This window comes from Drosophila mauritiana, chromosome 3R (genome assembly GCF_004382145.1).
Source record: "Drosophila mauritiana strain mau12 chromosome 3R, ASM438214v1, whole genome shotgun sequence".
Lineage (NCBI taxonomy): Eukaryota > Metazoa > Arthropoda > Insecta > Diptera > Drosophilidae > Drosophila > Drosophila mauritiana.
Window position 1 is genome coordinate 28,172,057 of NC_046670.1, and position 120,475 is coordinate 28,292,531.

Genomic DNA, 120,475 nt, shown 5'->3' on the forward strand with positions numbered 1-120,475 from the left:
GCACTTATTGTATTAAGAAGATTTTTCGGCAAGTTTTCGTAATTAGTAAAGTTTTGATTGTGCGCCAGCCAATGTTCATTTGCGAACTGCCTTGCTCAAATTGATTTCAGTCCATGAAAATCAGCATAATCCGGCAGCTGGCAGCACTCTGCATAACTACCCAGCATCCGAGCCAGGATGCCTTCCTTCTGCTCTTCAAAAGCAGCTTTGCACTTCATTTTGGCCAGAGTCTCTGGCTCTCATGGTCAGAGAGTGCATAAATTTGCAGGTGGAAAACCGCCTGTCGCCCGTCAAGAAAGTTCGAACTATTCGGTGTGTCTGCCAACATCTATCGCCGTTCGAGTCAGGACTCCGGACAGTAAGTAGCTTAGAACTTGTTTTACCCACCGAGGCGGCAAAAAGTGCGCACTTCATTGATCAGCATTGCTGGGAAAATATTCAAAATTTGCTCAGGCACGATGCGATAAGCAAATGCATATGGGTTTTTTGCCAACTGTAATCGAGCATTTGAATTTGCATTTGCAAATGTGGAAATGTTCCGGCGAAAAGTTTGCCGCCAACGCAGAGATGAGAAAAAGCGACAGAATGTCCAGAGTCCACTTATAAAAACCAGCCCAGTTTATGGGTTTCGAATTTTCTTTTACAGGAGTCCGAAAGTCCTTTGGGTATGTTGGAAAAACCAGAACTATTTTTCATTGCACACTTCAAGGCAGCCTTTTTCCAACGTGCAGTCCTTTTTTTGTTTGAGTGTATCTTCGCTCTGACGATACAGGTGCCAGCGACAATTGTCGCACTCACGTAAGGATCAAAAGCGTTGCAAAAAACACGGACAGAGCCATGACATAGATGCGAAAGCAAACTGTCATGTGGCAAAATATGCGCTGGTTTCCTCGATGGTCCGACAGTCCGTAGTCCGTAGTCCGTAGTCCGTAGTCCAAGGTCCGTTCATATCCTGCCTGCTCGGCTTCCTGTTCGTGGGCTAGGCACACAAATAAAGCTTTGATGCCATCAAATTGTGTTTGATGGCGGGTGATAGGCAGCAGGTGAGGCCATTGATTGATTTTACCCTCCTGCAAAACAAACTAATAAGCGAGCGCAGTTGGGGAGACAAGCCTTTATGGCGGTGCAACAGTGCGTATGCGTGTTGCACACTACGTATACGCAACGGGTAGTGCCCTGGCATGAGGTAGGTGCATTTATATGGCAGCAGCAATCGCTTTTAAGCACCGAACAATGCAGCTTCCACGCATGAACAGTTCGCAGCTGGATCAAAGTTGCTGGCGCACACCGCACACACATGGCATCGGAACACACACACTCGGCTCACACACCACCCTTCCGCATTTGGCCTTGTCAACACATCTTTGCAGTTGGGCGGGATTTGTGGACAACTTCCCGCGGGGAAGCATTGTGCAACTGCACACAACACATGTGCCAAATTCCCCGGATTTATTCGATATGTTACTTACAAATTGTTTAAAAAAAACCAACAGGGGAAAAGTGACAGTAAAGCCGCTTATGAAATGTGCTGGGAAAAGGAGAAATTTAACAATATAATTCCTTGCGCTTAAGCTTTATTATTTCTATTATTGCTGAAATGTAAAACACATAAATTATTTTAAAATTGCATTGTTTTTAAGTAGCTTAATATTTACAAATTACTAACTTCTACCTGATATCTACATACATATCAACGTTTTACTTATACAACTATTTTACTAATATATTTTACCGCGTAACATTCTACATGGTGGTTGTATAAAAATGGCGTAAAAAATATTGGTTTTTGTCTTGGCTTGAAATAATATTGTCTTAGCTATTTATACCCTTTACTTGAGTGGAGGTATCATAGGACCGCCGACGACATGTAACAGGTATAAAAAAGCTTTTGCAAACATAAGAGGTAAATAAATTATTGATCAAGATCGTTTGATGTGCATGAAAGTGTAGCCTCCGGAGCCATAATAGCTAAAGAGTTGGACTATGTCCATCCGCATGTTTGACCATGTCGCATGTTTATAAAGGTCGAGGTACTTCTTCAGAACATTTTCTTAAGGAGCTCTAGTGTACGCATTCCAAAGCTCTTTCAGGACATGCGCAGCAGGACCCCGCTGACCTTGAATACAACAATAAAGTGAGGCGAATCCCAGAGAGCAGCAACCCGAAGAACGTTGTGCCAAGCCGAAAATTTATGCGCGGGCAACAAAAGGCATTCGAATCGCCGTGAACGTGAGCAGACATCTCGAAAAAAAGCAAGAGCCGCCAGAGAAAAATCCAAGTAGCGTGGAGGGCCTGGCATAATTTGAAAGACCAAGCCCACGATGCCAACCTCTAAGAATCCTCGACGATGGCCGGGGGTTGTGAGTTCCCTTCGGCTGCGAAATGTGTAATTTGCAGTTCGCAAAAGGTTCTCAAAAAACGTGGTCCGCCGAAGGCCATGGCTCCTGCTCTCAAGAACCTCTTATCGGAGCGCTTTTTGTGGGGGAATGAAATTCGGATGGCTCTCTCGTTTTCTGGCGATGCTGTAACCCCGAACTGCCCGTCAGTAGAACGAGAACTGTGGCCACGGAAACAAAGCGGGTCTTACACATCAATTTCGCTCGGCAAATAACGTATATTGAAAGATAAATAATATTTGTTAAAGTTTTTAAATAAAAGTCGCATCAAGCAAGTAATTTTAGAGTGTGAAAAAATGCTTGGAACTTCCTTGATTTAACTACCTGATTAACTCAAGTTACACTTAAATCTAAGCCAAAAAAATCAATTAAAATTTGTGTGTGAGTATGCCAGAATCTATGCCATTTTGTCTTTCGCTTTGCCCTCTGCGGGCTATTTTTGGCTAACACGTCACAAATGGCAATCCCTGACGTCACAAACTTCCCACGCACACAGCTTCCGAAAGCTTTCCCAGACACTTTGGCGCCTCTTTTCCACTTACCATTTAACCAGATATTACCTATGGACAAGAGTCTGATGCAATGCCAACCTGGCATTTGGTCAGAAACGTCACCATACGTCAGATTGGACTTGGCATGCCAGCCACGTCGATAAGTACTTGGCTCAGAGTCGATCTCTAAATTAATGAGCGTCGTTCGTCGGCGGAGGACACCTAATACCCACGTCCCACCTATTCTGGAAAGGAAAGGTGTGTTGTGCTCCAACTTATTGGCACTCGGCACGCCGGTAGTGTAGATATCAAATGGCCCACACTCTTCTCTGACCAGTTCAATGCCTTTTTAGGATGGGGTAAGCCCTTGGCCTTGGGGGGAATCCTGAAATTTATTGGCATTTGCCAAATGCATCACAAAATTTAATGAAATGAAAGCGCTTAAATTGTTTTCGCAGTCTGAAAACCGCAATTTGTCAGCTCCAACAGATGTCAGAGATTAAGCATTAAGTAGGCAGTTTAGTTAGTCAGAACAAACGAAAAAAAACAATTATTGTGTACTCAGAGCTTGAATTGAATGTTGAATGCAGCCAATATAATCAGCTGATCGGACTCGGAATTATAATGGCTTTGGGTGCCAACAAGCCTCGATCGTATCAATCAAATCAGTTGAGTAACGAGTCGGGGAGCTCCTAAAGTGCCACAAATGCGGCAGAAAAGTCGGAATTGAATTTAATAAGACTAACGCACTTAGAAATACATTCTAACCGGCTGCTATGACGTCGCTGGACGCACCGCCAATTGTCGTTAATTCGGGATTATATACACAAATTGCTAATAAAGCCGAGATTAAGCAACTCGATGATGGGCACTTAGCAGTTTGGGAACCAAAAAACCGGCCGCGGAACAGAACCAAATAAATATCGACAGTCGGCCGAATCATCAAAGCCTGGACCTGTACCTCAGCCTCACAGCCTTTGTTTCGTTGGTCAATAAACTCGAATGGCCCGAGGCGAATTTAGGTTGAAGTAACGCTCAAAGGCGGAGAATATTCCCAGTAATACAAGTTATTCAAACCGATTCTACTGAGAAATTGCAGAGGCTTCGCCATTGTGCTTCAGTTGGCGACAGATCGCGGAGCTATGAATGACTTAATTCAGTCGTTTGTGTGCATGCAGCTAAGCCCCCGGTATCTTGCGGATATATTCAATTATAGATCGGCAAGTGGGCAGGAATAGATTTGAATATGCGCGCGAAAATCAGAGCGTCTTATATCTAATTTGCATTTATGAGTGACAAAGGCAACCTACATACGTGTGAACGGAAAAAGATACACGGCAAAAGATACTTTCGTGCTCTTAGTTAGTTCCAGGTCCCGTCCCACGCGAAGGTTGTTACCACGTGGGTAAACAAACAGAAAACCTTCAACCAAATTACTCTGGCTCTTGAGCTTGTCCGCGTGTATCTGTTAGATAAAAGGCAGCATGTATCTTTTGCCGCCCGCCAAAAACAAGGCAGGCACAAGAAACAGAACCTTTTCTCGGCCGTCGAAAGACAACCACGATCACAAACAAAACGCTGCCTGAGAAAACTTGTTTCGGGGCAATTACAGATTCCAAAATTCAGTATTCCTCGTTAGAAACAAGCGAGCCTCTCGAACGAACATCGAACACGTTCGAAGTAGCGCAAAGTCGAGATTGACGGGGTTTTGAGAAACCTATAGCATAATATATATAGTATAAGTATATTTACTTTACATTCATGCCATCGAAAATTAAGTATAAACTCCACCAAACTTTAGGTGGAGGTGGTAGCCCCCTCATTTTCTCTCTGTGCACATGGACGCGTAGGGGATTCCACACAGCCGACCAGTGCCGAACGCGACTAACCTCTGGCTGAGATTTCCGGAGCGAAGATGCCTCGGAGCGGAATGGAATCGCCGGTGGTTGCCAGTCTGCCTTAGCCGCTGTTTGCGTGCGGTTCTGCTTCTCCGGCGGAACTTGTTAGTGAAAGCCCATTAGTTCGCGGGAAAACGGTCGGATCTCTTAAGGTAGCAGAGCTAATCACCTCTTAAGTACTTAGAGCTCGGCGTTAGGCAAATATCATACAACTTAAGCAGATGCAGATAGACAATGCTTGCTCACTTGTGTTTGCGATGAACAAATCCGCGAAAACGAACCATAAGAATTAAGAATGCCAGCCAAATTAAAAAGGTGTTAATAAAATGGAAAAGCAACGGCGGTAAAACACAAATTTAAATTGAAACGCATGAGGCGATTTTGGCAACTCATAAAAAGGCTATTAAAAACTGCCCGCAAAAATTTATGTGTGCAGATCTGTGGTGTATAATATATATGCAACTGTTCAATTCCTGTTTAAAGTATATATTTAGAATTTGTTTTATGTGAAAGACTTGCTAGTACCTGTTGATAATCGATTCAAGCCGGTTTCCTCTTGTTTTCATTTTTGTGAATCAAACGAAGTTCCTAATTGACTCTGGTTTCTGATAAGAGTTAGTTGATTGAGATTCGATGGTGATAGCATAACTGAACCCTGAGCCCAGACCCAAAAACTTAATAAGGCAGTCTGAGTAGAAGAATCTCGGTTTTAGTCGATTAGCTTTCAAAATATATATAGTTTCACCGAAGAATGTTGTTCCGCTTGACAATAATTCCATTCCAAATTATTCTCATTATTCAATTGTAATTGCAGATGGCCCTGCGTATGATATCAGTGTTATTTTGCCAGCAAATTGTATAATCTTTTCGCAATTAGCTTCAATTGGTTGATAGCCTATGCTAACTATGGATGTATTAGGCACTTGCTTCGAAACTGATACTGTGATTAATGTGGACTACACAATGGACTTTTTGTTTACCATACCAAAATTAATGGGTTTTGTTAGTTCTTTGTGGCACTGTGTTTATGTTCCGACTCACACGACTACCAATTTCATTTTGGACGAATCAATAGAGTGCTTTGTATCTCGATTTATGCAGAAATTGGGTCAAGTAAGTGGTACCAACGGATCGAAAGAGCTAATTGCCCTGAAGCGAACTAATGCCTTTCACACGGAAAAAAGAGAGAGACCCCCTGAAGGCAGTGACTAAGAGGTGATGCAAACCGAGTTGCATTGTGAATTCCACAGATGTGATTTCGATTTTTTTCCGGATCGGAATTCACTTGAATTCCGCACTAAATAATTGAAATACCCCAAGTGCTGATTTTCCACCACAATCCATAATCTATTCGACCATTGCATCAGGCGAGATCTGGAGTAATTGGATCTTTTCGGCCGTTTTCACTCCGTTCGGCTTGGCTGGCCAACTGTTAAGCCAAGAACATCAGAGGGCCAATTGGCTAATTAGCCGGCGAGGGTTACACACAGATCCGAGTTATAGATCTGGTGTCCATTGGCTTGTTCACCTGTTTGTTTTGCTTGTGCCATTCTACCAGTTATTCCATAACTCACACATCGCATTATTGTTTGTTATTCTCGCCTCTGATGCCAGCTAATTTATGCAGAGCGTGGGTCCAGCACCGGCCTTTGCTTTCGCTTGAGGAAGTAACCCCTTCCCCTCCTGCCACATGGCTCGCTAAGGTAATCAATTGGCGTGACCCAATCCCCATGTAGGGGCTCGGCTTTCGGGGGATCCACTTCCTTGGCTTTGTGACGAGTTCATAGGCACACACGTGCCATCCACCGGCGGCCTATCAATCAATCTTTGGGCCCTGTCAGGCTTTTACACCGAAAGGAATGCCATAATATACATTTTTGGGTTTAACGAACTCCAGGCGAAATACTTTTAAGGCGAAGTCCATTGCTTCCTCATAATGATAATGAAGAAAATATCTCACCGTTCATAATATATTCGTAAAGATTATTCAGTAAACTCGATTCTGGCAACGTTTTTCTCCGTGCAAATAATACATTAAGAGGTTGTGCCCAAAACACGAGGCCAGGGTAAAAGTAGAGCAAGCTTTTCTCCTGCCAATGACCTCTAATTACCTTTCACTCAGAAAAAAAAGAGGGAAGGGAAGTGCCATTGAAAACGGAGGCACTGCCTCCACTCTATAATTCCCAAGCTGAGATTACGAAATGGCAGGCATACATCTGTGAAACACAAAGTTAAGACATCTGATAAAACGCAGACAAGCAATTCACTAGTTCACATCTTAGCACATAATCTAGAATTTAATGTTTGAGATTTCCCCTTAGCTCAATTAGCACGCCATTTCTCAAAGTCAGCGCCAGAATAGCCCATTCCCTCCAGACACAACAAAAATGATTATCACCATAAAAAACGCAGGTTCATTAACTAAAAGGTACATAATTTTCTTTCAACAGCAGCAGTGTGTTTGAATAACGTGCTAGGCTATAAATATTTCTATAAATAGTATTAAACTAGCTAACACGTTCAATTTATGGATCTATAAACCGCAGCGTAAACAATTCTATATAATTAATTCGGAGAAGGTCAAGGGCGTGAGATCTTACTTGCAAAGTATTTTGCGAGAGCTCAAATCAGGAGAAAGTGTATATGACAACATATTAGGCTAATAATTTCCCTAACTAATACATTCCAGAAAACATTTAAAATCGGAACCCCAGTGCTGACAGCATGGAAACGGAGTCACTGAACCGCAAGAACTCCTCGCGGAAGAGTTCGATCGTGAATGGGAATGGAGATGCCTCTGCCAAGTTGACCAACGGCGATGGAGATGGCGGCGGTGACGGAGGCGGAGAGGTGACCCTGAAGGCCAAGATGAGCCTCCTCAATGGATGCACCGTCATAGTGGGCTCCATCATCGGATCGGGCATCTTTGTGTCGCCCACGGGAGTGCTGAAGTACACGGGCAGTGTCAACCTGGCCCTCATCGTTTGGGTCATTTCCGGCCTCTTCTCGATGGTGAGTGTGAGCTAGTGAACCCAACTAACCTGATATGCAAATGGGAGTAGGGCACTCGACAACCCAGACACCTGTTGCCCCTGCTGCAGGTGTAAATAAACAGCTCAAAGCACCTGGCACCAGCTGGTGGGGAAACCAGTGGAAAGAGCGTGTGGGTGGGACCGGGGAAAGGACTTTCTCATTCAATTACGAATGCTGGCAGAGTGCCACAGCGACGCTTAATGAAATTATTGAAATTCCTGCACCCAATTCAACCTCCTACACACCCACACCCACACAGCCAGAAAGGCACGCACACAGACATGACAAGTAGTGTCAAACGCACGAAGAGCGGCTCCTGCTCAATAAAATTACGTATACGCCGCAGTGGCGGTGACAGATGACAACGATTGCGCACTCCTGCGACACTTTAAACGGGAAATAAATCGAAAAAATTAACCCCATTTCGCTTGTTTATCTCAAAACAGAAGTATCAGAAGTATTGAACATCTATTAATATTTCAGGTGGGTGCCTACTGCTATGCGGAGTTGGGAACGATGATCACCAAGTCGGGCGCTGATTACGCATACATCATGGAGACCTTCGGACCCTTCATGGCCTTCATCCGACTCTGGATCGAGTGCATGATCGTGCGACCCTGCTCCCAGGCCATCGTAGCCCTCACCTTCAGCACCTACGTCCTGAAGCCCTTCTTCCCGGAGTGCACTCCTCCGGAGGACTCGGCCCGCCTGCTCGCCGTCTGTTGCATCCGTGAGTTTCGACTTTAGTTCGCTGATTTGTTTATGGGCGGAAGAACCTGCCCAGAACCTCCAGCGCAATCGCACTCGCACTCGCGTACTTGACCTATAGATTAGAAACAATTTAAATGCATCATCGAGTGGTGAGCAAATGAAAATGCTAAAAGAGTTTGCCACATGCATCATACACAGCTTATCAGTCTGCCGGAATAGTGTTTTGTTTTGATTTTAGCTTGAAAACAAATACCGATTACAGTGAGCAATCAAAATAGTTTGCATGAAACACAGCTGGGGACCAATTAATTATATATTTATGATAAAACTCCGTTCCGTATGCTGTATGATTACTACTATAATATGTAATATGTAATACATATTACTATAATATGTAATAATAACATTATTCCTTATCAAGCTCAAGTTTATAAATAAGGGCAATGCATCGCTTCTGCTCGATAAACATTAATAACTAATCCTTTGCCGGGTGTATTGCCCTTTTAATTGTCCATGAACCGATTGCATACACAATCAATCGCAATTAAAAATCAATCATTTCCGACTAAACTTTATTCCCAATGCCCAATCGCACTTGTTGATAGTCGGCGCTTCCTCCCGTTACTCACTTCATAGTAATGGCAATAGTAATAGTACTGATTTAGTATGAGACAATAGAGGGGACCATAAATAACGAGTGTCATTGGCTCAGCTGGCTCATGAAAGTCCTCGCATTATTACATCACCCACATGGGTCGTTCGCATCTTTGGACTAATATGTATCTTCGGCGTGACTCCAAAGTCGTGATGGAGGCTCGAATGTGGGTTAGGCGGCCTTTCCACATGTACATATATAGAATATATATGTTTATTTTACTTTTCAATTTCCACGCTTGCGTTGCAGTTGTGCTAACCCTAATCAACTGCTGGGACGTAAAATGGGCGACCGCTGTGCAGGATATCTTTACATATGCGAAAGTAAGTCCGTCGGATTGGATTTCCCCGGGTGGAATTGTAACTATTGCTCCCTTCGCAGCTGCTGGCCCTGTTTATCATCATTGCCACTGGCGTTTACCAACTTTCCCTCGGCAACACGCAATACTTTACGTTTGAGAATACGGACACGAAAGTGACCTCCATTGCGTTGTCCTTCTACTCCGGACTGTTTGCCTACAACGGATGGTAAGCGGATTACGCATCACAGCGAAGGCAGTTACTAATTGGATTTGTTTGCGCTGCCGTTGACAGGAATTACTTGAACTTCATCATTGAGGAGCTGAAAGATCCCGTCAAGAATCTGCCCCGCGCCATCGCCATCAGCTGCACACTGGTGACCATTGTCTATGTCATGGCGAATGTATCCTTCTACACCATCCTGTCGCCGGATGAGGTCTTGGGCTCCTCGGCCGTGGCGGTGACCTATGCGGAGCGGGCCTTCGGCATGCTGGCCTGGACCATTCCAGGTGGGTTTCATTTGCTACATTTTCCATAATAGGTATATTAATGCCTCTTTTACGTTCCTCCAGTGTTTGTGGCCTTGTCTACGTTCGGAGCTGTGAACGGTATTCTGCTGACCTCCTCCCGACTCTTCTACGCCGGTGCCAACAACGGCCAGATGCCCGAGATCCTCACCATGATCCAGATTCAGAGATTCACCCCCACTCCTGCGGTTCTGGCCATGGCCCTTCTATCGATGTTGTACCTCACAGTTTCGGACATCTTTGCTCTGATTAACTACGTGGGCTTTGCCACTTGGGTGAGTTAGCTGGTGAACATCTCTAAGGCGCCAATTAATCATTCAATGCTCTCCTTAGTTGAGTATCGGTGTGGCTGTATTGTGCCTGCCTTGGCTGAGATGGGCCCAACCCAATCTGCCACGTCCCATCCGAGTGCCCATGGTGTTCCCCATTGTCTACCTGATTGCCACCATATTCGTGACCGTGGTGCCCATGTACGCCAGTCCGGTGGAGACTGGATACGGCATACTGATGATCCTGTCTAGCATACCCGTCTACCTGGTGTTCATCGCCTGGAAGAACAAGCCCATTTGGTTCCAGAAGGCTATGGGTGAGTTCCAGATTCGCACTGACTACGCCGAGATCTGCTTCCTTCCTGTTGATTTTCACTTATTCACGCTGTGATCCCCACCCATTCTTGATATTCTAGGCGGACTGACACAAGTTCTGCAGAAACTGATGATGGTTGTGCGTCCCAAAGCGGCGTCAAAGGTTTTTAAGTTTGCTATTTATCCTAGTTTTACTTTGGTTCTAACATTCGACTCACCTGCCTGCCTTTACTTGCGCACTAATCTCTAGAAGAACTACTAACTCCACTAACGAGCCACAAGTTTTGCAACCCTAAACTTACTTTGCACCCCTAACTCTAGCCAACTAGTAGATGAGCCCGTCTTAAGCTATTCATCTAATCTTACTTTAATGTTTTATACTTTTCAGTAAGCCTCACACGATTCCTACAGAAAATGCTCATGGTACTCGGAAAGCAGACGAAACCAGCTCAGGTGTAAAGGTAAAGAACGTTCTTCGGGGAAGACAGCAGAGATAATATTTCAAGTTAGCCAAGAGCAGAGAAAAGCATTTAAAAGCACACACTTGATTGCATAATGCATTATATAGACAACGTAAACGCTTTTGTGTAGCCAACCAATGATATACACACGAAACACACAACAACTTCTGCCAGCTCCTGGGCGACTATACGATATATACCATATATATATTTTTATATACACATGTAAGTCTTAAGTTGAAGCAAGGCCCAGGATTACGAGGATAGGATTACAAGGAAGTTCCCAACAAAGGTCTGGATCGAAATTTATAAGAAAGACTGTGGAAAACTACAAGGAATCAAGGTGTCCAGAGCTGTCCGTGAATTGGGTTCGAATTTGGATTTGGCATTTTTTAACAGAGCTGTGCAAGCAGAACGAGTCTTTTAGGATTTTCAAGTATTCTCGAAAATTGGTTAGGCAAACTGTGAAGTCCCGATAAAAGCTATTGTTTATTATAAACTGCATTTGAAAACTAGTTTTTTGAGGCATTTAGGAACCATGCTCTAGGCCTGGCTTGATCTAGAAAGCTAGAAGAACGCTTGAACATACTCATCGGAAGGATCTACAGAGCCCATCGTAGTACCTACAAATCATGAACATTTTAGAGCACGATTGATTACTTTTATTGATTTAAACGAATCTAGCTTAAGTGACACCGCAATTAAATTTCACTTGTCCTAAGTTAATACTTACATTTAGGTTGCTCAGTTTAGGTTTCACTTGTGCATCGTAGAGGGTGCTGCCTGTACAAAGCCCAAGCCAATATACAAGACCATCGCATAATGCACATATCCAACAAGAGAAACGATTAAAGTTGTTGAACGAGAACAGGAACATTGCCAACATACATATTAATATACTGAGAATAACACTATATGCAAATTGTTGTCTAATTACGAATCCAATCGAATTGATATAGCATTGATTTAAACTTTCATTAGTTGTTGTTGCTTTGAGTGTTCGTCACTTAGTGTTATTCATATGAAAATATTATTGCCTATTTAGCATTCAACTAATTAACTGTTACACATTAAATATGGAGCCGCAGCTGGGAAATCAGTTTAACTACTATGAAACATATTGTTGACAATAATATTGTATTTATATATAAATGTATATTATATTATATGACGTATACCCTACAACCTCTGTATTTCTGGAAATAAGAACGATACGAAATCTAAATGGACTGCATTTATTTGTTCACTTGGGAAAAGGAGTTTCACTAGACATCACAAGTGCCGGATGATTATTTAGTCAAACTTCTAGTCCCCGGAAATGCTCGGCTCCGACGCACTGATATACTGGATCAAGCCGAGTCTCAGATTCTCCATCTCCCTCTGTTTGAGGACCTTTTCCGCCTCCGAAAGCTCGTAGTTCTTGGTCCGGATGTACACCTTAAGGGTTGGGGCGTATGTGGTTGCCTCCGCTTCAGTTTCGAGTTTCTTGAAATCCTTCTTCAGCATGGAGTATATTCTACTGGAGGAATGAAGGTCTCTGGGCGGCCTTTGTGGTCTCACGCCATCGCCACCACTTTCGTCGTTCTCCTCGCTCGGATCTTGATTCATTGATCTTATTTCGCTGCGCAGATCCAAGCTTTTCCGCTTGTACAGATCCACAAAGTGCTGCTCCATGGCCAGTTTCAGCTCTGCGAACTTGGAGTCTATGCGCCCGTACCAACAGGCCAGACCATTGTAGTCCTCATCTGAGAGCTTGGCCGTACGACGCAAATGGGCCAGGGAAATATCGGGCACGGATCTCAAGGAGCTGCCGGCTCCGGATGACCTGCTTAATTTACTCAAGTTAGTAGAACTTTGGTAAGCGGGCTTGGACTTGGACATCATTTTTCGAGCTTTATCGAGACATCCGTATGCCACATCGGCCATCCTTAGGATCTTGCGCCTGGAATCCTTCAAGTCAGGAGCTATGGGCAGCTCGAACAAAACCACTGCAGGAGTAGGACTCTTGAAGTCAAAGGACTCCTTCAAACAATCGTTCATCAGGGTGCTACCGTTCTGCCTGCCTCGGGGCAAGCTCGTAAAGAACTCCACCAAATCTGGTCGGTTCTCGCTGCCAAAGATGTGAAACACTGAAAGATGAACCCGGTGCTCCAAGACCAGGCTATCACGGTACACAAACTCGAAATGCAAATAGTCATCACCGATCCCACGGTCTCTTAACAGGGCTAGATCATTAGTTAGCCACTGGGACAGATCCTTGGTGCTGGTGACACTTTTTCCGCTAGGCGAATCCCTTCGACGCTTGGGAACGCCCTTGGGTTGCACCAACATATTGAGCATGTCGAACTTGCGGACATCGAAGTAGTCCACATTAATTGCCTTTAGGCGGCAGCGCATCTCAACCATCACTGAGTCGACCTCAGTGACCAAGAGACGTGTCAAGAGGCTGGGATTGTGGTTTCTTTGGGATGAGATCCGCAGCAGACTTCCATTGCGACGGTGACGGAACATCTGACCTAGCATATCGCCCAACTCTGTCCTAATATGGCTATCAAATTCATAACCAATGCCGTCGAACTCCAAGTGGCGGTAGTAACGAGGAGGTTCCACCGAGTTAGCGGGCTTAGCTGCCTTCGGCATCTTCAACAGCATTGACTTGTTGTCCAAGAGCCTGATGTCACTCTCCAGACTTTGATCATCCAAATGAGCACGTCGCCTAGAATCTGTAAGAGCGACCAACACTACGTGATCCTTTTTGTTCGCCGGAGGTCTGTTCATGGTGAAGAATTTTTTTTCTTTTTGTAGAATTTTAAAAAATTTTGAAAGCTATAATTTCGACAGTCTAAAAGTAGAGTTTGATTAAAGACAAATAACTCATTTCATGATTCAAGCAGCCATATTCTCCGCCAGTAAGTAAAACAACATCAAACTTGAAACGTTTATTGGATTGATATTAAATAAACTTTGTAAGAAAGAAAACCTTTACGTAATCTTCTTCTTAATTACCTCAGATTTGACCCTTTTTACTAAAAAGAGCAATTTCCTTAAGGTCATTACCAAAAGACATGTAACAATTCCCAGGATAACTAAAGCGCCAACCAAAAAGGTACCGAAGACATCCAGGCTGTGGTACCTTACAAAGCCCAAGTCCTTGCCGGCGACTTGCATGTGAGCCGCTCCCTTGTGAGACAGGACATACTCGGTCCACCAGATCGCCGTTTCCATGGGCTTCATTGGTTGATCCCGATACCTGGCAGCCGTGATCCTTGCCGTTTCTTCGAAACTCTTGTTCGTTAGCAGCCGTATAATGGTGGAGCTAAAATCCTCACTAGTCATTTGCTTTATGTTGAGGACCAAGCCAAGACCCACTTGCTTGACATGATCCATATTTCGGAACTGATCAAAGAGACAGGGCAACCCCAACATGGGCTTTCCATGATGAATGCTCTCTATGGTGCTCAGTAGCCCGCCGTGGGTTATAAAGAGTTTTACATTGGGATGGGCCAGGATGGCCTGCTGCGGAAACCACTTACTAATGAAAACATTGGGGGGTTTTCCTGGCAGCTGCTCATCTTCGAACTTCCAAAGGATTCGCTGTGGCAAGCTGGCGAAAGTCTCGAGCAATACCCTTCGGCGATCCTCGGATAGGGATTTGCTTTTGACATTGGTTCCCAGTGAGAAATAGATTACCCCAGATTCACCAGCACCTTGGATAAACTGGTCCAGTTCGGCGGACAGAGCTTCTGGGTTCTGATCGACATGCAGACCACCCACCTCGATCATATTCGGAACATAAGGACGGGGAGGACCTAGTGTGAAGTGCTGATTGACGAGGACCAAGGCAAAGTTCCGGAATATCTCTGACAAGGGTTTCCGCTCAGCGATGCTGGGGAAAAATTGCCTATAAAGAGTCTCCTGTTTTCTCACATGCCGCCATTTATAGTTGATATAAGAAATAGTTCGCTCCACCAGGTGTGACAAGCGCTGTCCATAGGCCTCCAGATCGTAGAACCGAGAAGAGGGAGACTGCAGGTACGAAATCGGTGAGACGTTGCCCATCAGTTGGTCAATCTTCCAGTCGGTGCCATAGGAAGCCATTCCGATGATGGGGGCATCGAAATAGGCAGCCAGGCCACTGAGCACGTCGATTCGCCAGAGATCCATTATCACAAGATCGAAATGGGGCTTCTGTGGGCCTAGAATATCGCGACGTACGGCCTCGTTATTCAGCACTGTCTTCGTAAGATTAAGGACATATTCGTTGATGAAATCACTACTTTGCCAGATGCTCCTTGGAGTAGATGCAATCCTAAGGACCTCTGGAAAATACTCCTAAGTAATTCTATTTGACAAAACAGATCTATGGTTATCTCGACTCACCATTAAAGTTTTCGAAAACCTCCGGAACTGGAATATCGTGTATATTCCGAAACGGTTCCCTTTGTGGATACGGACTTACACTGGTTATTTCGTGGCCCAGGGAGGCCAAACTCTTAAGGTAGGGCAAGGCGAAAAAGTAATGCGAGGGACTTGGCAAGGGAAACACTGCCAGGATGCGAGCACCTTCCAAGTAACCAGGAAGAAGACACAGCAGCAGAAAGATTGGCGGCATTGTTGCACTCGGCAAGTTCTGCCTTCAAGACGAAATGTAAGACTGAATGCTGCAGATCGCCAATGAAAACTCTATTTCAATTTCAGATAACCTTAATCCGCTGCGCTTTGAGTACAATTGTCAAATTTTCAATTAGATAAGCAAAACCAACAAAGAAAGTCAACAGTGAAAAGTAGATCATTGAATAGTGCTGTAGAATCGCTTATCGCGGAATCCCAGTTTAAGAAGTTTTCTTTTAATTTCAATTGGTTATCATGGTCTAGCCTCTTTGTGTGTAAGGCCTACGATTTTTTTCGAATTTTACAGTAAAACCTACCACTGTGATTCTTCGGTTCAAAAGGCGACGATAACGAACGTTGGCGCCAAATATCGATAATGCCGATAGTGCCATTATTGGACTTACAAGCGGGTATCGGCACTCGTACACCACTAGCCTTCAGTACAAAATACGCAAAAAATTGTCTTATTCCGGAAATTTCACTGGAAAGCGCAACAGGTTGTTCCCTTTACGCAACAAAAACGGCAGGAGTTCGCGTAGTAACTCTTTTGGCATCGAATTCAAGTCGAATACAGCAGCAAAGTAATGCAGCACGCAGCTGATTTGGAAACAGCTGCTAGCGCAGTAAATGAAATTGCACGCCGGCTGAAATAACCCGGTGGGAAATCCGAAGGAACCTCCGATCCAGTATTCCAAAGCACCCAGATGTAGCCAAGACTTACCCACTAGCCTGAGATTTGATGCAGAAATGGCGGATGAAAAGGCCAAGGAATCCTTCCGGGAGCGGCAAGCGCAGGAGTTGGAGGTTATAAAGGTGAGCGGAACAGCTGTTTCATCCAAGAAGCTGGTACTAAATGGTTATCTCCTGTTGGAACAGTCCATCTTTGGCTGTGATGTGGAGGACCTAAGACCCCAGGCGAATCCTTCCCTGTGGAAGCCAACGGACATACGGATACAACTTACCCCACTACGAGACTCCTCCAACGGACTGGAAACATATGTGTGCACCAAGCTGCACGTCACCTGTCCTTCAAAGTATCCAAAATTGTAAGAGCCCAGTTCCACTTATTCCTATAAAACTGCATTTTAAACTGGAGAACTAACCACTAGAATGTAGATTGCATTACTCAAAATAGTAAACCAAGCTCTCCGCAGGCCCCCTAAGATATCTCTGGAGGAGTCCAAAGGCATGTCGGATCAGCTGCTGGAGGCCCTACGCAATCAACTGCAGGCTCAATCCCAAGAGCTACGCGGCGAAGTGATGATTTATGAACTGGCCCAGACCGTTCAGGCCTTTCTTCTCGAACACAACAAACCACCGAAGGGCTCTTTCTACGACCAGATGCTCCAGGACAAACAGAGGCGCGACCAGGAGCTGCAGGACCTTCAGCGGCAGCGGGAGTCCCTGCAACGCCAGACGCTGATCGACGAGGTGGAGCGGCGCAAGGAGATGTTCAAAACGGAGGCTAAAAGGCGCGGCGAACCAAGGCGCAGCATGAGCGAGTCTAACCCTCGGCATCCTAGCTCGTCGGAGAGCTCCGAGAACTCCTCGCCCTACTATCGTGGTCACATCTACCCCTCCAAATGCTTGGATCACCGCAACACGGAGACGCTCTACTTCCACAAGATGGGCAGGCAGATTCAGCGAGGATGCTGCGTTGGTGAGGGTTCGCTTTGCTAAAGATAATTTCTGTTTTGAATGCGTACACAATTCGTAGGTCACTCCCAACGAGGGTGCATCGCCTACACTGGCATAGATATGCACTGCGGCCAGTTGCTCTACATAACAGAATGGAACATCAAGTACAGCCAACTGGAGCAGCCATGCATCGGCGGCGGCAAGTGCCACTGGAGCAGCGAGTCAAAGTGCATGGGCAGTCATCGTGTGGACGAAGTTATGGCCTCCATTGAAAAGCAGGTGTCCTCACTGTCCCAACTACAGCACAAAAACCTCGTCTCGTACGAGTGCGTACTGTGCATCAAGCGGAAAGAAGGCTTACTTGTGTATTTGGTCCAAGACTTCCTCCTCGGCACCAGCGTGTTCAGCATCTCCTCCTCGCTGGGCTGGTGCATGGACGGCGCGCGAATGGTCGCGCGCGGCGTGCTGGATGCCCTAGTATTTCTTCACAACAAGGGTGTATCCCACAGCCACCTGCTCGACACCACTGTTTTTATGGACAACATAGGCAATGTGAGGGTGTCCGACTTTTCGCTCGTTCCCAATCTTCTAGAACTTCTGAGCGGAGCTGGGCAAAGCAGCAGTTGCGGGGACTTACCCGCGTTAGGTGCCCTGGTGGAGAGCTTGATGCCCACTAACAGTTACGAGATGCGCGACTTTGTAGACAAGTAATTAATTGCAATGGAAACTTAGTCCTATTTTAACCCAATGTTTTCATTAGATGCAACTCGGACCGCACACTTTCCGCATCAGAGTTGTTGGAACATCCATTCTTACGCTTTTACGTCGACAATGGCCAGCAGCAGGTGATGCCATTACCACAGCAGCAACATCCTAACACCGTCCAGCGCACTGGATCAGCCATGCCGTACCAGATACCAACCCTGGCCCTAAGCCAATCTCGCCTGCGAACGGAATTCGAGGTGCTCATGTACTTGGGAAAGGGTGCCTTTGGTGACGTGCTGAAGGTGCGCAACATTTTAGACAACCGAGAGTACGCCATCAAGCGCATACCATTGCCCGCGAGGAGTCGCCAGCTGTACAAAAAGATGACGCGCGAGGTGGAACTTCTTTCGCGACTGAATCACGAGAATGTAGTTCGATACTTTAACAGCTGGATAGAAAGTGTAGATGACGCAGATGCCGCTGAGATGGATAAGCTGCTGGGTGGTGAATGGTCCCAGAGTCAGCAGGACCTTAGCGTAAAACCTGCGAAGTCATCACAGCTGGGGCCCACTTTAGAGGAGGACGAGGATGAAGAGGACAGCTCATCCAGCATGTGGAACGGTTACATGTAAAAATTAGCTTCTACGCTTCCTGTAATTTGAATTAATGCTAACATCTGTTTGTATCCATCAGACCCAACATGGAGGACTCCGATTCGGATGGCATTGAATTTGTGGACTCCAACGGCAAGGTGGCTGTCTACGACGACGAAGAGCAGGAGGATTCCACCAGAGGCAAGACCAATTCGCCAAGACCTTTGATGCAGGTCATGTACATCCAGATGGAGTTCTGTGAGAAATGCACACTGCGGTATGTTTTTCGAAAGCTTAAATTAAATATATAACTATTTAATAACATTATAGCACCGCCATCGATGACAATCTCTTCAATGACACGGATCGTCTGTGGCGCTTATTTCGGGAGATTGCCGAGGGCCTCGCGCATATTCACCAGCAAGGCATTATCCATCGGGACCTAAAGCCCGTTAACATCTTCTTGGACTCGCACGATCAGATCAAGATCGGTGACTTTGGTCTGGCCACCACCAGTTTTCTGGCTCTGCAGGCCCACGACGCAGCACCAGCGCCTGTTAACCAGATAGCCAGTGCGGAGGACGGCACTGGCACTGGTAAGGTCGGCACCACTCTATACGTGGCTCCCGAGTTGACAGGAAATGCTTCCAAGTCTGTGTACAACCAGAAGGTTGATATGTACACCCTGGGAATCATTCTCTTCGAGATGTGCCAACCGCCGTTCGACACAAGCATGGAGCGGGCTCAGACCATTATGGCTCTCAGAAATGTTTCCATCAATATACCGGATGCTATGCTTAAGGATCCCAAGTATGAGAAGACGGTTAAGGTAAGCACGTCGCCATCCTGATAAGCGATACGATTTTCACCTTTAAATAATCTTGAAGATGCTTCTATGGCTCCTCAACCACGATCCGGCCCAGCGACCTACCGCCGAGGAGCTGCTCATCTCAGACCTGGTTCCACCAGCCCAGTTGGAGGCGAATGAGCTCCAAGAAATGCTGCGTCACGCCCTCGCCAATCCGCAGAGCAAGGCCTACAAGAACCTGGTTGCCCGATGTCTTCAGCAGGAGAGCGACGAGGTGCTGGAACACACCTACCACTTGGGAAGCAGTCGAGCTATGAAATCCTGGAACTCGGCAATCATAATCGATGATATAGTATCCCTGAACCCTGTGATTGAGTTTGTTAAGGCTAAGGTCGTGAATCTATTCCGCAAGCACGGAGCTATAGAGGTGGACTCACCGCTCCTGTCCCCACTTTCCGCAAGGAACAGCACTGCGAATGCGAACGCCAATGCCGTGCATCTGATGACCCACTCGGGATGTGTGGTGGTGCTACCCTGTGACCTGCGGACACAGTTTGCGCGTCACGTTACCATGAACAGTGTGAATCTCATCCGGCGCTACTGTGTGGACCGTGTCTATCGGGAGGAGCGAGTGTTCAATTTCCATCCCAAGCAAAGCTATGACTGCTCGTTCGATATAATTGCACCCACAACTGGAAGTCACCTAGTGGATGCGGAGCTGCTGTCTTTGGCTTTTGAAATCACCAGTGAACTGCCCCGATTACGTGAAAAGAATCTGGCTATCCGCATGAACCACACTAATCTCTTGAGGGCCATCCTCATCTACTGCAATGTACCAAAGGCTCAGTATGGAGCACTCTTCGAGGGCACCATGGACTTCATCGAGTCGCGCATCTCACGCTTCCAATTTCACTCGAGTATCACCGGGATCATGGAAAAGTCGCGAACATCTGCTCAAACTCTGATGGACATGTTGCTAGCTAACTTTCTGTTGACTGGTTCCAGAAGCACAGTGGACGATTCCGCGCTGAAATCTTTGATGCGTGGAAAGGGAGAAGCAGCTTCACTGGCAAGAGGAGCACTGCGGGAACTTGAAACAGTTGTGGGACTGGCTTACAGTCTAGGCGTAAAGGTAAGCAGTACTTTTCTTTTAAAAGCAATATAATTTGTCTAACCGGTTCCATTCCCTTTCAGTGTCCTATACACATATGGGCTGGCTTGCCCATCAGCTTCGATCGTGCCACCAACGGTGGAATTGTGTGGCAGATGACCGCTGACCTGAAGCCCAATCGCTCTGGCCATCCTTCGGTTCTGGCGATTGGGGAGAGATACGACTCAATGCTGCATGAATTCCAGAAGCAGGCGCAGAAGTTTAATCCCGCCATGCCAGCACGAGGAGTTCTTAGTGGAGCGGGCTTGACGTTCTCCCTAGACAAACTGGTAGCTGCTGTGGGTGTGGAATACGCTAAGGATTGTCGGGCGATAGATGTAGGCATTTGCGTGTGTGGAACCCGTCCGCCACTAAAGGATGTGACCTATATTATGCGTCTGCTGTGGTCGGTTGGCATCCGATGTGGAATTGTGGAGGCCGCCAGCGAGTTGGGAGATGAAGCCCAGGATCTTGCCCGCCTTGGGGCGTTACATGTCATCCTGGTGGCAGAAAATGGATCATTGAGAGTGAGATCTTTCGAGAGGGAACGATTCCAGGAGCGTCACCTAACTAGAACCGAACTGGTGGAGTTCATCCAGAAGATGCTGCGAACTGATGGACTCAATGGGACCACCGTCGACAACTTCAGCCAGTTGTCAGCCATGGGTAGTGGCGACAACAGAAGCGGTGGTGGAAAGGAAAGAGAACGCGGCGAGAATGGTCTGAGCACCTCCGCATCGAATGCTACCATCAAGAACAGCTACAGCCAGCTGCCGAATCTTCAGGTGACGTTTCTCACCCACGACAAGCCTACGGCGAACTACAAAAGGCGGCTAGAGAACCAGGTGGCGCAGCAGATGAGCTCAACGCTATCGCAGTTCCTCAAGAAGGAGACCTTTGTGGTCCTGGTGGTGGAGTTGCCGCCTGCTGTTGTAAATGCCATTGTGGGGGCCATTAATCCGCGGGAAATACGCAAGCGAGAGACTGAACCGGAAATCAACTTTGTGATCGAGCGGTAAGTTATCAAATCATTCCTATTGCTCTGCTTCCAACTCGAACTTCATCAATTCAAAGATTTTCGAAATACAAGCGTTACATCTCCGAGATAAACGAGGAGGTTGTGGACTATCTGAGCGATGCCAAGACTCCCATTGTGGCCTTGTACAGCATATCCGATTCCTACTACCGCGTCATCATCTAGCCAACATCAAATGCATAGAATCGGCTGAGCTACTTAGTAGACCAGCCAGTAGTGTAAGCTCGAAAGTGTCACAAATTATTTTGGCCGAAATCCTACTTAACTGGCTGTCCTCCGTGCCATTAACACTTTTGAAATCAAAATTATGCTTATAGACTTTGTGCGAATCAAAATTGATGAGATTCATGTTTCTGTTTCCATTTAAAATGGTTGAGAACTTATTTCTATTCTGCCAATTTATTGAATGCCTTTCTAGTGGAAGCTCTCATTCATTAGCACATATTTTATTATTACTTGGTTTAAAGTTAAATCCTTGCTAAAGCTGTTCGCTCCTAAGTCACTTAGTTGGAAACCTAAAAAAAAATCCTATATGAATTTGTATAACTAACTGTTTTAACAATATTAAGCGTCCGAACTGAAAGGAATTTTCTTGCACTTCGAAATTAAAGTTAAGTAGAGGCTAATATTTTCAGAGAAAATTCTTATTAATGTTATATATAAACAGCATCTCGGGTTTGAATCCAGCAATAACAATTGATTTATACAGCCGACGGTCAAATAGGTGAATCTTTATCCAATATTTTATATACGTAAAACTTTTAAGGACAACATTTTTTAGCCTACAATAAAATTTCAAGTTTTGAAGGCGTCTTTCCGCAGACGAAACATAAGGAAAGCTCACTGTACAAGTTAATTTCTTGGAACTCACGTTCCGCTCTCTCCGGCAGATTTGTTGAGCGAACGGGGGATTCCCAGGGCGGGCCCTTGGAGAACCTTTCGCGAAAGACGCATAAAGCCGGATACGGGATCGCGGCCAAAGTACTTGACCTGGATCTCCTGACCCACTTCCAGGTTTAGGGCAGAGGGATGGGCTATCTTGCGCTGATCCAGCTGCGAGTTGTGCAGCAAGGCGGGTGGCATACTGGGATAGAGGATGACCATTACTCCGGTGTCCCGCAATTCGGTGATTTTGGCAGTGTAGATTCCGCCGAACTCGAGGTCCGGCACTCGTTCCTTCACCATGTAGCCCTCGATCAGCTCCTTGGCCTCATCCATGGCTGCTTGAGAAGGAGCAAAAACATTGAAATGGGTCTCATCGACTGCTGTTAGGGAGGTGCCCGTTTCCAAGTAAATCCGCTTCATGTGAAGGCCGCTGGGACCAATTAACTGCGCCCGCTGTTGCGGCTCCACAGTTAGGGTTTCACTCACTGGCCAGCTCTCCTTGCGGTATTTCCTAAACGATCGCGGGAGTATAATTAGCAATTGAAGCAATATAGTTCCCTTAAGTGACGTTTACTCACCGAGGTTCCCTAATAGCCTCACTCATGATGTCCAGAATCTTAGCTTTGGCATCGGTGGCCTTTTGTAGCGATTCCATCACAACCTTAAGAGGAATTCCCGGGATTTTGAGGTCCGCCTGGATGGCGGTGAAGCCTTTCCTCGTACCAGCCACCTTCATGTCCATGTCGCCCATGTAATCTTCGATGCCCAGGATGTCGGTGAGAATGCGGTAGTCCTGCAGGTGCTTCGTGTCGTCGTTCTCGAACTTTGTGACCAGGCCAATGGCCACACCTGCCGCGGGTGCACTCACTGGAACGCCGGCGTCCATAAGGGCCAAGGAGCCACCGCAAACGCTGGCCATGCTACTGCTCCCATTGGATTCCAGGACTTCAGAGGTGAGTCTTACGGTAAAGGGGTAATCATTCGGCAGGGTAGGAAGCAACGATCTCTCCGCCAAGGCTCCATGGCCCAATTCCCGGCGACCCACTGGACCAATCCGACCCACTTCACCCGTGGCATAGGGCGGGAACTCATAGTGCAGCATAAAGTTCTTGGCCTTCAGGCCACCGCTATCTAAAGCAGCCAACGAGTCAAGTTTCATTGCGCTCTCCTGCGAATCCAAGCTAACCGTGCAGAAGACCTGCGTCTGACCGCGCTGGAATAGGGCGGATCCGTGGAGAGGCTTGTACATGTCCACCTGGCAGGAGATGTTCCTCAGCTGGTCGTAGTCCCGTCCATCGCAGCGCAGACCCCGCTCAAAGATCAGCTCGCGAAAAATGGTTCTACTGGTCTGGTTGAACTGCTCGGTAATAAGCGACGGTTCGGTATCCGGAAACGAACTCCACACCTTGTCGATAACGTTGGAGCGCACCTCGTTTACCGCATTGTCCCGAGACATCTTGTCGTGCGTCGAGTCCTGGAAGATCTCTCTCAGACGCATCTCGCACATGCTACGTACGGCTTTCCCTAGTTCGGGATCTACTTCGGCAGCCACTTCCACTTCGCGCTTCTGTCGACCATAGGCCTTTTGCAATCGCTCGATCTCGTGGATGATGAATTGGGCCTCACGAGTGCCTTGTTTGATGGCCTTTAGAAGATCCTGCTGAAGAACCACATTGCCCTTGCCCTCCAACATAACGACGAGGTTTTGTTTGGTGGCAGAGACTACCAAATCCAGTTGAGAAGTCTGCAGCTCCCGGCGCGTGGGGTTGATCAGCACCTCGCCGTCGCAGAGGCCAACGCTTTGTAGGATCAGAAGGGTTATAAGCGGTTACCAGATTGTTTCGTTCGTGACTACTCACCGCACTGCTCCAATGGGCCCATTCCAGGGAATGTCACTTAGAGAAAGAGCCATGGAAGCGGCATTGATTGCCAGCACATCCGGACTGTGCACCGCATCCATAGCCAACATGTTGCACACCAGCTGTGTCTCCGTGCGATAATCTTTGTGGAAGAGCGGACGCAGAGAACGGTCAATGAGACGGGCGGACAGGATCTCTTTTTCCGAGGGACCCAGTTCCCGGCGCATAAAGTTCATGGGTATCCTGCCAGAGGCGGCGTTTTTCAGTCGGTAGTCAACCACCAGAGGCATGAATCCCTGGCCGGGATTTGGCTTCGTCTTGGCCACTGCGGTGACCATGACGGCGGTGTCGCCCATTTGGCACACAGCTGTTCCATTCGCAAATCTCGCCAGGCGGCCGGAACTGAAGGTCATGTTACGTCTGCGGAGGATTTTGGGACTTTGCTATTGGAACTCGGAGTGGAGGCCACGAACTCACCCATTGCTGAAGTTGACTTCCACAGAGGGCGCTTCTCCGTTGGAACTGCTCTGCACTCCTCTCTTTCCACCTGGGCAGGACAATCTTAGGCATTTCAGGCGATAGTTGAGCAGCTTCAGCGATTTCCGTGTGAAAATCATGGCCATTACCTAAAAGTGCCGGGTGATTCCGGCTGAGGCGACAGTTCTGTACGCTGTATTATCATGGTTATTTAAGGTAATAATTAGTGGTCAAAATCTTACAATTAACGCCGTGTACGTTTCTTGAGACTTAAACGTTAGATTTAGTGCGCTTTAACTATTTATAATGTTTCATTCAGTTATCTCAGAATTAGAATGCCCATTTAAAACAAAGTAGAGTATGCAACATGTGTGCGTTCGGCGTTGCCACCTGGCAAAGCCAACAACAAAACTATTAAATAGAGAAATGCAAACATTTACAAGGATTGTGTCTTAAAAAAAATTTATTCTATTTTAATTCAGTGTGTGTTTGCAAATAAATTTCGTTTCCAATAAGATATTTAGAAGGGTTCCCAGATAATGAAATTTTGGCTTGTGTCCACGCTAATGTCAAATTTCCAGTGCTGCCAACTCTTAGCAATGTAAGTTATCGCATGCAAGAAACAACAATTTAATTCTTCTTGAGAAATTAAGAACACAGACAGTACGTTCTGAAAAGACCTAAAACGGCTAACATAATAGTACGATGGTGTCAAGATCGCCAGACCTAACTAATTCTGCCTGATGGACGGTTTAGCTAGCGCAAGCTAGCTATAAAATAGCTGAGACTTCAGCACGGCGCAGTCCGCCAAAATTAGTCCGTCTTTTTACGCGTTTAGAGTTTTTTACCGCGAGTCGAAGACGTCTTTCACTAACTCAACGACGGTCTTACAGAAGACTCCAATATTTTTCGAGCAGGCAATTCGCGGATCCATCGTTAGTTTTGGGCACTTGCAGAAAGCCCAGTTGCGAACGTCGTCGTGTGTCGTCTCAGAAAAGTCACTCCTCCAATCGGAAAACCGCAAGAGCGTCGAGCCCTTCTTTTGCGAGCCTTTTCGAAAAAAGCTGGGAATTTCACGCCGTATTTTTCGTATCTTTTCCGTCAACGAAACGCCGCGTGTGTCGTAGTGTGCGTGTGTGTGTTTCTGTGTGCCCGCCCATCTGTGCATGTGTGAGAGCGCGCCTGTGTGTGTGAATTTTGGTGAGAGCCGCAACAACAACCGAAAAGAAAACCAAAATCGACAAATGCGGTCAAATTGAAAAGAAAAACAAAAAATCAAAGAGTATTTCTTGCGCAAAGCCAAAAGGCAAAGTCAAAAAAGAGCGCAAAGCCAAAACAACGCAGATTTCCCAACGAAAAGGCCGGAAAATTGCCCACTAGGCGTGTCGCTGCTTCTTCTTGTTCTTTCAAATTGTTTATGCTGCAATTGCCGTGGTGTGCGAAAGGAGTGGTGGAGTGAGAGAGAGAGAGAGAAAGGAAAGCGTCTTATCAACGCCCGCTTTCTTATCAGAACCCACACATTTGTTGCGAAAATTCCAACCAGCCGAAACTCACAGTGGAGCTTTAAATAGCACATCAAACAAACAGGTAAGTCTCATTAATCAGCTTGAAATCACCTTATTTTCTACTGCTACTCGGTGGTCACAACTCACTGGCTGTTCCCCTCTTTTGCACTTAAGCACTTAACGTTAACTGTAAATTACACACACGTTGGCCTTGTCTCTCCTGGCGATTAATTGCATTAATGCCGCAGGACTCGCGCCATCCCTGTCACCCCACGCCAATCGATTGAAAAGTGAAAGCAATCGGGAAATGCTTATCAGTAGGTCCTCCTTCTTTGCTCTTTAAATGCATAAATGCCCATGCACAGATGCACACATGCAAGCAATCAGCCAAACAATGCACAATATGAATATTTATAGCTCATTATTTATTGGCTCGTTGTTCTCGTCCATCATTTGACCCGCTGAAGAGGGCCGGTTGGTAAATAAACGAAAAGTTATCGAGTTAATCGGCGGAATTGTTGCATCATTAATAATTTCTTTATTTTTTACTTAAACTCTGATTTATTTATCAATGACGTAGTAGACACATACGTCAGCATGTTATTTTTGCATTTACCAAGATATCCTGAAGTTTTATCTATTGCTCACACAAAAGTTTAGGGCATTTACCATATTGACTCACTACCATGCGTATTCACTGATTATTTTGACTTCTAAAATCATACATTTTATATTTACGTAAAGTTTTCACAGCTGATAAGCATTAATTCAAGATATTTATTTATTAATCACTTGCACACTACTTTCAAAATACTGTGCGTTCTATCCAAAATGACGAAATTTCATCAGGGATGTGATGCACATGAAATTTCCCCATAATTCATGAAACCTATTTCCAAAACTAACAGAAAACTATTTGCGATACTCGAACTCAAAATCTGTATTTTTATAGCATGAACCTCGGAAAAGAACGCAAACCAATTAGTGGAACCATTTTGAAATCACCATAAATCAGCGTGGTTGCCCGGTAATAAATTCCCGTTTCCATTTGCAGCTGACAAATGCGTGTCGTTAAAAATAGTTCTTCCCCAAAAGCGTAACTTTCCCCCGCATTTCAAGGGCAACCCTCGCAATATCCCGATGTACTTTCCTTATCGCCTCTGCATTTCGAGTTGTTTTTTCTGTGGGACGTCATCGGCAGCCGGGTGTCTCTGATTGTTTGAGAATCGCCTCGCCGGCTGCATAATTAAGACGAGCTGGACGTTTAGCTGATAAACGTTTCCGCTTTTCATCGGAGGATGGGAGTCAATGTGCCATTCACAGAAGACCTCTACTCTGCTCCACAGATGGTGATGGTTAAAGTCCAAGATCTCTGATGTGTGACCCCATGGGGTGCCCTTTTCAACTGTCAGGTCGCAACTATTGTTTCCATGTTTCGAGGGCTTGCGTCACAGTTTATCGACTCGAGTTGCGAGAACCCACAACCCATTCCCACAGGATGACGTAGGCAATTGGCAGAAACATGTGTATCCTGTGTATCCTGGGCCCCGTGCAGACAACAATGAACCATCAGCGCCAACCCCATGGGCAAATAAAACCCAATCGAATATTATTATCAATGAGGGCAGGACCCAAACAACGAACGGAGGAGGGTTGGCCACATGCTGCTCTTCCCTTGGCAGGATATCATCGCCAGCACTTGGACCCAGCCCACTAAACTTCCCAATTCCAATTCCAATCCCGACCACGCCCACATGCCATCATCGTCGCCTTCTGCGCTAATTTGGCGCGACTTTGACACTTGTTAGCCAATATGTTTTTGGCTCGTGTTAATGGCCCAACGGGAATTGATATTAATTGCGCCGCACGCCCCTCACGCTGCCCGAACTGGGCGTGGTCGTCGGTCAATATTGTTGGTCTCAGAAAAAAAAAAATACAGAACACAAATGCCCCGAAAATCAGCTTAAATCAATTTTTTGTGGTCGCCGCCTTTTGTTCACTTGCTGGTTTTTGTCCAGAATCGGCTTACCAACTTCGGTGCCTGTTTTTCTTGTGACTTTGGGTTTTACAAAGGAGCTCTGAGGTTCCCTCCTCGTTCAATCTAATTAATCCTGCCTTCCTTGATTGAGAATATGGGATTTGCCTGGCCCTTAAGAAAACCAGATTTCCTCACCCTTTGGCAGCCAATGAAAACCGAAAGCGCTCCCGAGGTTTCCATTTTTCCAGGCCCTGTGTTTTCCTTTCATGTGCCCTAATAAAACTAAATTCAATTAGAACTTGCAGTTCGAGTTCCTTGTGCGTGTGTGGAAAAAGTTGGAGTGAAATGTGAGAAAAGTTTTGCGGAATATGTCGGAAAAGTGTGAGCGGGGTGGGTGGGATCGGGATCAGTGGAAATGGGCGGATGGCACATGGAGGGCTCATTAGTTGCCAAAGGAAATCTCCGGAGGGCATGCAAATTTAATCGAATCACTTCGAGTGAAAAGCCATTTAATGATGGTTCTTTTACTCTATTTTCGAATAGATGAAAAGGCTTCTGCCTAATTGAGAAAATGCCTAATGGGTTTTGAAAACAAGCAGCGTGAAAGGTTCCTTCCTACTTACTAATATGCACACACCAAACTTGGTAATACAGCACCTCTCCGTCCTAGCGCACTGGAATTGATTCCTAATGATTCCCCTCCTGCGTGCTCCTCTTCGTTTCCAAGTGCCTACCACCTACCGCCTGACACACCCACCTGCCCAGTCTGTCGTAGTTCGATAAGAAGAAGCAGAAATGCCTGGTGCTAATCTACGAGACAGCAATGACAGGTGGGCTGGTGGCCATGGAGCAAAGGGAAGCCAGCATGGCGTAATGACCTTGATAAACTTTCGTTTCAAAGAGCTTCCATCGCACTGTTCTTCCCGGGATATTTGGCTGGCGGCTGTGCTCTGTGTGTTATTTGCTCTTGTCTGCCGAGAAGCGTTTTAGATTCACAACCGCCCCCGAAATAACCGCTGCCCCTCCCCTCTGGGAAAACAACTCACAAAGTACACAGAGACAAAAAAGAAGTTTCCCTTGGACTTCTTTTCAGGTCCCCTTCCTGTGCCCGAATTTGTTCGGCTTATGCCGCTTCGACGCTTTTGTTGTCTCTCTATTTTCAGTTTTGATTAAAGGCAAACCCTTGTCGGCCCCGCCCACCGCCCCTAGCCACCTAGCTTTGACTGAGTATTATTACCACTTTGTCGCATCAACCTTTAAACTTTGCCATTTAATGGGAAGCTCTGCTCGCCCTTTTCGCCTCTATCCGGTTTTGTTTGCCGGCTTTTTGAGGGAGGTCCAGAAATTGGATTTTTTCGGGGGCTTTGCCTCTGTCAACACAAAAATAGGATATCGTGATCCATCACCCACCATCAGCAGAGAATTCAAAAAAATTATGCAAAGTGTCATTGAAACTTTGCAGCCCAAACAGCTGGAAGGAAAGGTAAATCGTTGTCGGCGTCCCATGCACTTAAAAACCAATCACAAAGCCGAAGCAAAACCATAACGAAACAGCAAAGTGCTGAGGAAAAGTGGCAACGCAACGTGGCCAACACCTTGACTGCGTCTCGGCCAAGTTTGGAGCCTTGGCAACAGCGAGTTGGCCAAATGAAACGAAGAGGAAGGAGCAGGAGCCAAATGAAATTCGCCAACGGTAGTCGAAGATTGGAACACACTTGCTGATCAAAAAATGCAGTAATTAATTACATTTTAACGAATTTGAAAGCAATAAATGAATGCTATTGCATTTTGGACCATCTAAATTGACTGAAAATTATGCGCTTGTCAAAACCACTTTTCCATCGATTGATAAAAGTTTATAAAAGAGCATTTTCTGAGCTGCTAACTGATTTTATTTATGCCATAAAATATTTATACAGGATTTAAGCCGAATAGGAAGCGGCGTTCAGCGGGTTTTTGTAACCGGTTGCGTGCCCAAATTAAAATAAGATAATTATATACAATTAAAGTAACATATGGGTTAAGGCCTTGAACTTTGCCAAACCGGTTTTAACTGATTTTCGTAAATGTTGTGGTTAATTTTAAGCTGAAATATTGTGGCAGTGACTTCTCCCACCGCGACAAATCGCTTATGACTAACCGGCCAAAGGGTATGGCCACATTTTTATGCAAAACCTGGACTGCAAACAGGATTTTTTCGACAGAATCCAATTCGAGGCACCGCCATACGTGTAGAATTCATTAACAATAATGCGAGGGGATGGGGGGAGGGAGGGAGGAATCAGCAATCAGAGGGCCCCAGAGATTCCGGGAATTTCTGTTTGAGCCAGATCCTGGGTGGTCTGTTGGTATGGAAGTGGCCAGAATGAGTAAGACTCGGCCATTTAACTTTAAAAACTCCATTCCAAGTAAACAATGTTTATTCTTGCATTTGGTAATTCGAATTCTGTTTCACTATCTCTTTCAGTTGCCCAGCTATCAGCGAATCGGTCAATTCCATTTGGAGAAGCCAAAGGTGAGTTTACGATTCCCTCGGGCTCAAAGAATTTTATCTGGCCAATTGATAAGACACACTATGCACGTTTCGCCATAAATTATGTCATAGATAGAACCTATAAAAGCCAGCGACATATATAGAATCATTTGATTGACGAGCACGACGCTCATTCAAATGAATTGGCATTCATTCAGCGACAGTCTGGTTGCAATTTTCCCCAAAGAAACTTCTAACTGGCAGCGATTCAGCGAACAGCTAACGTTAAGTGTTTTCTGACGTCGGATGAGTTTGTTTTTTCAGTGGCCAATCGCATTTTTTATTGAATGTATCTGCCACGCGAACACAAATCATTTTTCATTCACTTTACAAGAGACTCGTTGTGCGAAAATGTGTTGGTCTTAAAAATGTTTCTAGACTTAGTCACTTGGTTTATTTGAAGTGCTTACAGTTTAGCATGTGTTCTTGATAAGCAAAATTAACTGAGAACTCGAACTACGCAAATACATTTAATTATAGGTGTGCATAACTGAGTACTTTTGATAAAGAGTTAAGATTGCTTTTAGTCGGCAGTATTCGATTGATAACTCTTCGAATATGGATTGCATACCACAATTTTAAGTTTAATTTGTGTTCGAAATGTTTTTGTGCGTAATATAGCAATCTTAAGCAATATATAAGTGGAAGTAGGGGCGTTATAAAAACATAAACATCCTGCAACGTCCGCACTAAATGTAATGGTAATAAAATATAGATAACCCCGTAAAAGTCTTGTGTCGTCTGCTCCGTACGTGTTTTATGGCACCGAACGGTTGTTGGGATCCCTTCGAGTGTGCTGCATTTAAACTTGTTATTTATTGTTATAAATTTTTAAACATTTGTCCTCCCTGCTGACTGGCGACACATTTGCCGAGCTGGTGGGTGCCTTTTGTTGCGACGTTTACATTTGCTGCAAACACGGGGCACAACATTTGTTCTGTGCGACGACAAACGGCCTTTGTTGATTCTGGGGCTCACAACTTTTGCCTAGGTAATTTGCCAGCGACGCCCACGGAAGGGGCGTGGCAGCCGGGAAAGGCGATTAGCAACAAAATGCAAACTTGTTAGCAACATATTTTTTCCAAGTCGAGGGCGGAGCAAAAGTTTCTGTTGCACTTCAAATTTAGTTTGTTATTTTTTGTGCGCCACCCGTTCTCGGCGCTTCTGCTATTTTTCCATTGCACTTGTCAGCCAACTTTGTGGAGCACTCGAAGTGACAAAGAAAGTTTCCTGGCCCATGCCGGAGTATTCCCGAACTCGCAGCTGGCGCTTGCCATTGACCACTTACGATATATACCATACCCACTCCCATTCCCATTTGGGCCACGTCCTGGCCCAAAGGAAATGGCGACGTCATGACGAATTTTGCCTGAAATGTTTATGAGCTCATAAATTCTCTGACACAACACTGTCGGTCCTCAGATCCTCCCACAACACTTTTTTTTTTTGTGTGTCTACCTGGGAGTTTGATTTTCCCTTTGTTTTTTACGCTTCTGACAACTTTTGGCACATTTGTCGTACATCAAATTAGGAGCAGAATGCCCGGCGGCGCGAAATGATTGAGCATTTGCATTAAGCCGAATCAACACACAGGTTCCTACGGACATGCCACAGAATCGTGAATCGTAAATCGTGGGGAATGTGGTGCCTCAAGGCTGCCAAAAGTGTCGACGAGTCGAATGCCCTGCAAATGCCCCATAAATTAAGGGTGTTAGTTGGTTATTGATTTCAAATAAACAGAAGTAAGTGAGGTATCAAAACCCCCGTGGTGGCACATAAATCTCCAGAGACCAAGATATAATTCAAAAATCTTCCCTAATCGCAATCCTGGCAACCCAAAGAATACCCCTCGTTGCGGGGACACGTCATCATTGTCCCTTGGTCAATTTGCAGGTATTTCGGTTAGCAGAAGACGCCAAGGAATACAAAGACTCGAGTGCCACCATTAACGCGGGTGTGAGTGTTTAACGGAGAGTGGGCCAAACTTTGGTAAAATATTGACTCAGCTATACGAGTTCCATTTTTATTCGTCCGCCGAGCCGAGTAAATAGAGCGTTTTCAAATTTATGCATATGCATGTCAACTCAACTCAACTGAACTCAGCTCAGTTCAGCGCGGCTCAACTCGACCAAGTGCCTCCTTTCCCGTCATTCGTCATCGCAGCCATCTGCACAAGTGCCAGCCAGCTTGGCTTTATTTTAGCCAGTTGAGCTTTTGGCCAGCGAGAGTCAAGGTTAAATGGCACACAAATATCTGCGAGGTGTTCGGGGGGCATTGATTAAATGTCTGATAGAAATTATCTTCTGTTTTATTTCAAAAGATATCTTCAATTCTTATTTTACTAGCGATTTATGCGATTCATTCTTAGATCTACATATATGACATATATGATATGATATATGATCTAGCCGAATTCTAGAGAATAATGGCTTTAACTTGGAAAGTCAGGATTAAATATAGATCATTTAGAGGAAGTGCGTTAGTTTTCTATGGTCGTCTGGATACCACCGATAAGGCCATTGGCTATTTTCTGTCCCAACTGGGCATCGCAGATTGCCAGTTGTCCCTGTGCATTGGCGTCATCTGCTCTGTTGGCTTGGCTGTCGGCCTCGGCTGGGCCATTTGGCCAGGTCCGGTGACCTGACATTTACTTAACAGCCAAGCCGGCTCAACTCATCTTCGAGCCAACTGACGGCTGGCCTCCTGGCCAACAGGTCAGAATTCGTGAGTCTCCTCGGGGCGGAGTGAAGTGCCGAAATGTTAAAATCATAATTAAGCATTTAGTAGCTTGTGTAACACTTAATGCGGCAGGAAAAGAGATCAAAGACAACATCGGGACATCGACGAGGACGTTGTGTCATTAGGGAACATGGAAATTGAAATGGAAATTTCGATACCGTGCTGATGGAGAATCGCTTTACGTGCTGCCATTGCATTTATGTTGGCATTCAATTCAAAATAAAAAAACAACAAATGCTTGTTGTTTCGCTGATTGATAAATTCGTTAGCGCGGGCATGTAAAACTTGGAAAAACAAAAGGCTGAGGGCGATCGATTTCCGATTTGTTTGGCTTTCGATTAGGAGACGGAGATTTATACAAATCGGACGTGGCTGTTTTGGCTTTTTGTATCAGCTGCAATTACGACACGAGGTCTGTGTGCTCATGTATGTAGATCCAAACGACTTGACCGGCGAACGGTCATTCATAAAAGCGCAGCAATGGCCAACGACAAGCTTTTTACGCAATCGGCAGCCTTGTGCCAAAAAATAATACTAGTAGTAATGCGCAAAAATAATAATAATAAATAAGTAGGAACGAGCGCAGCGGGCGGGCGGGTATACATCGTTGAATTCAAAATGAAATGCCTCAAGTTTCCATTAAAATCGCATGCACTTTGTGTTGAAAAATCAATTAAAAGCGCCGGCCGTCGCTAGCAATTAATGCAAATGGCCAGAAATAAAACTAAATTAAGAGCTCTGCGAACTCGAATGAAATGTAAACATGCGGCGGATTCCGATTCGGATTCGGCATACAGAACTGCGGCAGTAATAAAATATTATTTAAGAATATTTTAAACGAGCGCTCCTAATATTTGCACATGATAAATGTATTTCTGGAAAATGGAACAAATGCACAAACTATTTGTATTTGTGCAGCCAGCAAGTGCAAATAGTCGGCGGCTGCAGATGAAAATCTCAATCATGTCGATCAATAAATTAAAATTCGCAACGGAAAATCGTGAGTATGAGTGATTGGAGCTTTCAGTTGTCTATGGTAATATTCAATATACAACGTGTTTCGCTGCTCCACGGAAAGTAGGGCGCAATGTGTGGAAATAAATTGAATGATTTAGCCTTTCAGCTCATATGTGTGTTTTTTGAAATCGAAGGATTCTAAACATTTATGATATGCCTCGTGCCTTGAGTGCTTTTTTGGAGACAAGTATCGCTTGAAAGTCCAATAATATTGAAACACTCACGACGTGGGAGCTTGGAAAGAACCTGTTTCTGAGCAGGCGGCGCTTGGACTTGCTTAGACACTTCGGAATGGAATGATTAAATGAATGTTTATGCAGCGATGTGGTGAATGCTGTCGATTCGAAATGACGTCACTGTGACGTCAAGCACAAACCGCTTTTATTTTATTTATTTTTTGTTCGCCGTTCCTCCTTGAATTAGTAGCAGGTGGCGGGGGGAGGGGGCCAAACGGGGCCGGCGGCAAATGCCAAATTAAAACATGTACACAATGTCAATAATACATCGTCATAGTATTCAAATGAAGTTTGACAGACACGCACAGAATGGCAGAAAGAAGGAGTAGACACAGGTGGCCTTACCTCATTTTATTCACTTCTATTCAGACCAGTGGTGGTGGGAGCCAAGTTGCCGACTTGGTCAAAGCAAAGCGCGGGCCTTGGCAATTATTGCTACCAATATGTGGGTGGCTCGCCATTTGAGCCATATTTATATCTGTCTGTCTGTCTGGCCAAAGCAAATAATCAAATAATTTGTCAGGTTCACGACCAGATGATCAGCTTGATTTGCGGGCTAAGTGGGGAAAAGTGGATTGTATTAAAAAAGCAATTTATTTCGATTCTTCAGCTCGCTGCTGGGAATAACAAATTGACAAACCTGCCTTTGGGGTGCTAATAAATTATTAATCCTTTTTCACACTCAGCTAAAAATAACATTTGCTTTAAGTCCATTTCCGATAATAGCCTAAAGTCGTAAAATATTTATTTAAATATCCAATTATTCATAGCAGCTCGCTCGCTCGCCGTCCAGCATCAACGTTTTCAATTACATTTGCAATGGTTATAATTAAAACAGCAGCGAATTATTTATTGCGCCCATTATTTTTTGTTTTTGCTGCGGTTTGCACGGCCGTGTTTACGTTTTAATGTAATTACGCTCATTATTATGTAATAGAAAACAAGTCGGCTGAGAAAATCACAACGAAAAGGCGATTTCGCAAGCGGACCACGGCGTTTGGAACGGAGCCCCCCATATCAGCATCATCATCATCATCAGCATCGAGGGATCTGTCGCCGTCGTTGTTGTTTCGTTTTTTAGTTGTTTCCCAACTCACCCAAGGTCTCCCATTAGAATACACAATACAGAATCGCTGAGCCTCTGCCGCTGCCCCGCCCCCCAGGCCGCTCCGCCCCAATCCGCATGAATGGAAGGCTTGACGCGAAGTCGTCTGGAATGTATGGCAGCTATCACGAATGAATGGAACTGTTCAAAGCGGCAACAATAACAATAAGCATATACAAATTCCAGTGCCATATTGCGGCGATCAAATGGGGCGAGCGAACAGTGAGCGTCATGCGTGTATGGCTGTCAAGACCATAAATATTTACGCAGATCGAGATCGGGATCGAGAAGGGAGATATGGAGCAGGAGCGAATGGTTGGAGTCAGTACGCTAAGTTAGACCAAATTAGAGAACCAATCAACTACTGTTCTTAATTCTTGTGATTAATTCTCGACGGCTACTAATACTAATATTTGATTGCCGGAAGAGGTTAATAAATCACTTTGTCTGCGATTCGTTATCAGTGGGTTTGTGTTGGCCCAGTTTTTCCCATGCGCAGTCCTTGATCCACATAACACCTTCAGATAAATGCGCTTTCGAAAGTGATTCATCTGAAGTCACACCTTCATCCGCCATCCGCGATTCGCACACCCACTCCGTCGGAAATCTGTGTATGTCTACATGGATTGGATATTTGACTTTGATGTCTATGGCCCAATTGCGTTTGTCGTGCTTCGATAATTTTCGCACCATGCAAATTGGGGAGCTAGTTTATTGCGATTTCAAACGATTGCCTTTTGCTTTTGTTTTTTGCTATTTGTTGACTCTTTGCTGACACTTTGTTGCCGCGCACTTCTAATTGTATTTTTCAATAGGACAAACGCGAGTGACTCAACGCCCAGTGCAATCACAAAAGAACGAAATTGTCACATGATTATCATATGATGTGGCTTGGCTATACACGTCTGCGATTTCCATGGCGGTTAGGTTATACAAGTCAATCGCTGATTGCTCGCACCTAATGAGCTTCCATCCGTTCCAGCTTCCTCTGGCTTGCCGCTTTTGTTCTTCACGGAAAGCTGGAGGAGGCAAGGCCAATGACTTTTCCTTCAAGGCGTCACTGGAATATTTAAGTTGCAACTCCCACCGAAAAAGCGGAAAAAATTCAGCTCAGGAACAGTTTGATGTCCTGTTTCTGGTCCTGGTTCGGGTTGGGGTCCTTAGCCCTTTCTGGCAACTTATCCTGACTGGTGTTTGCCAGGCTGTCGCTCCCTCGACTCCGACTGCCTTTGGTTTTCGCTGCTTTCGCTTCTTTTGTGCTGCATACAAAAGATTTGGCTCGCCCGTTGTTGTTTCCTTATTTTTATGCACTGGGTATTTGCAGGGTATGCCAGCGGGATTTGAGCCCGAGGATCTTGAGCTCAAAAGGTTCTCCAGAGCACTCAAAATCCACTTGCGGGGCATTCGCTATTCGCATACGCCCCTGCTTTTAATTTATTCGAATTTTTCCCCCATTTTGTGTTCATTTGCAAGAATTCTCCCTTATTTTCCAGCTGGGGTGCAGACGAACGATATGCATGTATGAGTATGATTTCGGGAGGGTGTTTACACACTCGCCATTGAAATGCAGCCAAGCATCTCTGGAGCTGCGAAGCTTCCGCTGCATAAATATTACGCTACTCGTGTGCATTCAGCATTCTGTGCAATTTATTTCATTCTACTGCCAACTGCCAGCTCGAACTTCAACTTCAGCTTCAGCTTCAACTTCAGCTTCTGCTCAAATTAAATTCTCAGCGAGATTTTTCGAGGAACATTTCATACCTTACTTGGTAAGCCGGACATGGAGTGGTCTCCTCTGTTTGCTGATTAGCAGCTGACAGCTGACACATGCCCACCGAATGCATTTCGACCCTCTTATGCTGTTGGCCAAGTTGGAAAGTTGCCCAAGCCTGATTTTGTCATTGGTTCGAAAGTTTGTTACCGAACTTTAATTGCAGCTAATTGTTGTGTTGACGAAACAAAACTTCTAATGAATGAGGAATTCTTCAAAACAGCCTCATAAAGTGAAATCCCTTTTAGGAAGTTTTCAAAGTTGCTTGTACTTGTTCTATTTGTGTTTAAAGATTTACTTTAATGCTAAATACAAGTGTTTGTTATACTTACTTTACTTACTGCAGAACTCGTTTTAATAATGAGTTCTATTGGCTTAAAAAAAATTGTTTCGCCAACTGGGCTATTTTCATTTCATTTAATGGATTCTCTTTATTAATGGCAAAGTGGTTTTACAAAGTTTTCATGTTGTTTGCATTCTACACTGCTTTAGTTGCAGTCCAAAGAGCTTTTGCATAAATAATAATAAAATATGGCTGGTGTCGGAAAGCCAGGAGAATAGAAAATCGTTTGAATAAAATATTTAAATAGAAACCATTTTCGTGCTATTGTTTTGCATGAGTAGTGGTTGCCATTGTGGCTGGTAAAACCACCAGTATCATACTTTTTGAGTACGAAAATCATTAGAAACTTTGCAATACACATTCCGCTCCCTTGCAACGTTCATAAACCTAATTGTATTGATTTTCGTGGGGCTTTTGGTCATTCTCGTTAACCAGATTTATGCACTTGCGTTAGCCTCTGGCCAATTATGGCTCCTGCCCTCCGATGACCTCGACTTCTGGGCGTGGCAGTGGCACGGTGCGATGCTAATAATGAGTGCAACAAAGTGGGCCAAAATGGCGTCAATTGGGTGCAGGGAACATGGCCGTTGGCATAGTCCCAAACCAATTTATCCAGGCCATTAGTCGGTGCTGTAATTTCTGCTTGGAATTTGCCAAATGCTAATTAGCTTAGTGTCACCGCAAATAATTCATGCGGAAATTCATTATTAAACTAAATAGTTAAGATTTATGCGCACAACAATTTTTGTGGGTTGTTCGAATTGTGAATGAGCTGGCTATTATTATTGTATTTGTTATCTTTTAGTTATTACGCTACTCCTGCGATTTCCCTGCTGTTTAGTTTTTGATTTTTTTGGGTTTTTTTCACGAAAACAATTCGATGTAGTCAACAGAAATGTATTTTTTTGACGCATGCTGGGGTTATCTGATTATTTGTGTCGCATTTAAAGTGCGAGTTCTAAGAAAGAACTACGTATGTATACTCGTATATAGTCATTTTGTTTTGTGTGGTTGAGAATTTAGTTTTCATGTGGCATGTGGCACACAGCTCGGGGGAACTGAAAAAAGTGTAAACAAAAAGTCGCTTAATTGAGTTTGACCAGTTATCTGTTCGCACTAACTGGGTAAAAAACTAGTAACTTTGCGGAGGGAAGGGAACTGTCATTCGAAAATGTCGAGTAAAGGAAAATAATAGGGCGGAGATAAATGAAAATATATACTTGGGAAAGTGTGGGTCGCGAAAAGTCAAGGCGAGGCGAGTCGATTTCAGTCAAGTTGTGTGGCCATTTCGGTGGCCGCACAGTTTCGCAGAATTAAATCCAGTTGGCTCGTAAACCTTGAGCGCTGTAACCCAACAAATCCTCTCGCTGCTTTGGCTTAAATCGTCTGAGAAAGGGTTTATGGTCATGACATTTTATGAACTCAATGTAGGAGGCAACGGAACCGAAATGAAACGAGCGAACGCAACCTTCTCGGCTGTAATCTACATAATATTGCAAACAAGTATTTGCCCCGCACACATTTGTGCAGGAATTGTTATTGTGATTGCCTGGCCAAAAGCGTTTCGTAATAAGCTATCTGGTATCTGGTAGTTGGTAGCTGGACGTTCCCTGCTCCTGATTGCTGTTAACATGTCGTAGAGTTTTCCCAGAAATTTGTTTTGTACTTGGCCTGCAGGCGAGCGAGGGTCATGGGCTTTCCCCAATCACCGCCCAGCTTTTGTTCTGTTGATTAGGGCCACGTACATTTCAATTAAAATGTCGCCCCCAGCGCCAGAAATTAGAGAAAATCCGGCCACCAGCAGGCGCAGATTTTCCATTTCCCATTTCCCATTGGCCCAGCTCAGTTATCTTTCGGAGCCTACTTCCTATACATACGTATGTACATGGATATGGCTTTTGTCCCGCTGTTCGCAGCTGAACGCGCAGGAACCGTTGGAACATGCTTCCGCTTTTCACGGACTGTCTGTCAGCCTGCTCCCCCATCTTGGATCACTCCCCCACCACCATCTGGATTTGGCATTCGGCATCGGAGAACATGTTTTTCCAATTTCGGCTCCGGTCGTGAATGCTCGCAGGCCCTTGACAGTCGGATATTATGGGTGGTGTCCATCCGATCAGAGTGCTGAATCACATTTGATGTGGGATGAAAGTTGCACAGGTTTGCGTCCATTAACTATGTTAGCTGCAATGTTGCATAAGGTAAAAGGAGTAATAAGTAGGTTTAATTAATTTAATGGGAATTGAAAACTTAAGTAGGATGAGTGATTTACCTTTAAATTCTCCGCCGTTCGATCTAGCTCACAACACTTCTGGAGTACCCGTCTCGGGTGTTAGGGTATACTTTATTATTCCTTTTAGTATCTGCGATATGCCCCCACTCCAGAGTCTCCACTTATTTTTCATGGTGTTTACCCTGATGCCTCCCGCCCATCATTCCCACTTTGTGTGCTCGACTGCGACTTTCGCTCATGAATAGTTAAATCCGCCTGCCACCTCGCCCCCAAAGCTGCTAACCATTTCCCTGCAGCTTTCCAAGGCGTTCTCGTTCCCGGGGCTGCTTTCCATTTTTGCCATTTTTTATTAATGAAATCTCATGGCTCAATGAAGCGTAAACTCCCCTAAGCCAAGTTCAAGTGTCCTAGAAAGAGGCCAAGAAAGAGGCCAGCTCAAGCGGTAATGGGCCAGCTTAAGAGCCGGCCAAACGTGTTTTCTTGTCGGCCATCAGCTTCAGTTTCAGCTTCGGCTTCAGTTCGGTTTTATTGATGCGATGTGGGCTGGTCTAGTTTGTGTTCTTGTTTGTTTGTTTGATTGTTTTTGACTTGACCAGGATCTGTCAGCCGCTTGATTGCCTCTCGCATTCATAATCCCCGCCCATTAATAAGTCCCGCAAAGTGGCCCTGTTAGCAATCAGTGAGCGCCAAAAGCAATTTGTCTAAGAGCTAATCAAAGCCGGTCGGTCTGCCAATCCTTTCGACCGGCAATTAAAGCGAGACGGGGTGCAAATTAACCAGGACCAGCCAGCCAGCGTGCCCGGCATCAAATAGATTGAATAACTCCGTGTCCATCGCCGCCCGAGGGTTGTTGCTCCTGTCCGTTCGACTGTCTGTATTGCCCATTTATTTGATGCAAACATACACAGACTGATGGTCGGGCGCTGCTGTTAACCGCAGACGCATTTTTCCAGCTACCAACTACCATCGAAATACATCGAAAATGAAAATCCTGCTCCTGCCCAGGCTGTGGCCCGTGCTCCTGCTCTTGGTTTTCCTCATCTGGCTGCCCGAAGGCAAATGCTTGCGATGTTTGCTGGCTTTGCGGTCCCATCGAGATTCAGCTGCTCCGACAGCCAGTCGACTTCATTATGGGAGTGCTCTATTCAATTACATAGGTGAGCGAGCCGAAATGCGGCAGGATGTCTGGTGGTAGCTGGATCTGGGTATCGGGCCCATCATATTTTATGGGCGCCATAAAGCGCCAGCCAAAAGGTAGGGCTGCTTAAAGCCCAATTTATAACTTCGCCGATAAGAGAGTCGCACGCACATGGCATTTACTCGTGGCATCTCCGCCAGCGGTGGCTTGTAAATATTTAACTTGCAATTGCTGGAGCTCATATATCTTGGCAGGCTGTGAATCATTTACTCCGCGCTCGCTTTGAATACTTTGAATACTTAAGCCCGCCACTCGCTGCCACTCTGCACTTCTCGGCGTACCTTCGCTTTTTATCTATGACATTATTTATGCTTCGCATTGGGAGTCGCGTTGGGTGTTGGCACACACAGCGGCACAGAAGCATTCATTAACCTAGACAAATGCTATGTGGTAGCAAAAAGTATTTTCGATTCTGTGGCATAAGCATTCAATAAATATAATATGAAATAAAAGGATTAAATTTCTATAATTTATGGGAATTATTCTCCTTCTGCTTATCACTTATTTTTTGTAAGACAATGAAATATTTGCAGGGTATCTAGAGGTCTATTCCTTTGAAATGCCCAGCTTGATGCTTACCATTATTTTTATAGTCCTTTTAATTTTTCCCCTTTTTGGGATGCAATAAATTTCAATGGCATCCATTGCTTCACTGCTCCAGTTCAGCCCCGAAGCACTGGCATTGATATTGGAGGCACAAAAGTAATTTAATGGACTTTTAATCTATTTCTTTACTGCCATTGATCATCAAAGGACGAGCACAGAGCAGAGAGCAGGCGCCAAAAAATATTAAAACCCGGGAGTGAAAGGAAGAAAAATGTCGATGATGCGTGCGTTGTGCTTTGTGCTTTCACACAGTCTTGTGTTTCTCCAGGACCAAAAATTTCATTAGCTTTCTTTCGGAGTCTTTAATTGCCTGTCAATGCTGTTTTGTGGCAGCGCATAAATCGATTTTTAAGTAGCTAAGAGAAAATATGCTAATCGCACTCAGGGCAACAGCTAAAGCCGTGGCGGAAAAGTGCTTCGAAAAGTCTATCAAAATGTTTTAGATGTGAAGAGGGAAAACGATGAGTTTCGCTCGCTTTGATGTTTGAGAAAGTACTGGGAAGGGGTAAAACTTCTTGTATTACTAGGGTAAAATTGGAGCAATCATAAAGTTTCAACTGCAGTCCCAGAAAGTACTAAAAATACGCTGTAAACTAGTTTCAGAAACTCAAATTTATAATAGAAAATGCATTTCCAGCTCACTTAGCAGCCTTATCCACAAAAATTCAACATAAAATAATAGAAGATTCCCTAGACAAAATAAATGGATGAAAGCAAATAAACCATTGATTTGTTTCTGCCTTTGTTTCTGTTGACAGCTGATGAAACGCTCAAAAGTATGCTTTGGTAATGTGTCCACGGAAATTGCGTATACGCCCGTTGGCATTTAAGGCATTCTGATTAGTCGCTCAAATTAAAAGGCAGCGAATGTTGGCCGGGTATATTTTTCCATCATTTTCAATTAATATTTAGAAATAGGCGGGCAACCGCATTTCCTAGGTTTGCCAGGTCTTATGTTATATTCATAAATCATTCTTACATAAATATTCGATGGGCCTCCTTGGAAATGTTGCATAAGTTTAAATACTTTTCGGCTTGGGCGGAGGCGCTCCTCGCACAAGTGCCCATGTTTGTGTTTGTATTTTGGGGCCTATTGAGGCATAAAATCCGAAGGTTCTCCTCCTCTTCCCGCCCAGCATCCGGTCTCCGTGCCTTGTTATTGTTCCAGGGCGGCGGCAATATGTTTGCCTTATTTCACTTTGTGTTGACAGCAATGACCCACATGCATAAATCATAAGTTGTGCGCTTCCACACACACGCAAACCCTTCAGAAAATGAACGAAGAAAAATTTCAAACAAAATTTAGCGATCTGCAATGGAAACACATTGTTTCTGGGGAAAAACCACACACCAATGACAATTGTTTTCTAAAAGCTATATATTTCAATATTTCAATTATAAGTTTTTAAAGTAAATGTACGAATAAAGTGCAAAAGGCTTACCAAAGAAATAATATACAATTTAAATTGGAAAATTTTTTGTTTTGCGAAACATTTTCGTGTCACATATATTCTAATCAAATTACGCGAGAGTTCATTGTGCACAAAATTCAAATGAAATTTATTAAAGCGCAAATTAGCAAAGAGGGAGTCCTGGGAGCCGAGCGGTGACAGCGTTTGGGGAAATCAAAAAAGGAAACATGAATAAAGGACGAAAAAGCATTCCACTCTTCACATCCGCACACACACACACGCACCCTTACACACACACACACAAGGAGTATGCACCATATGTGCGGGGCTCCTCTTTGCATATGCATATCTGAGTGAAGGGGCAAATTATGCATGCAAACAGGTCGAAGCAGTCGGGGCAGGACATCCAGACATACGTGATCTGAGCCAGGACCTCTGGCAATCCGACGCTTCAGTGCTGCAGTTTTGAAGAGTATCTCGATTCCACCAACAACTCGAAGCGTTTCCAATGGCAGCCGAGTCTCCCGGGAGATTGGACCTGCAGACACGTGTTTTGTGACTAGAGCTCAATCGTTCGCAATGCGGGTCGAATCATAATTTCCTCCTGCTGGGATCTCTAACTCAACCCTTTTCAAAAGAAGAAAAATGAGCAGCGGCTCCACAAGGTGGGGGAACGGAAGCCGAGAACCAATCAAGACCAATCTCGACCAGTCTCACTTGTTTTCCAACCCACACCGCATAGCTGTCATGCCAGGAAAATTTAAAACGGGGAAGGGGCGGCAGAAGGAGAAATGGCTTCGCTTGGCAGCTGCATTGATGTCCTTGCCGAGGGTCTGTGGCTCCGGACTCTCTGCCAAACTGGGTCATTTTTGGCATAGTTGTTGGCGCGCTGCCTTATTGATTGCCAGCAGGACAAATGACACCAGTCCAGCATACTGGACATGGATTACTTGCTCCAGATTCGTTCGTGCTACAATCTGGCTCCTCACATATTTCATAGAATAAAGACGGGCTCAGCGCTTTGTTGACAGGAACTGCCCAGATGTAAAATATCATCTTTAAGAGTTAGCCAATCTAAAAAATCTGTTCTGCGGTTTAAACTGGATTTCCAAGGTGCTCTTTATAGCTCTTCTTGTCTCCAATTTCCGATATCTAGCCTGCGGATGCTGTGACGCTGGCTCTCGTCCGCTTTCCATTATCATAAGTCAATCGAGTATTGGCCCGACTAACCACATACTTGTGGCGTCTTAACTGGCGACCTACCCGTCAGCTCCCCTCGATGTGTTAATGCGACTGCAATGTTATACAACACCTACTGACACGTCTTTGCGGTCGACTGAGCAGTTAAGTATACACAAATACGAATTGTGTTTGCTTGTCACAAGCGGTGGGAATTTTATTTCCGAAGGGGCAGAGCGGGAAATGCGAAAATTATCACTGTGCTAACTTCAGCCTATTGTAACCAGATGATTCTACATGGGGTTGCTTGGGAAGGAGTTCGGAAACTCAAAATTATAACTCCGTTAATGGGATCTTATTGTGTTTAAGTTTTTAGTGGGCTTCTCACAAATAGATTTTGATTAAATTAGTTCCGCTTGAATAGCTTCAAGAATGTTCAAAGCAAAACGCCTTTCGTTCCGCTTTCCTTTTAAGCATTGTCCACCATTTTTGGCCGCTCACCAAATCGCCTCGCATTTCTAATTACGAACTCATAATGCTAAGAAAGGCGGAAAATGGGAAAACAGAGTGGCGGACAAAGCACAGAGTCAGCGAGGGGGAGAGCTGATTAAAATTTTGCAGCGACTGCAAATTAAAGTGAAAACATTTTCATTTCGAGGGAGTCCTCTGCACGTATGTGCGACTGCACGGAGGCAAAGGACACGCCGTGCCACAGGGCGCCTGGCGAAAAGTTGATCCTTGCCGACCAGCCAGCCAGCCAGTCGGGGAAGCCGCACCCAGTCGTAGCCAAAGTCAGAATCCGGGGAGTGGGATATAGAGGCGACCACATATTGGATAGACCGACCAACCAAACGACCGACCGACCGCCCACATGCACGTCCAAGTTTAACGCAAATAAATTGCGCATTCAGAGCGAAATTAACACGGCTGAAAGGGGAAAGCGGAGAAGCGGGAAAGTGGGAAAGCCAGCCAGAAAGAAGCAGTCGAGCTGGGTGGCGCAACCATGACGAAGCTTAAGCACAAAAATATGTGGGCACCCGAAAAATAGATGGAAAAAATGTACGGAAGGAAGGCAGCGAATAAAAACGAAAGCCAAGTGGGCTATATGACTCGCTTTAGCCGGCGGCTCTTTATTTGCTCCGCTTTTTGCTGGCATCAGCAGCAAAATGCAGACAGAAACAGGATGCAGGCGACTCCATAACTCACGGAGTCGGGCAAAACGCGCTGAGGATATCCGTTTTGGGCATTCCCATGATTGAGGTTGTCCTCCGACAGTTCCAAACTGCTCCTTCGCGTCGCTATTCCTGCCCTTGCCTACTTGACTATGCATGTGCCGTGGTGTATTGCGAGCGGATCCTTTGCACTGCGAGAAAATCGCGACGTAAAGCGGGGGATAAATCCATAAATTTGCAAGAGTTGCAAGCTCAATGATACAAAATACATTATTGCATGCTTGTGGACACTTTTAAATGAGCTTAAGATTAAGATACTTCTCTCAGTGCGCTGAAGACGTGGAGGCTTGCGTTTGGCATTTAAATTGACGTATTCCAAAGCTCTGGTTATGGCCATGACTGTCATAAATGTGATAAGGGATGATATGCCTCGTCTCAGGCAACCAACCCAGCCCCCTCCCCGCGCCTTCTTCCGTGGGCTGACATTTGGCTGGCTGCTTTGTCTTAATTAATAAGTCAATAGCTTGAATGCTTGAGGCTGCTTACACCGCCCAAACGACGGCATCTGCTCTTCTCCATAATTTAGTTAATGCGCTCCTAAACTGATGTCGGTCGGTCGTCGATACTCCGCACCCCCTGCTTCCTGGACCCACATCCAGCCACCCCTTTTGCCCAAATCCCCGATACTGAGATGCTTGGATGCCCAACAAAGTGGGACAGATAGGAGCAATTTGCCTGCGACGAGGTGACAAAGGTGCGCGGTTCGGGACAAGTCAATGGTAATGGCGGCAGCTTCGGGCCTTGTGGAAACATGGATACCCTGAGGAAACCCTAATTGGATGTGAGCTGGAGGGATTATCTGAGGGAACAATCTTCACTTTGTGGATAACTAGATTTACGGGCCTGGTAGTTTGCCTAGAATAATCCATAGCAAAGCCTTGTGTGACTCATCAAAAGCCTTCAAATTTCCAAGTGTTATGCAATTGCAAGTGATTAAGCTACTATCTTAGAAATGAATCTTTTCTTACGCAGAACACACATTATTGACTGAAAGATTGATACGCCTTTATATTTTTTATATCGAAATCAGTGTGAAGCAACAGAGAAAACGACATTAGCTAGCTTTGTTGCCTCTTTTCCAGGAAGTGTTGAAAAAGTGGCTGTAATGCTGCCGCTTAATTTCGTTATGAGCCCATGCACATTTGCGCCATTTCGCAGCATTTTCATAATGGCGTCGCTTGCTGCAGGCACACACGTGGCCAACTGTATAAAAGTTGATGAGAGTGTGAGTGTGGATGTGGATGATGGTGGGGGTGTGGATGATGTGTATGCCTGGATGACTGACAACGTCGTTTGGCGGTTGAGTTTTTTATGCCAACGTCGTCGTGACAGCAGCAACAGCATCAGGAGCAGGAGCAGGAGCATTGGCAAACGGGCCTAATGGCGCAAATGTTCAATAAAGAGGCTTTTAACGTGCTCGGCTCTGCTCCATCATGGAATAGACAGGACACGTCGTCGATGCTCTGCAATCTGGGCCCACTCCACTTGTGGGTGCTACTAGAAAGCACCTCCCCATATCCAGCCTGAATAATACATGGCGCCCGTAGAAGCCATGTTTATTAGAGAGGGCTCCAAATATTTTTAGCTTGATTGCCACATTCCAGATACAATTAATTTGGACGCGGGCTGCAAAAAGTGGCCGCTGTTTTTGCTTGAAATTTGTTTGGAAAATAAACACTCGCATGGCCGCCACACTTGCCTTGATGGATGTGCCTCCAGCACATGGTGCGATGGTGCGGTTTGGCTGGCTGTTCCGAAACAAATAGATCTATGTGTGGCTTCATGAGTTCATTTTTAATTAAAAGCCGTCTATGCGAGGATCCAATAAATTCAATTCGCACGAAAGAGCAACAGCAACAGCTTTATGACGCACATGGGAGTTGATAAGTGCCATAAAAACTGAATTTCCAATAAAGAAATTTCAAAATCATACAGCCCCTTCAAACATGCAAATGCCCTTGCGCAGCAGAAGAAAGCTTGTGTCATTCAATTATTTCGCTATTAGTTGCTCGAGCCACTCGAGTCCGCAAAGCATTGCCACATTCCCACACGTAGTGGGGAATGCTCCCACTCGGGAAGAGGGTTCCCAGCATCGACTGTAGATATCCGTACCTCGGAGCTGCCCTGTCAGTGCGTCCATGATTAATAAATGCGACACACTGTCGACCGCAACATTACTGACACCTCCAGAAGGCCAACAGCCGACAAGGTGGGCTAAGTATGCTGTGGCTTTCCAGCCCGATTGCCCCTCCTCTCTGCTTTTGCTGGGTCCCAACCACACACGAACACACACACATGACACTCACTCACGCCTAGAAATACACAAGCAAAAAAATCGATATATACTTCAATCAATATTATTCAAAAATCGTATTTCTAGATGAGTATGGTATGCAAATTGTATTGCATGCATTTCCTCACCTTTTTTATTAATTATTTTAAGGGACGTTACATATATTTTTCTAGGTTTTTCCGATCTTTTTTGATACTTGCTTATAGAAGTAATTTATATTTCGTTGACTACGAATTTCCAAATACTTTTCCGTGTGCATATGATAGATATGCAAAGTTTTTGAAGGCACGCAGCTCTTTTGTCACAAACAGGTAAGACAACAAGTACACGTAGACATTACGTGTACCAACTGCTCTCAAAAGGCGAACTTGAGCCACAAAGCCAAGGATAAAATGGTGTATATGGTATGCACACGTGAATACTTCATATTTACGAACAGCCAAAAGGGTATTGTGGCTTTCGCTCAGCATTACGGAAAATATAATTAATTTTGTCTAAAGGGGAGTTTTAGCAGCAGTGGGAATGAGATTATTTGATAAAGAGTCATTGAGCAAATGTTAGGCAAGGGTTAAACCAGGCAAATGGTACAAGAAAATGTTGAAAGGGAAATCTGAAAGTTGTGCCAACTCTAATTGATTGCCATTGAAATCGCACTGAATGCAAAAGGATCTCCTTTATCCCTTGTCAAACCAAATTAACCAAGATATTTACATTCCCTTGCAGATTGAGGAAATCCATTGGCCGACGGTTTTACAGCATTCAATCAAGCGCAAATTGGCTCAACTGGCAAAAAGGGCACATTTTCGGCCTTGCGAAACTTTCAATCTTGAAACTAAATGACGCCTGTGTCTGAAACCGAGACCCTGCTGCCAAATACCGCAACGCTGGACGCCAGACGACGGCCACAAATTAGCCAGCCAGCCGTAGATTTGCAAGTCTAAGGAGTCGCCCTGCCCACCAGAACGCAGAAGGGGATCCCTGTTCAAAGGAGCCAGCGAAGGCCACACACAGGAGAAAGATCAAAGGGAGCACCAGCCAGTGTGACTGCGACTATTTTTCGGGAGCGCCAAAGGATTCATTAAAAAACCGCCAACCTGGAACTAATGGAATTAGAGAATATTGTGGCCAATACGGTCTACTTGAAAGCGAGAGAAGGTAAGTGGCTTTATTTTCCGAGGAAGTGAATATTTAAGCACTTGAACAAATAATTTATCGGGCTTAAAGGAAAGCTTTAATATGTGCCTTGTAGTTTTATCCAGGACATTTCAATTGGCCACTTCAACGAGCTTACGAAAAGTGGCTTTAATTCAATTGAATGGAATTCCATTCTTCTGCCACAGTAGAGCATCTTTAGATTCGCCAAATTGTGCCACTTCTTTGCAGGGCACGTGCTGAAGTGGTGAAGTGCTGAGGAGGTCCGTGTTGTCACCTGCCATCGATTTTGGCTGCCCCATCTGCCGCACCGAAGGGGGCGGGAGGTGGTCTGTTTAATTGTAGGCGCTGAAGTTGGGCTGGAATTTTCCCATCGACTGTGGGGCGGATGTGGGGGAAGTGTCGCTCCTCGGGCTGGTCCTGGGCTTTATCTAAAGTTAATGAAGCGTTAAATGTTTGCGCTCCAGCAACTTATTCATTTTCATGCTCCATGGTGCCGGGCTTTAAGTGCTCTATTCGACGGACGCTCCCGCAGATACACTTCACTTCGTTATCGAGGTCACACTTCAATTGCAGGGCCCACGCCCCCGGACCCGGACCCGGCCCCGCCCATGCCCCGCCAAGTTCACTGTCATCTCGGGTAACTCCGCCCACATCCTTGTTGTTTGGCGCCATTGTTCTGTTTATTTACAGCAGAGTCAACTTTGGCGATTAGGTTGTGGGAAATTTATGCAAAGTTATGCATTAGACGGAGAAAGAAGTTGGTGCAAGGAGCCGCCAGCAAAGGTCACCTTCACTCGCTGACGTCGGTACCGTGCGCATCCCAACATGTTGCATGCCCCAACTGACTGTATCGCCCGCCTGTATTGCCTTCTGCATGCGCCCAATCAAATATTTCATTTTAAATGTTATTTATTTTATTGCCGTCTGCCAGATAGTAAAAGCAGTTCCCCTTCCCTTCCCTTCCAAGCCGACCAGATACTTTGGTTCGTTTGGTTTCGGGCCGCCTCAACAGATTTAAATGACAGAAACGTGCGCAAAATTTCAATTCGTAGTAATGTAATATTTTAGAGCAGAGCGGAATGGCAATGGGCTAGAAGCTGCCAGGCAAATGTCTCCGGAGCGGGATGAGCATACACATTTGCAATACATTTTACGAGTCAGAAAGTGAATTTGTCTTTGGTGGGTGGGGAGGGGGAGCGGGGCGGGGGGAGGTGGATGGCCTGAAATGAAGCCGCGCCGCCAACAGCCGACGGCAACGAGTGGAAAATCCATTGCCATAAAGTTTTCCAGTCCCATTCTGCTATTCTCCTTTATTCCTGGTCCGGAAAACTTCTGGTCGTGCCCGTCATATTTTCTGGCTAGCAAAGTTATTGCTGAATGTTGTACTCCGGCTAAAGTGTGCGCAAGCAAATGCAAATGTAAATGTAAGGAGCAGGGATGATTGTTCGTTTCTTAGTCGCTCATTTACAAGGACTTATTGCTGTCAGATTGGTGGTACGGAAACTCCGGGATGTACAGGACTTTTGTTGCACTTACACTCTCCAGAAGGAGCAGCTTACTTACTGGAAGCTGAGTAGAGAAGCGGCCGAAGGATCAAATTTAATGCATTATTATTAAAGAGAGTAGCTGAAACCGCAATCTAATGAATTAATCAATCAGCAGTACAAGCTGATTGCTGCAATTATTATTAGCAATTGTTGCCCTGTTTAATTTGATACCCAGTAACGAGTATGCAAGTCAAGTAGAAGTCGTTGCCTGTCAAATGGGATCTGCAGGCAGTTCTCCCGTATCAGTTGTCAGATTGTCGGCCTGCGTCGATGCTATCTGCAGTATTAACATGTGTGGGACCGAATCGGATCGGGATCAGGGGTCGGATGTCGGAGCCGGGGTCTGGAGCGACCTACGTCACCCCGCGGAAGCAGTGCGTCACAGAGGCGGCTTATCAGGGACTGTGGCCGTTCGTTGGTGGTGCAAGTGGTGCAAGTGGTGCGATAGTGTTGTGGCAATCCGTGATTGCGGTTCCATCCAATAGCTGGAAGGCCACGCCCCTCGGACGACAGGCCAACAGCCGGTCGATAGCGTTGTTTTGGCTAATTGAATGCATTCCTTAATGGCTGCAAATGCCAAACTGCTTTCCTTTTGTGCTGGCATTAGGGAAAATTATGTTTGAGTTCTGAGCTGGTCTGTTATTCCAACCCCCCTCCCCACTTCTTGCCCTCTTCCGCCAGTTTTTCTCGTTCCTTCGCCAGTCAAGTCTTCTTCGTGGCATTAAAATGACGTCGCATTAAAATGGTTTGCGGTCGACGGGGAGTTGAGGGGGCAAAGCGTCGCCATGGCCGCATAAATTTCACCCTAATGCCCGGCCATAATGCTGATTATACCAAGAGGCAGACGTTGAAATTCAGAAGACTCCTCTTCAAGTCGGAATGAAGTGAGAAATTTAATTTGGTCCCAGCTCAAAAGTTTGCCGCTGCACTCCAGTTATCAGCTGGACCGAGTGCCATAAAGAGTGGAATTTATAGTGCGATAGCGAATTAGAATCCCCGCCAACTAAAAGTGAACAATTAAAGCAGAGCCAGAAGCTTATCGCCGAACTGCGAAACAGCAGCCGCCACTTGTTTGGCGGTGGCTTTAGATGTCTCGAATCCATTTCTGGCTCAAATTTAGTGGAGCAAAAATCGGGATCAAACACACCAAATATTAAGTACATGTTTCACTGTGCACTGTGATCCTATTCCGTGTATTGGAGTGTGTTTGTTTTTGGGGGGGGCGACAGGTGCATTGGCCAACTGGAAAAGCGTTTGGTTCATTGACCGCTGGCCAAGTTAACAAGTGAGTGGCCGCAGCGTGGGCAACGCAACACAGCGGAGAAGCACGCGAATCCATTTCAAGTGGTCCCCAGCGGCCGGTCTCTTTATCGGGCGGGTCTAACAAGCCCCAGTTATGTTGTATGTATGTTGAGTAGTTTCAAAATCTAGATGTTAATTATCGCACGCAAACCTGGGGAAGCCAAAGTGGGCAGAGTGGGCAACTAGCAACTCGGCCAGTTGGCCAGTTGGGCAGCTCATCAAACCCACAATCTCTGGCAGGATGTCGGATGGTGTCCTGGTGGTGAGGGGGGAGGGGGAGCCTCTGCGGTCTGCGGTGTCTGTCTTTGGTGCCCTTTGGCCTTTGGCCTCTGCTCCATCTGCAGTTGCAGCACGTACCACCCACATCCCCGGGAAGCAACTAATCACGACGAAACTGCGTCTGTGCGAACCCCTCGCCCTTTGTGGGTAATTGCAATCAAAACGATTGTTGTTTGGCAAATTGAAGACACATTGATTGTTGCCACGCACCACATTCGCCCTAATTGTGTATGTAAAGTGCCACCAACGAAGAGCAGCTGCAAAGAACGTGGGGCGTTAGCTCCCTGTAACTAATTCCAGATATCCGAACAGTTAACATTTCCGCTGACGGGCATCAACAATATTCATTAGCACTTTGACGCGTACAAGTAATGTGCGACTGTCGAGCACTTAATTATGGGGTAATTTCTGATCGACACAGTGGTACCTTACAATTTTTAAAGAAAACTGCAGCTGTCCTTAGATATTTCTTATTTTCCTCCTCCACAAAGTATGCTGTTATGCTGTGATGACGATCCAAGCTTAAGCTATCGGGGATTATAGGGCGAGTTTTCCAGCTTCCGCCATGGAAAAACGGATATACCCGTTCGTTCGCGAATGTTGAACTCATATGATGCAAACATATATCTAGCCCAGAGAATACCATGTTTATACGATGTGTGTTTTTGTTTTTTGCGCTGCTGCTGTGGGAATTCGAGAGATTGCTTTTGCAAAACCGGTAGCTGCTGCCGGGGGAGTTTCAAGCACAGATACTCAGATACAGATACAGAGGCAGAGACAGATACAGATACGGATAAAAACTGTTTTTGACGTAGGCAAACGGCAATAATCAGAACGGCAAAGCAACAATAAGAAATAACATCGAAACGTCGACCCCCGAGGTTCGAGAATCGAATCGCTGTATTAAGTGACGCGCTGCTTCGTCAGCAAATGAATATTTAATCGGAATAATTAATCGTTTTGTCGATGGAGCGCACACGTAGTAAGCGAAATATGAGTATTCAAATCAATTTTTTGGCAAAGAGGTGGTCCATTCGTCTTCGTCGCTCATCTTTTGTCTCCCAAAACGTTTGATTTCCCTCCTAATTGATTGAAATGGATATTTATGATTGTATATTGTCTTCGAATTGATAGCGTTTTATGCTCTGCTTTTGCATATCTGATTCAATCTAGTTTTGAGCTCAGGAATCCCATTATGGAAAACCACCGCAGGGAATCCCCGACCTCACCTGGCTTGGCTCTCCGTATGCAGATCCGTCGTGAAAGCTCTCTGATTACGATTAGAACTTGCCCCGTTCACTCCCATCTTGCCACATGAAATATCGCGTAAGGTAATACGTACATGTTGCGGAGAACCGCAGAGGAAAATGCGGCAGGTGGCACGTGGTGACCCAGTAGCGCAGCTGTGACCCCAACATACTTAAAAATGCATGCACTAATGACCGCAGAGACGACAGGTTCATGTACACACAACTCCGATCCTGCTACAGCGTTTTGCTCCGTCGCCCTGTAACGTGATGGCCAATGGTCACCGGAGCGTATGATTAATGTTTTAAATTTTCATGCGAGAATAACCGGAGTTCGAAGTAATTGAATCACTATGCGGGGGACTAGAAATCGATGTGGGTTGGCCAGCCGCGGAATCGTTTTTTGTCAGCCCAACGAATCTAATGAAATAAACAATACATATTGAACGGGTTCATTTTTTATAAATAATATAACAGTCGTATTCCTCATTGGCTGCCAATAACAATTCCTTACGCACTTTAACACTTTACCGTCTGAGCAATTCAAACGCATACATCATGTCTAACCCAAAATGCTTCCAAGCTATCACATTTAAAATATAATTTATTGTACTGGTCTACTATGGAAGCACATACTATACAGATACCCGCATGTGCACACCATTTTACCTGTATCTTTTGAGCTCGACACACGCTACCTGTTCGGTGGTCTGGGGGGCGTGCGGATTATATACAAAATAAATTGGAATCTATTCACTTTGGCTGTCGGCTATGCCCAAAATAAAAATGAAAAGCAAAGACGCCGCCGGCGGCAGCTGTTGCTGCCCACTGACAGGCGGGCAGATCGGCAAACAGTCGGATTTATACATTATATATAGTAGACGAATATGGCCGGGGAGATTCGGACGGGGGCTTGGACCGACGGATACGCAAGACCGATAAGCAAGGCGACTTAAGCGCCATTAGCCTGCCACGAGCCCACGTCTACGTCCAGTGGAGTCGGCCGGGACCATAAAGCAAATTTATTGATTGTTTTGACAATTAATTTTTTATACTGTGCATTATTTATATGGGGTCGTGATGGGAGGAACAAAGGCCCGGCGAAATTCCATGCAAAATGCTTTTTATCCTTCTGATATTTGTTTACGCTCCTCTCGCCTGGCTCCAGTTCTAATTTATTTTTATTATGTTGGATTCTTGTTTTAATTTGCCAGCGGGTGGGCAGTGGGGCAGCGGGGAGGGGTGGTGCTGCAACAAGCGTGCCAGACTCATAAATTAAAAGCATCAAAAGTCGAAAAGTGACGGGAGTTGCGAGGGATTTCCATGTAGCGCTGGGCGGAGTAGCTATCCAGATTGTGATTAATTTGTCGGCAAGGCAACGCGACGTATGCGCAATGCACGCAAATGCCAGCCGACAGACAGAAAGTCTGGGATTGGGATTGGGATTGGGATTGCTGCTCTTCTGGTCAAAACAAGCAGATCCCGAGGATAAATCGCCTATTTGTCTTTGTTAGGCGCAGGGGGCCAGACCCACCGTCCAAGGACCTTCCTTATGATTGATGTCCTCCGGGCGCAATGCGTGTTGCCTGCTTTTGGGGCTGTCGCCTTTCATTTTACGAGTACAGGAAGAATGCCAGAAGTGAGCCACTGAGCTGGGACTGCGTTAAATAAAAAGAAACGCCCATGGTTTGCAGTGGGCAGAGTTCGTCCCTCATCACACCTCCTCGAAAAGTGGTGGGCAGGGGGTTTAATGTCCCGGCATAAAAGAGGAGCCCGAGGAGCAACGGATCTTGGCATATTTTATGCTGGGTCTGTCATGAAAACGTAAGTGTCGCAGTGAAAATTTTTGCTGATGAAAGCCAAGTGAGTTATATGGTAGTACACTGGGCTGCTGAGTGTTGCAAATCGATAAATATTTATTTGGCTTACTTTATGACTATGCCCAGAGGCTCACCTCTGCCTAAAGGTGACTCCATGAAGGAGATTTGCCGGGATTTGCCCTTGATCATTTTCTGATTTAACGGAAATGGCTATATACACTGGGCACCTGGTCGTTTGCGACCACTGTGCGAATAGGGTACTGAACATGGAAATGAATCGTGTTGCTGTTGCTGTTGCCTCTGCTGACAACGTGTCGTATGCGCAATTTTGCCATATAAATGACAGCATTTCAGGTTTATGGCAGTTTGCGATTCTCACGCGCGCTTCGCATATCAATTTCAATTCAATTTTTGACAGCATACAACGCATCCATTATCCATTGAGCTGCAGTCTGCCGGTTGCCGAGTGCCGAGTTGCAGTAGTGGCAACTTTAATTTCTAAAATGCAGCCAGTCTGGGTCTTTACACTTCATTGGTTGCCAAATGTGCCGGCAACTTGAAATGTTGTCAGCGGCAGCAGCAACAATTCCCCAAAGCAAATAAATAAATGTCAACGGGGCAAATGGGGAAACCAAAGGTAAGCCGCTCGCTTTTTGCTGCTGAGGCTTAAAAGCAATTATAAAATGCAGCGACAGCTAAATAATACCAATGTAATGAGTGTGTCCGTGTTTGCCAGCCAGAGCTTTTCCATTTACCAATTTCCATTTGCCATTTACCATTTACCATTTAAATCGCAGCATAAACACAATACAAGTAATGCACTGCGCCGACTGCTGATTCTCTCTCCCACATCCATAAAATGTTGTTCGAATTGATTTTATTTATTGACGGCCGATGCGAGAATTGCAAATGCAATTTCAATTAAACCGTTGATGCCACAAAAGCTGACGAGTTTGCAGTGGCAATTGAAATCGCAGAGCGGAGCTTATTGTTTATTGGCTGCCTGGGTGGCCGATTGTTTAACTTTGCTTCAAAGCCAAGTCCCCAGTGGACATCCAGCGGCCATAAAAGGCCAAGCTGACATCAAAAGCTGAGCGGTGTCTGAAAAAGGATTCCGTATCCTAAACACAAAAGAATCCATTCCGAAGGCCTTGCATCTGTGGTATTGTAATACCAGGCCTTCAGTTAAGTTTATTAATATCCAATCTATCTGATTCTCCCTGTGCACTGCAGCACAATCTCAAGACATAAATAACTTTAATAACCACAGCCATCAACCTAATCGCCATTCACATGGCTTATATGCACGTATATGCTGGTCCATTGTTTATCTATGCATTACGCATGAGTGATGCAAAACATTACATAACAGCTTACAGCAGTAAAGATTCTGAGGTTTATTGCGTTATTAATTTCTAGAGATGAAGCGCAAGAAGGGCATTTGCTGACATTTGGGGATTGGCCTTTAAACGCCATTATTTGCCACACTTGCCAGCTCAGCTTTTTACTTCTCACCATATGCCTAATACTAGTAATGCGGCCATAACTTCCCGGAGTGCAATTACTTCCGCCTTGTGGCATTCGAAGGCATCTAATTACATTTCCAGGATCTTGGATGTGCTAATGGTGATTGCACTTTCTGCTCGTGTTGCGCATTTTGCCGATGCTCCCCGATGCCGATGCTCCCCTAAACCAACGCTGCGTATGAGCAATGCCTGAGTGCCTCGCATTTGGTATGCGCATTTAATTATAATTACTATTTACAAGCCGCCTAATGCGCTCAACGCGATTGGCGTGTCTGCAGATGGGATGGTATGGAGTGGGACGGGATCGGGATCGGAATCGGAATGAGCACCCTTATATCATATTATAACGTGAGCATAAGCCGCTTGCGTTGCATTAGAATGCCAGAATGCCGCCTTCGACGACTGTCAACTGGCTTTTGTTGCTGTCACTGCATTCTGGCATTGCACATTTGCCATTGTTGCTCGACAGCCACCGCCTGCTGATTGTTTGACTGAGTGCTTGAGTGGGTGGGAGGTGGGAAGTGGGTGGCTTGGCGACTTGTGTGCTGGGCCTGTCAACTAAAAATAATACTCCCGTACGAGCGAAAACCACCGAGTGCTTGGCGATAAACAATGACAGCCGCTCAGCCTGATAAGTCGCGTTTTTGCCTTTTCAAAACGTTTAATTTTTGTCAAGACATTTAGTTTCGTACGCTTTGTTCTATTTACGTATATTGCTCATGGCTTGCAGTTTTCATTAATCGCCATTTGGTTGGTATAAGCACCTGTTTGGTGCTCGACTCCAGCTCCTGCTCCTTCTGCTTTCCACCCATGATTTTCCGGATTCATCTGCGGACTGCCGAGAAGTCAGACATGCAAATCGTCTGCCGGTGAAAGTGCGAGATGGAGAGAAATTGCAGCTTTGGCAAGTTTTATTGGCCAACCCGTTGGATGACGACCATCCATCAAAGAAACGGCAGCAAATCGCTGCTTTATGATAACTAAATGCAAATGGAAATCACCGGGCTGCAGTCGAATGGGAAAATGAGCAAGAGTAAATAACAAGCATCGATCATGTTGTTCGCCTGTCAAATGAGCTGCCAAACAAGGCCGCTTAATGTGGGAATGCGGCATGTGTGTTTGTTTTCAGCTGTTAAGCTGTTGGCCCGAACAAACATTTATCTATTGGCAAGTGCTGGCTGGCTCCCAATCGAAGCCCCAACGCACTGAACCGGGCTGAAATGAAATCAAATGTTTGGCAAAATGTGGAGAGTTTAATTGACTGTGTTTGCTCGGCTGTAAGTCGCAGCTCGCCGCGAGCCGACTCCACTCGACTGCAATTAATGTCAAGTCAGCGGACACTGATGAGCCGCCAATGAGGGCAACTAATAAAATTCATTCATAAATAATTCAATGGAACCGAGGAGCATTCGCCGTGTCAATTTATAACAATTTCGCAGGCGTTGCTCGCTGCTCGTTGCTCGTTGCTCGCTGCTCGCCTTAATTGATTTGTTTTGCACCCAATAGCGCGGCAGTCGCTTCGTTTGTTTGGCATTTGAATGTTTGAACGAGAATTGCCAAATTGGCATAGATTGAGAATAATTGTGTCTCGTCCGTCTGTCCACCGTCCACCGTTCACCAGAATCCCGACCCCGTCCACCCGGTGTTATCAGTACCAGCAATCCACGTCTGCTCCGCAAGTCCATCTATCACGCAATCTTCTATCTCCGCCATGTGCCCGGCTAATGAGCAGCCCGAAATAGAAAAATACTCGAAAATCGTATGTACATGCATGCAAATCCAGACTGATAAAATGGCCCAGATAATTGCGATTAATCTGGCTGCTCCGCAATAAGCCCATTATGGCCGAAAGAAGAAAGCACATGGTCGGCGACGGAATTTCCCTGCCCTTGAAGCCTTTTTTAAAGAGCCCCATGGCAACAGCTGCTCGTTCACTCGTTCGGCGGTATATTACACAAATGTTGTACAACTTCAAATGCAACCATATGTGCAACAGCAAACAGCGGCGAGCAGCAGCAGCAACCCTATTATTTTCAAAGAAATTGTATTTTTTTTGTTAAATCAGGCATACTCATTAAACAAGTGGGTATGATGTTTGCTTTGTCAAGTAAAAGTCCGAAATACATGTAGAACATATATGTATGTAGAACTAAACTTATGTGGTTTAACATTTTTAATGGGTATGTTTAGGTCTGAAGAGCGCGAATGTTTGGTACACCACACATATCGTTGTTGAACATTTTTCTATGCAACTTAATACTTTTCCAGCAGTTGCACACACACGATGAATTATAAAACAAAAGCAATATGAAGGAAAGACCGAAATAAAAGCCAATGGCAATTAGATGGCAAACAAGTTTGCAGGCCATGAGCAATGGCCAAGAGCCAGTCTATATGTATGTATGTTTGTATGCTCCGAAGTAACGAGTTGGATGAAAATGGTGATGGTGGAATGGAAAAGGGTCGACGCCTTTATATCCAAATGGTGCTTGGATTGAAATTGATTAAGAGCATCTATAAATTTAGCTGTCATATTGGAATTCAGAATGTCAATGTTCCATTCGAAGCCAAGGACGTGTGTACACATACCTGGTCTATAAAGTGCATGGGAGAAAACAGCTCGGATTGTGTGCATACGTCACTCAAACATAAAATCTGATTTGATCTTGAAGCTCTTCACTCACATTTCCGGCGCTGCACAAGCTGATTGCTACCCTGTTGCCAGTTGTCCAGAGCAGAAGGCGAAAACATTTCGGAAATTCATTGCCGGCGCCGAAATATGCAGCATTTTGACAAATACTTTGACAGCCGAAATGCAAACGCCGGCTGGCAGCATTGCCTTTGTTTTCGACTCAACCAGGCCAAAACCCGATGCTCCGGATGCGTTGGCCAAATCGCAATTCGAGTATGGGTGTTTGTTTGGTTATTTCAGCATTTCAGCATTTCAGTGCTTTGGTGTTTAGTATCAAATCACGACACGAGCAGCACGTTCGTACTGTCAGCGCTGGGCAGAATTATTTAAATTATGTACAAACTACACTTTGGCAAAAGTTGTAATGCGAGACACGCGCCATGTGTCGCATTTGCCTCTGCTTTTGCTGTTGCTGTTGCTTTTTGCCGGGCCGTGCAATTCGCTTTTTTGTGAAAAGTTTTTGGCCAAGAATGCCGAAAAAGTTGTCCCTGATTATCTGTATTGTTTTTGTGTGCCTGCCGAATGGTTTTTCGGTCGGCGAAGGAAATTGCACTTTAATGCCTAGAGAATGGCGAGCGGAACGTGCAATGCCTTTGATCCAATTTGCAATTCCAAGTCCCGACCTCATCTGCGGCGTTCCGTAAATGTTTTTGGGCACCAAGGAAAGACTTGAGTTGAGGGTGGTGAGGGTGCTGTGGGTGGGTGGCTAGCATTTGCATTACAAATTCCTTTTAAGCAGGCTTTTACTTTTACCCTGCCTGGTTTTATTTCATTTAATTATCAAGAAGACGAGCAACTCAAATTTCAGAAGGGAACCCAGGGAAGCAAGAGCAGAGCGGCTGAAGGATACGCTTCTGGGTTCGCTCTCGAGGACCTTTCAATAGGCGGCAACAGCAGCCTTTGATGTGTTGCTCGTCCTTGACGTGGCCACGTGGAGCCGTGTCCTCCGCTCTTCGGCGCCCATCAAAAGGTCAAAGTCCTTGGCAACACTTGTCGGAGTTTAAGGCCGCAAGCCAGCCCGCCATTTGCACCAAATTGTCATCCATTCAAACGTCGCAATGATAATGAGTTCAACCGCGGCACACGCGGCGTATGATTAATCAAGTGGGAGGTGGAAAAAACTCAGAGCGAAATTGAATACGTTTTATTGATTTTCATTGCGTTTTCTTTATTCACTTTCGCGGTTTTTTATCGAAATTTAATAAGGCGGCACTCGGTGCTGATTTTTTTCTACATTTTGTTTAGTATTTATCTATGAGTGGGATTTGCTCGGCTGCTCAACTAATTTCGCGTCGCTTGTACTCGCTTAATTATGGCCAACGAGCAGATGCCAAAGCAACATTGTCACATGGCCTGATGCATGCTTTTATTATTGTTATTATTACGAGTATGACCGCCATATATGTATGGCTCACTGTTTTTGTGTGCGTGCCCAACAAGGTTAATACAATTTGCTGGCCAATTGGCCTTGGCCAACGGGGAGCATAAAGGTCGGCTTGAAGTAATTACGAGTCATGGCATAGGGCCAATTTTCCTAGATAAACTAATTTAACCAAAAATCAATATTAGCCCGGGCGAAATCAACAGACCCAGCAAACTGCATTCTCCATCTGATTGCCGACGCAAAAAGTGTTTGAAAAACATTTAGCAACGCAAAAGCGAAAGGCCAAAGTGCCGAAACCGAACGACGGCAGTGTTGGCCATAATTTCCGTTTCCGCAATCAAAAAGGAGATACTAAGGACATTTCCATGGCAGAAAGGAACGGGAAGGAAGCGCTGGGCACACAAAGTCAGAGGAAAGTGTTGGAGGGCCAACGAAAAGTGGTTGCTTGCTATTTATGATTAAAGGCGGATGTCAGAATCGAACATAATTTACCTACTTATAAATGGGATTCTTATATTTCTATTCAAGCAGGGTGAATAGTTTATTTAATTTAAGTTACTCCATCCCTTCTCTCTTACTTTCCAGAGTTTTGCTTCAAGGATACATTTCTACGTTTTCTATCCAATTAAAGTCAGCTGACATTTCCCTAAAGTTTCCCTAAACCAATTACATCTAAAAGTTGCTGCTGAAGTTTTCATTTTATTAAATACTCGTAGTTCGCCTTGTAAATTCCGATGCAGAGCAAAGTTTTGTCTGTTTCCGTGCTCTTTGCATTGCTCTGCAAAAAAAAATGTTTACCAATATTCTTTTTGCAACTGAAAATGTCGTTAAGTTGCCACACAATCTGCGGAGGAAAACGCACACCTGAGTGGCCAAAATCAGTTTAGGTAGATACTATTTCAGAAGTCAGAGTGAAGTGGAAACGGCTGTTGGGCAATCAACTTGTGAGTCTAATTGCTAGCTTCTCCTAGCCGCAAACGCAGCCAGCTAAACAATTGTGTTATTCTGAAAACAACAATTATAATTGCCGGGCAATTTACGCAAGAAATGAGAATTCAGGCAGACCCTTCGCAAATGGAAAGTGGAAATTTGCAGAACTGGGCAAGGCGGCAACTCGAGGCTGGGAAACTGGGAAACTGGGAAACTGGGTGCCAAATGGGGGAGCCGCCGGCATGAAATATATTTTCAAATACAATGTCACAGGAGTCTAAAAGCAACCACAGCCAGCAGGTTCAGCCTTCAGCCCTTGAGTTTACTGCTCGACTGATGCTGTATGTAGTATGTATGTGCGAGTATACATAGTCTGGTATACCCACCCACTGGTGGGTAGCAGGCGCATATACTCGTTCCCGAGAGGCTAAACTGGTGTGCGGGTATATATGTATACATAAGTTCGAGGAGGCGCCCGCCGACCCACTCAAACATGCAGCGACAATTTCCTTGAGTAGGATACGAGTTTTCCTTTTTTAGTTTTTACTTTCCTCTCTGCTTGTGCAGTTTTTATAGCAGCAACAGCGACGGCGACAACGACAGCGAATTATTATAACGAGAAATGCACTTGAACGTTGCAGCCAGGATATATTATGTATTTGGATGGGCGGAGGGGCGTGGAAACTATGGCACTCGAGTGGTTGAGTGGAAGGGGGCTGAGTGCATGGTGCGGGATTCAAAGGGTTTGGCGTGAAATGAACCGCGCTCATAAGACTAATTTAATAAATTAAAAAACTTTCGAGTAGTTGTACAATTTTTTGCACTTTTGTACTGGTAAATGGCACAAAGAAGCTGGAAAATGGCGGTGACTGTAATGAGTGGGAAAAATGTCGTCCTGCTGATGGGAAAATAAAATTTATTTCACAACTATTTGTTGGTCTAGGATAATAGTTAGTATGAAATGAGAAAATCCGCGTCCATTTAATTAAACAATTGACGAACCAGTTGGCTTATCAGTCCAGCTTGCTCAATTCCACATAGTATACCTTCTATTCCCAATCCGCATTGTTTCTGCAATATTAATGCTAGAACTCAAAAACATTTGGATTTCATTCGATTTTCAAATCCCACCCACATCCGCCGCCATAAAAGCGACCACATCATTTATTTACAGCCCACGTCACGTAGTTGCCTCTCTATTTGCAAAAATCCATTTCGCAAGTTCGTTCCAGAAGCAAAAGGAAAAATGTATAAATTTTGATGTAAAGTCTGGCGCAGTGCGCCTCACTGCCAGTTCGGATGATGTTTTCCAGCTGAAACAAAGCCAAACCGCAGTGTTTTCCCTGTTTTTGTTTCAGCCAGGGACACGAGGGCGTGGTCATTCTCCGCACACCGCCCCCACAGCCCCGCCCCGCCCCACTTGATGTTTGCACAATGCTTTCGGGCCTTTGAGTCCCGCGGCGGTTGCACAAACTATTTACCAGCCCAGCCGGCCATGTCAAGTCGGTTGTGTCAATATTTGCAGCTCTGCATTCAGCGTTCGGGCTTTAATTAAACGGAGAATCGCAGAAGATGTGCCCGGCCTTATCAGTTCTTATATTGCCCATTAGGAGAGGAGTCCTGTGGCCATTGGACTGGACTCGGACTCCTTGCGCAGCCAGCCGGAGGGCCATTGTCTCTGGACATTCTCAGGTAGCTCGTAACTCGCTCGGGTGCCATTACGCATACGCAGTGTGGTGCTTAAGCACGCTTCCCCGGCCATGTTTACGTTTCGTTTATTGTGCGTTTTACGACGTCATGTGCGCCATATAAACGGAACGGTGTGAGCCAGTTTATGCCCATTTATTGGCCAAGTAGCGCGACTAAGGCGCAATCCAAGTCGAAGCCAAAAGCGGAGCTCGGCCACTTTGTTTTTGAATGAATAAATTAGGGCTCATATGTGCATCTCAACTTTCTTTGATACGTTTGCTCATGAGGAGCAGAACGTGTAGAGGACATCAAAGGACACGTTCGAAAGGAATGCGACTTTGGGGGGTGCTCGCCCAAAGTTTTGCCCCTAAAGTAACCAGTATCAGTAGCCGGGCTTAAACCATTTCTCGGGCCATTTGATGTAGGGTCCTGGCGGACTTAAGACGGTCTAATGACGGCGCCAATGAATCAACTTTCCTTAATAGTTTGCCCTCCAAGTTAACTGTTTTCTGCACTCCGACGAAGCCATTAAAAAACGGCCACGAATGGCGTCAATTTTGTGTCTTCCCCGAGCAAATGAAGCTTGAACGAGCGAAAGACAAGCGAAGCAGGAAATTGTGTGTCCCAGGTTTCCAGTTCAATTCCAGGGCCGTTTCGAAGTGGAAACGAAATAAAACAAATTAATAATGCTAGGCAATAAAATATCCTATAACGTTTCCCGTTGTTTTATGGCCCGTCCAGACTAATTTAACTATAGCCCAGCTGCCGAAAAAGCACCACAAATAGAGTGTATTTCTTTTTATCTCCAACCGCCGATGTGTGTTGGCCACTCGAGGAAGAATTCCGACGCTTTCGATGATGCCATTTGTACAGCCACACTTTTTGTTTTTACGCAAGTGTGCTTGGAATTTTAATGAAAATATTTGAGTTTATCGAGGGGTATTTTAAATGTTCAACTGCAAGTGAGCTACACAGAAAACAATTGCTGGTGCTGCGGAATGATTGCTTCCTTAAATCATCCATTCTAGTGATGTATGCTGCTACTCAGTCGATCCGCTTCTAATATGGGATTGAAGTTAATTAATTTGGCCTGCTCCCTTTCCTTTGGCGAGCATTTCTGGCTTCAGACTCTTCCTATATTGCCGTAATAAATTGCAGTTAATAGCAGGGCCGTCCATTAACTGCTCCTGAATTTGGGTGGATTTTTGCCCTAGATCGATTTCCATATGTGTGTGGTGTGTGGTGGTGGTGTACCTGATGTACTATAATTATTTTATCACGCATTTAATTAGTTGGCCAGTCCCGCTCCGCAAGGCTGAATGCTCAAAGTGCCATTATGTGCATTCCGTGCGTGGCTTTTCCACTCGCCCTGCGACCTTGAGGTGGGTGGGGTGGGGTCCATGCTACGGTCCTGGGACTGCAGCCCGCAATTAAGTGCCTTTGCCAATCAAAGGCCCATTTACATGCATTTCATGTGGCAGCGTCTGCTTTTATTTCCCTCCCTCCTTCGGAGCCACCTCCTCCTCAGTGGACCACCCACTGAACCACTCCCGACACCACCCAGCACCACCTACCGCCGACCACCCACCACCCACCTGCTGGTGGGGCAGCGGCGTTATGCGACTGCCAATCAACTTTTCGATTGCCGGCGGCGTAACTTTTACGGCTTTTTATTGTTATTTTGAATTTTTATGGTTTTTTAACAGTAATAATTAATTTAATGTGCGCTTCGCTGTAGGTAAATCGGCGTCAGAACGCTCCCCAATTCGCCTTAAATTATTATTTCGACTGCCGCAGTGTTTGTTTTGCATTAGCGAATGTGTAAAAACTGCTGTCGAACATTTTGGTCGCTGTTTTAATACACGTTTTGCCTGCGAGGTTGTCTGAACCTTTAACAACCAAAACCCAGACGGGCTGCAAAAGGGAGGCAAACAGAGGTTAAGCGGGGTGAACAGCAGGATTATCCATCAGTAGATGGAATTCCTTGCATATAGAGATAGACTTTCAAATTTTTATTCAACTTATTAAAGGGCTTTGTTCATTTCGAACTGTCGATTCCCTTGGGCATATCTCACGTTTCGGCTGGACTTCACCGCCCCATAATAGATTTCCCCAGTCAATCGAAAGCCTTCTGCGATGGCTCCCTGAGGGCCTTGGCCGTGAGCTTATTAGCACGCACTTAACCTTGGACCACGACTTGGCCAAAATGGAGGAGGGCTGGCCATAAATAATTGCAACTAACAGTTGGTGGCCGCCTCTTGGTTTTGCTCGCCAGTGAAAAATGACATCAAATTACGCCGGGACGAAAGTAGGAGACAACTTGGCACTTATAAATTGTGTCACATACTTCTTGGCGTCCAGCGGGAAAATTGATCATAACGATTCGAGCGTTTTCGAGCTCCATAAAAGTTTCGGACCAAAAACTTGTAATGCGAAGCCATAAATCAGCGAACGTTTAATGTAAACTGTAATTTCTTTTATTTCGACGGCCCTTGGCCATCTAGTGTCAACTTGTTGAGTCGTAAATAAAGGAAGGGGGCCCGACCTCGCCGCTGTGTCTCCAGTGATGAGTACTTATCCTTATGCTCATCCGCATCCTGGCGCTGGGTCCCTGCGTCCGGGCAGTCAATTAGATAGCAGGATTGCGGCCATTGCAGTTGGCAGGCGCTCCGCTCGGTCGCTCCTCCGGCTGACAAATTGCATTTGTAACCGCTTGACTTGGTGCAAGGATGAAAACCGGAGCCCGAGATGGGGACGCTATTTTTCTTATTGATTGGTTTTAATTAGGAAAGCCATCAACCGCAAATTAGCCTTGCGATGGCTTCATTAATAAGTTTTTATAGCACTTTCCTCTACATCCACCGCCCATTACTTTTGTTTGCCCTCTGCACATCCACATGGAACTCATCATCCAGCCAGCGAACTGAGCTGAAAGCCAAGCGCTCACATAATACGATTTACTTGTTTTGAAAATGTTTTCCTGACTTTCGCTCGTCCTCCTGCAACTTTCGTAATTCATTGAGATGCGGCGTTGTTTCTGTTTTTACGCCTCGCCAAATAATTGCCAAGAACTTTACAAACTTTTGTGACGCCGGTGGCTATGGTCAGAAGAAGACGAATGCCAGCCGAAGAAAGTTAAACTTTAAAGAGCACTAACGACCCAAAAGTTTATTACACCGATAGCATTTGAGAATAGCGATATATGTACTGTCATATCGGGATGCTTGAATTTAATGAACTGAACACATCAAAGGCTTGGCATTATAATCCCATAATCCCAGCGTGCACTTGGCCCACACATTTCATATTTGCTCAGTGCCCGGGTCTGTTGGCTAATTGTTACTTGGCCAAACTTCGTTTTGCTCCAGCACTCAGCAGCGCTTGCTTAGGGTTAACTTTTCCCTTTTCCGAAACTTCAACGGGTAATTTCATTTAGCTAAGCGCGGAGCAACCTCACCCTCCAGGTGGTGGTGCCTCCATGGAAATTACGACTGCTGCTGCCGTTCAAAGTTTGCGAGTTTATTTTTGCATAATTGCACTGAGACTAAATTAAATGCTCACGCACTGGGGGATCCTTCGTCAGGGAAACTTTAAGCCTGGCCAAAACTTTTGGCAGCAGACTGTTGGCAGCATAAATAAGTGGCTAATGCTCTGTGGCCAGACAAGTCTGTGTATGCATTCGGCGCTCAGAGCCCCAAAGAACGAATGTGTTTGCAGCAAACGAGGCGGTCCAAATAACAAGGTTGCGTTCACGCCAAGAACACACCTACTTTGTAGTAAATTTACTCCTTTGATCAATGTATAGCATACTTTCCCGGGTGGTCCAGTAGTTTTGCTTATATGAAGGAAAGTGTTAATTATGAAAATAGTAGATGTAAAATAAGCGAGATTTCAAGGTCAATTATCTTATCACTGGGTAAAGGATGTCAGGGAATAAATTCGTTGCTATTTCTTTGGCCATGACTGTGGCTATGCGATGGGCATATTAACCCAGTTTCCTTGACTGGCTGTGTTGCTGTTCCACCCGCTTCATCCGCTTCCGGCCGAACATTGTTGCGAACTCGCTTACGTTTTGCACTTGATTTTGACATTTATGCCCTCTCACTGGACTCCACTCCACTCCACTCAATTCCATTCCGTTCCTTGCCAGACGCCTGGCTATCCACTTAATTTTCTTGCTGGATTTTATGGCTCCACTATTATCGACTGGCCCGACTGGCACTGAGAGAAAGGACTAGGAATGGATGAGGGCGAATGGGTGATATAGTGATTTATTCAGTGTAATGAGCCTTTTGTGTGGTCACTTGTGCACAAAAAATTAAGGGTCAATACCGAACGACTTGAATTTGGCGACGGAACTAGGAGTGTAATAAGCCACCAAGATTGAGTTAAGCTCTGTCCAGGTCCAGACGATCTCTCACCTCCGAGTGGCCACGTAAACTGATTCATTTCGTTCCTACAGCCGAGCCAAGTGTCACGAGTCACGAATCAACAGACGGGACTCAATGCAGTTTGTTTGTCTTGTTTATGTGAATGCATTTTATGCATTTCGCATTGGAAATATTGTTTTTATGGCCCGTAGCTAGTGCAAATAAAACAGAATTACCGGCATGACGTTAAACCAGACGAAAGAAGGACAGCTTGTCGATGAGATGCGGATGCGGATGTGGATGTGGAAGCGGAGTAGCAATCAATGCAATCACGTTCCCAGCCCCTGGTTTAGTGCAAGCAAACGTTCACTTTACCTTTGCACTCGAGTGCCGGGGAAATCACAGTGTTTGCCCCGGAGATGGGAATTAGGAATTCCATGCAAATTGTTATTCATAAAATGCCAATTGAGTGCTGTGGCTTCCGATTGAACTACTGAATTCCAAGACCTTGTTTGCCCTTAATAAATGTTTGTCGACTCTCGTCTCAACTGAATTCTGTTCTTTGCATTGCAGGTGGTTCCGACAGCAACAAGGGAAAGAGCAAAAAATGGCGCAAGATATTGCAATTCCCACACATATCGCAATGCATCAACCTGAAAGACAAATTAGGTGAGCTTTCTGGGAGTGCCGAATGCATCGTTTGTACTCACATTCTCCGTCTTCCCCAGATATAAGCTATGGCTACGTGATAGATCAGCAACCCATTGGTCGTGAGCTCTTCCGTCTGTTTTGCGAGAACAAACGGCCCGTCTACTTTCGCTACATCACCTTCCTGGATGAGGTGGTCAAGTATGTAGCACCACACATACTAAAGGCTCTGAGTTCACAGGCGGCTAATCTTTTCGCTTTCCGCCTTTCAGATACGAGATCGAGTACATCTCGAACCGCATATTCATTGGCCATGACATCGGCCGTCGCTTCTTGGATGTCGAGGCACAGCTGGAGCTGCGCAACGGCAGCGGGGGCGACGCCTTGGACGCCGAGACGCAGGAGGAGCTGCTGCTCAACAGCAGCAATGCCAATCCAACTGAAACAGCTGAGACTGAACACTGCAACAATACCACCGCCAACAACTGCAACAACATCAACAACAGCAACAACTCGCAGCACAGCAGCGACATCAATCACAAGAAGCTGGACACGCGCAATCACAACGGCGACGACGCCACTGGGAACGGGAGCAGCCACCAGGACGACGGGGACGAGAGCGTCAAGTGCCAGGAGGGCCATGACGATGCGGAAAAGGGCGGTGGCGGAGAGGGAGGCGGCGGCGGAAAGTGTGTCCACGTGGGCGGGTATCCCGACGAACTCGTGTTGGACGTGCTCAACGATGATCTCATTGCGCAAGTGCGTAACAAACTCAACAGCGGCGGCAAGGACATCTTTGCCCAGTGTGTGAACGCGGTTAAGGCGTTCCTGGCCGGCGAGCCGTTCCGGGAGTTTGAGAGCTCTATGTATTTTCACCGGTATGTTCTAAAATACTTGAAATATGGTGATGAGTCTGAAGGGATCGAGCGATATAATAACCACTGAAGTAAATTCCGAGAAAAACTTAATAACAACAAATTTCCGTATCTCTTTTCGCCCAACCAGATACTTGCAGTGGAAGTGGCTTGAGGCGCAGCCAATCACCTACAAAACGTTTCGCATGTACCGGGTGCTCGGAAAGGGCGGCTTCGGCGAAGTGTGCGCCTGTCAGGTAAGCCAGGAAAATAGCCACCTGTGGCCACCTGACCTCGTTTTCACACACCCCGTCTTTCTGTGCACAGGTGCGGGCCACTGGGAAAATGTACGCGTGCAAAAAGCTGGAGAAAAAGCGCATCAAGAAGCGCAAGGGCGAGTCGATGGTGTTAATCGAGAAGCAGATACTGCAGAAAATCAACTCGCCGTTCGTGGTCAATCTGGCCTACGCGTACGAGACAAAGGACGCCCTCTGCCTGGTGCTGACCATAATGAATGGTGGGTGTTATCGAGTTACTCTGTTGCCCAATGCTCAAGAGGGGCCAATACGGCTGTCCATTGGCAGCCAGTTAGGGTTAATTAAGTGCCGGGACTCTTTATCGGTTAATCCAGTTAGTTTCCCATTCGACGGCATTCATGTAGCTATGTATCCCGTGTCCTTCGCTGCCAATTATCCGACAGTCCGGCATTTGCATGCATTCATTAAAACGATAACAAATGCATGTGTAATCCCAGCGATGATTGAGTTTGCAATTTTAATTAAATTCCTGGCATTCAAGCGGCTGTCACAATGCCGAAGTCATCCTGCCAGTTGTCCGTCCGTCAATCCACGACCTAATTGAATTTGCACACAAAAGCCAAAGCAAGTCAGTCAACCAATAAGGCTCCCAGGACACGTCATTGTTTGAGGAAGACAATCAACATCCTCTCTTTTGCAGGCGGCGATTTGAAATTCCACATTTACAACATGGGCGGCGAACCTGGCTTCGAACTGGAGCGTGCCCGCTTCTATGCCGCCGAGGTGGCCTGTGGGCTGCAGCACCTGCACAAGCAGGGCATCGTCTACCGGGACTGCAAGCCCGAAAACATCCTCCTTGACGATCACGGCCATGTGCGCATTTCCGACCTGGGACTGGCCGTCGAGATACCGGAGGGCGAGATGGTGCGCGGCCGGGTGGGCACAGTGGGTAAGTATCCGCTAAGCTGATTGAAATTAATGCGCCCAGCTAAGCTACTTTATTTCCGTCCCAACCGAATAGGCTACATGGCCCCCGAGGTCATCGACAACGAGAAGTACGCCTTCTCCCCGGACTGGTTCAGCTTCGGCTGTCTGCTGTACGAGATGATCGAGGGCCAAGCGCCGTTCCGGATGCGTAAGGAGAAGGTCAAGCGCGAGGAGGTGGACAGGCGCGTTAAGGTCGGTCATAACCGTCGCTATTACATGGATTTTGGCTAAAGCCCTCTTTCCCCCACAGGAGGACCCCGAAAAGTATTCAAGCAAGTTTAATGATGAAGCCAAATCAATGTGCCAACAGCTGTTAGCTAAATCGATAAAGCAGCGCCTGGGCTGCCGCAACGGACGCATGGGCGGGCAGGATGTGATGGCCCACCCGTTTTTCCACTCCACCCAGCTCAATTGGCGTCGCCTGGAGGCTGGTATGCTGGAGCCACCCTTTGTGCCAGACGTGAGTTGACTCGACCCATTTGCATACATGCCGTCGTGATATTGGAAATAACTGTTTGAAGCATCGAACCTAATCGTTTTTCCATCATCCGCAGCCGCACGCCGTTTACGCCAAAGATGTGCTCGATATTGAACAGTTCTCTACGGTGAAGGGCGTCAATATCGACGAATCCGACACGAATTTCTATACGAAATTCAACACAGGCTCCGTGTCCATTTCCTGGCAGAACGAGATGATGGAGACCGAGTGCTTTCGGGAACTGAATGTTTTTGGACCCGAGGAGTGTCCCACGCCAGATTTGCAGATCAATGCAGCGCCCGAACCAGACAAGGCGGGCTGTTTCCCCTTTCGCCGGAAGGTTTGTTTGACTCAGCTTACTTCTGAAAGCAAGTACCTGCAATAACTGAATCCCTTTTGCAGAAGAAGCAGCCGGCTCGCACTCAGCCCATACCCATTCCGGAGCATCTGTTAACCACTAGTCACAGCGTGTCCTCCACGACGGTCGAAAGCTGATAGCAGAGATCAGTCGAGGATGCCTTTAAGCGGACGCCTGACGTAGACGTCGACACATAGCACAAATTGCGCACAGTTACCCCGGATCGGAATAGTTCAGCAGGAGCATAATAACTTTAGAGCACAACCTAATTATAAAACCGAAACTACATCGGTTTATCCTTCAGTTGACGCGCAAGAAGCATTTTTGAAATTGTACTTTTACATCAAATTTTCTAATGAAAGTTGTTCAAGCTGATTTCGACACACAATATATATTTATGAATGTTTCAAAAGACTCCTTACCGAAACAACACACACACACACATTGAGCACACATTAGAGAGTTAATTAATTGTAATTGTGGTAACAAGAATACCACTTACTACACCACTTTGAGAGCTAAGGCCGTCAGTTTGTCACAGCACCCAAAAATAATGTTACTTAAATACGAGCGCTATACAACATACAAGTGATCATCTACAACACGCATCGCCGGAAGCGGGACAACAGCGGATGGGCGGCAGGAAGAGCACTACGTAGACGGCTGAGTAATATGTAATTTTTGTATAGTAGTTTGTGATTGACGGGACAGCGTTGGACGATAGATGTTCTAGTTAGCATTTGTAAGTTAGGAAAATGACATGAATACTCGAACACTTGAATGCATTTTTAACAAATACTTAACACATGCTACTACGTTGTACATGCGTAGATACGATACAAGCGTGCAACCTAATCAGATGTAAATGTAAAATCTTTAATTATTTATACGACTCCTATGTTTTATTGCCGCACTCTTTTGCTAAGCTTTTCACATCGTTCTTTTACTTTTTCTGTTGCCTAAGTTTAAGTTGCCGAAGGTTCCCATGGAAGAACGTTATTACTGATATTTGTTTCGTCATGCAATTAAATGAACAGCAAGTTATGCTAACTAATGCTAATTCATTGAGATATCGATGTCAGCTAGCGTCTAAGTTTTGTGTAATAGTAGCGTAGGCATTTTGTAATTAGCAATTAGCAACAAAGAAGAAACAAAAACAAAAGTAAACCAATTGGAGAATTTATTATGTTAGTATGAAAATTAATTATGATTATCGAACCGGTTCGCTGGCAGCATGGAACGCGCCAGCTGGACGTCTTAGTTTCAATTCACTTGATTTAGGCACAACTAGTAAATTGTAAGGCATATAATGAACAACTACTACCAGCACAACCAACCAGCATTCAAAACAGCAAACGCTATCAGCATCAGCCCCAAATTCAATTTAGCACTACAACTACATAAAGTAAACCAAACTGAGCGCGCCGAAATATTTATCTCTAGCAATTAAAGGCATATTTATAGAGCATCGTAAATACCAGATATACATACATAAATAAATCTATTCTGTAAGCGAAATAATACAAAATACAACCGAAAAGTCAAGAGATGGACATTCAAAAACAATAAACGTATTAAACTATCAAGTTGTGTGTCGTTTCATTCTTTTGCAGCCAAGGTTGAAAATTAAAGGACGAAATATAAGATTTTGCTATGCTGGGTAAGCAATTTAAATTTGGCGCCAAAGAATGCACTTCGGATGATTGCAAAGAATTGCATACTTTTGGGAGCGCGCTTTTTCAAAATAACGGTCGGTCCAAAGAAAATTTTACCAGCTGGTAGGCACTTGCTACAAATTATGTTCGCCTGGTATTGAAAACCAAAAACTTGCTACATGGGCACTGCGATTTGACAATCTGTCGGCCGATTTGACGGTTCGTTTGAATTGAAATACCAGGCGAACAGAAATATCAGCAGGTGGATGGATAAACAAACTTAAAACTAAGCAGCGCCTGCTGGTATGCACTGCAGTGTGCACCCAAGTGTAACGGCGCCGCACAAAAGTATGCCGCATAAAATAATTGTTCTACTTTCGTAGTGACCCCCAAAAGTATACCAAGAATTATTGTTTGGCAGTGAATAAACCGCTACTCCCTGAAAGTATGCTAGCTTTATTCAAGTACACAGATTAATTACGATTCTAAGCCCGAAAGTATTCATTTAAAATTATCCAAGCCAGCTGGCATTGCCAGGTGTGAAATTCCTAGTATCTAAGAGGTCACCAGAGGTGGCTCATATCGCTATCTTACTTTCTAAACAGTCCACAAAATCATATCTTAAACCAAAGTGGCTTGCGGCGACAGTTGAAAATCCTTGTCGTCTGCTGTACGCCAGTGTAGTCAAGGAGACACTCGGCTCCGTTGTTCTCGAAGGATATCTCGCCCAGCTTGTACTCGGGATTGAGGGCCACTCGCAGGATGTAGCGTCGGTTGATGGGAACTCGGGTAACATCCACCCACTGGCAGTCCAGCACATCGGTGTAGGTGTCTGCGCAGCCCACGGAAATGCCTGCAAGGAGATGGGTTACCAGGGATCCCTTGGAAGCTGTCACAAGTTCACGTACCTTGGGTGGTGTTGCCACAGGTGTACTTTTGCCGTACTCCTGGCCGGCATTCAGTGTCCATCAGGCAAAAGGAGGCCTTGTGCCCCTGGGCCACCTTCCGGTAGTTGAGGTCGTAAACATCAAAGGTGGCAAAAACATTCATGCTGTGGTAGTGTCTGTGGCACTGGTGCCACACCCAGTCCTTGTAGTTAGCGTAGGGGCTCACATCGGCGGTGCCCACATTGGAAGCCTTAACGGAAAAGCGAAGCAGTATCCTCGCAGCGTGCGGATTCGTCCTTCGGATCTCGTAAGCGTCGGCGGAAACGCAGTGCTCTTCCATGGCGCAGGTGAGACGCGACATGGGCACGGCCTCCAGGCGGGCGGTTCTCTCGATGTCCACTAGTCCGATCTCCAGGTCAGCCGAGTGGCTAACACAGGCCACAATGCTGACATTATGGTTTCTGGCATTGCAGAGGTTTGGGTAGTGGGACTCCCGGATGCAGTCGGCTAGGCGGCGCTCGGTTCCCCTGCACAGAGTTCCCACCATGCCCCACGGATACTTCCGGCTATCCCCGTGCTCCGTTCCCTGGCTTGCCTTGGAAGCGTAGCCCAGTCCCAGCTGTCGACACACCACATTTGCCTCCCGCATGCTCCACGAAGTGCTGCAGATCGTACCCCATGAGGCGCCAAAGTCAAAGCTCACCTCCACGCGTCCCTCGCGGAGGACTTGAATACCGGCCAGCGCTGCCTTGTTGGTGGCCAGTCGGATCATCATGTTTCTATAGTTATTCTGAACGTTGAGGCCACTGTTGTTGGCCCAACCTTGGCTGAGCACCACTAGGAGCTGCAACAATTGAAACCGGAACGAAGCCATCGCCCAATCAGCGTGTTCTGGTGGAGCACACCCAACTCGCAACCAGTTTTAAAGTCAATGGAACAATGCGTCAGTAGGGTAACAACTGGCAAATGGGGCTACATGTGTAGGAGGTATATTGTGCGTTGTGCTTCCCAACGGATCGACCCACATCTGCTTGGCAGGCGGGAAAACGTTTGTATACAAAACTCAGCTGGCAAAATGCCTATTCCGAGCGCGCGTGCTCTGGTTTCTGCGGTTTCTTTTTTGGGGGTATGGAGTGCATGTGTGAACTACTTCTGGGCGCCGGTTAGGACTCTAGCAGCTTGGTGATGGCCTCTTTCAGTTCTGCCGGCTTGAAAACACCGCGTTCCGTGATGATGCCGGTGATCAGGGAGGCAGGGGTCACATCGAAGGCGGGGTTCCAGCAGTTAATGCCCGGGGCAGCGATCCGATGCTCTCCCACGTGCGTCATTTCCCGGTCGGGCCGCTCCTCAATGATGATGTGATCACCACCGGGAATCGCTAGATCGATGGAGGTCAGAGGGGCGGCTACGTAAAATGGCACGTCGTGGTGCTTGGCAACCACGGCAATCTGGTAGGTACCAATCTTGTTGGCCGTGTCGCCATTGGAGGCCACCTAAGGCAAGGAACAAACCATTAATCGAAAATAGTTAATCATTGTGGGGCTTGCTTACACGATCTGCTCCCACGACCACTGCAGCCACATTTTTGGCGCGCAGCAGAGCAGCCACCATGCTATCCAGAACCAGAGTGGCGGGGAATTTCTCGTGGACCAGTTCGTAGGCTGTGAGGCGGGCTCCCTGATTGTAAGGACGAGTCTCCGTGCAATAAACGTGCTCTAGATCGAAAAGTGCAAAAGTGCGTAAGTAATCAATAAATGTACCAAGCTCTTTTAAGTACTCACCCAGTTTTCCCAGCTCGGCCAGTTGGCGGACTACTCCCAGAGCTGTACCGTACCCGGCGGTGGCCAGGGAACCCGTGTTGCAGTGGGTAAGCACGCGGACGGATCCCGTCGATCCAGCGGGCGTTTTACCTGCCTTCGCCACGCGCTGTAGGATCGCCTGGGCTCCATTCGCTCCAATGGCACGGTTATCGGCAATGTCTTTCTTTAGCATAGCTTCCGTGGCGTCCAGAAATCTTAAACAGAAGGGGGTTAACTTTGTGCGTTCGTCCGGTAGCAAGTGAGGTTACCTATGCTTCATTTGGGTCACGTCGATTGCCTCGTCCTTGTAAAGTTCGTTGGCCAGAGTGATGAGCTCGTCGGCTGCGATCTTCATGTTGACCGCCGTAGGCCTGGCCGAAACCAAATAGTTCAACTTTCCCTCAATCTCTTGCCGCAGTGATTTCTTGTTCTCAAAATCCTCCGGGTTGATTTCCACGGCCAGGGAGAGGCAGCCAACGATAGCGATGGCCGGAGCACCACGCACCTTCAAAGAGTAAAAATATTAGTTTAAATTGCTTGTTTTATTTTTAATGGTTCTTTTATACGCATCCACTTTGCATGGCTATATGAAACGAGTACCCATTAACATTCTTGATCAATCAAGATCTTAAATGAGAATATTTAAAATATCAGGCTGTCATGCTGTTGTCATGTCTCAAATGAGACCGTTGGTGAAATAATTTCGCTGCTATATTGTCGTTATTCATAAACAAGAGCGGAGAGCAGTCAGATTAGGTGGGTCAGCCTATCTTGGCTTATCAGATGACGATGCAAAAGGCTGGGTAAATAGCTTACATGGAAAACGGCGAGGCTCCACGTGACTAGGCGCGTGCTCCCACATAAACGATCGGCCACCAATGGGCCATCATCTTCTTGTGGGGGCATTAGCCCAGTGGGAACCGATCACCGAGTGACGTGCGCGGAGTAGTTTTATTTTTGGCAAGCGTTTTTAAATTTTTAATTTCAATTACGTTATTTATAGCCGGGCAAGGGACATACGACAAGCGACAACAGACAAGCGAGCGATCGTTGCGCAGATTAGGAAATGTACCAACAGGCATTTTGATGGCAACATGCCGGGGAACGTGGGCTATTAAGGTAGGCAGGAAAAGGCGCTGGCCTAGGCATTCTCACCTGCATCTTGTTGATGACCTTCCAGCCATCCTCCACTCCGCGCACCACCACGTACTTGGACTGACCGGGTAGGAGCAGCTGGTCGAGGATCTCCAGGCTGCCCCGCGAGTACTTGATCGACTGCAGGCTCATCTCTCCAGGGGATTGTGCTGAAACTGGAAAGGGTCACCGATTAATGTGTGCCATATTTGGAGGAAGAAGCAGGAAGACGGGCAACCCACTTGGACCACTAGCGGGCGAATCGCTGCCAACTAATCAGTTATTAATCGAAGGCGAGTTTCAGTTTCGGTTTCGGCTTCAAATTCGTAGCTTTCAACGCTCCCTAACAACGACTGCCAGGCAAACGGATCGGTTAGCAACTGAACGAGCCTCACGGTTGGGGCGTCGGAAGAGTTTGTTTCGCAGACGAGCGAGAGTGCCGAGAACGGCGCCGCAAGAGCGGGCGGTACACGGCAAGAACACAGTCCGACTTCCACGAGTGGTACACTTAAATGTGATTTGAGTGATCCTGCCCAAAAACAATTGCCAGCAGACCAAAATAAACAGAACTTCAATAGATGCTATCGATCAGCGCGTCACCTTTTCGTGCAGTGTACTTGGCCAAGGGCGTAGCAGTCTGGCGGAGGGGGGCCTCGTCCACGACATCGTCGATTAATTCGAGTAGGCGACATCGGTGGCTGTGGCTTTCCTCCGCCGCTGCCTTGCCCCATTGATAAACACTGGGCGCTCGCGTTGGATTCTTGCTGACAAGTGTAGACCGGCAAGAAATTAATCGCGCTGCTTATCTGTCGGCCGGTTATTGGGCAATTTTGAGTGTGCCTTAATTAATGCGACTGCAATTAGTTGGGCCGCAGCGTGACAGCGACTTGTCCGCTGGTCCTGTGCCAATAAACCGCCAGATGGAGTGCGTCGGGAGGGAGGGATTGGGCAGTCATCACCATCACCATAACCATCAGCAGATTTGGGGGCAACTGGTGGTTGCCGCAAGCTAACCTTTCGCAGCTGTGTGGTAGCTGAATGACTCCCAACACCAGGTGGGACTGGCGGCTTCCGGGGAGCAAAATCGAAAATCAGGAATCGGAGCTCGCGGTTATCGCATCGGCAACGCGCACGTTTTGTTACTTGATTTATTTTTAATTTTTGATTTACGAATGCTAGTGCGGGCAGTGTGGTCTCCTCTTTTTCCGCTCTGAATACCAAAATGTACTTTCCACAACAAGCCTGATTTTTATAGTTTTTTTGCTTTTTTTGTAAATATTACGGCTATGAGAAGTGTTCCCAGTCAACTCGGAATTAATCATTTTATTATATAGGATATATTCCAGTTATATACAGCAAGTATATTTGTTAAAGCCATAACTCACCATCCCGCCACTGTGGTGAAGTAAGAAGTTCGTGAAGTAGTCCCTAGGTGGCGCTAGCCTAGCGCCAAATTCAAACGGAGCAACCGTTTGCCTTAAGTTTTCAAATATTTAATTTACGCATTATTACACACCCAGAATCAATCATGAGCAAAGTCAGAGGACCAGCTTTGTACCGCCTGGTGCCCTCGAAAACGCTCTTCATGCTGTGCGACGTGCAGGAGAAGTTCAAGCCGGCCATTCCGCTGCTGAGTTCGCTCATCGAAAACACTACTAAACTGGTGAGACAGCGAGAAGTGACAGGATAATGGTCGGGTTCTAATGGATTCACATTCCAGCTGGCAGCCGGCAAGGTCTTCCAAGTGCCACTGCTGGTCACCGAGCAGTATCCCGAGAGGCTGGGCAAGACCGTTTGTGAGTTGGACATCAAGCATGCCTGTGCCAATATTTCCAAGACCATGTTTTCTATGTTGGTGGAGCCCGTACGTAAGAGTATGACTGATATCTTCGGTGGCAAGCCCAAGACGGTGGTGCTTTTCGGCCTGGAGGTGGGTTATGGCTTGAGTTAGGGATTGGTTTAGCAAAATGACCCCGCTTCCACATAATTTAGACACACGTCTGTGTGGAGCAGACGGCCTTCGACCTGGTAAACGATGGAATCGATGTCTGGCTGGTGGCCGACTGCTGTGCGTCTCGTCTCAATCAGGATCGGGACTTGGCCTTGGAGCGCCTGCGTCACATCGGCTGCAATATAGCCACTTCCGAGAGTGTGATATTTAATCTGCTGGGGGACAAGAACAACAAGTCCTTCAAGGAGATTACTCCTCTGGTGAAGAAGATCTCCGCAGACATGCAGCTATGCCGCGTCTCAAAAAATTAAGCCTGGCGGCACTTTTCATGTCTTTCGCTCAGTAAACCATCCTTCCAGCACATGCAGAGTGTGTTCACTTTAGAAATTATGAGAATTATGAGAGAAGGACCCACCGGTAGGGCGGCCTCCCTGTCCTCGTCAACTCATAAACATCTCGGCCAAGTAGACATCTGAATGGAGGAGCATATGGGGCTACCCCTTTTTGCCCAGGCGGCGCCTTATAAGAACCACGAAGACACACACATCCCATGCCAGAAACATCCCATCCCATTCCATCGATAGAAACAGCAGCTTCTGCACGGCAGTGCTGCCAATTTATGCAATGACTTTGACTCGGCTCTTTGGACCTGGAATTGGCTGGCTGTGCAGTTAAATTTTATGATGCAATCGCAACAATCTCCAGCGCCCATCTAGCCATCTTCAATCGGCGCTGCAGGCATCCCAGCCAGCGCTGCAGTCATCCGGCGGTACAGCGATCGTATCCGATCCAAGTGATGGTGACAATGTAGGCAGGCGTCTGATTGACTCATAACAGGCCACGCAAACATCGCGATCTTGATCGCCATTTGCATGCCATGGAGAGGATCTCCGCCGCCTCCGGCAGCTGGCAATTTATTTGCCCAGTCCGGGTCCCATCTCTCTAAGCCCCTAAACCACTGCAAAGCGCAACTTATGGCGATGGCATCTCGGCACGCGATAAGTCAACAACTTATCCGAGTTCCTCGCCAGGGATCTGATCTATCCAATTAGGTATGCCCCTCGGCTGTGGCTTTAATTCCGCCCATGCCTAGGCGGGAAAAGTGAATTGGGCTAACGGCAGTGTGCGTAAGCCTTTGCCGCCCAGCGCATCCATAAATTGCTGGCCTTGTAACCGGTTTTCTTATTACCAGTGCCAAGCTCACATTTGGGATATTAATAAATTCGGTTTTCTTTTTTCACCCGCACGATGCTTGCTGGCAAAGAGATGATAAATCTGTGAAATTGCCTGTGCGGTGTGCAAATGAACACGGCTCCATTTCCATTTCCATTTCCACTTCCACTTGCATCTCCCAAGTCCGATCCGCGATCTGTGATCCTCGGCAGCTGTAGATGTTGCTGCCGTGGAAAATCGATGAAAGATTGGGAATTTATGTGCTGGCACGCCGGCAAGTGGCAACTGTGGACACGCTCATAGATCAAATCAACCGGGGCGCAGCCTAGGAACCGCCTAAATGGCAGCTTCCTTGGGTAACCATAAACAAACGGGAATTAGGCGAAAACCCAGTCCCTAAAATTAAGAAATTTATCAAGCAAATGCCGGGTCAGCAACCAAGGTATGGAAAGACTGGATCCACCGCCTCCTCCATCACAAGTTAATCCCCGCGGAGCCATTTATCCCATTTGAATGGAGCATTGAATGGAGCTTGTCCACTCCGCTGGCCTGGCTGGCTTGGCTGCCTCGAAATTCCTAAACTCGGTTGACAAATGTGAGAATCCCAGGCGGCGCCTTCAAAGAGCCTGCAGTGCAGCTCACTGCTTGCAGCCTGTTCGCTCAGATTGCATAATTTATGGAGCCGCCTGCCCAAATTAGCCAAAATCGAGATGCTCCCCCATTAATGAGACATCTAATGAAAGATCGCTTGCATTTCCCACACTTTGGGCCGTGCTTAGCGTTTCCCATGCCACAATTAGTGCAATCATTTCTTTATGCTAATTATTCGTTTGTTCTTTACAATACCGCTCATTCCAAAAGGGGCGCGGTCGCTGGCGGTCATAGGGAAAATTCTGTTTCGGTTGCCGCCTTCCAGTTCGGTTTTCAGTTTGCGTTTGAGTTTGAGGCCCCACGTCACCTGTTAACCCACAAAATGCATGTGGCCAGTGACCAGCAATTAGCCGAGTGAGATATGTATCTCTAGCCACTAAGTGGCTGCGAGTACGTCTAATTAGCATATGGCCCACAATGTATACATCTGCATCTGTTTTCCTTCTCTGGGGGCGTATTTCTGGGTGTGAGATGCCCAAAGCACACGTATTAATTAGACCTGGTTATGATTGCCGGTCTCGGAGCAGCAGCGATAATCGACCGCTAACAAGAAGCCGGCTATCGGGAGTCGGGAACTGGGAATTGTACATCGGATGGCGGAAATGCGTGCACAGGAGCTTTGTTGCCCCAATCAAAGATGCGATTGGGTATTCTTCATGAGTTTTCGTGGTTGTTCACTTAGCCCGTCTGATTGTAATTCGGGGCTCTTTTTACCGAATTCTTACGGTTTCGCCTCAGAAGACTCCTGAGAATGGAATTATCTTTTTGGTGAAAAAGAACTTCCAGATTGCATGGTAGCACAGTTCAACGGAGGGTGATATTCATCAAAAGACTGGCATCAGAGTTTGGCAAAGTGAGCCACCAGAATGTATAGAATGCATACATTACGTTGTATTTCAGTTGCTCCACCTGCTCCGCAAATTGAATGGTCAGGATGGGACAATGGGTCAGCTTGGAGGACATGGCGGGTCTCCTGTCATCGATTAGGATCGCCGCTGTTTATTTGCCGCTTGTCCGACCGCTCAAACTAGATCAGGCGGAGATATGAATGCTGTTTACACCATGTCTCCGAATGTTTTCTCTCAATCCCCGTGCTATCTTCACTTTTATCAAACAATGCCGCAGCGGCAACAATGGCGCGACATTTGAAAAGCAGTGAAAGGTGGCCAGTGGCCAAAGCTTCTGCCAGCGGTGGTGCTGTGCTCCACTTGGCTGTTGGCTCGGCCTGGAAGAACAGTCGCAGTCATATATGTAACTAATTTGCTTAAAAGCTGGCACAATTGGAGGCCAATTCAGCCGAGCGCTTGGCTAGTCCACAAAAGTCGCCGAAAAAGATTTACACAAATTTATGCTGGAAAATCGGATCGCAGACCGCGTGCTTATGGGCAATATATGGGCAATTGGCCAACAAAGGCGGTCGAGTCCAACACATTTGCGTGCTTTATGGCCGAAGCCACAAGCCCTCTCTCCATCTCCGCATCAAAGTGACTTGGCTTGCATTTGACTTGCAGTTTATGCAGTTGCAGTTGCCATATTTGGGCAGTTTCACTTGTTCGGGAATCTTCTTCTTTGGACTAAGGTGGGGGACAATTAGATATGCGCCGTGTGCACTTACTTTCTAACCAAATTAGCATACACTGCTGGCTGGCTGGCTTCTCAATGCATTCCGCTTGGAAATTCCATCCTGTGATTGAAAAAGAAAGTGACAAGAGGATGGATTAGGATCCGCAACTCATAAGGAGCTGTGCTTTTCATTAGCCAGTATCGATTGATTGCCTCAATCGACCAGCTTTCGCCGACCCAGCCCCAAAAACAGAGCCTGCTCCCCAAGAAATCCACTTGACTTAAATGTCGAAGGCTGTGCCCGCGGGTCACTTCCCTGTGCGGCCAGGTCAAACCATTGTGTCACGACTCTCCAGAAAAACCTAGTAAAAATGGAAATGGTCGGCCGACGATTGTTGTTATTAAACCTAGGTAATTTGTGCAGGGTCTACAAAGATGCCGCCAAAACTTTTGGATTGGCAACTGCGGAAAGTGAAGTTGTGGGCCGGCAGATTCACTTTCTGGCCGGGAAAAACAAAGGGCCCAAGAAGCCAGCCGAGAAATGGGCTAACGATAATGGCAAAAGGGGCCCGACCTCTCAGCCTCTAACTAAATGGGCTTATTAGAGGCGGCGCTGCTCCAGTTCATTGCCCGAGACTCCCACCAGAAAAGACTCTGTCAAATGCATTCAATTAAGGTTAATTTATAGCCACTTCCCATCCGTAATTACCAAACGAAAATGTGTCAGTACGTTGGCAAAACTCTGCGGTTATGATTTGTGAAGATCTCCACTCGAAGCCATTGTCCAATTCGGCTGGCCGTGATTAATGGAGTGTGTGGCCGGCTGGTCGGCTGGCCGCTGGAAATTGGCACAGTCTGCGGATTGGTGGTCAGTGAGCGACGTAGGTGATGTTCCCGAGATCATTTGATGTCCAGTTAGCCGGTTTTCTTTGGCTTCAGCTTGGCTCAGCTTGTTGGCCTGTCAGGCGGCAGCGCAAAACTGACAGCCAACATTGACATCCAACGACGACAACGGAATGGGTAAATAACAAGGGGCTACAGGCCGGGATTCCTATCCCGAGTCTCAGGTCCAAGTCTACGTCCGGGCAACGGTAGCCCATGTCGGACATTCAAATAATGGAATGATGTTGTACCTGTGCCTGACCCATATCAGTTTTCTTGTGCCGTGTGCCTGAGGGGCATTTCTGCCCGGGAAAAGTTCAGCAGGTCGCGGACGGAGCTTTTTGGCATATGAAAAGTGAAAATCCCATTTGAATGGGAACTGGGCATTTGAGGCACTGAGAGATTGAACAAATGAACGGTCTGCCCGCCCCTCGGGCGCCCGCAAAAAAGTCGTGTTGACAGTGAAGTGAAATGTAGGAGGTTTTATGCTGATTTTCACAAAGTGCAACAGCTGCTTGCAGCCCGCAATTTGCCAGGAAAATCAAAAGTGAAGGCGTTGCGGGAGATCTTCTTCGGACAAGGCTTTCATTAAATTTCCAAGCGAATTGCCAGCGATCTGCCGAAGAACCCGAACCGAATACCGATTTAGCTTTTGGAGCAAACACAAAGCACTCGAACGCTTTTCACTCGAGCAGCATTTCCTTTTGTCTTTGCGATCGGGCTGGCAAACGGGTTTTCCCATTGGGCTCAAACTACGCTTTTCGACTCAAACGTTAGTCCGGGTGTTGCTCTTTATTTTAATTTGCCGGGCGCAAAAATATCTGGGCAAAGTGCTAATGAGACATAATGACATAACAGCCGCCAAGGCCAGGACTAATTTATTACTTCTGCCCCGCACCCGAGCTCCCTTTGGCCCCATCCCCCACATCCGTCGGATGCCACTGCACTTGGCCGGGCCAATATTTCCTAATATTCGCAATCATTTAACTTAATGTGCGAACATTAATTTTCCTAGCCGAGGATGAGGATGCGAATGCGGCTGCGAATGGAAGGCGATCCTGCTGCCGGCCAGGGCAATCTGCAATCTCCGCCTGGATCTTACCGCATTCATCGCTGGGCAAATAACCGAACACGATATTCGCTAATGAGACTGGGTAACGCAAGGTGGGCGTGTCGCCGTCGGCCTTCGTGAGCCAGCAACAACAAACAATTCAATTTTCAATGCCTGCGGCCGCCCAAAAACAAAGCATAGGGGCAGGGGCGGCGGAATAAAACATTTGCAATTTATAGCTTAATGCATGCAACGTGCGTCAGATTGCACCGCCAGATTGCAAACTCCGAGCTGGAGGGAGAAGGAGCCGATGGTGGGAGTCGGACGCGGAGTGGGAGTGCCATCTTCGACTTGGACACTCGGGCCTTGAAGCCCTGATCTGCCGTATTAAGTTTCACTCCGCGGTAGCAATTTGTCACTCACAAATAAAGCATTCCCCGAACCCAATTTCCATTCCCGCGTAGATTCTCCGGAGACTGTGAGAACTCCAGGCGAAGAGGCATCATTAAGTGCGCCGGCCCAGACACTTTTCAATGCCACTTGTGTTGACTTTTCAACCCAAAAGCGAAACAAAAACGAAACCAACTAGCTGGCCCGTGAAAATGAAAACGATTCCAGCAAAAGAGAAAATGCGGCAAGTGTGTGGGCCACTCGGTATCCCAGTATTCGAGTATTTCAGTTCGGTGTGATGGCTGTCACTCACTTGGCCGACGGACCAGCGGCACCACTGGTGGCGCAAGGGCACCACAATGGTGGTGCAGTTGGCGCTCCGTGCTGCTCGAGTCACTGGGTCAACTGGGTGAAGGCAATGCAATGCAGAGGGAGACAGCCAAATCGGATCCAAAAATTCAGATAAAAATAGTTAAAAATGCACATAAATAATATCATATATAAAAAATTGAATTGCTCGCGATTTTGAACAAATACAATCCATTAAGAACTAGATTTCTTGGTCGGTCCATAATTTGTTTGTCTTGTGAGCGAGCAAGCATTAAGCATGCCTTGACTAAAGTGCGCTGCCGAAACAAAAGACTGAGGGCACAAACTTGGCCGGAACGCACTTGCTGCGTTTCGCGAGTTATTGTTGGCTCTCGCTTTTCGTTCATTTCTTTTGGCCACTTCAAAGCTGCCGCTGAGCAGCCTGGCACAATGCGTCTTAGCCCACTTTGAGCAGCGAAAAATCAACATCGAATTATGGCAACAACAAAATCGCAGTTGGCCCGTACAGACTGACAAGTGGTACAAGTACAGCGTACATCCAAACATCCATCGCACCTGCCCCCTGACTTCTACTTGTACAACTACCTCGCCAATGGAGAATTCTGGGCTGTCGAACATTCTAAGCGCACGCGGTGAAAGTCTAGAAACGCTCGTCGGGGCTCAATGACAAGAAATTCTGGTCTTCATAATGAGGCTTATAAATGCTTTTATGGTGGCAGCTGAGGAGCCCCATCACAACTAACTACAATTTGGCATGTGCACCATTTATTAAAGTCATGCGAAGTCTCATGCACTTGTGGCAAATTGGATTTTTAATTGCTCTCTTTTAAATTTAATATTTCATCTGCGATCGACCCGTCGATCTTCCCGGCCATTATGCAGCTGTATTTCGATTTGGTTGCTTTTTAATTCGCTCGGATCGAACGAAATTAATGTGAAATCGATCTATCGCTGATGTGCGGAAAATGCGCCGATCATTAATCTGTCAAATTGAAAACGGCAAAACGCTTCCTCGAAGTAATAGAGTGAGTGATCTTCTGGCAGTCGAGGCAGTCGTGGCCACAATTTGTGTCAACTTTATCGGGGATTGCTCAGATACTTCCCCGAGTTATCTCTTCAGGGAGCGATCCGCAAATGACAAGTTCCCAGGAGTGCTGTTAAGGGGCAGATTGCAACCGCCTCTTCCGACTAATCAAGCTGATTGCCTGCAGATGCCAAGCAAATATAGCCATATGCATATATGCATTACCCAACCGATGGCCGATTGCTTCCTGGGTTATGACTTCTGCGGCTAATGCCAAGAATTAGTTGTGGAAAAATTAACACCACTCGGGAACGGCATTGACCACAATGCTGATTGTTCTCTGTTCCCCGTGTGTTGTAAGCTGAAAACAATTTACGGGAACCAGCCTTCTGCATTCTGCATTCTGGATTCTGGCCATTGGCCATTGGCCATTGGCCAGCTGTTTGGCCAAGTGCATTGACCGCCTGCAAATTGCACTCTGCAGCCAGTTCGCTGCACAAATTGATTTGAATGAAAGCGGAGGGAATGCTGATTGTGCTGCCAAGTGGCCAGATGCCATTTTCCATTTACTGTTAGCTCATCTCTGATTGATTTCTGCTGCCGCTGCTTCTTCTGTCACCTTTGACACATTTGCCAACGGGTTGGGCCGGATTGGACGGAACTCATCATTCGGTTGCAAGGAAATTGAGTACGGTCAGCTGACCTCGACTGCAGCAAAGGGGGGAATTCCTCGGATCAATTTGTAGATGGAAGCTTTGAAATATTGCCTTAAATCGATTATCAAATACAAGGGAAAACTATTTTTCCAACGGGCTTCATAAAGAACGGGCCATTGAATTTCTACTTAACTATTGTTTAAAAAGTACTTTGGAAAATTACATATAAATTCAACTGCTTATGCATACACCCAATTAAGACATTTTTCTAGTTTAATAAGTAGTGATTATTTAAGCATATACCTTTACCTTTAGCCAGATTAAGCTTAGTTACTACAAACTAATTAAAGCAATAAGCATCTTGCAATCTTCTTAAGAGCCACCTTGATTATGCAAATGCCACCAACAAACTGTGCTTTAAAGGTTGCTGAATGCTGATTATGGGAAATACTGGACTGCAGAAGAGAACGGGATTGAGATTTGCTGCTGGAGCTAATCTGACACTCTGTCCTTCTAGCCAAGTCAGTCGCGGATTTGCCAGCTGCCGTTGCCCATTTCCTATTTCTCCTATTTTCCATTCGCCTCGCCCCAGCAGCAAACATCCACTAATCTCGACAATCGTCCGAAATCGACATGTAAGGCCCTTAAAATTCATGTATTCCTCACCGGGTTGGATCCACTAAAAACGGTGGGCGTGGCGGGCGTGGCAGGCCTGGAAGCCTGTTAAGCAGACCACCAAAAGGTAAAGCCGGCGACCAGGACAGGACCGCACTTCTGTTCAGTGAACAGGGGTTTCGTTTTCGGCAATTATCAAGATGATGTTTGCCAGTTGTTGTCTGCGACATTCGTTAGATGCTCTGCTCAGTTGCAGCCCAAAAGTCGTAGGATTCGTTGCGGAATCGGGAGGCTTGGCTTCGCCAGTTCTAGGGGAGTCTGCTCTGGTGTGTTCCTTGGGAGCGAAACTAGAACTTGGGCGTGGGTGTGGGCCGCACTGGTTACCGCCGCGGTCCCTAATCCCAGCCCAATCCCTTTAACAATCCGTGGCCCTATATCGACTGGTCATTAGTGCGCAATCGTTAGACTTTTAAATGCCCACCACGTTCTGCCAGTTGTGTGCTCTGTTTTGCTACGAATATAGTACCAATTAAGTGGGGGAAAACACACGCCTAAAGGCAGCCGAAGCATAGTGTCGAGCATCTGTACACAGCTTTAATCACGTTTCAAACGATAATACTGTTTAAAGGGAAGGTATAATGGAATACTGCTTACTTTGTAACCCGAGATGTATGGAAATGTTGGAAAGCCATGCTGCAAAGTTACCAGGCTAAACATATCATACTATTATATTTAGGTACATCTAGGGTATCACACAGTCCAGTTCCCCGAGTCTGCTATCCTTCCATTCATTTACCCGGACAGATATATCACTTCAGCAGCTGCGTTATACGAGTGCAGTGCAGTGCTTTCTCGCATGTACAACCAATTAGTCGATTGGCGCAGAAAAAGATTGAGGTCCGTGCAAAGAAAAAGGCAAGCAGCTGAAGATTCATAAATCAACACAATATTATAAAACAATCGGAATGCCAGTGCCAATAATCGTTAATTGCAACTACAGGACAATGTGATGTGATGGCCATGACCGTGGACATCGATATGGATATTGGATATGCGACACCGACACCGGATTGAATGTGGATGTGGAAAACAGAAGCTGCAGCCAAATCAGCAGATGCAAATGCAAATTGCCGAGAAGCGTTGAGCGTGTTGCGCCAATTTGCTTGGCCTGCCAACGTCTGTCAACGTCGAGAGGAGCCCTTCTTGGCCAGATTGGCTTGGTAGCTTGGATTCTCAGTTACTTGGCTTCTCGGCTCCTCATGGTCCTTGTCGGCCATTGGCAATTACATGCGGCTCACGTCCTGTCAGAGTTGAAAGATGACAAATCAACTTGACAGCCGCGCCAATTTGCATGGCCACATGGCCAGCGAGTAAGATGATGCTGATGATGACTGCACAGGAAAAAATTAGATCATCAACATGATCAATAACTCAAATGGTATTGTTTGGTGCTGACCCTAACCTTATGACTTTAATGTTAAAGATCTTTCCCTTGGAAGGGTCCCAATAAGGTACTTGCTCCACTATTAATTATCCGTTATTATCTCGATTTCCAAAAATAATGTGAAATATATATCAATATAAAGCTGTGGTCCATATAAACATGTAGTATTTCGTTGAGTGTGCAAAGACTGTGTGGGGTGCAGAGAACCGGGAGTCTAGAGATCAGGAGATCTAGCTTTCGCCACCAGCCTTGACGCCCGGCATTGTGTAATAATTGGCAGTTCGTGGAAAGCTTGATTTTGAAGCCGATTAATTGGATTGCTTCTTCAAGTTGCAGTCGCACTTGAAGCTTGAAAATGTGAATGCCTCTTTGGAATTCGTTTGGCTGAGGCTAGGCTAGGCTAGCCAGGAGCGGGAGCATTGACATGGCCAGCACCCAGATTCCAGACCTCAGAAACCCTAACGGTTGGCAGGTGGAATTAGCATATTAATTTACGGCATCGGCAATTGCACCCATTTTCATAGCCAATTCTTTCTCTGCGGTAATTGCGATTGGCGAACGTCCATTAAGTAGAATTTTATTGGGCATCGCATAAAAGCGAATTGAAATGGCCTGCGGAGACCCAGAGGGTTGCTAAGGAGCGTTTGTTTTCCCGGCGACAGCTTCCGTCAATTTAATGGCTCCTTGCAGGAGGTGGCTGGCCATCCCAGCAGGTGGTGCACCTCCTCCTGCGCCAGCTATTCCGCGTCCAGCTCAGTTTCGAGGGTACAAGCCGGTAATGAAGACAACTGAAAGCCAATCTACGCCAATATTTCAATGCGCCCAGAAATGGCCGTCCACGCAAATTAGTTATTCATCAGTTTTGTGGATCACCGCCACCGACGGAGGGGAACTCAGGGCGCACTTGTTCTTAGCCATAAGATGGTGCCTTCTACCGGTGATCTTCTTTCGACCGCCGACTGTCGTGTGGGCCTTTTTTGCTGGCTGTTCGTTCACACGACTTTCATGTTAGCAAGTCGTTCTCTAACAGTAAAATCAATAAGTACCACGCGGCTTATTATGAGCCTTGCTAACAGTGAGCTGAATAACTTGGCTCACAGAACATGCGGCAATCATCGTCGTTCGCCTTTTGTACCCTCTCTGCTCTACAATAGGCCATCCAATAGGCATTAATTTTAGCCATATGCACTGGACTATTCCATACACCATACACCATACACCATATAGCATATAGCATACACCAGGGACCACTGGATATGTCGCACTACAACCGCAAGAGCACGACAATGGGCAAAAAATAAATTAATGACATAACTTGGACGGAACACACGACTCGGTTTGGGATGGGAATGAAGTTTATGAGTGGCCAGGATGGGGGAGTGAGTACCAGTACTAAAAATGGGGATTAACTGCACTAATTTCGCGTTGTATAATAGGAATAACATGCTCGTGCCCGCTCATATTTGCCCGACCTTTGGCCCCCCACCGCTCCGATCGGGAGCCGCCATCGGGAAGATTGGACTTGGCCTTAGATCGGCTTATGTAAGCAACCTTTTCGGGGTTAAATGCGCATTACAAACAATTTTGTAATGCCCAGTTAGCCAACAGAACTGAAATTTGTTTTCAAATTATTTAAGTCGAGCATGGATGAGCGGATGCTGGACGGATTGGACTGCAATCGCAATTTACGTAAATTAAAGCAACATAATGCAAGACGTGTGGGTCACCGAGTGGCCTGAACTGATTCCGAAAATGGCTCAGGTTGAGAAAAGAAGCTGCTTAGCAAACTGGAGATGGCATGGGAAGCATATTCTGTGTGGGTGGGCCTTTGATCAGATTGATCCAGATCCAAGTTGAATAGATCTCCTAAGAAGTAGTCGACAACGTTCGACGGGCACACGAAGAAACGCCTTTCTGTATCCCAAAGATTTGAGGAACTGCTGATGATAAGCTGTGTATGCAAAGAAAGAAGAAAGTCAACCCAAAGAAAGCCCATGGATCTCCCTTCCAAGCTCCGAGATCTCCGATCTCCGATCTTGCGGGTGATGCATATTCAATCGACCCTGGATTTCTGTTTAACCCTCACGTGTCGGGTACTTGTCTTTGGTAACTGGAAACATGACACATGAATATACAAATGGACGTTCACTTCTGGCCCCCAAAATGAGCTCTTAATTAAGCATCCGTGTCAGTTGTTTCTGTGCGCTATTTTCGAGGCAGCGGTAGCCTGGCATCCTTGAGCTGGTTAAACAAAAAAATAAAAAAAAAATCTAAAAAATACCAAAGCGACATGCAAGTTTGTGGCCAGAGTCTTTCGTTTATGGCCAAGACTTTGGCTTGCCCAAGTGCAAGTGGGTCACACAGCTCCAAAGCTCCGGAGCTATATGGCTGTTCGATTTTCTTGTAAAACTGGCGCCTGACATCGGCGGTAGTGGCCGTGCATAAATAAATATCATACGTGCATCGGTCGAACGGCTGGCATATGCACATCTGGTTATGAGGGAAGAAAACGCAAATAGAAATAGAAATAAATAAAATAAGTTTTGCCTGCAGCTTGTTTGTTTGCGGGTTTGTTTGCCTTGCTCTGCCAGTCGAGCAATTTACGATTCGCACACATGCTGTGCTTGTTGCTGCCGCAATTGCTGTTGCATTGCAGTTGCATCGCTGTTTCTGCTGCTCTTGCTATTGCAGTTGTTTGGCAACGAAAACGAAAATAAATGCACGTTAAGAGGAGAAGTCCTGTCATCGGTCAACTGGCCGCAGTTGTTTGATATGCCAGCCAGCAGCGGCACAATCGGCAATAGCTAAGGCAATAGGAAAGCAGCAGTTGCCCCTCGAACACGAGTTTGAATTGCCATACTCTTTCTTCCCAATAGGTCGATACGAAGTGAGATTGCGGGGGATAAAATGTTTCAGATATCCCAAAACTTTTCTAGATAATATACTTTCGAAGTGTCAGATAAAAAGTAAAATAAATTGGACATTAAAGAAACTAATATCATATCATATTTAAGCCCGATATGGGGAAGTTGCGATTCGAAGAGTATTTTCGATGGCATTGTACAATTTGAACTGCGATCTGTGGTAGTTTCCCACCCCGTTTTTACTTTCCGAGCAGAGTAGTCAAGCCTTAACCATTTTATAGCTGCCATTTCGCGGGCTTGCCGAAAATCAGCAGCCATCATTAAGGTCAGTTCGTGGTTAAGATTTGCGTAAGTTCGGCCAGTGTAATGATGCGATGAGATACGATGAGGCCCTCTGTGCTCAGTGTCCGATGTGTGACAATTTCTGAAAGTGATCGCTGACCTCGCAGATTTCGCTAATTTGAAAACGAAAGCCGGCGAAAGAGGGAACTGAATAATATATTTGGTCGGAAGCCCTTTCAGTTGTGTTTCTTCTCGGCTGGGGACCTTTTACTTTTCAGTTACTTATGCAAATTGCCTAGGGTTGAAAATACAAGCTTCTGCCACATTCCAATGGATTTCTCTTTTGCTTGCACGACGTTCTAAATGACTCCTAGAGAATATTTCGTTTAATGAGTGCGTAAAACAGCGTGGGTATGGCACGCATATGAGCCCGACAGCTGGAAGACAACAACCACTTTCAAGGCTGTTTGGGCGTCACGTTGGTGTGACACTTTCCATTTTATAGACGCTAACAGCTGTCAACAGCGAAAGCTGTTATCACTCCATTCCCTTATACCTGGTTCTTTGTTGTGGGACACCCACCTGCGGATGATCACCAGCTACTGGATGATGATCCTTTCACTTTTTTACGCCTAGCTCCCAAAGATCGAATCGAAAACATAAACATCAATCAAGCAGCTGTAAAACAAAGGCGACTCTGTCTTTTGTGCCGGTGTCTGATTTTCTTTATCATGTTAATTCTAGTCCCAAAGACGAGTCTGTCTTATCCAGCACTTTATCGGGGGGAGACAGCTACCTGAATGAAATCACGGGTCCACACAAAGTAAAGTAGAATGGAGGCGGGCCCAGTGGGCGTTGATTCCAGCTCTCAACGTCGTACAAATTAATCAACACGTAAACGAGACGCTTTGGGGCCAGATCAAAGAGGAGACCTTTTGTCCCAGTTCGGGGAGCATGTACGCTCACACATGCGGATGGAGATTCAGATGGGGCGAGGATGAAAGGATGGCCTCCTAATGGGCTTTTTATTGGGTCACCAGGCGACGCAATTCACACAAGGCAACGGCCAGCGTTCCGACACCTGCCAAAGACCCACATTTCATTAATTGCCTTTTAGACCGAATCGTGAGTGAGCCAAAATGGATGTTGGATGTTGGTGGGGCATTCTGGCCGAGAGGGAAAGTTTAAAGTGCATGGGAGTCAAGGAGCCAGGCCAAATTGGATATCCCGTTCACGAACTTCAAGTGTATAGATTAGGGTATAGTAGTATAAAATTGGAGGAAGTCTCTTGAAAAAATATTACCAATCGGTTCATAGATTATATTGGCTAGCGGAATTCATAAAAATGCAGAAACCGCATTTCTTGTCTCGAGAATCCAGTGAAAGATTCTGGGGCAGAATGCTGGCGGTTCCCAGAACTGTCAGCATTGCTGATGTCTCCTTTTACAGATCAATAACACGGCTAACATGGTCTAATGAGTAAATTAATTGCCGTCGACTATGATCTTGTCCAGGCTTTATTTGATCTACACTAATTCGCAATAAAGACTCAATTAATCAGCCAGGGGGAATGCCGCCAACTTGACCCCACATCAACAATGGGGATTAATTAGTAATTTTCTTGCAAGGGATCCATTTGGACACTTTTGAGAGATGCAATGAAAGTGCAGCGATTTTACCTTACTTTTCACTTTCATTGCAAGAGTGTTAACAATCTGAGCGTGGCCCTAATGATGGCTCATGCAGGTTACCGATCGATTAAAGTCGTTCACTTCAAAATAAACAAACAAGCAAATGGGAAAACAACGGCATAGATGAGCCATGCGAGATTAGATGAACTGGTTGATGCTGGTGGCACCTCGAGCACTCAGCTCTCACTTTTCCTAATTAACAAGGGACCACTTGAATACCCTCTAAACACAGGGTATCAGGGTGTTAGTACCACAAGCCTAGCGAGCATGAACTCTTCCTAAATTAAGACATTTACGACCTGGTCAGATGCGAATCAATAATGAAATGGCCATGCAAAATTCTAGACACAACAAGCGCTTAAGAGCCGCCACGGGGAATACCGCAACGGTAAATGGGTCTTCAGAGGAGACCATAGACTTCATGACTGCAGATACCCGACTTGAGATTAGAATGAATCATTTCCAGGCATCCTAATTGAGTTGTGGCCACGCTGGCAGGCCGAAATATTAGCAGACGCCTTGTCGATGTCCAAGTTCTAGACTGAGTGTTGGTCTGGGAGTAGGTCTGGCTTTTGGGCTTGAGGTGTGAGACTACTTAGCCGGGCCAACTAAGCGGGGCCAAACGGCAACGATTAGTCGCAGGCTTTGTAGGAGGAAGTGGACGAAGTCTGGACCAAGGACCATTTATCAAGAGCTGCTCGTGTCTCGTCTCTTAGGGCAAATTAACAGTTCCCCAACTGACTAGCTAGCTAACTGACTGACTGACTGACTTACAGAGTGGCTAACGGGTACTGGGCTCCCACTTTAATTGCTCCATCGATGTTCTCACACCGAGAGTGTTATTAGAAGTCGGAGTCCGCAGTCTGAAATTTTGAATGTAGTTCTCTGGGTCAATGCGACCACCTGAACTAATCGAAGCCACATCGAGCGGAGCACGCGCCCAGTCAATGAGCTTTCACAAAATAATTCACCAATGCTGCACGCACTTGGAATGTGGCTCCAAGATCTTGACAAGAAGACTTGGCTTGCTACAAAGCCAAGTGAATTCGATTGGGGTGTGACAAGAACCAAAGCGATCTTCAACCTGCACCTTAAGGGTGGACATGCATCTGTGAGAACTCTTACTCGAGCTGAACCTCACGTTCCACGGCAAAGGGTTCCAGGTTCCAGTTCCATAAAACACAATGGAGCATCGCCGTCTCAGTGCTATTGTTCTATCGATGGCCGCAGCTTGCAAATTTTCGGCAGCTTTAATGTTTATTCATGAATTCCAACATGAAACGGCAATGCAACGAGGAAGAGACAAGTTCTCCGGCTAGCACAAACATAAATCAAATTGGCCAAGTCAAGTCCTCTGGTTTAAGCCAAGCAATGGAAACTCAAAAAGCCAAGAGCCCAGAGCAACTGCAGCACGCAGTCATGGGCATCTGATTGAGCTGTCGCGTATTTGGGTGAGGTGAGATCGCCCAGTGTCCAAATGACCATAGAATTCGATTTTGGGAATGGTGTACACCTTTTTTGGCTGCGAACTTCGTGTCTTGGCTTCTTAGGGAAATCTACCGCGAAAAAACGAAAATCTCCATATTTCCTGTACACGTATATGGCTCCAGATCTCTGACATTTTCACGGTCAATGGTAGACGGAATATTTGAAAATACTCTAATGCCCCAGGCCCGCCCCCAGTTAACACAGATCCATCCTGAGAAGCCAGCTCAAGTGGGTCAACTGCAGCCAGCTAACGGAAGTCGATTATCAGTTTTATTCCAACTCATATAAATGCACACAGGTGCGTACTCAGATACCGTAGTTTGTTGGGGGATTACGGGGAATAATGCTCGAATTTCCCAAAGCAAAAACTCGATTTAATCCGCTGCACCAGTGAATGATCTTCATTTCGGCTTGGCGCTCCAGATTTTAAGATTAGGGAGGGGTTCTCCTGCGCCATCGGCGATATCGAAAACGATTTCCATGTAAGGAAGGCGGGGAAAAAGGCAAGGAATTGTACTCCGGACTGTGGACATCGGGATGAAATAGCAAAAGTAATAGCTCTTGGATGGCGAGTGCGCTGCACTTATTCTATTACGAATTTTATTACACTTAAGTGCGGGGAGGGCGAAATGTGTGCCATGGATGTGGCTCCATGGCGGACTTGTTGAGCCATGTCCAATCCTCTGGCGGCCGCGCTCTTTGAAGATCTTTGAGGCTCCCCAAATTGCGCCCACTGATGTAATGTTTGCTCGATCTGGTCACGTTGCACGTAACCGCAGCGCGGCTTTTATTTAACGTGCGGTAATTGCATTAATAAAGAGAGCCCAAATCCCAAATTATATTGTACAAATTGAGCTGCGTACAATGAAAGCGAAATTGTTTGATTTCCAGCCGATTGATATCGCCATGCCTCGAAATCAATCTGGCGCAAACGAAAGACTTCAGACACGAACTTGTCAAAGGCGTTTCCAGGAAACGCAGGCGAATCTGGGTGGTGGTGGGGCTCCAGATTAGCTGGGAAATGGTAACCGTGACTGCAAAAGCATGGACATATAAATCGAATTAACTGAAGCTGTAATGGAGCCGTATGTCTTCTCTGATGTTTCTATTATTGGTTTATAACCTAACCGTATTTCGAAACACGCTCTTTATGATAAGCATTTAACACTTCCATTTCCTTACAGCCGCTGCAGAATGCATTCCCATTCTGGAGCTCCTCTCCGGCTGACATGATTTACGACTTGGCCACAATAAAGCCAGCTAAAAACCCTCCCACAGATTAATTTCGAATCCATAACCATCTGGCCAGATGCGAGAGAGCCATTCGGTGCTCGGTTCTGGATCCCAACTGGTTGCACCTGTTCCACTTGGCCGCAGGTCGTGTAGTCTTAGAACATTTTCATGTTCAGCAGAGCATTTTGTTTTTACGACAACATTGGAGGAAACGAAGCCATCGTCGTCTTGGTCGTCAGAATGGAACAGGATGCGGCTCTGCAGGCTTCGATTGCAACTTTGGCCCGGACTCCGACTTTTGGACTCCTGTCATGTGGAACTGGCATAATAAAATGCTAGCAGCGCTTTTCGGTGGCGGCGGCGGTGGCCCCGTTGTGCTGTTAATGTTGGCATTTATATGCCATAGAGTTCTTAATGCGATTAGCGCAATTAATCGCCCGTCGCCGGAGCGTTCAACTTGCAGATTTTTGTTCTGTTGGCGGAAGTTGCCATGGCGTGCAAACGGTCGTTCAGGCAGAGCCCATCGATGGCCGCTGCCCATTTATAATTCCAGTCGAGATGTCGAAAGGAATGCTGCGGGTTCGGTCGAAACCTGGTGGAAACCCGACCTGAAAGTGAGAGTTGCCCCGGGACAGCTGAATCGATTTGAATCCGTGCGTGGATGCAAACAAACAAATCGCTGATTTATGCTCGTCGAGGAAAGCATGTGAAAAGTGCCGAGCCTGGTGCGCAGCTCCTCCCACTTCACTTTCGTGTGGGAAAGTGCTCAAAACGGGGCGGTAGTCCAGCCCTGTTGATGATGGATTCGAGACCCCTGTGCAATTACCGCCGCTTAGCATAAATCGCGCGACCCAACCGCTCTGACCCACATTAATTCGGCGCAGAACGCTGTGCCCAGAGCCAGAGCGGAAATTAACTAAGCTCCAATCTGGCAAGACTCCGTCGATTGCACTCAGCAAAAATTGGGCTTTCAATCTGAAAAAAATGGCGATAACATTCTAAAGACATCACGCAATAAAAGCCTTGTACCCGAAGTAATATGCTTTAGCTTAGACTTTGCGATTCAATGCATTTGCATAATATTGAAGGGCAATCGCAAACGAATTTCTTTCGGTGTACAAAATAGAAGCCGCTGCGCACGCGCCACTAGTTCGCTCCATAAGTCACCGCCGCGGTGCCGGTCTGGGCTTTGTTACATATTATTTATTGTTTCGGTGCTGCACCGAGGAAACCAAGGCACCGCGCTTAGCTTCCACCATGCTCCTCCATCCGACTGAAACGAATCCCGTGGGCGTTTAACGGCATCTCGTAAGTTGCATATTTGCCGGCAAGTCAAAAATTCGTGTGCACAGCCTGAGTATCACTTAATGGGTGTGGGTGTCTGACTCGCAGCTCCTTGGTTGCGGGTTTACGGGATATCGGTGGACCATATCGGTGGCAATAAAATTATGTAAAGAGCGTTTTTTTTTCGGCGGCAACAAGTGTCGATGCGAGGGAGTGGGCGCTTTCAGCCCGGGTATAAACAAGTAAATGCAATTTGTGGCTCCATTTATGCGATCCTGGGCTCTAGGCGGTAATTTGTATAAGTCACAACTAGGGATAAGGTTACAAGTCTAGCCAAAAAATTGTACAGTTCAAGGAAGCTCCATTGATTTAACTTGAACTAAGAAAGGTTTCAATGTTTGCCATAACTGGCTCAATCTGATAAACGAGACCCATTATAACGAGACTTTCGTCTCACTTTCATTAGCAAGTATGACGAAAGCTCCCATGTGAGCGACCTAAGCCCTAGGAAATCGGCTTATGGGCCATTTCATACGGGTACGAGTCCGAGCAGGAGAATGAGTAGTGAAGGTCACAAAAAAAACAGTCGTAACCACATATTGTCACTTAGAACAAGTCGGCTCAGAACACGACGGAGGTTGGGGCTTTTACAGTTCCAGAAAAACTGAAAGTTGTAATTGAAAGTTCAGAAAGAAAGTTAATGGCTTGGGACCTCCGAGAAGGGGCATTCGAATTAGAAAAGCGTGTTTGATCAACACACAAAGCTCATGGGACGGGCCCGATGAAAGAAAGAACCCAGTCGGTCACACAGTAGCACACTTTGCATACCCATGCCCCGAAGAGATATCTTCTTCGATAGCTCCTCTAAAAGGTTTGTTTTGTCCATTTAACCTAACGGTTGTGAGCATGAATGGTCTGCGTGTTAAATTTATTCATGTAGAGTCGCTTATCCGCTTATGAATGGCAATACTAACCGAGTTTTCGAAAATTTCCGAACTGATTAGACAAATTATCAAATTACCCGCTCAGATTTTCGGAGTCTGTTTGTTTTTGGCATTGCTTTAATTGGGCAGCTTAATTATGGTGCTTGGGCCTCATTAGTTGAATGAAATGCGAACTATTAAAATAAATTTAAGCATATACTCGGAATAGATTAAGTGCCCGGCACTTGAAATCATCAGGCAGCCGTTGACCTGCGGCAATTGAAGTTCGATTAGATGGCTTAAAAATGTCTCAAGCATGTGTTAAATGTCTTTTAATTGGGCCGATCTCATGATCGTATTTTCCCACCCTCTCGAAAGAAAAGCCAGACCACTCGCTTTCTCTTTGACTTTTCATCCTGTCTGAAATTTAATCCTGTCAATATCATTTGCGCCAAGCGTATAAGCATAGGCGAGCCCGCTGCAATGAATCTTTCGCAGATGTTCATGAGTTGTTGAACTCGCGATTCAAGATGAATAACGATAGATTAAATGGCAAATTGTTTTCTGATGAGTGTGAATGCGGAATGGCGCAGTTCACACACCGATTTGGGGCGGAGAGCTTGGAGAATTCCTTTAATAGGATTAGAACGGCCTTTGTTTTGCGAAAAACTATTAGAGAACGCTGCGCTGATTTGTCACACCCATAAATAAGCTCTCCGTGCTCACGAGCGGACTTTCTTTGAATCGCAGTAGCTCGAATTAAAGCGACCTTTTGTTATCAAGGTAATTACAAAATGGTTTCGGGCTACTCACAATGCAAATTGTCTGGCCTGACCTACTTACGCAGAAGCAGGGGCTTTCTGGCATCCATTACCCGAAATGGAATGGAGTAGAGTTCAATTTAATCATACGAGCGGCTCCTTGGGCGAAAGAAGCCAACTTAGTTAACAAACTGGCACAGCACAGGAGCCAAGCAGGCAGACAAACGAACCGAACCAGCCATCTTATGTAGGTAAACAAGCCAGAGCCATTTGCTCAATAACTCATTTAAAAGCGACGTGGACTGCGGACCCAATAATGAACAAATAAAAACCGAATCTGCCGTTCGCATGGAGCCCATCGAACAATGCCCAGGAACTAGCGGAATCGATAGATTCCACACACATGGTTCCACCATTGCTTTGGCCTGCCTCTTTATAGTAGAGAGAGCCAAGCCGAACCGAACCGATCCGAAACCAAGAGCCTGACCAATTGACCGCAAAAGCGGCCCACTAAGAAGAGCCCCCAACAAACAATGCAGGCAAAAGCGAAAAGGATGCCAGTCATAAGCAAAGATACACTGCCTCCTGTTGCCTAGTGCCCATCTCCAAGCTCCTTGGCTAGTGGGAGTTGGGTAATGGTTAATGTGATATGGCCAAGATACTGCACCGTAGCATAAATCACTGTGCAGGTTGGTCAGACCATCCAGACTTTATGATCGCCGCAAACCAAACCAAATCGCCCTCGCCTTGAGATGAAGGTTTCTCCATTTCCCAGGAAAATCGACAGAAGTAATTGATTATGTCGATTTACATACGAGTATTCGAGCCGATTGAGTTATGAATGTCCGACTTGTGTGATTGTGGGACACATTTAAGCAGCTGTCCCACTTGCCCTTAACCCAGAAAGCCCCGAAATGGGTTACAGAATCGCATTTATTACAAGTCCCCTGGATTTCGTGTCTGGCGGCCACAAATAAGTCAGGCTTTTTGGCCAGCTCGTGCTGTAAATGATGTTGTTCCCTTTCCGGACAGACAAAACAAAAAAATCCCTACCGTTGTGGGTTCTCGTTTCTCAATAGTGATTGCGACTTGCATAAATTTCAACCGAAATTTTATCGAAAGTGTGCATCTTACGCCCGCTGCAAATGGTTGAGAGGAGGCTTAACTGGATTCCTCGTCGCCCGGCTTTGCATGTCTATTTAAATCTTAACATGCCGATGACAAAATGCTCGGCAATGAAGACAACAGCAGCAGGAAAAGGCAGCAGAATTAAAAAAAAAAAAAAAAACAGCAATAAAAAGCAACGGGAAGACGTCTGGCCTGGAAATTGTGCCAGTAGTGTAGACATGGCCACATTTAACAGGAGCAGCAGGATCAAGACTTGTTCGAAGTCCCTCTGCCATCTGAAGTCCCCTATGCCCCATCGCCAATCCTGCACCTTCCGCCTCTGCCTCTGCCCGACCAGCAACCCACAAGTTGTTTGCCCGACTGTTTAGACGATGTCAGTGCTGATAGAAGACGCTGTCTGGGATCGGGTCATGCCTCAGATGGAGATGCTGATGCTGATGGACCAGGAGAGGTTCCCCCGTTGCTCAAAGTTCATGACACTGTCCTTCTTTGTCTCCATTCGGAACGTTGTTAATTCTGCTTGTATGATGCGATGTTCCCGTGGGGGAGATGCAAGATTAACAAATTTGTATTCCCAGATTGTGCCAATTCCTTGTCCACACATCTTGCAGCGTCCATTAATCTTTCTGCAGACCTTTCGTTTACTTAATTATAGAAAGGTGTTTTTGATGCCGTTCCAGTTTACTGCATAGGGCGGGTCTTGATTTTATTCCCTTCGATTCCAAGTGACCGGTTATCCGGTTATCCATAAATCATCTCCAGTTCGCGCTAATTGATTTGCACGAACGACTGTGGGTCAAAGCCATTTCCCAATTCTTCTGTTACTTCTGCCAACTCAAATTTATGTCTATTTGCATAATTCTTCACTAGAAAGAATGTCATCCATGTGCGTGAGATGAAATCAAATTGTAGTTTAAATCTGTCGAAAGCCGCGGGTTGAAAGTTGGAGGATAACAAATGAGAATCTTGGGGGTTAATGATGCCTGGTGTCGTGGAATCTATTTCTCCGAATGTGAGCTATTATTGGCTATTAAAGGTTTCACTTTTCACAGGTCTGGGGCATTTTACAAACACTATTCTATTATGCTTCTGCTATTTAGTGACTTTCATTTCCCGTCCAAACATTTGCAATTCGCTGGCCAGCTTGGCGTTCTGCATTATGCATCCGTATGGGAAATGGAGTGTCCCCGCAATCATCCGACTTCGAAATCCAATTCCTATACCAGTGATGCATGGCCATCGCTTATCTGCCTGACTTTCTGCTTTTGTCTCTGGTCAGAATCGTGACGCGAATGCCGAGAGCAGGAATATCGAAGGATGTCTATGGAGCAGAGACCTTGATGAGGATGGAACCACCGCCAGATGTGTGTCGATCGCGGGATTTGATTTAGTTGGAAGCCCCGTCCGTCTGACAGTCGACATGAGTGAAATGTGCAGATTCGTGGAGATTCTACATTCTCCTTTTCGCCAGACATTATTTCATTAAATCCGTACCCGTTTGATTAGAATCACTTTCGAGTTCGCTGAGAAGTGAAACTCAACAACGCACTTTCGATGGCACGTGAGACAAACGGACTGCATTGGGAACTGACCATGAGAGACCACTAACAATTGAATGATATGGGAAAGCTCTCCGGAGAGACCTCTTCTCCGCCAGAGGGTCAGCCCATGAAGTACCTTGTATCCAGAAGTGAAATGAAAATTGCAATGGGCTAGGTTTCACTCTTGTGCGACGAAGAACGGCATCTAATCACAAGGGTAGCCCGTTCAACTCCCATCAAAAGTGGCAATGCAATGGAAACTGCAGATGCAACTGGATGCTGAAATGCAACGAGGGTCACATGCAACATGCAACGTGAGGACAGAAGAAAGAGAAACGGTGGTGGAAACCAAAGCAGAAACAGAAGTCTCAGGAGAAGAGCCAGTCAAAGTGGCAACGGCCTGGGAATTGGGCTAATTGATGTTTAGCTGCACTTTTACCCGAAAGAGGAGGCTACGCGATGCACATCCGACGACAAACCAGAGTCAAATGCATATTACATGACTCCAAACCCGCGGCCAGGAGCGATCCGATCCCAATGGTTTTTGGCCGATCGAACTGCATCTTAATTAATCCGAGCATCGGCTGACTTTGGGTGGATGGTGATCGGGGGACGAGCTGTAATTGAATACAATTAATTATTGACACATTTCGCGAGGTTTTGGGCCCCAGATAAGCGGAGTCGTGAGCTGACTTCTGAGCAGAGCGAATGAGGATATGGAAATGCACTTTCTTCGGCTTTTTATCCAAGGAGCTACATGCTAAGCGGGTCTCGTTTTATGCAAACTGCAGGCTTAACCCAATTTGTAGGTGGAGTCATTGCTGAATTCTCCAGCTCAGGGAGTTAATTTCTGCGGGAGATTCCTCCACTGGGTTGGAGGAATTCCGCTCTTCGCTGGAATAGTTAGCCACTAGCACGACATTTGCTGCTGCTGACAGGTGTTGTAGACATTTTTCAAGACATTCAATTGAAGGAGACACCAAACAGAAGGCGGCGAAGACTTGCAAGCTTTGACAAAGTCGCGCAAACAATTCAAACATCTGCTACCCGTTTGCGTTGAATAGACGAGATCACAGAGAACGGGGGATTCGAGGAGAAGGACTGTCCAACGGCTTATTTTTCTCACCCAGCCAAGACGACCAGCGGAGGAACCATGGCCAAAATCGATTGGAATGCCAGTTGCGGGTGTTGCTTGCCCGGGACAGCTTTTCTAGTATTCTGGTGACAAAGCCCGGGATCCAAGACCCAGTACAGTGCCGAAACACAGCTGAACCCGTTCCTGACGCCCCCAACGGTGCCATTTGAATATCAACATTTGTCATCGTGTGTCGTGCCGCATTCCTCACTCTTACTGCCTCTGTTTCTCATTCTCTTCCCGGTTGGAAATGTGCCCAAAAGTAAACAGAATCCAATTAAAGTCAAGTGGAACATGGCCAGGAATCAGGAACACTATTGCTTGTCTTCGGTCTTTTAATTGAATAGCTCTCATGTAGCAATGCAAATGTGGGCCATCCAGAGGTTTTCCAGATGATGGAGGAAAATAGCTACTTAAGAGGATTCGTGGAATGGCAATGCAAAAGCAATTACTTTGCTGGTCAGTTTCCAACACTTTCCCTGAGGGTAACTGTTCGAGTAGGATGGGGCCAGAGATCTGGAGCCTCGAGATCGAAACAAAGGAAAGGCATTCCTTGCTATCTCCTCAATTTCAGAGCCGACCAATGAAATTCGGAACGCGTTCTCTGCGAATTGTAATTGAAACGCATTACCGCCAAATGGTAGTCACAGAGTTCGGACTGTGTTTCTGGCTCTAATGGGCGTTGGCTACAGATCGTCGGCAGCTCCGGCAGTTTGTATCACACAACCAAACAACGTAGGCGATGACAGCATCGGGAAATGGAGACCAAAACTGAGAGCTACGCACAGGAGCGGAGGATGGAGGGTGAGGGTAGGATATGGATACATGGTAGCCGAAAGTAGGTGAAGCAGCCGCTAACGAAGACCAACTGGAGGCACCAAGACAGTATCAATGGGCGGCTATCGGACATGGTGACGCATTGGCAGCCAACACAGAAAGAAATAAACTCACAAAGTCCAAAGTGGGTGGCACTCAACACACGCACTGCGTTGAAGGAACCAGGCGGGATTCACAGGAGGAAGGGAAGCTGGTCTTTTAGGGACAACAATGCGCGGTTCGATTTGTTTGCGATTTGGTTAAAGCATGTTAACGGCAGCCGAGGAATGTCTTTTGTCTATAAATTCAGATCTTTCTCTGGGTGGTCAACACCCAGAAACTAGTGGCAATAAGTGCCTTTACTCAGAGCCATCAACTGGTTACCCACTTAACCACCGGTGATCCCGAAGTAGAGAGGCACGCTATTAAGTGAAGTTAATGACGCTTAGGGGTTTGCCCATCGAATGTCTCTGTTGGAAGCCCATTTGTTATATGCAACGCAGATCCTCCATAACGGTTCCATTTTGGCCTAAGCACATATGCCACATGGGAATTCTTGTCATTAGCGGATCGCCACAACCACACCCGTTAATATTCATAGGTATGGTCACGTGCAGGAAAAAAAAACGATTTGACCTAACCAGGAGACAAAAACGTGGACTCATCAAAAATCGATGATCAGCGATTCAGTTGGACCCGCGAGACATGAGGAAGAACCGTTCTGGCGACGCGATACTAGCAGGTAGCTATGCTCGATAAGGGATCGAGCAACTAGTTTAAACGGATTGCATGACACTGCCAAAAAGATGGTGAACGAGGAAGAGGCAGTGCGTCTTCGCGCTACTCTGACGGCGACTGCAATGTTGGAGGTGACTGTGATGGGCACGACGGCTCCATATTGGTCATACCAGAGGTTGAGCATCGTGATGGCCGGCACGTTCATCACATGATCGCCGGTTCAGATCATTTTGGATTTTCAGGAGCAACTTTGCTTACCTTCCTCAGTATCCCATGCTCTGTGTTTTAAATGCCCGAGAAATAAAATGTTTTCATAGCCATTCGGAATTCGGAATATGCATCTAACTTGAATCCACACTTATTATGAGTTCTCTGTGGCTCAAGTTTAGCTTCTTTTACGCATCTTTGCTTGCAAAACTCATCAGCGATTGCTGCGAGAGGTGACCCAATTACTTCATAATTGTTTGCATCCAATTTGGTCTCTTGATCTTCTAGCCGCATATCTCCTTTCTGTGGATTCCACCTTGGCTTCCAGACGTAATACACCACTAAGCACCTCGAATTCGCCCCAAAAACGAGAAAGTTCATTATGTCCGGTGATTATTTTCAGGCTGATCATTTCCATTTCCATTTGCGTGGCGTCGGCGGCGTCGGTCTGCAAATTATCCTGACACTTGGCTCCATCCAACATCTAACGCCATTTCAGTATGGCTCTCTGTCCAGTTCGGAATTGTTTCGGATTCGGTTTCGAGGCAGTACGAGAGCCTCTTGATCATCATCCAGGCCGACAGTTGCGTGTTTCCAGATTTCGGTCTCGTGTTGAAGTAAATGGAAAGTGGAGTGGAAGAGGGTGGATCGAGGCGTTATTTGATTTAAAATACGATGACCGCAATTAGTCGACGTGGTTCCTAGTGCTATCTTCAGCATCTGAGCCTTGGAAAACCTGCACCGCCTGGCCCACCTTCTTCCCTGGATTCCAGTGAGAGTTCATCTGGATTCCATTTCCCTGGGAATCTCGATCGTCTGGAGCGGCTAGTCTCAAGTGGCGTATGATTGGGCATGACAAGCACTAGACAGCGGGAAAAACTTCCATCCTGGGAGTGATTTTCATTTCTATCCAGTTGCAAATGGAGTACATATTGCAGATCTGAGATTGCATCGATTGCACTTTAAGCGCGAGTATTAAACTTTCGATTGCTCATAGACGAGGTTATATGTCAAGAGCACAACCATGAAACGGGAATATGACCACAGGATGCCGTTGAACCCTAGGCCCGCCGTCTTTAGATCTCTTAATCGATGGGAACGGGCTAAAAATAAGTCGGAATCGGACACAGCCAAAACAATTTCCTGTCAATCAGAGCAACGAGTGCGACGAGATCTCCGCCCCTTCTTTGCTACCGTGGAGCAACTTCCAGCACTCAATTAATTAGTACCTCCGTCCAACAGGGGAAGGGGGCACGGATAGTGGACAGTTCCAAGCCGAATCTGCTGGAGCGAGGAGATATACAAAGAACTACCCGCAAACTGACCAGCGGAGCTCATCAAGCCACCTACGCTTACGGTACTCGGCCAACTGCAAATTAATCTCCCTCCTCCTGCTCCTCCTCCTCCACCACATTCTCTGCCCGATACACTCCCGGTTTCTCTGCAGATCTGGGAATAGGAATAGGAAGCCCCGGGGCTGCCACACTTCTGAAGTCATTTTCCAAATGCTTGACAATTTATCATTCCGCTTTATTTTGGGCAATTTTTCTGTTCGTCAAGTGCTCGTGGCCAAAGGGAACAGAAAACTGGCAAAAAGGTAGCACTATGGCAGAAGTCAATGGCTTGACCCAAAACTGGGTCAGTCTGATTGAGCAGCCGGCGGCCGTCGACTGCCAAAAATGTTAATTAATTCGAATTAAAATGTTGCGAATGTGGTCGCTGACAGAATCTGAGTCCGGCGAAGGAAATGGAGTTGGTCTCTGGATGTGAAAATGGCCTAGGAGTTCCGAAACGGAGATATGCCAAAGAAGGCGGTGGCGTTGGCAGTTTTCCATTGGCCGGCCGGACTCACCTGAACCGCTGATAACTAAGGCCACCGATTCCGTTTCCATTTCTATTGTACTTGGAGCGGCTTTCGGTTTTGGTGGTTCTGCGGTTTTGCAACGGACCAAAGGCCAGGCCAGAATTTTGATATTGAAATTGCTACCTTGGCACACCGAGCAGCCGAACACAGAGGAAATTCTGCCGGAGGCCATGGTTTGATAACATCAGTTCGAGGGGGAGGAGCACGGGGAGGAGCGCCTCCCACTATAGGACGACGTACTGTAGGAAAACAAAAGACAACAATTCCATTTGGTAAACGCTCGCCCTGGGAGGAAAGCGGGAAATGCAACGCCATGGAGAAAAAAGAATGAAAAATAATCTAAAGTTTGGACGCGGAGTTGGGGCTCAGTTGGGTTTTGGTTTCGGTTTGCGTTTGCTTTAGCCAAATGTAACTACAATTTAAATGCTAATCTGGCATCTGTTGGCGGTCGGAGGTTGGCGGATTTCGGATGGCGGGCAATGGCACGGCAGAACGCAGCAGCATGGGCAAACAGCCCGCCCATAAACCGCCCACCGATTGGTGGGTGTGCAGGAGGAGGAGGTGGAACCGGGGGAGTAGGGAGTATAGTCACACTTAGCGGTTGGAGCCGAGATTTGCATTTGCTCATTAGCCACCAAAACAAACCCACAAATAAAGGAGGCGAACATTCAGAGGCCCATGCCCTCGAAGGTGCTTATTTATTGTACAATCTGACTCCTGACTGACTCCGCTGTATAATTAGTTTTCACGCCTATAAACTGCCGACTTTATTTGCGGCGGATGCCTGCTCTGGATTCCCAGCGAGATTGGCCACAAAAATGTCGGATCTCGGATCTCTGGCCGAGGTTCAACGGAACCCAGGTCCACCCTGTCCCCCCGAACGGTTTCTTGGAAACCGCGACACTTGAGGGAACTGAAAATACAAATACGAATGGAATCAGAAATAGGAAATAAGCCAAAACTAGCAGAACTATCAAGAGAGAAAGAACATTTGTAAACTGCCAATTATTATGAAAAGTAAAGACAGCCACATCGGCCTCATAAGTTGGGGAAATGGGAATTCGGGGAGCAGAGACCACAGCGACATCCAAAGAACTAGATTCTGCTTAGTTAGTTCTTCGGTTGGAAAGGGGCTTCCCCTCCGGAGAGCAGAAGGCGCGTCACGCCGAAATCCCGAAATTCGCTCGTTACCATTCCGAGGGCTGTCGGTAGTACAGACCCCTCATCCAGCCCTTGAGTCCCAATCTAGACCACTCCAGTGGACGTCTTCTTCCTCCTCTGATCACCCGTTTCCAGGTTTTTTTTTGTGGCTCGCGTGCTGCCAAACCGCCAATTACCGAACATCAAAAAGCAGTTTCCCCTTTCTCTCCCTTCGTCTACACAGCTTTGTCCAAGTCTCAAACCAGGTCTGAACAATAATTTACTCACTGGTTTGTGTGTGGATTTGTTTATAGTTTGTAATGCTCTGACCCTTTACATTCCGACCCTTTCCGATTCCCATTCCCCGTGTGGACACCAAAAACGATATTCAAAATGCCAAGAATCCGTTGCCGAATCACGCATTGGAATATAGAGGAAGGAATCATCTAACAAATGGAAATGCAAATGGGAAGTGCTCTGAAAGATCTTCGTGGCTCACGATGCGATAATTTCGGGCAAAAACCCCGTCCACAGCTTCCACGCCTTCTTGCCCAAGTTTCGTTCTTAGCAGAAATTAATTTAATCATATCGGGCATAATAAATAAAATGAGTTATCCACCACGGTCTGCCCTGCGGCGCAATTTGACATTTTAATCACGTCAGTCGAGGAGTCACTGGCCCACTTTAAAGGCGTCGGACCTGGTGGGAGTAGTGTTCCGGTATTCCACCTGAATCGTGACCATGGAGATGTGGAGATCGAAAAATAGAGCAGGAAGCTGGAAGAGCTACTCATATAGAAGAGTTTGGAGGAGTGGCCAGCTCTCGACAGGTCGCACAAGAGAAAACCATCCCACTCAGCATGCTAATCACTATCATTGGATACCATAAGATTTGCACATTGGGAGATACAACCATTAGCATAAACATGAACAACAGCGATAATCCTCATTGACGTGATTGATAACCCTCTGGTCCATAAAATACCAATGCCTTCCCTTTTTCATTCAGCTAAATGACGATCTCAATCAAAACCATTTTTATTTGCATTTTGCAATCTGGATTCTGCCCAGGGTTTATCTATTTAATGGTCGCCTCTGTTTGATCAGTCCGCTAGTTGGCATCTGCGTAGGCCTCCATCTCTGGTGTTCCAGGTGTAGCCTGGGTTATAATGACAATCACGTTTCTGCAGCCGAATCACCGCTCATCTCGACAATCATCTGCCGCTGAGATCTTCATGAACTAGGGATCTGAGAAGAGCTCTGTTTGCTAATGTGCAAGAAGTCAGGGATCGCGTGGGTCGAAAGTTCCGGGGGGAAACATAAGGAAGGAGGAGACTGGCAACAAAGTTGCAACCTCAAGTTGCCAATTATCAAAGTTTTGTTGATTAGAGCAAACGCTAAAATCAATTTTACTGATGAATGAATTCTAAGCTATTCTACCATTCCAATTCTTAAGGATGACGGAGCCGAATTTGGAAAGGCCGAGAAAACATTCATTGATTGAGACTGATAAAACCACACCGATTTTCTATCGCAAATTATTGGTGGATGCTGGGTGCCAATGAAATATTTAAGACATCCTGCTTTCATCAGCGATCGAACCAACCGGGAATGATCGGGCACCCGAGGAGATCCGTATATTGCCCCCTTGATTTATGCAACATTTTCCGCAATAAAACTGCCAACGACTCAAAGAATTATTACATCATCACGTAATAGGCCTCCGCACTGAACTGAGGTTCAGGTGGGACCTCGCTAGGCAGCAGCCTCCTTTGGGGCGCCACGCCCGCCTCAAATTGCCCTCCGATGTCCGATCCCCTCTTACCAAAAACCCATCCCAGGCCCATAAGACCTATCCAGTCCACTCTTTCGCGCTGTCATAAATCAGTCGCCTGCCTCGAGTTACCGCACGAGGAGCGGCATTAAATACTCGTACTCTCCTCCTAAATTGCTGACCGTAAAGCATCGCTGGCAACAAAGCCGCTCTTAAGTGTCGTGTCATCCCAGAAGATCCATCATAATAGTCAGGGCCTCGACTGCAAAGATTTCAGCGGAGAGGAATTTGCCTGGCACGTGTCCATCATGGCAAGTGGCAACGAATTCCGGCGAGGGAGTAACTTGGCCAGATCCCATGAGGTGGGGAGAGGTGTTAGCTTGTGAGGAGAATATTCCCAGATGCTGTAATAACACTGCCAAATTGGGGCTCTTCGCAGGAGGGGAACATTGCATCATGGCTGTCCAGTCACTTGTTCTCTCCGTCCCTTATCTGGCCCAACTAGACCCATCGATGTGACTCGGAATGGCCAATGGCCCATTGTGCAGAGACACCAAACACGGAAGTCGCGGCGTGCGGACTCCCCAAATGCCCATTTAATATAATTTCTATTATTTCTGCCAACTCTAGCAACTGGCAACTGCCGCCAGGTGACAGTTACAATGCAGAAACAATATACATCCCACTCCTTTATTTGTGACCGGAGACTCTGCCCCATCCCAACTCCAGTCCCAATCCCACCAACCTGTCTTTGCCTACTCGATGGTTCTTTCTAGCAATCATCGCAATGATCATCATAATCGTGATCGTTTTGGGATCGGACTTTGGTTTCGGATTCGGACCCGCTTATGTCGACCAAGTCCAAGGTAGCCTTGTCCTCGGGAATCTATTTTTGGCATGCGTTCAGCAGCAAACCCTTACTGTGCCTGTGGGAAACACTCGGGTACTAGTCCTTTTCAAGCGAAATGCTGGCAACGATTTCGTTTGTGATTTTCCCCAGTTTCTGTTTGGAAAACCCACCCACATGAAAAATAATATTACAACAAAGTCTAAGTCCATGTTTGTATTGGAAATATTTTGGAAACCCGCTCTTATAAATCATTTAACCAGGTGTAACAGTTTTGGGTCAGGATGACAGTGTTGCTGGGTAAGATGGGTGGTGTTCCGTTCCACTCTGTGGTGCACGGTGCACGCAAAAGGCAAATGGAAGCCAAACTTTGAGGTCCACTTCTCTGCCTTGGCATGTGAAAATTGGTGCAAATTGACGAGAATATAAATGAAAAATATTGGAAGCGGAGTAAGGACCTAGGATAATTTTCAAGTCCCAAGGGAAGGGGAGACCGGCGATCTGTTTACTTTGTCAAGTCCCGTCAAAATTTATGGAAATTTTATTCAATTTACTGGTTTGCACACCCGCAAGAAGCAAATCCCACCGGGCAGTTTAACAAGTTAACTGGTGTTCCAGCAGTAGCTACCTCCGACTCAAGGTCGCTCCAAGTTGAAGAAGAGAGGAATCTACTTTAAAGAACACTGCAATTCGTCCGAACTCGGCATAGGAAGCCACGAGTTGGCGAATGGTCGAGTTGGTGTGCCAACGCCCAAAGCAACATAGGGGCTATGGTTATCACTACTCATCCCATTCCCTCTCCGCGTCCCATTTCTTCACCCCGATCTCTATAATTTGCAGCAATGTCGTTGTAAATCGTTGTGGAAGCTTAGATGGCAGTGAGATTGGATCACCACTGCCCACCCCTCAATGTGTTTGGATTCATAAAACATGAATTAATGATGGGAATATAAAACCGCCAATTTGTTTAGCTCCATTTCGAAGAAAATTTCTCTCTCCCAAGAAAAGCCAAAAAAGGGAAAATCCTTTCCAATCCCTCTTCATATGGAGGCAATAACCGAATTGCGATGCCACCTCTCCGTGCCCATATTTCATTGGGAACCCTCCCCAATACAGTGTCATCAGAGTCCAACTCTGGCCAGGCTATGCAGGAGCAAAAAGTGCGGCAATTAGAAGCAGAAGCTGCCGATGGCAGTTGAATGTTGGTCGGTGATTGAGTTGCAGCTCAGGTGGACACCACCTGCCCCCTGAATCTTGGAGTCTCCATTCCCGGCCGTAATTGATGACGGTTATGGATAGGGTAAGGTGGAGGGGCAGGGCAGTGGGAGGCAACGACCAACGGGAACGGCAGCAAACAGGAAAATTCGCATTACTGCATCGCTTAAGTGTCATTATTGGGACCAGAATTTCAACAAGCCGCTGCCGTTGTCGTGTCTTGTGATGCAAAAAAGAAGGGGCGATGGAGATGGCAACTTTCACCGCGTTCAGAATTCTTTTGAGCAGTGAGCTTCAGATAGATGCAGAGGAACCAGAACTACAGCCAGACATCGGTCAATCTCGCATCACCCCAGCATCTTTTCCCACTCCTGCTGGGTGCACCAATATCCGCTGGCCACAATCAACACCTCCGCACCGCCCCACGCCTCTTCTTGGTGGAGTGGAGCCATCACTCAACTTTAACTTCAGTCAGTCTATGGCTTCGCTTATCTTTTGCTATTCCTCATCCACATTGCCACCTCTTCCTCACCCAAAGTCGCCTAGCGCTGAGTTTACACCTTCGCCGTTTTTGTGGCCATGGTCTCGTGTCGAATGGATCCAAACTTAGCAGCGGAGAACTCCAGTGGCAGTCCAAGCTTAAGACAAAGTTGTCTTGGGTTAAGGGCGGTAACTGGGTTAAACGCTCGTTGACAGTTTTATGCCGCCGACCAAGAAAAGACCACATCAAACCAAGAATTCGAAACTATGACCAAGAAGAGGGCGCTGACTGTCAGTCAGTGGCACAGACCAAACGAGACACTTGCTAAGAGTGAAAATTCTGATAGAAAAGTTTTTTTTTTCCTCGTGCATAGAAAGCTGCAATTAGAAAAAGCCGGAGGGAAGTATTGAAAAGTGAATCAAAACAAATCAGATGGCGGTGCAATAAGAGGAACTCTCCCGTCAAGTATGTTGCCTCAGTCTTTCGTTCTTTAGCTTTCGATTCAAATTAGGGTCAACAGGTGGCGCTTTTAAAGGGCACAAGCACCATGCGTGCGATTCTGATCGTTAATTAGGATTTCGCATCCTCCTTACTTTCTGATCTTACCTCCTTCAGGCTTCTCTTCTCCATTACCAGTGCATCTTTGGACCAAAAAAATTGATGACTCATACCTGAATATTTGCGACCCATCTCAATCCTTTCAATTTTGCCAAAAATTCTCTCTGTGCCAAGTGAAAGTAACCTCTTCGATGCATTAACTGCATTTAAGAGTGTGAAACTCGCTCCAATTCTAATGAGTCAACTTGAAATGCACTTCCACGTAAAAAACGAATCTGAGGTGGAGACCAATCAATTTGCAAACAATCGAGACATGGGACGATGGTTGCCGGAAACGTAAACTCCTGCTCTTGATCGGCCTCGACTTTCTGGGGAAATGAAACTGGGAATGGGAGGTGGAAAAGCCCACGCGGCAATCAGAGAATGTGCGAAAAATCGAAAGGAAATTTGCATGTCACTCGGTTGAGGCTTCTACTCTGTTTGCACTGCAAACGAACCTCGAAACTCTGGACAAGATCAGAGCAACACCCCGAGGTTATGGAAGTCACTTTCAGCCCAGCACTCTTTCTTGGCACAGTTTCTCGGACGTAGAATGCAAACAAATATTTGAATATCAAGTGACACAGAAAACAGAAACGTCATAGAACACGGCGAAAATCAGTACACGGCCCATATAAAACGACTTCCTCCTAACGGTGGAGTATTGATATATCGGTGATCATCCGCAGTTAATCCGGCCTTGATAAGAGGGAGCAACAAACTCTCCTCTCGAACTGGGAACGTTATGGGCCTGACAATAAGAAGAATGGCTTCCCAAGAATCGCACACTTAGAAATTTTGGCAACGATTGCGGCATGCGATAGCAATTAGAGCAAAACTCTGCCAGTTCCAATTACTCAATTAGATGCTTAGGGGGGAATCATTTCTGGTCCAATCAATGTCTGATGATATCAAAAGAACTTCACACGCCAATTTCAACCCAAAAGTCAAGGCCCGAATACGGATGTCGGTTGGCGATTGTCGACAGGAGATTGCAGACTTCCTATTTCTATTCTAACTCCTAGCGCTTTTCCGAAACAGCAACGCAGAATGACACAATTTATATAATTTCATTATCAGATCTGCTGGATGAAAAATTGTATAATTCCCTCGAATCGGAGCAGTGCGTCGGATGGAGATGGATGAAAACGGGGAAAAGTGCGTCGAGTGCAGTTCGCTGTGCTTTCGATGATTGCGCCTCAATATTTAATTGCATTATGTGACGGACAAATTCGAGACAGCCTCCGCTTTCTTTGTGGCGCAACTATTACTGAGTGGTGGCGGTGTTACTAGTGGAGTGGTTGCATAAACGCCGCATCAAACCCGGTTGCCTTGACTAAGCTGCCCCCACAATCAGTGACCTCATTCCGCACTCCCCGTTTTCCAACTCTTGTTTAACTCTGCCTTTGATTGTTATCGCGCACCTAATTAGGCGTGCGTTGTAGTTCTTACAACTTCGGTCATTAGAAAGCTTAGCTGCAAGGTTCTTGGGGGGTTCTCCCCCCAGGAAAATCACGGAGCAGCTCTCTGGCACCCTTCTCAGAATGATCCATGCACCTGCTGCTCTTTTATGGCCTGTTGTGGCACTTCAATTTGGCATTATTCAGTGCAATTCAATGCCGTTGCTGCGTGTCAGGTAATCGCATTAGAAAATCATTTGCCTCGACTGTTATAATTGCATTTTATTACTTCCGACAAGAACGAGAAACCCAAAAGCAGCGGACCCTTGGCGAGAAAAGCTGCAGCTGCGGCTTGAAAGAAAGTTGTAGCCAGTAAAGAGCGCTCTTCGCAGAAGAGAGCTGGCAAAGAGCGGCTGTTTGTCCATTAGCTTTCCGTCTTCTACCGGTTTTTCTTTTTGGCCACAAGAGAGTTAGTCGCCGCTGCCTCTGCCGACGTCGCTTGGGCCTTCGATGGTTGGCTTCCCAGCTTGAAAACGTTTTCCGCGGCCTTCGAAGTGAGCATTCAGTGTCAAGGTGCTCGAACTGGCGGTCGCTAGCGCTCCAGTGATAGAAGCTAACAAACAAACTCGATCCGATTCGATCTTGCCCAGCATCTGAGATCTGGAATTCCCCGAAGAGTTTCGCATAAGAACGTTTAGCCAAATCACACAAGAGGCAGTTGGGCGCTCCACTTTCGACAGTGAGGACGTCGCTCGAGCGGTGCGCGTTGTTTCGGTTCATCAAAAATAAGAAGACATAAATCAAACAGCATTTGTTTCCGAGAAACAAATTGACCGTGTGTTTTGTGCGGGTCCTGTCATCTGCAGTGAAGTTCCGAAAAGGTTTTAATACCTTACCTAGTACTCCAGTGATAAAGGTAAAATTGAAAACGCGTTGAAATCAAATGACATTTAATGCCTGACAAGGTGTCAATTGTCGAGCGAACAGGATGTCCACATGTCTATCAATTAAACGAAAATGGTCAATGGATCATTAGAGAAAGCTTGGGGGAATGTCAACACAAAGAGCATCGAGGAGATGTCACATTAGTTTCCAAGTTGCCCAGTTTCCAGCGTCAAGATAAGTCCTAGGAGCTGGGGCTGGCATTTTTGCCATGCCGGAAACACGGCGTACAGTACCCGTCAACTCCCAAATGTGCAGAATTCTGCAGGCAATTAACTTTCGGCCTGGTCAAGACATCTTGCTCCTTTGTCGATTCACAATCCACTGGGAATCCTGCTGGTGTCCAGTGATTTGGGTCAGCCAACGGTTCGTTGTGACCATTTAATGGCAATTAGCTGGGGCTCCGACAGGTAAAGACTTGAATTTCAAAAGAGCGTAAGACTTTCGCTGCCCATGATAGAATCCAAGAATCAAAATGACAAATCTCTGCACAACGTGCTCCACAATTCACTGCACCATTTGAAAATGACCCTGGCTAAACGGTGACCCAACTCATTAATATTCCGGACAAGTATTGGATTCCCCACGATCAGAAATGCGTTCAACAGTTAGAGCGACTGTGTTTCGTGAGCTCGGAGATCATGTTTATGGATTTGGGTGCATAGATTAGGGCTTTCCTAATGGCTTTCGAATTGGTGCGGTTGATTTGCCGTTATGTTCGAGCCATGAAATGAAAAGTTTTGTCCAGCTTTTCCAATACTTCTTGCTTTTTGATACACCGCAGCCAAGGGAAACTAGTTTTGTGACTCTTTTGATAGTTGAGAAATTTCACTGGCCATTAATTGAAGATTTGTCGCTAACTTTGAGAAATTTCTGCTAGCCACAAAAAAGAATTTCTATATAAATAACTCGGGGTGACCCACATCCACATCCACATCCACATCCAAGCGGAGCCAACTCCTTCTGCCGATGGCCAGCGGGTGCAGTTTTCAAATTGCCAGCCATGAAATGAAGATAGCAGCCAGCAGCCAGAATCCAGCTGCCGGGCCAAGAAGTAGTTGCCAAGTGGCTTTCCTGGCCAACTTGCTTGGCTCCAGCTCCATCTGCGGCGACCTGCGCACATTGCTTACTATACAGTTACACTGAGCAGCGCTTCAATTGAGATAAGCTCGAATGGCAGTTATGTCATTCCCTGGCACACTTTTCCGACCAATCACTCGCCATTCTAATTAAGTAGCAACTAGTTTTTGGCGTATTGGTGTCATAAAGGTGCTTTATCGGCACCTTGACAGCAGGAAAACAGCGGGATTAGCCCGAATTTCGAACCAGATCCGAACAGCAGAGGTCTCACTCAGAAGCTTTCGATCGCTCGCTCACTTCACTCACCCCACAACACTCCATAAAACGTGGCCAAAACAAACTGTCAAATTTGGCTGTAAATATGTGTGCTAAACGAAAAACTAGTTGCTAAGCTGGCTGATAAATGGTCAGACGTCCCGATGCGAGCATGCATACATATAAATCTCCATTCGATCGATCCGCAGCAGGAGCAACTCGGCTGCCAAATGGCAATTTATTTCCATGTCCGTGAGTTTGCAACTGCGGATCCGAGGATCTGTGTTTCTGTGGATCTGTGGATCTGCGTATTAGTTTATCGGCCCACTAAGGCAACTGACCCACAACTTTAAATTGTGATTTGAGTGGGCCAGTAGCTAAGTAGTTGACTAGCTGACAGTGCTTTTCTCCAGCTGCGAAAAAACCGGGTGATTAGAATGTTTTCCCCACTCTTATTTATTTTATAGAATTCCTAGTCCCTGCGAGGGGCACGCGACTCGCTCTGCTGAGCAGGCCGTGTCATTGACCAGCAGCCATGGAAATTGATTTGCAGCCAGACAATTGCATAATCGTTGATTATGAGGCACTCACGAAGCCGGGACTGCAGTCGAATTCGATTAGTGCGGAAATCAAGTCAAGAGCATGTGGATAGATACGAAAGGCCGGCTGTCTGTGATTTAACGCATATTACACGTAATGCATTTTCCATGCAGCTGGGACTGCAAAAGAACCGCAAAAGCCACTAACGATCCAACATAAAGCATTCAACAGTTGTGTTCTCCTCCATATCGATCGCATTGTGATCGGAGGGGCCCAATCAGAATTCCAGCTGACCATTTCAGTTACCAGCTAGTGCTTCTTGGCTTAAGGTCCAGGTGCTTCTCTTGGATTTCTTGGCATTTTCGTTTTTCGTGTTTTGTTACTTTGTGCCTGGCTTCCTGTGCGTGCGCCTGGCCAAGTGGCATTATTTTAATTCCTCTGGCCGTGCGTGTGAGCAGCGTTTAGATCAGAAGTGCTGCCGTTTCTGAGGGTCGGGAGCATCAACCAAATTGATTTTGCATCTATCCAGAGGCAATTAATCAGTGCCTTCGTGCTGGTGGGCGTTGCCACTGCAGTTGCAATCGCAATTGCACTGCTGGATAGCCCGTATTAAACCCATTATTAATGCTTAACTGTAACTGCCGGCGCAATTAATCACGAGATAAGCATGGGAGTGGGAAGAAACTGAAATGCTAATTAAAAACCAAGCTACCAAAACGTTCATTTTTTCCTGCCATTTCCCCCTCCAGAATACGGAACACGTATACATAGTCTGAAATGCATCTGCGGTCAATGACAAAGAAACGAGGAGTCAGCATGATGGCGCTGCTGGGCTTAATGCTGCTTTTGGTGGACACCTCGGTGGCGGCACGCAAGTTGCCCAAGCGGCCGGCGGTGAAACCGTTGAAGACATTTCCGCGCAACAATGCCACACCGATTCCGCCAACGGGAGCGGGATCGGGAGTTGCGCCGCCGAACGGAAGCGAGCTACCAAAACCGTTGAGCGTTGAGCCAGCGGAAGCGATTGCCGCATCGCCACCTGGTTCTTTAGGTGATTCCTCTGGTGCTTCTGCCGCCGCCCCGGTGCCACCTGCCATCTCACCTGCCGCTGCATCTGCTGCTGCTGCTGCTGTTGCGGAGACCAAGGCCGATGATCTGGACCCCACTCCCATGGCAACACCTTCGGGGAGCTCTTCGGTGGACGAGGACTGCGAGCCGGATATGATTGGCTTTGAGCTCATAACAGGGTAAGTGTCACCGCCATGGAGCATAAATCTTAATTGCGGGCAATTAGTTCTCTATGGCCCATGGAGCCAATCACAGAGACAATCACACACACAGCGGGGAGCATAAATTATACCCACGACTGCCTGTTAACACATCGTAAAGGTGGTTTCCCCATTTATAATGCCGCTAAACCACCCACTTGGGCTGGCCCCCGAAAACCCAGAGACCCCAGAATTTATGTGCGTTACTCTCTGGTTAATCCACCATCACAGGTACGTGCTATCGGCGCCATCGAAGCAATTGGAAACGCTGCCCGGCACCCTCATGCTGACCGACTGCCTGGAGGCCTGCCAGGCCAATGAATCTTGCAGCGCGGTTAATTACGAGACGGGCCTGTGTGTCATGTTCCGCAGCACCGCCGATCAGTTGCCAGGTGAGTCTGCGCCGGACAAAAAAAGCAGGACTAAGAATCTAAAATGACAGCATCTAAATCTAAGCAAACAGCTCAAATACAGTGTGCACTTGAGTGTGAGAACCTAATTGTCACTATATTTGATGCAGCTCTTTGTCAGCTTCGTTTGCTTGCTAATCTAAGAAATTTTAAGTATTATTTGCCTATGAACTTCAGTTAGTTAGTTGTTGTCAGTTGGTTTTTTCATGTGTAGCTGCTGGTTAAAGAGCACCCAGCACCCAATCACGATCTTTGGCCCGCAGCTTGTATGTTAAATGTTTCCCGCTAATCACAATGAACGCCGCCCCCATCTGGCATTCCTCCCTCCATTCTTTCAGGTTCACTTTCCCGCTCCCAGTATCCCGTGTTCACCGTTTACGCGCAGAAATCCTGCTTCGGAGTGCGTCCCTGCTCGAAGGCCTGGTGCATCGATCGCGTCCAGGGCTACCGACTCCCTGAGCGGGCCAAGGCCAGCCAGAGTGTGGCCACGCGGCGCGACTGCATCGAGCTGTGTCTGGGCGAAACGGAGTTCACCTGCCGGTAAGTGCTGCTATACCGTTACAACAGAGCCACCCTCTTGAACTGAAACACCCACCCCGCCTCCTTTGGGTACACACCTCTTCATTCCTGCTCAATGCACTCCACACTCCACACTGAGCACTAAACACTATCCAATGCACACGAACAAAAAGTGGACATCTCTTACTCTTTAGAACAAATAAACAATATTCATCTAATGACAGCTGTATCCATTCAAAACGGCAGCATATTAGATTTTAATTTAATTTGAATCCCATTTCTATCTCATTTTTTTCCGTGCACCTGATCCACCTGAAGATCGGCCAACTACTATGCGCACTCTGGCCTGTGCGAGCTCTCGGACATGGATCGCATTACGCTGTCGGACGAGGCGAACATCGCGGCCTACGATGGCGCCGACTATCTGGAGAACAACTGCGCCGAGGAGCCCAGCAAGCTGTGCGAGTTCAAGCGCGTAGCGGGTCGCATTCTGAAGACGGTGGACTCGGTGCACCAGAATGTTCAGACGCTGGACGAGTGCCGCGACCTCTGCCTGACGGCCCCGTTCCGGTGTCATTCGTACGACTACAACGAAACCGGGGAACTGGTGTGCCGCCTGTCCCACCACAGCCGGGCCACGCTGACGGATCTCTCGGAGCCCTACCTCTCCATCGAGGAGGCCGCCACTTACGAGCAGTCCGCCTGCTACAATGTCTCCATCGACTGCCGCTCCGGTGAGATGATAACCAAGATCAGGACCTCCAAGCTGTTCGATGGCAAGGTGTACGCCAAGGGAGCACCCAAATCTTGTGCTGTGAATGTAAACAACTCACTGGAGTTCGACCTCAAGATGCGGTACAACGACCTGGAATGCAATGTGCGTCAGAGCGCGTATGGCAGGTATATGAACGACATTGTGATCCAGCACCACGATATGATTGTCACCTCGTCCGATCTTGGCCTGGCCGTATCCTGCCAGTATGATTTGACCAACAAGACGGTGGTTAACAATGTGGATCTTGGTGTGACTGGGGAGATTGAGTCTACGCTCAGTGAGGAAATCATCGTCGATTCACCGAACGTCATCATGAAGATCACCGCACGTGATGGCAGCGACATGAAGAGGAT

General features: G+C 46.3%; 10 protein-coding genes across 15 annotated transcripts in view; 5 read left to right on the forward strand and 5 right to left on the reverse strand.

Annotated features, from left to right (window-relative positions):
• Positions 1-2,550: 2,550 nt before the first annotated feature.
• Positions 2,551-12,280, forward strand: LOC117143543 (Y+L amino acid transporter 2). Of its 3 annotated transcripts, XM_033308282.1 has the most exons (10): positions 4,832-4,937; positions 7,475-7,797; positions 8,302-8,548; positions 9,434-9,507; positions 9,566-9,711; positions 9,778-9,992; positions 10,056-10,285; positions 10,344-10,596; positions 10,696-10,757; positions 10,983-12,280. In XM_033308282.1, the coding sequence occupies exons 2-10, from the start codon at positions 7,510-7,512 to the stop codon at positions 10,983-10,985; spliced, it is 1,518 nt and encodes a 505-aa protein (XP_033164173.1). In that variant the 5' UTR covers positions 4,832-4,937; positions 7,475-7,509; the 3' UTR covers positions 10,986-12,280. The 3 variants fall into 3 exon arrangements, with proteins under 3 accessions (XP_033164171.1, XP_033164173.1, XP_033164170.1); XM_033308280.1 differs by lacking the exons at positions 4,832-4,937; positions 10,696-10,757 and adding an exon at positions 2,551-2,777; XM_033308279.1 differs by lacking the exon at positions 10,696-10,757.
• LOC117143544 lies at positions 12,277-13,918 on the reverse strand. Its single transcript, XM_033308283.1, has one exon. It carries the CDS (start codon positions 13,831-13,833, stop codon positions 12,361-12,363), a length of 1,473 nt encoding a protein of 490 aa, XP_033164174.1. The 5' UTR covers positions 13,834-13,918; the 3' UTR covers positions 12,277-12,360.
• A 119-nt stretch (positions 13,919-14,037) lies between these two features.
• Positions 14,038-15,667, reverse strand: LOC117145745 (UDP-glucuronosyltransferase 2A3). Its single transcript, XM_033311507.1, has 2 exons — positions 15,436-15,667; positions 14,038-15,374 (listed from the first exon to the last, which is right to left on the reverse strand). The coding sequence occupies exons 1-2, from the start codon at positions 15,665-15,667 to the stop codon at positions 14,038-14,040; spliced, it is 1,569 nt and encodes a 522-aa protein (XP_033167398.1).
• A 414-nt stretch (positions 15,668-16,081) lies between these two features.
• Positions 16,082-22,429, forward strand: LOC117142378 (eIF-2-alpha kinase GCN2). The gene is made up of 10 exons (XM_033306307.1): positions 16,082-16,479; positions 16,543-16,712; positions 16,821-17,326; positions 17,384-18,011; positions 18,065-18,637; positions 18,703-18,879; positions 18,933-19,431; positions 19,490-20,542; positions 20,605-21,575; positions 21,635-22,429. Exons 1-10 carry the CDS (start codon positions 16,414-16,416, stop codon positions 21,759-21,761), a joined length of 4,770 nt encoding a protein of 1,589 aa, XP_033162198.1. The 5' UTR covers positions 16,082-16,413; the 3' UTR covers positions 21,762-22,429.
• On the reverse strand, positions 22,318-25,177 carry LOC117142379 (polyribonucleotide nucleotidyltransferase 1, mitochondrial). 2 transcript variants are annotated; one of them, XM_033306310.1, is made up of 5 exons: positions 25,060-25,177; positions 24,818-24,989; positions 24,341-24,760; positions 23,060-24,280; positions 22,318-22,992 (listed from the first exon to the last, which is right to left on the reverse strand). In XM_033306310.1, the coding sequence occupies exons 2-5, from the start codon at positions 24,961-24,963 to the stop codon at positions 22,464-22,466; spliced, it is 2,316 nt and encodes a 771-aa protein (XP_033162201.1). In that variant the 5' UTR covers positions 24,964-24,989; positions 25,060-25,177; the 3' UTR covers positions 22,318-22,463. The 2 variants fall into 2 exon arrangements, with proteins under 2 accessions (XP_033162201.1, XP_033162200.1); XM_033306309.1 differs by having other exon boundaries at positions 24,818-25,003.
• A 503-nt stretch (positions 25,178-25,680) lies between these two features.
• On the forward strand, positions 25,681-73,306 carry LOC117143153 (G protein-coupled receptor kinase 2). Of its 2 annotated transcripts, XM_033307652.1 has the most exons (13): positions 25,681-26,404; positions 30,768-30,815; positions 48,921-49,352; positions 68,712-68,807; positions 68,867-68,987; positions 69,059-69,664; positions 69,792-69,897; positions 69,968-70,157; positions 70,598-70,846; positions 70,919-71,076; positions 71,135-71,344; positions 71,439-71,702; positions 71,765-73,306. In XM_033307652.1, the coding sequence occupies exons 3-13, from the start codon at positions 49,301-49,303 to the stop codon at positions 71,855-71,857; spliced, it is 2,145 nt and encodes a 714-aa protein (XP_033163543.1). In that variant the 5' UTR covers positions 25,681-26,404; positions 30,768-30,815; positions 48,921-49,300; the 3' UTR covers positions 71,858-73,306. The 2 variants fall into 2 exon arrangements, with proteins under 2 accessions (XP_033163543.1, XP_033163544.1); XM_033307653.1 differs by lacking the exon at positions 30,768-30,815.
• Positions 73,307-73,800: 494 nt separating this feature from the next.
• Positions 73,801-75,159, reverse strand: LOC117144418 (lysyl oxidase homolog 2A). Its single transcript, XM_033309560.1, has 2 exons — positions 74,284-75,159; positions 73,801-74,228 (listed from the first exon to the last, which is right to left on the reverse strand). Exons 1-2 carry the CDS (start codon positions 75,134-75,136, stop codon positions 73,990-73,992), a joined length of 1,092 nt encoding a protein of 363 aa, XP_033165451.1. The 5' UTR covers positions 75,137-75,159; the 3' UTR covers positions 73,801-73,989.
• A 76-nt stretch (positions 75,160-75,235) lies between these two features.
• LOC117144417 (methylthioribose-1-phosphate isomerase) lies at positions 75,236-78,398 on the reverse strand. Of its 2 annotated transcripts, none has more exons than XM_033309558.1 (6): positions 78,210-78,398; positions 77,217-77,371; positions 76,331-76,566; positions 76,044-76,276; positions 75,814-75,977; positions 75,236-75,755 (listed from the first exon to the last, which is right to left on the reverse strand). In XM_033309558.1, exons 2-6 carry the CDS (start codon positions 77,346-77,348, stop codon positions 75,426-75,428), a joined length of 1,095 nt encoding a protein of 364 aa, XP_033165449.1. In that variant the 5' UTR covers positions 77,349-77,371; positions 78,210-78,398; the 3' UTR covers positions 75,236-75,425. The 2 variants fall into 2 exon arrangements, with proteins under 2 accessions (XP_033165449.1, XP_033165450.1); XM_033309559.1 differs by lacking the exon at positions 78,210-78,398 and adding an exon at positions 77,438-77,534.
• Positions 78,399-78,723: 325 nt separating this feature from the next.
• LOC117144416 (isochorismatase domain-containing protein 1) lies at positions 78,724-79,503 on the forward strand. The gene is made up of 3 exons (XM_033309557.1): positions 78,724-78,858; positions 78,916-79,125; positions 79,188-79,503. The coding sequence occupies exons 1-3, from the start codon at positions 78,724-78,726 to the stop codon at positions 79,455-79,457; spliced, it is 615 nt and encodes a 204-aa protein (XP_033165448.1). The 3' UTR covers positions 79,458-79,503.
• A 35,385-nt stretch (positions 79,504-114,888) lies between these two features.
• Positions 114,889-120,475, forward strand: part of LOC117144194 — a 7,783-nt gene continuing 2,196 nt past the window's right edge. Inside the window, exons 1-5 of the mRNA XM_033309243.1 lie at positions 114,889-115,249; positions 117,900-118,397; positions 118,650-118,810; positions 119,167-119,368; positions 119,666-120,475. The exon at positions 119,666-120,475 is cut by the window's right edge and continues 380 nt beyond it. Coding sequence (XP_033165134.1) covers positions 117,928-118,397; positions 118,650-118,810; positions 119,167-119,368; positions 119,666-120,475 — 1,643 coding nt within the window. The 5' untranslated portion in view covers positions 114,889-115,249; positions 117,900-117,927. The remainder of the gene's footprint in view (positions 115,250-117,899; positions 118,398-118,649; positions 118,811-119,166; positions 119,369-119,665) is intronic.

Coding starts and splice junctions, on each gene's coding strand:
- LOC117144416 (XM_033309557.1), top strand. CDS start 78,724: ATGAGCAAAGTCAGAGGACCAGCTTTGTACCGCCTGGTGCCCTCGAAA. Junction 78,859..78,915: donor TCGAAAACACTACTAAACTG/GTGAGACAGCGA, acceptor TTCACATTCCAG/CTGGCAGCCGGCAAGGTCTT. Junction 79,126..79,187: donor TGGTGCTTTTCGGCCTGGAG/GTGGGTTATGGC, acceptor CACATAATTTAG/ACACACGTCTGTGTGGAGCA.
- LOC117144418 (XM_033309560.1), bottom strand. CDS start 75,136: ATGGCTTCGTTCCGGTTTCAATTGTTGCAGCTCCTAGTGGTGCTCAGC. Junction 74,229..74,283: donor CTGTGGCAACACCACCCAAG/GTACGTGAACTT, acceptor ATCTCCTTGCAG/GCATTTCCGTGGGCTGCGCA.
- LOC117143544 (XM_033308283.1), bottom strand. CDS start 13,833: ATGAACAGACCTCCGGCGAACAAAAAGGATCACGTAGTGTTGGTCGCT.
- LOC117145745 (XM_033311507.1), bottom strand. CDS start 15,667: ATGCCGCCAATCTTTCTGCTGCTGTGTCTTCTTCCTGGTTACTTGGAA. Junction 15,375..15,435: donor GGTTTTCGAAAACTTTAATG/GTGAGTCGAGAT, acceptor AGTATTTTCCAG/AGGTCCTTAGGATTGCATCT.
- LOC117142379 (XM_033306310.1), bottom strand. CDS start 24,963: ATGGCCATGATTTTCACACGGAAATCGCTGAAGCTGCTCAACTATCGC. Junction 24,281..24,340: donor GGGCCCATTGGAGCAGTGCG/GTGAGTAGTCAC, acceptor GATCCTACAAAG/CGTTGGCCTCTGCGACGGCG. Junction 22,993..23,059: donor GAGGCTATTAGGGAACCTCG/GTGAGTAAACGT, acceptor GCGATCGTTTAG/GAAATACCGCAAGGAGAGCT.
- LOC117143543 (XM_033308280.1), top strand. CDS start 7,510: ATGGAAACGGAGTCACTGAACCGCAAGAACTCCTCGCGGAAGAGTTCG. Junction 9,993..10,055: donor GCTGGCCTGGACCATTCCAG/GTGGGTTTCATT, acceptor ACGTTCCTCCAG/TGTTTGTGGCCTTGTCTACG. Junction 10,597..10,982: donor TTGGTTCCAGAAGGCTATGG/GTGAGTTCCAGA, acceptor TATACTTTTCAG/TAAGCCTCACACGATTCCTA.
- LOC117143153 (XM_033307652.1), top strand. CDS start 49,301: ATGGAATTAGAGAATATTGTGGCCAATACGGTCTACTTGAAAGCGAGA. Junction 68,808..68,866: donor CAACCTGAAAGACAAATTAG/GTGAGCTTTCTG, acceptor CGTCTTCCCCAG/ATATAAGCTATGGCTACGTG. Junction 70,158..70,597: donor GGTGCTGACCATAATGAATG/GTGGGTGTTATC, acceptor TCTCTTTTGCAG/GCGGCGATTTGAAATTCCAC.
- LOC117144417 (XM_033309558.1), bottom strand. CDS start 77,348: ATGAGCCTGCAGTCGATCAAGTACTCGCGGGGCAGCCTGGAGATCCTC. Junction 76,567..77,216: donor AGGTCATCAACAAGATGCAG/GTGAGAATGCCT, acceptor TACTCTTTGAAG/GTGCGTGGTGCTCCGGCCAT. Junction 75,978..76,043: donor GGCCGAGCTGGGAAAACTGG/GTGAGTACTTAA, acceptor TTTTCGATCTAG/AGCACGTTTATTGCACGGAG.
- LOC117142378 (XM_033306307.1), top strand. CDS start 16,414: ATGGCGGATGAAAAGGCCAAGGAATCCTTCCGGGAGCGGCAAGCGCAG. Junction 18,012..18,064: donor ATGCGCGACTTTGTAGACAA/GTAATTAATTGC, acceptor TGTTTTCATTAG/ATGCAACTCGGACCGCACAC. Junction 18,638..18,702: donor AGCATGTGGAACGGTTACAT/GTAAAAATTAGC, acceptor TGTATCCATCAG/ACCCAACATGGAGGACTCCG.